At 52.1% G+C, this 139,201-nt stretch overlaps 2 protein-coding genes, 1 long non-coding RNA gene, 1 other non-coding gene and 1 pseudogene across 8 annotated transcripts; 4 read left to right on the top strand and 1 right to left on the bottom strand.

Annotated features, from left to right (window-relative positions):
* Positions 1–4,632: 4,632 nt before the first annotated feature.
* On the top strand, positions 4,633–4,778 carry LOC132656122 (small nucleolar RNA SNORA48). Its single transcript, XR_009594060.1, has one exon. It is a non-coding gene; the product is annotated as a small nucleolar RNA SNORA48 (small nucleolar RNA).
* Positions 4,779–5,524: 746 nt separating this feature from the next.
* Positions 5,525–10,548, top strand: LOC110545033 (uncharacterized). The gene is made up of 3 exons (XR_002476227.2): positions 5,525–7,933; positions 8,049–8,148; positions 9,973–10,548. It is a non-coding gene; the product is annotated as an uncharacterized LOC110545033 (long non-coding RNA).
* Positions 10,549–12,006: 1,458 nt separating this feature from the next.
* Arhgap8 (Rho GTPase activating protein 8) lies at positions 12,007–55,860 on the top strand. Of its 4 annotated transcripts, none has more exons than XM_021630853.2 (12): positions 12,007–12,111; positions 25,212–25,353; positions 31,544–31,631; positions 32,737–32,868; positions 36,537–36,623; positions 38,346–38,444; positions 39,086–39,196; positions 48,262–48,335; positions 49,821–49,898; positions 50,567–50,695; positions 52,398–52,501; positions 54,901–55,860. In XM_021630853.2, the coding sequence occupies exons 2-12, from the start codon at positions 25,275–25,277 to the stop codon at positions 55,195–55,197; spliced, it is 1,278 nt and encodes a 425-aa protein (XP_021486528.1). In that variant the 5' UTR covers positions 12,007–12,111; positions 25,212–25,274; the 3' UTR covers positions 55,198–55,860. The 4 variants fall into 4 exon arrangements, 3 of the variants coding, with proteins under 3 accessions (XP_021486528.1, XP_021486529.1, XP_060244887.1); XR_009593618.1 differs by having other exon boundaries at positions 12,016–12,111; positions 25,209–25,353; positions 51,100–52,501; positions 54,901–54,943; XM_021630854.2 differs by having other exon boundaries at positions 12,016–12,111; positions 25,209–25,353.
* Positions 55,861–64,574: 8,714 nt separating this feature from the next.
* On the bottom strand, positions 64,575–132,821 carry Phf21b (PHD finger protein 21B). 2 transcript variants are annotated; one of them, XM_021630858.1, is made up of 13 exons: positions 132,358–132,821; positions 131,381–131,446; positions 86,691–86,783; positions 83,479–83,829; positions 82,075–82,206; positions 77,921–77,972; positions 76,729–76,805; positions 74,672–74,726; positions 73,380–73,402; positions 71,532–71,690; positions 71,132–71,207; positions 70,856–70,959; positions 64,575–66,597 (listed from the first exon to the last, which is right to left on the bottom strand). In XM_021630858.1, exons 1-13 carry the CDS (start codon positions 132,409–132,411, stop codon positions 66,379–66,381), a joined length of 1,461 nt encoding a protein of 486 aa, XP_021486533.1. In that variant the 5' UTR covers positions 132,412–132,821; the 3' UTR covers positions 64,575–66,378. The 2 variants fall into 2 exon arrangements, with proteins under 2 accessions (XP_021486533.1, XP_060244886.1); XM_060388903.1 differs by lacking the exon at positions 132,358–132,821 and adding an exon at positions 131,637–131,743.
* Positions 125,375–126,082, top strand: LOC110545023 (large ribosomal subunit protein eL13-like; annotated as a pseudogene).
* Positions 132,822–139,201: the final 6,380 nt, after the last annotated feature.

The following is a 139,201-nucleotide window of genomic DNA, read 5'->3' as shown; positions in this document are numbered from 1 at the left end:
AAAGTCATCTGAAACCCTTGCTTCTCTGGAACCCCGTGGAAGTGGAATGGGCAGAGGCTTCCACTGTCGGGAGGTTCTACCGTAAGGAGAGCGAGTGGTCTTAGCTAAGCCTATCAGGATTCTATAGAGCAGTGGTTCTCAACCTTCCTAATGCTGTGATCCTTTGGTACAATTCTTTGACCCAACCATAAAATTGTGCCATTGCTACTTCATAACAAATTTTGCTACCGTTCAAATGAGAAATGTCTGATATGCAGGGTATCTGGTGTGTGACCCCTGTAAAAGGTTCATTCAACCTCCTGGTCCCACAGGCTGAGACCCACTGCTCTGGAGGACCAGAACTGACAGAATGTATATAAGTAGGCTCTGATGTCAGTGAAGGAATGGACTTGGCACGGAGAGTGGGGGCAAGCAGGCCAAGAGAGCAAGCTTGCTTCCTTCCTCCATGTCCTTTAGATAGGCTGCCAACAGGAGGTGTGGTCCTGATTAGAGGTGGGCCTTAATTTAATTAGGAAAAAGAGCTTGATCTAATTAAGAAGAAAAAAAATCCCTCACAACTGGATCCAGCCGCCTGGGTGGAGTTAATTTTAGTTAATTGTGATTTTAGCTAATTTCAGTTGCAGACAACCAAGAATAGCCATCACACCAGGTGTTCAGAGACTGGCATCCCGGGGTGTGCCACATACAAACGTTGCCTGGGTGCCCCACCCACTCTTTGGAAGAGTCCCGAGCCAGTTGGCCCAGGTTCCCGCTGCATACCTCTACAGGAGGCTTGTGCTGGCTGAAACGAGTTACTGTTTCATGGTTTGTATGCCAACCCTCCTCCCCTTCCCCTCTACTCCTGGCAACTCGGTCGTTGTTCCACCGGGCTCCTAGGTCTGTCCCAGCGCCTGCCCTGTGTCTTATTATTTAGTTACTACTAGATCAACATGAGGCGTGAGAAGTCCAGTTGGTGTTCGTGTGCGTGTGTGTGTCTCGGGGACGGAGGTTGCATTCAGGGTCCTAGGCTGGTTCCATGGATTCCCCAAGCCCTCCTCCTGCAGACCTGAAAGTGGGTTTCTGCCACCCATGGGGTTGACAAGCCCTGCTACCCGATCAGAGGTTCCAGCACCCTGGGAAAGGGTGCAAGAACCCCATGCACTGCTGACTGTCATGGGGTGGGACACCAGGCCCTGCCTATTGGCCATCAGCTGTGAGCCCTAATCCACTGTGTGTGGGGGAGTGGTGGGAGATAGGGAGGCCACTGGAAACAACTTGGGAATATTTATTTATTTATTTATTTTAATGTTGAGTGGGGTGTGTTGCCACTCGTCTTTAACCCCAGTGCTTCGGAGACCAAGGCAGGTGGATCTCTAATTCAAGGCCAGCCTGGTCTACATAGCCAGTTCCAAGCCAGCTCCAGTTATACGATGAAACAATGTCCCGAAACAACAACAAATGACTTTGAAAACATTTATCCAACTGGAGTGACCTTTCGTTAACTGACACTGCTCAGTGAGGCTTCCATTCCATCTCCGGGGCTCTTGCCTTTTTCTGTGCTACCTCCCGAAGGGTTCTGGGACAATAAACAGCACCACACCCTTCTGTAGGGAGGATGCTGTTGTGGCCCTCAGAACCTTGGTGTGCAGGAATGTGTGTCCATCTCTCTTACTAGGGATGGCAGGTCATTTGACATGTCGGTGAGCCCTGGGAACACAATCAGGGTAGATTTCACCCTAGCAAGCCAAGCCCTCGGCTCTGTCCCCATCACTAGACTCCGATGATACAAAGATACCACTGCTTAAAGCTGAAGATGTGGGTCAGTGGGTAGGGCTTGCGTAGTATACACAAGGCTCTGGGTTCAAGCATATGTGACTCACATCCAATCCCAGCACTCGGGGTTCAAAGTCATCCTTAGCTACATATTGAGTCTAAGGCCAGCCTGGACTACATGGAGCCTGTCTTTGTTTTGTTTTATTCTGTTGTTTTGAGACATGGTCTCACTAGACCAGGCTGGCTTCCAACTCACAGAGATCCCCCGCCTCTGCCTTTTGAGTGCTGGCATTAAAGACATGAGCCACAATCCCCCACTGAATCTCTGTCTTAAAAAAAACAACAAAACAAAACAAAACAAAGCATCGCTTTTCCATCAAGTCATCAGTCACCTGGTCTTATCTCCTGCTTCTTAGAGGCAAAGTGACCCGGGTCACAAGCCTCAGCATGGCTAATGGGAATTCGAGGTGCTTTGTGACCTCACCCGTGGTCCTGGTTAGTGTTAGTGTGAGAACACTGCTTCCTGCCTTGGCTTGCCCTCACACCCATGGGATCTAGGACCCAGCAGGCCAGAGGGCCTTGTCACCTGGATTCCTCTGTCCTCACTCTTGTCCCAAGTCCAGACACCATACTTACTATGGCTTCTGCATCCGACCCTCAGCAGCCTGGCCCAAATTTCACAGAGGGGTTAGGGCACAGTGCTCCCCAGTTCCCTTGGGATAAGAGCCACCATTTTGCAGTGCTCCCCAGTGCCCTTGGGATAAAAGCTCCAGATCTGCAGCGCTCCTCAGTGCTCCCCAGTGCCACTTTGGTGATGAAGGTCATTCCATTCAGAGAGGTGTGCTGGACCCCCACCAGCTCGCTCACAAACATACTCTCAAGGCCCACCATTGTACCTCCCCAGTGCCCTTCCCAACAGTCTGTCTGCCTGGCTGCTCAGCTCTTGGAGTTCCCAGGTTCCCCTGAGCCCGAGTCACAACACAGGGAGAGGGAAATGCTGGGCCCCTCCCCAACTCTCAAAACCTTGGAAACATCTTCCAGGGACCCAGCAGCCTGCTTCCTGAACTCCAGGGCTCTTCCCGCCCTCGCTGCTGAAGCCTCGCTGTCCTGTCTCTACAATGACACTGGGACATTGGCTGAAGTCTCAGCACCCCACACATACTGTCCCTCACACACATCCCCACACACATGTTCCTGTACACAAACACAAATACACAAGCCTACACAGGCCCATATACATGCCTGTGTAGTCACCCACTCACAGTACATGTCCACAACTTGCCTGTACGCACAGCCCAGGAAGGGGCGGCGTTTCATCATATAGCCCTAGCCGGTCTCACACTTGCTATGTGGACGAGGTATTGACCCCCAGCTCACAAAGATCCACCTGCTTCCCACGTGCTAAGGCTGAAGGCTTGGGCCACTATGCCTGCCCGACCCGTCATAAAGTGTGGCGTTTTGACTGAGGACGGCAGGCGTGGGCTCACGTATTTGAATGCTTGGTTCTCAGTTGGTGGAATGGTCTGGGAAGGATTAGGCAGTGTGGCCTTGCTGGGGGAGGTGTGTCACTGGGGTGGGCTTTGAGACTTCAGAAGCCCACACAAGGCCCAGACTTTCTGGCTTTCTGCCTCTTGCCTGGGGAGCAGGATGGGAGCTCTGAGCCACTGCTCCAGCGCCATGCCTGACTACTTTCTTCCAAGCACCCCACCATGACATTTATGTAGCAACCCTCTGGAACTGCCAGCCTGCCTTCAGTTGACTGCCTCGTCTGTAAGTTGCCTTGCTCATAGTGTCTCATCACAGCAATAGAACAGTAACGAAGACATATAGCTTTTAAACAAATGAGGCTCTTGTGAATGCTGGAATATGACTCAGTCTAGAAAACAAAATGAATTCGGGGCAGGGGGTGCTGAAGAGAGAGTTCGGTGGTTAAGAGCACCTGTTGCTCTGAGAGAGGACCTGGGTTCAGTTCTCAGCACCCACGTGGTGTCTCATGACTATCACAACTCCAGGTCCAGCGGATCTGACACCCTCTCCTGAGCTCCACAGGCACCAGGTCTACACGTGGTGCAGGCAAAACACCCACACCCATAAATAAATCTAATAAAATACAAATAGAGACAGCGAGCTCGCACAATACTACAGCTCGGGTTGGCCTTGAAGACACGTAAGAACGGGGAGAGAGACTCAGCAAGTCTTAGTCTGCTCCCTTAGGGAATATGGATGTGACCTTTGCAAGCCTGGGTACTGAAGGCCAAGAGAAGAGGCATGTTCCAGCAGGAGACCTTGGTCCTTGAGCTCCAAGAGTGCTCACAAAGCCGGGGGACACGCTGAGCCTGAGGGTTGGAGATGGGAGAGGGAGCGCTGTCATTTTGGGAGCAGCACTCATCGTGACCCAAGTACACCCGAATCTTTCCAGGACTCCAGAGGCTTGTGGGGTCTTCCGCTGGGGAGAGAGCTGATGGAGGAATGCTACACTGTGTTCATCTGTCCCCCACTCCCCTCCTGGGGACAGCCAGGACCACTAGCATGAATCGGAGACGGCTGCTGTGAGGTATGAGGCAAGCCAAACAACCTCAGTCTCTCCACTTGAAGCAGGGATCTCTGAGGCTGTGACATTCTGTTCTCTGCCTGCCTGTGCCTGTGACTCACTTACAGAGTAGGGCTGTAGGGTTATAGAGCCACACGAATGGGTGCTAAACAAAAAGGCCATGTTCAGCAGCAGAAGTGGTTACTTAGTGGGCTTTGACCTGCAGGTGATAAGGGCTCAATAATAAACTGGCTTTGCTCCCAGAACCTTTTCCTTCATTGATGGATGTGTTTGTAGAGAGGGTAAAACATCTTTAATCAACTGTAAATAGGCTACTAATATGTAAAGCATGCCCGCCGGGCAATGGCCAAAGAGACACCATGTTGGTGGTGGTGTTCTTGTATCAGTTAAGGGCAGAGAAGATGGTAGTTCTTTGATCATCCTAGCTTGATGGCTGGCTTAGTGACCAAAGCTGTCTTATGCCTAGGACCCATAAAAATAAAATCAAATCAAATCCAGGCAGCACAATGCAGGAAGAGGAAGAAAGAGACTTATGCCACCCACAGACCTGCCCTCCAGCTCATGGCACGGGTGCGCCATAGACACTTTCTTACTGCTATGTCACACAGCACAGAAGGAAGATGTCCAGGGACCCACCACAATGTATGAATATGTGGTGATCGGATGGGAGAGAGACATGGAACAGCTTGAGCATTATGAGGAGAGATGAAACTGGGGAGCAGAGAGGAGTAGCCCGTTATGAGTGGCTAGCCCCTCCACCCAGGGCCAGGGTGAGGCCCTGGCCCGAGCTGCCCACTGAGAGCCTTGTCTGAGTCCGTGGCCACACAGTGGCAGGGGTTGGTGTCAATGTCTGTGGCTCATATGACCAGTAACTAGAGAACATGGGGATCTCCCTGGCGGGGCAGCCTCCAGGGAGCCCTTGGATGTCCAGGGACTGTGCCTAACTGGGCCTGCCCCACACTGGATGCAGAACAACTTTAATCCCAGCATTTGGAAGGCAGAGGCACTCAGATCTCTGTGAGTGTGAGGCCAGGCTGGTCTACAGAGTGAGCTCCAGGACATCCAGGCTACACAGAGAAACCCTGTCTCGAAAAACAAAACAACAACAAAAATGGAAAGTATTGCCCACATTATCTGCAGGAAGGCTCTCTCTCCTCGAGACTCTCTGGGACTCTCCTCAGCCTGTGTGTGGTGAGGGCCACATTGGGGATATAGATCATGGAAGGCTCTTGCCTGTGAGCCACATGAGATGCGGCAATGCTGATTGCCCTATGGTAGGAGCTTTCCACATTGTCAGGCATGGGGGGCCACCCTCAGGCTTAGCTTCCGGGAACAGTGTCCAAAACCACTCCCCAAAGCAGAGGGGGCTAAGGGTGAAGCAATGACTATGGCAGCCACGTGCAGGGGACTCCACCTCACAGGAGACTCGACCCCCACAGGAAGACACCCACTCGATAGGGAGACTACATCACAGGAGGCTCTAGTTGCTCTGATCCAGAATCAACAGCCACAGCAGCCATACCCAGAAGGTCCCAGGTCCTGCAGACAAGAAGGCAATTCGGTTCAAAATGACTCATAGCTGTTGTTGGTTCAAACTTTGGGAGTCTAACCTCGACTAGTTTATTTCAGGTCTATTTAAGTGTGGCACCATCTGATGAGAAGTTTTCCTGGTGACAACTGACTCAATCCCGCGTGCACAGCAAAGCTTAATACAAGACTATATCGAAACGCTATGTAAAGTACAACTCACGTCTTCCGTAGAGATGGGTTCTCCAGATTAACTGAGAAGATAGCCTCAAGACAAGGGTATGGGGGAGGGAAGGCTGGCCACACAAACAGTGCAAAGGCCACCAGGTTGTTTAGCCTTATCTGCTCCCAGCCTTCTGGGCACAAAACAGGTCACACATCTCTCTTTGAGGAGACAACCCCGAATGTTTAACATTCCTGGTTCCCCTGGTGTTTATCTGTGAGCACAGAGGGACCAATGCGCCTCCTACACACACACACACACACACACACACACACACACACACACCCATGCTGGAATCAGTGGTCCTGGCAGCACAGTGTGTTCCCAGTTAGCGCCCTCTCTTAGAGTGTGCCTCACCGTGGTGGAGCCCACCGCTGCCTGTGCCCTGATGGCAAAGGAGGCTGGGTGAACTATTTATTAGGTCACTTTCCCATCCACGAGGCTGTCTGGTTAGTTTTTTGTTTTGTTTTGTTTTGTTTTTGTTTGTTTGTTTGTTTGTTTGTTTTATGTCAGTCAGACACAAGCTAGTGTCATCTGAGAAGAGGGAACCGAGGTTGGGAAAATGTCCCCGTCAGATGGAACTGTAGGCCAAGCCTGTGGGACATTTTCAGGGTTGATGATTACTGTGGGAGGGCCCAGGCAACTGTGGGCGCTGCCACCTATGGACAGGTGGTCCTGGCTGCTGGAAGGAAGCAAACTGAGCAAGTCATGAGGGGGCAGGCCAGTGAGCAGTGTTCTCAATGGTTTCTGCATCCGTTTCTGCCTCTGGGTTCCTGCCTTGAGTTCCCTGATGGACTGTGATCAGGATATGTGAGGTGAAATTAACCCTTTCCTTCCTCCCCAAGTTGCCTTTGGTCATGGTTGCTTATCAGAGCAACAGAAACCTGACTAAGACCTGACTAAGGCCTATGAGGTGGGAATTCTTTGACAACACGGGCATTTGAAGAGCTGGGGTGCCAGCCTAGGACACCAGCGGCCATGCCTCTGCCTGTCAAGCAGGAACAAACTGAAGTTCCTGAAAAGACCTGCAAGGCTGAGTCACTGACTGGGGAGAGATGGGAATGTTTCGGACCCAGAGCCAAATTATCTCGTGCTATCTCTAACCCCTCGGCAAGCTGCTATTCATTGCCCTCCTCTGTGTCCTTATGACTATCTCGTGACACCTTGGGATGTGTTAACAGACCCCTATCCTCCCCTCAACCCCAAAGCTAAGAATGTCATCAGACAGCCTCTGAGGTCAAAGCAATCCTGCCTTTGTGGAACTCCGCCTACCTGATCTTCCCATCATTGTGTTTGAAAAGTGTGCTGATTTACGATTTTCTTTGTTCTGCTACTGTGAGAACTTTATGCAACCATTTCATACAGGCTTCACTCATACTTGACTCCAGAATAACCGCCTATTCCCTTTGAAGGTACTGTTTTTCAGTCAGCAGGCTCTTCAGAGCAGGGGGCCCTTGGCTGGGCATGTAAAGGGTTACCGCCCTGGGCCACTGGGTCCCACAGAAACAGGAGCAGGACACCATCTCTGCACTGGGCTATGGGCAGAAAACAGGCCCTTAAGCAGGTGTGTGGGGGGGGGGGTTTACAGTGGCCTGGCCAGCAGAGGAGAGGAGTGGCTAGAGGACGCCCAGATTCCTTTCTGCCTGCCTGTCCCCCATGCGTCAGCAGCACGGAAATGCTGGTTTCCTGGAAGATTGCAGCTCCCCGCAGCTGGCTGGGTGAGCCACTGGGGAGAAAGCAAACAGGAAGACCAGGACCTTGGCTGGTGGGCTGGTGGCCGGGCCTTTCTTCCTCCTATCTCCTGCGTTCCACCCAGGCACACTCATTAACTTAGAATTTGCTGCTTGGGAAAGAAGAGGCCTCCGACTTCATAAACATCTGTAAGGACAAATTTAATAAAGCTGGTAGTAACAGCATTCGGGCGGTAGCTCTTCATTTCCCATTACTGTCCTTTATCATCCATTATCTTTTTTTTTTTTTTCTTTTATTGCTCAGCCTTTGAAATGCAAAGTTATTGTTGCAGAAACAGAAGGGAAAGACGACCAACTGGCTGATGACTGCAGAAGAAAGAACAAACAAACGGGAAGGGGGCCTGGTACGTAGTTCCTTTGGGGGCCTCTGTCTTTTTGCGTCAATCCATGGAGTCACCCAAGATGGTTTATTGTATGTGATTTAATTTTAGAGACTGTGTGTGTGTGTGTGTGTGTGTGTGTGTGTGTGTGTGTGAAAGAGAGAGAGAGAGAGAGGGAGAGGGGGCTATTCTTGCTTGTCAACTTGGCTGTATCAGGCTGGGCACAGCTTTGAGTGACTTTTTCTTTTTTAAAATTAATTTTTATTATATATTTATTAGTGTTTTGCCTGCATGTATGTCTGTGTTAGAAACCCTGGAACTGGAGTTACAGACAGTTGTGAACTGCCATGTGGATGCTAGGACTTGAACCCAGGTCCTCTGGAAGAACAGCCAGTGAGTGAGTGCTCTTACCTACTGAGCCATCTCTCCAACCCAGGGATTTTTTTGTTTTGCTTTGCTTTAAATGAAATCATTTGCCATGGGAAGACCCACACTTTTAATACACATTTTTTGAGGTTGGACAATCTACTTTTAATCTGGACCACATCTTCTGGTAGTATCCTATATAAAGGACATGAAGAAGGAAGCTTGCTGTCTTTGCCTGCTTGCTCTTGCTGGCAAGTCTACTCCTTCACTGGCATTACAGCTTCTTTGGGATTCCAGTGTGTTCTGGAAACCAGCTGAGACATCCAGCCTCGTGGACTGAACAACTACTGGATTGGTAAACAGCCAATTGATGAGCTAATTGGACCACAGCCTGTAAGGCGCTCTAAATATCCTTCATATATATACATTATATTAATTCTGTTCCTCGAGAGAACCCTGACTAATACAGTGTATCTTAGACTCAGCCAAACAGAGTCCTCCCCTGGGATAATTTTTTTCCCCACACTGCTAGCATTGTCAAATGACAACAATTTGGCAGCTCGGATAAAGAGCCAGAGAAGCGGTAGCGTAGCTTTCTCTGCACATGCGAGGCACCAGGCTCAGTCCCTGGTATTGCCAGGAAAAACGTGAAAAAGAAGACCGATGTTCCGTCAGGATGCTTTGAATCGTGTTGCAGAGAAAACTCAAGCTCAAACAATCGTATTCAGTTTTGGTGCATGCAGCTAAAGTAAGAGAGGCCTCGGGGCAGGTTTGATCCCGGGAACGGGCAGTGTTAACCACAGACTCAAGCCCTTGCCCAACTCCACCTCACCCTAAGCCTAGATCCCACCGTGGTGACCAGATGGTAGTGATGCAGGTTCAAAACACACTGCTCCCAAACATGGCACTTGGAAAAACTGATGCAGGAAGGAACTGTGGGTGTCACGATCCCGTGGGCTGGGCTCCCAAAGAGAAGAAAGTAAGGAACAGGAGAGATGGCTCTGCCATTAAAAGAGCTTCTTGCTCTTGCAGAGGACCTGAGTTTGATTCCCAGCACCAAGGCTGCTGGGTGGCCCCTATTGGCTGTAACTCCAGTTCCCAGGGATCCATTGACTTCTTCTGGCCTCTGAGGGTACCTGAACTCTCTCTCTCTCTCTCTCTCTCTCTCTCTCTCTATATATATATATATATATATATATATATATATATATGTGTGTGTGTGTGTGTGTATTATATATATAATACATACATATATATTTTTTCTAGCTATAGCTCTCTCTATATATAAAATAGAAGAAAGAGAAGGTGAGCTGAGCACCAGCCAATCTCTCATTGCTGCGTCCCTCCTGTTCCCTCAAACTGTGACCCCAAATGAATGCTGCTCTCCTTAAGCTGTCTCTGACACAGGAATTTTGTCAGGGCAACCAGACAAGGACCAAATATAAGGCTTTCATTCTTCCCTTCCCTTTCTCCCCTGACCAGGACACAAGAACTCATGAGAGGTGCTGCATTATACTCAGAGGAAGAGAACTCACATCTCCTGAGACACGGGGATACAAAGGAAGGGTCGCTGTCCCCCAGTTTATTACCATTAGGTCATGACCCTTGGCCCTCCTGTCATAGTCCTCCCTGGCGAATACCCTTCCTCGAACCCTGGCATGAAACACAACGCACCTGTCTCTCCGGGTCTTCCTTTCCTTGTGAAGCTTCCTGTAAAACTTAGAGATGGGGATGGAGAGATGGCTCGGTGGTTAAGAGCATTGGCTGTTTATGCAGAGGGACCTAGATTCTGACCCCAGTATCCACAGGCTGCTCACAACCCTCTGTAACTCTGGTTCCAGGGCATCCGATGCCCTCTTCTGACCTCCATGAGCACTGCGTGCATGTGGCATACAAACATACATGAAGGCAAAACACCCAATGCACATGAAATAAAAATAAATTTAACAACATTAAAATCCTACATGAAACCAACCACTCAGAAGGTAGAGGCAGGTGTATCTCTGTGAGTTCAAGGCCAGCCTGGTCTACAGAGAGAGTTCCAGCACAGCCAGGGTTCCACAGTGAAACCCTGCCTCAAAACAAACGAACAAACAAACGAAGGTACATGAAATAATCTTGCATGCTACCCTCTTGTTAAGCTGTCTTCATTTTGTTTGTTTGATTGTTTTCGTTTTTTGAGATAGGGTTTCTCTGTGTAACAGCCTTGGCTCTCCTAGAACCCTGTTTGTAGACCAGGCTGGCCTAGAACTCACAAAGATCCGCCTGCCTCTACCTGTGCCTCCCTAGTGCTGGGATTAAAGGCATGCGCCACCACAGCCCACAAGCTGTCTCCTATTATAGAGGCTCCAGCTATGGCCTCAGCAAAGAAGGGTGGGGACGTTTTCACCTCTCACTAGCCCTGGCAGTGAGCCAAGCTTCCCCCACTAGGGTGGGATGGTAGATGCAACCAGCCATATTTTCTGTTCCCCTCCATCCTCCAAAGTCCAACAGATCTACTGAAGGAGCCTGTGGTGGGCTGTGCTGCTTGGCTGAAGCTGGAGGTGGTGGCTTATTTTTATTGCCCCCTGAAGTCACAACACTGTCAAGAGCTGCTTCATCTTAGCTGCTCTACAGACTTTCCCCAGGATCCCTCCATCCATGCCAGGTGGTTGGGCTGTGGAGAGGCCTCATCTACTGGGGAGGAGAGTGGAGCTAGGGGTGAGGACCCTCAGAAAGGGGCCCTTGGAACAGATGGACCTGCTAGGACAAGAGCCTGGAGAGCACTGACTTGACCCATTGAAGTGATGGTACCGTCCTTTGACAGGAGTTATCCGGGCTTGAGAGTGGGCCACACACAGCATGTGAGGAGGACTCAGGGGTTTGGACCCCACCATTGGATGACTGAGATGGGGAGGGGTTGGGGAGTCGGCTTGTCCCTCCAGAGACTGGTTATCCAGCAGACAGCCTAAGCTTGGGGCTGGAGTGAGAGCTGGGGGTCATCAGGGTTGAAGGTTGGTGGACAGCAAGTGGAAAGAGGTGCAGGCCCAGCATGACGTCAGGAAGCGGAGGAAGCAGCAGCCTGCAGGCAGAATACACGCTCTGGTAAAGCCACCTTCTTGCTTCACACAAGAGAGGAGGACATCAAGGCCTCCTTGTGCCTGGAGGCAAGTCATAGGGGTGTGGGAGTGGCTGAGTCGCCAGCCCTGGCATCGTGCGTCGAGGAAGGGCTGGAGCCCAGAAGCGCAGGGACAGCGTCGGAAAGAGGGCAGAGGCAGTATAAGAAGAAGACAGACGCACCCACAGCTTGGGTCAAGCCTGGGAGTGCCGATCGGGCTAAGTTTCCTAACTCAGCACAGATCTCCGGTTTCCCGTCTCACCCGGCACATCCCAAAAGCGGGTAGACGCGCAGGCTGGCAGCGGGGGTGGAGTCCACACTGGGCTAGTGTCCCTCAGGGCCAGTGTCCCTTAGCTCCCTCCCACCTAGAGTCAGAATCACCTGCCCTGCTCCCGCCCACCTCGGGAACTCTGGCTGTTTGGTCTCTGGCGTTGGGCGGGGCCAGGCGGGGTGGGGCCTGCCCGTAGGCGGGCCAGGTGAGCGGCTGGAGTTGCAGAGGGCCAGGTGTGGTGCTCGGTGGTCCGGTGAGTCCCCCTGGGAGACCTGCACGGGTGGGGAGGCGCGGTTCCTATGACCCTGGCTCTGGGTTCTTCTAACCCTCCCCCCCCCCTTTCCCCCGGGTGTCCGCACTTTGTCTCCGCTCTGCCCGCCTTTGGGCAGAGATCGAGTCCCCTTTGGGCCACCGGGGCCAGCACCTGGCACTGGCCCCTCGGCTCCCTCATCAAACTCGAGCTCATCGTGGTGGCATCGTTCCCGTTTCACTGGTGGAAACACCGAGGCCCCGGCTGGGGCTGAGGATGCACGTGGGGCCCGAGGCTGGGGGTCTGGCCAGTCACCTTTGTCACACTGGGTTCAACTCCCAGGATTTATAGGCCTCGGAAGTCCCCGAGTAGGCAGGGCAGGCTGCTACGGGTTTCTTTCGATTTCCCAAACCTGGTAAAGGCCTCCCGAGAATTCGAGAATCCTTAGGAGGGGAGGTCCAGCCAGGTGGCTGGCCGCCGCCGGGGCCCTGCTGGGGAAACTGCGGAGGCCACTAGGGAGGAGGGAGGGGTGGCATTCCTCCGTACTGTTGGCTGGCGTAGGGGAGAAGGGTCTGGCTGTCCCAGGCTGCAGACAGGTTCTGCTCTGGGACTAGCACATTTTAGTGCGGGCGACAGTCAGGGCGAACTTGAGTCCAGGTGAGAACCCAGATCGGCTCAACAGTCTGGAAAGTAGGCAACCCTCGCTGTTTCAGGATCTGTTTGTGAGTTCCTTGTGGAATGTCCCGCCAACAACCCCCCCCCCGCCCGCCCCCGTCAGCGCCCGCATGGGGGAGGAGGCAGGGGACTGGAACACTGAGCTCAGCTGCTTTCAGAGGTCAGGTCAGCCTCCTGCCCGTTCCCAGCTCTCAGGAGCCCAGAATCAGCTCTCCGCTGATCAAAGCCAAGGCGTGTGGGGACTTTCCTGGAGGAGGCTGCAGTTGAGCTAGAAGATGATTGGGAGATAAGGTGGGGGTGGGGGGCTTTAGGTTGCTGGAGGGTCTGACTTGGGCTAGTCCCCCTGTGAGGGCAGGTGCTGGGTACCCTGTCAACGATAGCCATAGAGGTGGCCTCAGTGAAAGAGGACAGCAGGGCTAGGGATGGAACTAAAATAGGAGAACCCCTGCCTAGCATGCACAGAAGCCCTGGGCTTGTTTCCCTGAGACACATAAACCAGATACGTGGTGGCCCGAGGCTGTCATCCCAGCACTTATCAAAGTGAGGACAGAAAGCCATCCTTGGCCACATAGTGAGTCTGAAGCCAGCCTGGGTGTGTGCGATTCTGTCATTAATAATAAACTAAAATACAAATAGGATAGCCAAGAGCTGTCACCTACAGGTGCCTGACCTTAGACCCTTAGCACACTAGAAATGCACCCCAATGCCTAAATCGCCCTCTTCTCACTGATAGGGAAAGTGAGGCACTGGTCACAGGACTCAGGTAAAGCTTCAGGGGAATTTGGAGAGAGCCTGAAATTGTTTTGTTTTGTTTGGAGATGGGTATCATTATTTACCAGGCTGGCTTTAAACTTGAGGTAATCCTCCTGCCTCAACCTTCCAAATGCTGATATTACCGAAATGAACCATTGCACCTAGCCTGACAAGTGGATTTTAAGCCAGCCACTTTCTTCCACATCTGCAAAGTGTTCTGTGGGCCCATCCATTGCTCTTCCCCAGCCCGGGCCTCCCTAGCAGAGGTCAAAGCATTCTTGCATGCTGATTGCCTCATTCCTCACTCAAACCAGCCTCCTGTGGTGGTAGTGGCACTGACCAGTTTGACAAATGAGGAAACTGAGGAGGGGAGCCATAGGTCCTAGTGCTGGTAAATGGAAGGCCAGGCTTGACATCTGCCTTTTTGGGAGCAGGCTGCTGTAAGTTGGAGATTCCGGAAGCCTTCCAGCAACTGCCTGCCCCTCCAGATGTCTGCAGTGAAAGGCAGACATGCACCTCCATACTTCACCCTCAATAGCCAGAGGAAGTTCCCATGGTCCTTACCTCAGGCAAACCCAAGATCCATGGCTTCCACTTAAAAGGGAATTTTAGACCTAGGCAGTATGAACCAGGGTTGAAGTTTAGTTAACAGTAGAAAGGAAGGTGCTGAAGAAAAGAAAACCAACACACAAGAAGAGGCATTGCAACGAAGAGTCGTGGTTTATTGAAAGAATTTTCAAGGGCTGGAGAGATGGCCCCGTCCTTAATTGCTCTTGCAGAGCACCTGGGTACAGCACACACAAATACCTGTAACTCCAGTTCCGGGGGGGATCCGCCACCCTCCTCTGACCTCAAGCGGGTATGTGAAGGCAAAACACCCGTACATGTAAAATAAGATAAATAAATCTAAAAAAATTTATACGGACTTTTCAAAAAAATGTTTTTTTTTTTTTATTTTAAAATGTGTGTGTGTGTTGGGGGACAGTGGATGGGTACACATGTTTGCAGGTTCCTGTTGTGACCATAAGAAGGTGTCAGACCCCCTGGAGCTGAGGTTAAAGTGGTTGTGAGCTAGCTGACAACTGGGTTGTGAGCTAGCTGGGAACTGAACTTGGGTTACTCTGAAAGAGCAGTATATGCTCTTAACTGCTGAGCCATCTCTCCAGCCCCTAAAAGACTTGTTTTGAGACAGGGTACCTATGTAGTCCTGACTGTCCTGGAACTTGCTGGCCTGAATTCACAGAGATCCTCCTGTCTCTTGCTTTCTGGGTGCTGGGAATAAAATTATGCACCACCAGGACTGTCCTCCAAAAGGCTCTTTTTTTTTTTACATAAGTTTTAAACACTGGTGTTAAAAGAAAGGCACTCAAGGAGAGACTTTATATCCAAGCATGGGTATAGGCGTCTCAAGGGAGAGTAAATACCTTAGCATTAGCCATATATGCCATTTTAGTGGCTGTCAAGTTACATCTCAGAAGGTGGCAAAGAATCTCCCCTCTTTTCTTTTTTTCCTCTCTCTTTGCCTGGTAACATTATGGGGTGGCTCTGGAGGAGGGTGATAGTCTGATATGGTTAAATCAAGAACCATGGTTGCACAAGTGTCTTGGGGTGTGTTTTACTGTCAGTGAGGCCCCTGGTAAAAGTCCTAGAGCTGGGAATGAAGAAAGACCTTGAGCGGGTGTTGAATGTGCTAGAATTCTCCTCTGGGGAGACGTTAGCTCGGGGGATAGAAATGAGAAGTTTTTCTGTCTCATGCTGACTCTTTAACTTCCCCCACTCTTTGGTTAACTTTGATGCTTTCGGAAGATGTCCAACGGGTACCCAGACGCTTCTTGGGTGGCTGCTGTGGGTGGAGACAGGCTTGGATCTGCGCTACGGTATGGAACTTCCAGCAGCCCGTTCTGTCCGTGTTTCCGGGTTCCTGGCAGCAGGGTTGGGCGAATGGCTCTCCCTAAGTCACTTCTTCGGGTCCCCATCTTCTCGTCTCTGGCACAGGCCTCGAAAGGCAGTTGAAGGTTGGAGGATGACGAGTGTGTCCTGTGCAGGCTCTGCAGTGGTTAACAGCTGGGAATGGGGCCCCACACCCTGGCCACAGGCTGTGTGGCCTCGAGTTGACTGCCAGCCACCCTGTGCCTCGGTTTCCTCGACTGTGAAGTTTTATACTCTGGAGTTTATGGAGAGGTCACACTGAGCGGATTTGGGCAGAGTACGGCAAAGAGGCACACAGCTTTGTGAGAGATCATACCTGTTAGCAATCCTTCTGTCTGTGGCCTTCGGGAGCAAATCTAGGTGTGGAGTGAATTTGTGTGTCGATGACACCTCCCTGCTGAAGGACAGCCAGCTCCAACTTGGGAACAAAAAGAAAAAAAAAAAAAAAAAACGACCTTTCAGTTGGAAGGGACTCTGAGAAGGAACTGGTTGGGCAGGTCTGGATTCTGGAGACTTCTAGGAGCTATCTTGCCCTTCCTCCACTGGCCTTAAAATTAAACTCTACCCTGCCAGTACTGAAGGGGCACTGAAGGGGCAGGCTCTGGGTCAGCACCTCAGTCTCCCTGAGGTCCCTGAAGCTGTGCCGCCCGTGTGTATGTGTGTGTGTGTGTGTGTGTGTGTGTGTGTGAGTGTGTGTGTGTCTTGTGTGTGTACCTTGTATTTTTCAGAGTAGATTTTACTTATTTCTTCATCTTTAAAAAGACTTGTATTGCTGAGTGGTGGTGACACACGCCTTTAATCCCAGCACTTGGGAGGCGGAGGCAGGCAGCTAGCCTGGTCTTCAGATGGAGTTCCTGGACAACCAGGGCTGCACAGAGAAACCCTGAAATCCTAAACTGTGTCCCCCCCCAAAAAAAAGATGTTTTCTTTTCTCTCTCTCTCTCTCTCTCTCTCTCTCTCTCTCTCTCTCTCTCTTTCATGTGCAAGCGTTCAAGGCATCTATTTGTCAGTACCCTCAGAGACCAGTCCCTTAGAGTGGAAGTTCCAGGCAGTTGTAAGACACCCGATGTGGGTGCTGGGGACTGAGCTCAGGTTCTCTAACAGGGCAGGAGCTGCCAGTCACTTAGCCATCTCTCCAGTCCCCTACTTATCCATTTTGAAAAAAAAAAATCGTTTTACTTTTTTATTATACACATATGTGTGCGCCTGTGTGTCTGGGTGTGGATGTGTGCACATGAGGACAGGTGCCCTACAAGGCCAGAGGGGTTTTGGATCCCCTGGAGTTAGAGTCACAGATGGCTGTGAACTACTCTGGGAGCTGAACTTCAGTCCTTTAGAAGAGCAGTAAGTGTTCCAACTCTCCAGCCCCTACTTATCTATTAAAGATTTGTTCGTTCTTATTTTATATGTACGAGTGTTTTGCCTGCATGTATGCCTGAGCATTGTGTGTGTGTGTGTGTGTGTGTGTGTGTGTGTGTGTACAATGCCCCAGAGGTCAGAAGAGGGTGTTAGATCCCCTGCAACTGGAGCTATGGATGGTCCTTAACTCCTATTAGGAAGCATGGGAAGATCAGCACAGAATTGTCGGCTTGAGTTCCCACAGAGCAGACTTGAATCCAGACTGGACTAGGTTGCACTTCAGCCCAGTGATAATGGCTGAAGCTGATTATGGATCCCTTGCCTTGTGTGGGGCTGTGTGTTCTAGTTAATGAGGACAGTTTGTGCAAAGGCTCTGGAGTGGCCACAGCAAGGTGTTTGAAGAGCGCGTGAGGCTCACGCAGCTAAAGCAAAGGGGATGGGGTGGAAGTGGTCCAGCTTGTTTTCTGGAGGGCAGCATTTGGGTGGGTGGTGGCTTCAGGTAGCCCTTGATGAGAAGAAAGTTGAAACAGGAAGTCTTGGGTAGGCATTAGATGGTCAAGTTTGGCCCTGGGGTGGGATGTTCTGGTGGGTTTTTATTCTTAACTCAGCATACCTAGGATCACCCAGGAAGAGGGAACCTTAATTGAGAAATTGCCCAGATCAGATTGGTCTGTGTGGCCATGTCTGTGAAGGACTGCCTTGATTGGTGATTGACAGTGGGAGGGTTCAGCCCACTATGGGCAGGTGGCCTGGGCAATATAAGAAAGTTGAGGGCTGGAGAGATGGCTCAGTGGTCAAGAGCACTGGCTGCTCATTCAGTGGTCCTGAGTTCAATTCCCAGCAACAACATGGTGGCTCACAACCATTTATAATGAGATCTGGAGCCCCCTTCTGTCATGCAGACATACGTGCAAATAGAGTATTCATGTACATAAATAAATTAATTTAAAAAGAAAAGAAAAGGAAATGTGAGCCGGAAAGCAAGCCAGTAAGCAGCATCCTCCTCGTTTCCTGTTTCAATTCCTGCTTGTATGTTCCTGCACTGATTTCCTTCAATGATGAACCTTGACCTGGAAGTGAAAGATGAAATAAGCGCTTTCCTCCTCAATGTTGCTTCTGGTCAGAGTGTTTTTATCACACTGAAACCAGAAAAACAAACTAAAACAGGGATGTTTGGGCCCGAGACGGGACACTGAGGGTGGGGTCCTGGGCTTCAGCATCCTTTGGGGAGAGGAAAAGGCCAGGGCCCCAGCTCTGCACTGAACATGGGTGGTGAAAGCTATGGCAGGGGTACCAGCTATGCCCAAATGGTGGTAGGAGGGGCTGGGCAAGGAGGGACCTTAGACTCCAGGCTCCTGTCAGTCAGCGACATGGACTTAACTACTGCTTTCCCACTCCACCCCATGTCTCCTTTGGATCTGGAGTCTAGTGAAACCCTAAACCTCCCCCTAGACAAGTAATCAGTTTGAGTGTGCCTCTTGCCAGCACCAGGGACTCGAGGTCTTGGTGGTAAGGACTGGGCACTGAGAGAGGGCTTACAGCCACAAGCAGGCCTGAGACAAAAAGATGGACTCTGCTGTGGTGTCTGAAGCAGATGTGGCCAGCGTATGCCTCTTTCTTTCTGAGCCTTGGAGGGTTAGGCGTGTGGTATGGGCCCCTTCCCCTGAATTCAGAGAGAGTCTGGAGGCCTGCACATCTCCTGAGCTCTTTGTCTGTGGGCCCCACTTCCCCACAGTCTGTGCTGCTTAAGATAAACCTAGCGTCAATTTGCCCGAAGTGAGTAGGTGCTCATTTGTAGCTACAGCATTAAGATAATTGCTATAAGGGTCTGTTTGTGTAATATGCAAACACATTCTGACAGCAACAAACCATTTTGCTGTGAATTATAAATAGACCCCCTCTGGGTGGTTTAGAATGTGTTTTGCATAGCCTGCCTGCTGCTGGATCGCCTGTTCTGGTCTTGGGCATCGACGAAGCTCTCTCAGCCTCACAGATGCCGACGGCACCCCCAGGAATAAGTCTCCTCGTGGGGGGAGAGTCTGGACCCACCGAGCTGCAAAAGGAATAGCAAGTGGAGGCAGTGGACGCAGGCAGGGGGTGTGGTGGACACAGCAGGGCCACAGACTGAGACTGAGCAGACACACTGAGCAGGACAAAGGGTCCGCTTGCAGAGTGACTTGTCACTGTGGCATTTATGAGGGACCTTGGCTAGGCTGGCCCTGCACAGGGTATGTGGTGGTGGTGATGGGGGAGTCTTGAGTCGCATGAAACTCACTCCACCTAGGGAGAGCTGGAGAGTTGTTGAATCTCTGGTCATGCCTAGTCAGGAGCTTCGATGAGGCTGCAGTGCTAAGAGGGTTGACACTCCTGTGGGAAACAGAGAATTTTCCAGGGTGAGGAAGGAAGGTGGATAGAGTCCAGGCGGTACCTTCAGCCAGGGCTTGCTCTCTGTCAACCTAGCTTTGGGTTCAATGAGAGGCCCTGTCTCTAGGGAATAAGGCAGATGCTGACAGGACAGCTGATGGTCTCCCCTGGCCGCCATCTTTGCACGTATGGGCAACTGTGTGAGCACACACATATATACTACATGCAATATATACATATGGAGGCTGAGGGCTGTGTGACTCAGTGGAAGAGTAATTGCCTAGCATGTGCTAGATCCTAGGTGTGTGTGTGTGTGTGTGTGTGTGTGTGTGTATGAATGAGCATTATTTGCTATACATATTGAACTCTTTCAGCTAGAGCTGAGTTTATGTTAATGAGGTGACTCAAAGTGGTCCCAACTTAGCTTCAGAATGGCAGAACGGAGGAACCAGCGTGTACTGATTAGAGGGCACCCGCCTACATTAAAGAGGGTCATGTGCTTTACCCAAAGCCACCTGACTCAGATGTCAACAAGCACCCACAAATATCTTCACAGCAGAGGCTAGTGTTTGACCAAACGCTTGGGCACTGGTGGTCTAACTAGTTGACACACGAAAGGGACCCTGTCACAGGCCTGTGCAAAGCCTCACCTTGGAGCAGAGTCACTCCTTAGGAACCTCTGTCAGTTAGCATCACCAGTGGCTCCTGGGCCTGGAGAAGGCCAGCCATGTACACAGCACCTGATGCGGACAGGATCCAGGGATCCTCAGAACTTCCTAGGGCTCTCTGTTTCCTTCCTTCTTGGGTCTGTCCAGGCTCTCTCCTTTGTGAGGAGGGTCCCCACTGCCCACAACACCAGGAGTCAGGTGACGCTGAGAGCAGTGCGGGATGCTGGGAGAGCCTTGTTTTAATTCCCACTCGATGGCTGCAGTAGGAAGGGGACACCTCCCCAACAAACTGCTTCCTGCCAGTGGTGCAGTGGGGCTGACTATGCAAACCTCACAATGAACTATCTGGGCTGTTGGAAGAATGAAGACTTTTTAAAAAAAATTTATATTTCATAATTTATTCACTTTACATCACAGTTGTAGCCCACTCCTTCCGGCCTCTCTCTCCCTTCTTTCCCCTATCCCCCTCTCCTAGTCCTCAGAAAGGGGGAGCCCTCCTGGGGTCAGATGGTAAGGAAAGGATGAAGACTTTGAGTTTGTAAAGGGAAAAGGATCCATGTGTTGGTTGGCTAAATCAGAGGACGGAGGAAAATGAAGCCGTCACTGATGCAGAGAGGCTGTGGCTGTGGTCTCTGCCCAGCTTCTTGGCCCTGTGGACGATGTGAGGCCTGGCCTCTCAACACTTACTGGTTCCTGTCCAGCTGCCTCAGATGTGTGTCCTGGGCTGTGGGCTTTGAGGACCAAGTTCCTTTGCTAGCTTCTGTGCTAGGTTTTCCCTGCACAGTGTGGGCACAGGGTCATCCCACGCCAGCTAAGCACCCAGTGAGCTGCTTTCCAGCAAGGATAATTTTGAAGTTGAGGAGTGCCGGAGAGAAGGTGGGCTGATGGGACCTGGCATTGGTGTCCTGCACCCTGCCAGGGAGACAAACCTGATCATGAGTATGCATCTAGGGCCCCGGGCCAGTGGTTCCTCAGCTGGCTAGAGTTAGGGTTAGGTGACGTGAAAAAATACCAGTGCAGGCCTGGAGGGACTGAGGGTGGGGTGGCCACAGGTCTCTCGTGTGAGTTATAGGAAGGCTGAGGTGGCTGAGGTGGCTCAGCCATCCACACTGGTGTAGGAAGGAATGTCACAGGATAGGACGGGGAGGAAGGACCCAGACTTACAGGTGCTTTAGTCAGGATTTGTGTGTCTGTATGTCTGTTGCAGGTGTGAGATAGGTAGACACTTAGAAATAGGACACATAAGACCCTCTCTGCTTGTCTCGTAAGGGCATCATACCCCTTGGCTCTCTCTGCCCTCTCTGTTCCTCCCCACACTGGATGCCTTTCTTTCGGGATCTCCTGCCAGCATTGGCCTGGCAGCCCCAGGGACTTGGCAGTAACTTTAGAAACCGCCTTGCCCGTCTGACCACCCAGATAAGGCAAAGCTCCAGGCCTGGGCCACACAGCAGCATGGTGGCAGAGTCCTGTCCTGGGGCACAGATGGCTGAGAGCTTCAGGGAAGGAAGGGGAACAGCATGGGGAGGGGAAAGGTTGTGTGGAATCTAGAAATGTCACAGTTGACACGAGAGAAGCTGCAACAATCCCTTCTAATGACTTAGTCTCCTGTTAGAGGTGACCAGCTTGACAATACCCATGCAGGGGGCTTCACCAGGGAGAACTCACTTCCATCACCTCACCCGGTGGAAAAATCAAAGAAGCACAAGAGGTCTGGGCTTTCTGTCCAGGGCACTGACCTGTGGGTGATCTTGGACTAGTGTCTGCTCTGAAGCCTGAGCGGAGCTCGGATAAACAAAGACATTGGTTCTCTCCAGGGCACTGTGGTTGAGAAGAGCGCTCCTCTCAGTCACTGCTTCCAGCTCTTGGTAATGTTTCTTACATATTTCTGTGGCCCAAAGACCGGGAGAGTTATGTTTTTTGTTTTGAGACAGAGTCTCGCTGTGTAACCCAGGCTGGCCTCACACTTAACATGTCACCAAATATAGCCCCTCGCCATAGTTCTAACAGGTTTTCAACCCTATTTTAGAGAGGTCTAACCTCCCTGCTTATCCAAACATAGAGATGCTGTGGTGCCTGTGGTGATGTCTCCCGGCTATGGTTTTAGTTCACAATCCATATTTGAAGACATAACTTTAGCAACTCTCCTGTGTTTTCTTCAATGAATGGAAGTTTCTCTCTCTTTGTGTGTGTGTGTACGTCAGACACCCTCCACAATATTTTCTGAGACTGAGCCTCTCACTGAACTTGAAACTTATTGATTACACTAGCCTGGCTGGCCAGTGAGCTCCAGCACCCCTCTTGTACCATCCATCTCTCCAGTATTGGGGGTGCAGGTGTGTGCTGCTGTTTTGCTATTTTGCTTCAGTCCTGGAGGATCTGAACTTGAGTCCTTGTGCATGTATACCAAGCACTTTACTCACCAAGCCATGTCCTCAGCCCTGATATTGTCTGGTAGAGATAGAAGTACTGTCTTTGGCACACTTAAAACTAATTGCCAGCCTGAGTTTTGCAGTGCTTTACAGGGAAGATGTTAAAGAAGTACCTGGGACTTGTTAACATGTATGTTTGTGTACTAAATGCACACAGTGCCCTTGGAAGCTAGAGGAGGGCATTGGCTCCCCTGGAACTAGAGTTACACACAGGTATCTGCTGGGAACTGAATACTGGTCCTCTGCAAGAGCAGCTCTCAACCACTAAGGAATCTTTCTAGCCCCTATAGAACTGTTTAAATTATTATTTCTAAATTTTTAAATTACATCTAACTATCTAGTGTGTGTGTGTGTGTGTGTGTGTGTGTGTGTGTGTGTGTGATCTGCATGTGGAGATCAGAGGACAACTTGTAAGAGTAAGCTCTCTCTTTCCACTGTGAGTTCTGGGGATGGAAGCAGGTTTCTCAGGCTTAATGACAAGCACTGTTGCTACCTGAACCACCTCATGGTGGTACTTTTAAACAAAAACTCCAAGAGGCTGTACGGCATGTATAAACTAAGGATGGTGAACACTGAGCATTCCTGTTACTCAGACCTGTGTCTAACGACCACATACACCAGCCTCTCATAGGTCTGTAGGGATGGCAATGGTCCAGCTGCCCGATGCTGGCTTCGGTGGCTGTGGCTTCTACTCCCCTCACAGCCTCCTTGAGGGATAAAGAGCACCGCTGGTGGCCTGGCCACCTTAAGGGTTTGCATCATTCTTTCTTGTCATTCTGCTGTTTAACAGGAACCCTCTACCATCTCTCAAGAGGACCACTTTCCCAGGCCTGACCACTGCCTCACTCTGTAGAACAGGCTGGCCTCGAACTCACGGAGCTCCATGCCTGTCTCTGCCTCCCGAGGGCTGGGATTAGAGGTGTGCACTGTTTTGTTTTGTTTTGTTTTGTTTTTAGTGGCTTGGGGTTTGTCCAGACACAGGCTCCAAGTTCAACTCTTGGTACCATTGCATAGAGTGGTGTGTGTGTGTGTGTGTGTGTGTGTGTGTGTGTGTGTGTGTGTTTGACTAGGGCCCAGAGATGCTGGGGGCTCATACGACAGCTGATCCCTTTGCAGAAGCCCTTTTGCCTGGACCACTGGCCTCACTCCTATCTGTGGGCATCTTCCTGTTGAGCCCTGCAGGGGAGGGGATGGCAGAGTCCGCCACCCTTGGCTGTTATGCTCTTGACCAGCACTATTTCTGCATGTCTGAAGGAAGTTCAGCTCTCTTCTCCATGGCGGTCAGCTCTCATGGGGCCCCAGCACTTGGCAGCTGTTGTGAAACTTGGCTTCTGACGACAGCCAGTGGTGACAGCTTCCAGCAGCCGCAAGTGGCACTTTCTAGTGATATAGCCCTTCAGGTGCCAGGATCCTAGTTCTCGACAATGGCTGCTGTTACAGCTGATAGGCTAGGTGTCTGGACCCCAGCCCTTCACAGTGGCTGGTGTTATAGATCTCGGGCCTGGCTCTCTGAGGCTGAGCCTTTGCAAACAGGGACCTTGGTTTCTCCAGACTTGCATAGCTCGTCTCTACCACATTTGTTCTTATTGCTTCTGGAAATCTTCATCTGTGCTCTTTGGGTTTTCTTTGTTTATTTTGTTTTGTTTTGTTTTGTTTTGTTTTGTTTTGAGAAAACATAGCCCTGGTTGGCCTTGAACTCACAGATGTCTGTCTACCTCTGCCTCCCAAGTACTGAGATCAAAGGCATGAGCCACCATGCCAGGCTTCAGACGCCCTCTTATTGCTACTCCCATTGCCACGGCTGCTGTCGCCAGCATCTTCCTTTCTTCCTGTTACCTTCTTAGCCCATTCTGCCGACAACTCAAGGCAGACAAGACCCCAGTATGGACAGGGGAGGCAGGCACAAAGGCCCAACCCTAGCTAAGGAACTGTTGACAAATGATAGTTGCTAGGAGGAGAGTCAGGGTTTTCTGGTTTTGTTTTTGTTTTCAAGAATGTGGCCCCTGGTAAGAGGACTTCGTGCGCGCAAGTGGAAGGCCGCTGCTCTAGGAATATATTGGCAGCCCAGATTTGACTTTCACAGGTTTAGAAAAAAGAAAACAGTAGATGCACAGTTGGGTGGATGGGGAAGCAAAGTTGGATCTGGGGATCAAAATATATAGTATGAAAGAACTAATGAAAATGAAGGGGAAAAAAAAAGATCAGACTTGAGCAAAGAATGAACGCCAGAGAGAAGCCTTTAATGGACCTTAATATCGCAGTACTGGGAGGCAACACAGGAAACTGCCTTCCTCTGACTCACAAAGGGACTCATTCACATAGCCTACTCATATAAATGGAATAGAACAATGGCCGTGAGAGCCTGGCTAGGGCGTCTTTAACAACCCTGGCAGGCCTTCATTCAAGTGAGGAACTCTGCCTCAGTCACAGAGTTGGGGGGCAGTGCTCCCCCTCAGGTCTTGGATAGAAATGGCTGCGAGGTCATGTGGAGTTCACTGGGGCTGTGATGGGCAGAAGTTCAGGACAGGGTGTTGAAGTGGGCGTGGCTGGACAGAGCTTTAGGAATCAGAACTGTGCTTCCGCAGCAAGCAGCTGTAGTTGCGATGGGGCTTCCTCAAGGCCCTGCATAGTGCACTCAGAACAGCCATGAGTGGCTGGCTACTTGGCGGATAATCATTCACTCAGAGCAAAGAGGGCACCGGGGAAATGGTCCAACAGCTGTCAGCTAGGAAGTCAACTTCCCTCTGGCTCCCAGCACATCTGGAGTTAAACAAAAAATACACCTGAAAAAGGATGGCGATGATAAAGGCTATTCATGGTTTATCGGTAGCATTTAGTAGTGATTTGTCAATGCTTAGCTCCCGTCCTGGTGCCTTAGTGAGCGATGGGTCCTCCTAACTCCCTTTAATTCCTGTGTCCCCAGCAGAGCTACAGAGACAAGGAAGCAACAGCCACACTGGGGGCCACAGGAGGGCCCTCAGTGGTGTCCATGGCTGCCCTGGACCCCATGCTGAACACAAGCCACCCATTCTATGATGTGGCCAGACACGGCATCCTGCAGGTGGCAGGTAGGTTAACTGTCTGCTTGGTCCCCAGACTGGGCGGTACAGTCTTCTGGGTCCTACAGGGTGGCGGGCTGTCACAAGCTGCATCTCTCTAGCCGGGCTACCAGAATGAATAGCGTAATGGGTTCAAGGGGGACCTACTGGCGTTCTGGAGAAAGCGACGAGCGACCACAATGACATCTGTGTCCAAGTGCTGTCTGAGCCGCTCAGGGCAGTTACCCACCTTCAGGGCAGTGTCATTAAGTGAGGATGCTATGCCATGCCTCAGTCACAGATGTCTGTAAAAACTCATATGACAAGCAGCTCATACTCACAGGGTGTCAGGACAGTACTCTGCTTCATAGCGTTTAGGCCGGAGGATCAGGGCCTCTCAGTATGCACTTCCCATGCGGGCAGTGAGCCTGGCCCTTTTACTGCTCCCAGCTCTGTCACCATTGGCTTTCACCTCTGAGGAGCTAGGATCCTATCGAGGTAGCGGACTAGAAGTACTGTCCCCAAATAGTCGAGAACCCCCAAAATAGGAGTAGAGAATGTTCTGACGCCTGCTGAGAGGGCTGGCTGTTTGAAGCCCCCAGTGTCCTTTTCGAACATCTTTAGACTTAGGGAGGATGCCAGATCAAATATGGGGGACATAGATCTACAAACCACATATCAGCCAAAAAAAGGGAAGGAAATAGTCACTTTTAATAACACAAAAATGCATATCTAAGATTTTTTTATTTAATTTTTATTTGGCAAATATTTATTAATAAAATTTCTTAGTGTACTGTTAGACCCAGTATATAGGAGATAGAGGCAGGCAGAACTCTGTGAGGTCAGCCTGGTCTACATAGTGAGTTCCAGGGCAGCCAAGGCTCCATAGAGAGAGACCTTGTCTCAAAAAACAAAAACAAAAACAAAAAACATAAAACATAAAACATAAAACAAACAAAAATACAACACCATATGGGTTGTTTGTTTTTTGTAAGTATTTTGCCTACATGTGTATCTGGGTACCGCATGCAAGCCTGGTACTCTCAAAGGCCAGACGAGGGTGTTGGATCCCCTGGAAATGGAGTTGTAGGTGATTGTGAGCCCATCTGTGGATGCTGGGAGCCCATGTCTTCTGCAAGAGATTGAGGTCCTCTGCATGATGGCTCTTAGCTTCTGAGCATCTCTCCAGTCCCGCATGTGGGTATATACTCTTGCATGTGTGCATGTGTGGTGTGTCTGTGTGCACATGTGTGCATGTATGTGTATATACTCCTACACGTGTGCATTTCGAGACAGGGTCTCTCACTGAATTTGGAGCTCACCGATTGGCTTGACTGGCTGGCCAGCTTTCTCAGGGGATCCGCTTGTTTCTGCCTTCGCGGTTTTGAGATTTCAGGTGCTCACCGTCACACCAAGCTTAGATTCCAAATAATAACGTTAGAGTATTGGTAAGTCTGGAGACTTGAAAGTCTAGGAACCAAGAGCTCTGCGTGTGGCCAACCTGCACACGTGTCCCCTTTGCACTTGGAAAGAGCGTGTGCTTTATACTGTCGGGTGTGATGTTGTGTCTTTCAGTAGGGCTAAGTTGGTTAGTGCTGATGTTATTTAAGTTTCTTGCATCATTGTCCTTCTCTGCGTCTACCTAGCACAGACATTTCTAAAGCGCTGAAAACTGGACAGGTCTCCCTTTGGTCCTGTCCATTGTTGCTCCTTCTGGGTTTTCTGTTTGTCTGGCTTAATTTCGCTTATTATTATTGTCAGGCTGAGTGCAGGCCACGGTGTGAGTACCAGATCAGAGGACAGCTTTGTGGATCCGATTCTCCTGTTAAATACATTTCAGTTGGTCCACAGAGTCATGGAGAAACACTGCTTAGTCCTGCTTATTTGGTCCAATCAGCATAATGTCATCAATATAGTGGACCAGTATGATAATTTGTGGAAGAGAGAGATGATCAAGATTGCTTCAAACTTACGTATGGCACAGGGCCAGAGAGCTAATATACCCTTGTGTTAAAACTGTAAAGGTATGTTGTTGGCCTTGTCAGCTGAAAGCAAATTGCTTCTGGTGGTCCTTAGGACATTTTCTAGATCAATAACTCTATACCACATGCCAGGATATGTGTTAATCTGCACAAGCTAGGACACTATGCGTGGAATCACTGCTTGATTAGGTTAAAGTCATTCCCCATGATCCATCCATCTTCTGCACTGGCCAGACAGGAGAGTTAAAGGGGTGATTATGGGAGCCACCATCCCTTTGGCTTTCAGTTTCCTGATGGTGACACCAAGTTCTTTAATTCCTCCTGGGACACAATATTGTCTTTGGTTCGCTATTTCCTTCATAAAGGCAACCTCAATGGCCTTCATTTAACCTTTCCAACCATAATTGCCCTCACTCTATAAGTCAGGGAACCAATGTGGGAATTCTGCTGACTTCTAAGAATATCTATCCCAGTTTTATATTCTGGAACTTGGGAAATTACCACGAGATGAATTTGGGGACCCACTGGACCTAGTGTGAGTTGGACTTCAGCCAAAACGCCATTGACCACTTGGCCTCCATATGCCTCTGTTTTAGCTGAAAGGCTTGTTTTGGGGACGAAGTTTTAAAACCGGTTTCCTGGGAGTGGATAGAGAGTGTGTTCTGGGGTTTCTCCTGGCTCCTGAGTGTAGAAACCCCTGTTTGGAGCAGCAGACGACAGCTGTCTGTGGCTGCCAGGTCTGGGTGGAGACGACTTATCCCCAGCCTGCATGAGTAAAAGGAATGTCCTCCTGGCAGCTCCTGAGCTGAGACACTGCAGCCCTCAGGGAGCGTTGGCTAACTGATCTTTGGATCAGGCAAAGGGAGAAGGAGGAAGAGGTCAGAAATAAGAAAGGAGGTGGCACCGAAGAGCCTGGACATCACAGGTGGCGTCCCTTATAGATGGTGGCATGGGGGCTGCAGAAGAGGGAGGACACAGGGTCTCTAGTGCAGGGAAGCAGAGGATGGTGGGAGCCACAGATGGCTGCTCTTTTTGGGACTCAGGCTTTCTGTGTGGAAAGACCTTCAGACAGATGCTGTGGTCTGAGGAGTCTAGTTTGACTGGGGGTTGGGAAAATGCCCCTTGGGCTTCTGATCTTGCTGGGCCAACTTAAGCTTCTCTTGTGCCACTTAATCACAGGTGGGTCTTTTGGGGGTGGCCATCCTGTGACTCAGAACTTCAGCTGAGGGATCAGTGGCCCTCGGACACTAGCTACTGCTGGTTTTGGAACCCGGTGGCCCAGACAGGAGGACCCAGTTTGGAAAACTCGCCGTTTCCTGGTGTTGTGCCCAGAGACCCCACCGGACAAGGGAGGGGGCTGTGTGGTGGGTTAAATCACAGAGCTCTGAACAGGCAGAGCCCTGGCCAAAGTTCTTGAGGAGACGGAGATGAATGGATGCTGTATTTGCGAGCAGGTTGTTCCGGAATCTTAAACACCATCCAGGCTCTGGAGCTTCGCAGAGGAAGGATGGTGTGTTATACATACCAAACAGTTTGCAGCTGCAGAGGTGGGGATCAGGAACCCACCCGTGCCCATGTAGTCAGCACACATGATTCTGGTTCATTCTGGCTCATTACCTTTCTGGGCATGTATTCTTCTGTCCTGCTTCACATTTGGGGGAGCAGGAGAGGAGGAACCCTGAAAATGGCTCTAAGTACTTTTTCTTTTTTTCCCTCCTGAAACAGGGTTTCTCTATGTCGCCCTGGCTGTCCTAGACTTTGTAGACCAGTCTGGCCTTGAACTCACAGAGATCCTCCTGCCTCTGTCTCCCCAAGTTCTGGGATTACATGCGTGTGCCACTGCACTCAGCCATAAATGCTTCTTTACAACAAAAGTGAGCTTGAGATGGGTCTGTTTCTAGAAGGGGACCTTTGTTTTCTTCTGGGTCCTGTCCTCCAGGCAAGCAGTCAGTGATGATTAGACCTGCAGAAGAGATGGGCAGGAGCCCTCAATGGGCCTGGAGGGGTCTCTTCAGATTTCTCAGGGAAGGGACATCCAGCCTGCTGGGGCCCCCAGAGGTCCCAGGGCTGGAGCCAGGCAGAGGGAGAAGGTGGAAGAGGCCACAAATAGAAAGTGGTGCCGATGGGCCTGGACAATCACAGATGGTGGCATGGGGCCTGCAGGGGAGGAGAAAGGGCAGGAGGCTCTCCCGTGGAAGGCAAGCAGAGGAGAGGGAGACAAGGCAAGCAGACAGTGGGAGCAACCGATGGTGGCTCTTCCGTGGGACTCGGGCTTTGCATGTGTGTGATTTGCAGACTGATGCAGAGGTCTGCTGAGCAGCTAGGGGGTCTTTGCCGTGGGTCCTGGTCCTGATGTAGAAGAGAAAGGATGAGGGATAGAGGAGGCATTCTGACTTCCGAACAGAGACAACGTGTGCCCTTCATTCTGAGAATGGAGATGGAGGCAGCCTGAGGTGAGTGGCCTACTCCAGGAGAGGACGGGTTAAACCATGACACAGGGGTAACCGCATGGCTCTGGCCTTCATCTCATGGATTTCTGTACATTGTAAGATGGCTACAGACACAATACAAATGTATTGTTTCTCTCCTCGATCTGTGCAAACTATAGATGAATCCATTTCCCTCCACCAAGTTCTGTTTCCTAGGACCCTCTGGAATACAGAGAAACTAAGATGATGGACCCCAAGTAACAAATAACAATTCCAGGGCTCCTGGAACAGAGGGCCCCAATCCGAGGAGCTTCTAACAGCAGACATTCTCATGGGTCTCATGGGTCTGGGGTTCAGAAGCGAGAATCCAAGGTGTGGGTGGGCTGGCTACTCCAGGGGGTCTGGGAAAGTCCACCGCAACCTTCCCAGCATCTGGCGTCCTGGCGTTCTTTGTACGGCTCGGACTTTAACTGTCGCTGCACTTCCCACCTCCCTTGGCCCACGGCTGTGTCCTCTCCTAAGTCAGTGTCTCCCGCCTCTTTGTTCTAAATCCAGGATGGCCCCATTTTGAACTTTAACCTAATTGAATCTGTGATGACCCTATGGGCAAATAAGGTCACATGTGGAGGCTCTAGGAAGTCATGAGATTTTTTTTTTGGGGGGGGTAGGAAGCTAGGAGGATAATATTCAACCCAAAGCTGCCTCCATAGCCACTTTCCCTGAAGTCTACTCATTACGTCCATTCAGGGCAGCGCTGGAAGAGCCACGTTGTCCAGATGGTTGCTTCAGTCAACACCACTGAGCCTGCAGGGTGTGTGGCAAATACCCTCAGGGGACCAGATGCCCTTGGCAGCCAGCAGCCCTTCACACACCATGACGCCACCACACACTGCCTGACACCTCAGTCCTGATGTGTGCATGGGGTGGTGCGTTCATAGATGTGGGCACAGTGTGGAGCCAAGGGGGCCAGCGGCTTGGTTAGAAGGACAGGTGGGTGTGGAGGTCAGGTGAATCAGGACGGGTGACATCCAGGGCTGGGGCAGGAGGATGCCTTCTATGAAGAAAAAAGCCAGATGTGGTAGTACGTGCCTGTAATCCTAGTGCTTGTAGACTTGGGAGTGTTGGAGGTCCCAGGGAAACTCCGCTCAGTGCTGACACCAGGAGCCACCAGCCCCTGTTGTGTGCTGGGGCCAGCTTGCTTCCTTCCTAGCCAGCTGAGCTATGTGTGCTACGTCCCTGAAGCCAAAGACCGTCCCCTGTCCTGGGTACAAGGAGGCCAGAGCTGCAGACACAGAGGCTGTTGTCAGTCCCCAGAACACATTCATCCCTCAGGCTTCACAGCAGTCCTGTGTGCCCAGAGCTGGTCATAATATAGGGTGACGTGGCCCCCTCAGTGCAAGAAAAAAACGGGCGCTCCTACACTGGATGTGTTTTTCTGTCCTGCCTCGGGCAACTTGTCCCTCACTCAGAATCCTAGGAAAGTACTGAGGGACACTTTTGTGAGAAGGAGGCGGCCAGAACCTGTACTTGAAGTCAAATGTGGCTAAAGTTAAACCCACGAGCTGTCACCCGGTGGTACCTGGCACTGGTGGCCTAACCTGGTGGCTCATGTATCAAATGGGAGTGATTGACGGCTGGAAGGTTTCCTCAGGACACATGGACATCACTTAACCTTCCCTGGGTATCACGGGGCCGAGCCCCAGCCACAGGCACCCTCGCCTTGCCCTGGCTGGACTGCCCTGGCCACCATGGCTCATGACTGAGGAAACCCAGCACAGTCGCTGGAGGCTCACACCTTTGTTCCTCCAGGGGATGACCGCCAGGGGAGACGCATCTTCACCTTCAGCTGCTGCCGACTGCCGCCCCTGCACCAGCTCAACCACCAGCGTCTGCTGGAGTAAGTACCACCCTGTGCTCCGCCACCGCAGCACGCATCTGCCCTCCAGCGCGGCCATCTTGGTCTCAACTTCCTGTGTGGACCCAGCCATGTGCTGAGCTCGTTATCTCCAGAATCCTCTCCGGAGCTATCGGTGGAGGCTCTCACCACCAGGGCTACCATGGCTTCACCAGCATGGTGAATGTAGAACGGTGGCGTTGGCTTGGTTCCCTCTCAGCCAGCTGAGCTGCGGGCATTGACCTCCGAGGGTGGAGAGAGTCCCCTGTCCTGGGTGCGTGGACGCTTGTTTTTCATACCTGTTGGACACAGGCTGTGTAGAGAGCAGAAAGGTGTGTTTCTGAAAACACAGCAGACCAGCAAGACACCTGAGGTGTGGGGGATCATAGCGCTGGGGTGAGGGCAGGGCTGGAAGCCAGGTGGCACTGAGTTCAAATCTCAGCCCCTTCTTGAACAGTTTGTGACGGCTACCTTGACAAATGATTATGAACTTAGTGGCATGAAACAGCAGAACTGTATTCTATGCAGAATACATGCAGGTGTGCTTCAGACATGCTTCCTTCCAGGGGAGAGCAGGCAGCTAGTCTCCTTTTCCTCCCAAGTACTGGGCAAATCCTTGAATTTCTGGGGCTGCATCATATCTGCTCTGCCTCCATCTTCATGCAGCTTCGTCCCTCTATGGGTCTTCTCTATGGACCCGTGAAGGGTCCTGGGCCTGGGTTGGCTTCTCTGAGACTTCTCCTGGAAGCCATCCTGGAAGGTCCGGCATCCACCCATCTCCTAAGACCCCAGATTCATCTTCAAGCGCCTCCCTTCCAAATGTGGGGTGGTCACAGTTTCTGGGGCTTTGCTGTGGCTGCATTTAGGGAAGCTCCATGTCCTCTTGCTGGCTGTGTGACCTGTGGTCAGTGAGGGAACACCTCACCCGAACCTCAGGTGTCACCTAAGCAACAAGGACAGAGTTTCCACATTGCTCCGGATGTGACCTGAACGTGGCTGGCTCCTGGCACCTGCTGGCTGGACATGGGTTCTGTTTCATGGACTTCTCTTACTCACAGTGCAGAGCAAGGGATTGTCCTGAAGGAGCCCTGTGTCTTGTATCCTTCAGGTATCTGAAGTACACACTGGACCAGCATGTGGAGAATGACTATACCATCGTCTACTTTCACTACGGCCTCAGCAGCCAGAACAAACCATCCCTCGGCTGGCTCCAGAATGCCTACAAGGAGTTTGACCGGAAGTACGTTCAAAGTACCCACAAGGGTGGGCTGAATGGCGGAGGGAGAGGTGGGGCTTTATGGGCTATGCAATGGGTAGGGACTGATGCTGGCATCTCATTTTAGTGATAGAGGGGGTGCATCTGGGAGAAGACTACAGAATCTCAATACTTCGGTTCCATTTCTGGAGGCAGAAGTGTGTAGGTTGGCATCTGGGTGAAGGGCAGTGATTTATGTCTGGTTTTTATAGGTTCTCACTCTATAGCTCTGCCTGGCCTGGAATTCTGTGTATACCAAACCTCTGTCTCCCAAGTGTTGGGATTAAAGGAATATGCCACCATGCCTAGCAGGCCAGTGGTTTTTGAATGGTGACAAAGTGAAAGGCCACATCAACAGATAGAGATTGGAGGCCGCCTATGTCCTGTGTGAACAGCCATTCACACTCATGCTGAAGGGCATCAGAGAACACAGCTGTCTGTGAACAGGGATGCGGCGCTGACTGACTTCCTGCTTCCTGCTCCTTTAACCTGGGCCAGCGGGTGTCAGGTGGAGGTGGGAAGAAGATATGGCCGTGGTCTTTAGAATGGAGGAGCTGAACTCTAGTGCTCCCTTTCCCACCATCAGCTGGATATGGTGGGGCATGCTTGTAATTCCAGCACTCTAGAGATGGAGGCAGGAGGACTAGAGTTATCCTAGGCTATTCGAGGTTGAGGCCAGCCTGGACTACATTTGACCCTGGTTCAAGAATAAAACCCATATAAAACAAAGTGATAAAGATTTTCTCACTCTCTAGGAAAGGGATGGGGGGGCAGGGATGAGACTGTATACCTTGGCTCTGTAGAAAACAAAACAAAACAAACAAACAAACAAAAAACAAGTGGATTCTTTAGGCACCAAAACTATACAACAGTGTGATCTGTGGAGGACAATGAGCCCTCTGTCCCTAGAGGCCTGTAGCTGGGACTTCAGCTCTGATGCGTGCTGGGAGAGCCTTCACATTGCCTCTGCTATGCCCTGGAGGAATCCCACCTGCTTCCCTCTGGGTTATGACCCTCTAAGCCAGGCCACACCTGCTAAGTGTCCACTCTTTACATAACCTGATTCCAGGGGTCCTTGCCCTGTTCCAGGCTTCCCGGTGAGAGCAGCTGCCTCTTCGATGGGAGTAGCTCCGGGCTCTCCCCCCTTGTGGCCAGATGCAGCTGATGGCCTTCGTGCTTGGCTTCGCTCTCACTTTGAGGGACTGGGAGGTGATGGGGCATTGGCTGACATGTAGGATGAGCCCTCTCCTTTTCACTCACTTATATCTATGGGGACTTGGTGTGTTATTCAGCGAGGCAGGTGTAAGAAATAAATCAGTGGAGGAAGATGAAAGAACAGACTGCCTGACCTTGAAACGTCAAGAGCAGACTTTGCTGGTCTGAGAGGTTGGCGTCCTCACTCCTTGTGGCTTGGTATCCGAGGGCACAGAAGAATGAATGCAGCGCACAGGATCTGAGACTCAGTTTTTGTGGACGGTAGAGGGGGGGAGGGCCTGGCTCTTCTAGACCCAGAAACTATTTCTATGTTTTGTTTTGCTTTTCTGATAGACTGATTTTTGAAAGCGTGAGGTAGGAGATAAGTTAAGCTGCCTGTTTTTGTGACCTTCTGACTTTCCTAGCTGCAGGGTAAAAGATAAGTCAGGTTGTCTGGTTTTATGACCTCTGGGCTCCAGGGTGCACGGTGGGGTTTAGCTGCTTTCTGGAATTCCAAGGCAGCAGATTTCTTGAAGCTTGTCTTATGGCCACCACTTTGGAGAGGTCACTTTTTTTTTTTTTCTCCAGTATGTTCTTTACTCTCATTTACTGCTCACAAGACACAAATTTATCTCCACCGTCATCCCTCAGCCTGGCTCAGGGACCTGTCTCACCCCTTCACTCTCTCCTTGCCTTCTTCACCTCTGACCCCAGCCCTGGAATGTGGCGTTTCTCCTGGGATCCTGCCTCCTTCCTGAGGCCTTTGTTGCTCTGGGCTGTCACATTACTGATCAGCCTCATGAGCTGACAGTGTGTGTTCACGGGGAGCCCTGCACCCACTCCTCTGCATGCTCACCTCGGCTCCCCACTCTGGCTTAACTTCTTCCTGATGCATCCCCTCCTCCTGGCCTGGATTACTTTCCTCCAGATATCCTCACCTACTCTGCTCTGATGTCTCGTGCCAGGGTACCTCAGCCCTCTGCTTAGATGCTCTTTTCTTTTTCCTTCTGAGCTTTGATTTCTGTCCTGACAGACCCGTGTCATACCCCTAAACTGGTCCCGGCCTTCTGGGGTGCCGTTGTAGTTTAATATCTCACTCTCAGGCACTCTAGGGTCCTCCCGGCCATCTGTGGAGTAAATCATGCCCCGTTCCACGGCTTTATGCACACTACCCATAAGACATCACTACTGGTGAGTGTTGCAGGGTATTTGATCCCATTTCGAACCTCGAGATTGTAAACTGTAAGAACCTGTATCTTGTTTGGTGTGGTTCAGCTCTCACACACACCTTTAGTCCAAGAACTTTCTTGTTTATTGTAAACAGGTGATTATAGTTCGGCCCTAACACAACCTTTAATCTTAGAGCTTTCTGTATGCAGGATTTAATCAAGTCAACCCTAGGTTGGTTTTTGGCTTTCTCCTCCTGAGCTGTTGGGTAGGAGCTACCAGGCCCTTTTCTCCTGAGCCATCAGCTGAACTAACAGGCTTTTGGCTTTTTCCTTTGGGACCTGAGCTGAGTAGGAAGGTCAGCTGGGAGCTTTCTCTACCTCTAGGAGCTAGCAGGTTTTCACCCCAGCATCTGGCTCCTGAGTCTTCGTTGGTAAAATCAAGCTGTTGGGATTTTCTTTCCGACTAACAGCAGGCTGGAAGCCGCAGCTTGGTCATCCTGGTTTAGGGCTGTGCTCCATGCCCCGTCCCCTGACTGCCTATCATCTGCACCTGCAAAATTATCCATAGCTACAGGCTCCACTTCACACACGTGCAGTGTGAACAGTGCAGTGGTTGACCAGGGTGGAGGGAAAACACCTTCTATGGTGTGTGTGTGTGTGTGTGTGGTGTGGTGTGTGGTGTGTGGTGTGTGGTGTGTGGTGTGTGGTGTGTGGTGTGTGGTGTGTGGTGTGTGTGTTTGTGTGAAAGCCAACTATCAACTATCATTCCTTCATAGGCACCATCCATCCTGTTTGTTGAGGCAGGCTTTCTCCTTTGCCTAGAACTTGTCCAGGAGGCTAGGGTGGCCATCCAGGAATCCTCCTCCTGCCTCTGCCTCTCCAGCACTGAGATGACAAGCACGTGCCACCACACCCAGCTTTTCTTACATGGGTTCTGGGGTCTCCAGCCACTTTACCAACTGAGCCATCTCCCTAGCCCCTTCCCTTTCTGGTTTCTGGTTTTGTTTTGGAGACAGGGTCTCACTGTGCATCCTTGGCTGGCCCGGAACTCTCTAAATAGACCAAACTGGCCTCGAATTCACAGAGCTTCACCTGGCTCTGCCTCTCAAGTGCTGGGATTAAAGGCATGCACCCCCTCCCCCGTAACCCCCCAGTTCTTTCTGGGCTTTAATCCACGTCCATTAATCGAGCCTGTTGAGAAGTGGGTTTTCTGCATCTCGGACCTGCTGTGCAGTCACTCAGAGTGCTGGAGTTGGGGGACCTGAAGTGACCTCACCTTTCCCTCCTCAGGTACAAGAAGAACCTGAAGGCCCTGTATGTTGTGCACCCCACCAGCCTCATCAAAGTTGTGTGGAACATCTTCAAGCCCCTCATCAGGTGAGCGTGAGCCCAGCCGACCCTGATCACCTTCTCTGAGATGCACCTCTATAGGAGGGTTCCATGAGGGTCTGCCCCTGAGGCATCTAGGGGTTATCGTGGGGGTCACATGACCGTCCAGGCCATGTGCTTCGGCATTCTGAGGATGTGGACAGGAATGCTGGCCCTTGACACTGATGTCAATACCCCTTGGCCTACTGCCCACATTCTGCACCTGCATCTTGGTCCCCAGGGCCACCATCAAGTTTACAAAGCCCAGAAAGGGCTCCAGTTTACACAACAGAAGCCGGGACCCCAGCACATGGCTCCTACCCTCTGTCTTCAGGGAATGATTTGGGCCAGCCTGTCCTCTGCAGCTGAGCGTGACAGTGAGGAAGCCCAACCATGCTGGGTGTTTTCTTACGTTTTGTCGTCCTTTAATGTCCCCAGAGCAGAGACCAGACTGTTTCCAAGCTGTCTGTTATAGGCATGCACAGGTGTTTGAGGTCATCCCACAAGATCTACCCCAACCCTTCCTCAGGGCCCAGGGCCCATGCTCTCCACAGCCCAGGTTCCCTGGCAGTCTGTGAAAGCTATCTTTCCTGTGGCTGGCATCTAGCTTCCAGGTCTGATCCACTCTTGCCCACGAGAGGGAGCCAGAGCACAGGCCTTGGCCTCTCTTGGGGTGCCGGAACTGGCTTAGGCTGGAGCTGGCACTGGACTCAATTCTACTCTGCTCCCAGGGGTTTCCCATCCATCTATCATGATCCCTTGTGGTCTTGATTTATTTGGGGGTAGGGGGGCTGCGGTAAGTTAGATAATTCCATGTTATTTACAGTGCGGAGAACACATGGATTGTTCTAAAGGTAGCAGAATCTGGCATTGCTGAGCCTTAGAAAGTCATTGCAAGTCCGCAGGATGGCTCAAGTTCTGAGTCTATATCAGTGGGACCCAGGCCTTGACAGGTCAAATGGCTGTCCCGGATCCCTGGGAGAGAATAGAACTTCAGGCAGAGGCTGTACTGTCTCTCCACGGCCTCCTGAAACACCCCTGGTGACTCTCCCAAGGTCTCTACCCTTCGGCCCAACACAAAACCGCCACTCACCTGGGACCATGGAGTCTCCAGGCATGCAGACTCGGTCTGCTGGTCCTCTGAGCCTGGCACACAGTTATGGTCAGTATCAAGGTCACCCTGGCAGGACCTGGAATCAGATGGGAGAAGGGCCTCCGGGCTTGCCCGTGAGGGACTATCTCATTAACAGAGGTGGGAAGCCCAGCTGCCACCCGTGGGTGGGACCATTCCCTGGGCAGGGGTCGTGGGTTGTATAAAGGGAGAGGGGAAACTGAGCAGTGGCATGCTTGCGTGCCTTCTCTGCTGCCCTGGACATGACGTGACCCGCTGCTTCCAGCTCCTGCTGCCTTGACGGGCTACACCTTGAACTCTGATCTAAAAATAAACCCTTTCACCCTTGAGTTGCTCTTGTCTTAGTAGTCTATCACAGAAAAAAAAAAACTAAGACACATCCATTCACCCCACACAGAAAGGCGCCCCTGTGCTCTCTGCTCTATGTAAATTCACAGCCAGTTCAAACTGGACACGCACCATTCTATGCAGGTGAGCCTCCAGGGCCTTTGCCCCATCCTGAGTCTCAGTGCATAATCTGTCATATGTACAGCACCTCAGCTTGTGCATCCCTCTCTCCTTCACCCCATTGTCTTACTCTCTCGTTTCTCCTCCCTCAGTCACAAGTTTGGGAAAAAAGTCACCTACTGCAGCACCCTGCGTGAGCTCCGGGAACACCTTCAGTGCGACCAGCTGCTGGTACCCCCGGAAGTCGTGCAGTGAGTCCCCACCTTTCCCCGGGCACGGCTGTGTGGTCCAGTATCCACACACCTGTTCAGGAGCGCAAGCCTCGAAGGCTGCATGCCGTGGGAGGGTGCAGTGTTGCTCTGGCTCTTGACGCTGACAGTGCAAAATTGATTTAAAACACACACACACACACACACACACACACACACACACACACACACACTTTGAGGCACGGCTTTGCGGTTCTGCTTCTGAGCAGGATATGAAAGGGGTTCCCTGGTGTGCAGATGAGCTGTGTGTAGAATGAAATATTCCAGGGGTGGCAGACGCAGGGACTCTGCAGGACAGCTAGCGGCATCGTACTCAGCTTCCGCTGGATGCCTTCCCAAGTGTCTGTGGCAAGCCAGAGCACAGGGTCAGTGAGCAGAGCAGCCCCAGCCTCAGGCCTGTGCCGGGCAGGCCAGCTCCAGTGGGGCTCGTGAGCCTCCTCTGCCTCTGAGCCCTTCACTTCTCTCTGAGGGCACCAGTGCCCCGCCCAGGATGCCCGAAACGTAAACCAGAGAGGTCGCATACATGGGTGTTCTGTTGCTGTTGATTGGGGCCCGATCTCCCACACAGCACTTGGAGATGGCTTCCACGGCTGTGAGGTGACGCTCTCCTGTTGTGTCCATAGGTATGATGAGAAGCTGCAAAACCTGCAGAAAGGCCAGCTGCCCCCTCCCACCAAGACTCCACCACCTCGGCCGCCTCTGCCCACCCAGCAGTTTGGCGTCAGCCTGCAATAGTAAGTGATGGAGGGTGAAGGCTACTCTTGCTAGAATGCTGGGACCCTCGGTGTCCTGGGAGGTTGCCCCGGTCCTCTGCCTCCAGTGGCTAAGCTTAACTCTACAGGAGAGAGTCCTCACTGAGGGGATGAGTGCCCACTACTCATGTGACCAGGCAGAGGACAAGAGCTTTCTGGTCACCCTTCAGTTCTGCCCTTCAGGCTAGGACCCCTCCTCTCACCTTCCAAGGGGAACGTGCTCACAGGCCTTTAGCAGGACAGACCTTCAGTGGATCTGTCATCTTCCTCTAGTGTTTACCCACTCATCTTGGGCCCCTCCTCCGGAAGCCTTCCTCTGTGCCCAGTCACACAGGCACCGCTAGTCCAGCCCCAATCCAGTATCCTATCTGCCTTTCCATCTGGGTCAGGAGTTTGTCCCTCTTTGGGTCCCCTGCTTTGGCAGTAGACCTGGCTGACGGAAATCCAAGGCAATGTTTTATCTTAAAGCAGCTAAAGCAATCAGGTCACCCACAGTGTGGTCAGCCCGTGGGCCAGGGGCTGGAGGGATGGCTCAGTGGTTAAGAACGCTGACTGCTCTTTCAGAGGACCCGGGTTCAATGCCCAGCATCCACATGGCAGCTCACAACTTCTAACTCCAAGGCCTGACACCCTCACACAGACATACATGCAGGCAAAACACCAATGCACATAAAATAAAAATAGATAAATGAAAAGGAGGAGGAGGAAGAGGAGGGCAGGGCCTGCTGTGTGGCAGGTGCCCGAGACAGGTTAAATGGTTCACTTCAGTCAATTGCTCCGTGTTAGAAACTTGCATGAGGTTTGGTTTTTCACTCAAAGCCCTGGCCATCTTTAAGGCCCATGCAAGCCGAGAGCCCTGAGAAGAGGTTAAGGGAAATCTGGTGGGATTCAGACTTGTCCTTGTCCTTCCTGGGCCATCAGGACAGGATTCCTCATGTCCTCCTGTGGACCCTGGGCAAGCCCCATCTGCGTGCTCTCATGGCCTGCAGTGCAAAAGGCACGTGTGGAAGGCAAAATGTGCCTGTGGATGTCACATTTTGACCCTGGTGCCTTCGGCTGCACCCGGCTGTGAGAAGGACTTGGCAGGCAGGATTTTTAGCATCTTGAGATGGGGGCTCTCTGGACCACCTTGTCAGGCCCAGGGCAACCCCTGGGGTTGGATGCACAAGAGTATGTGACGCTGGGGAAGCACTGAGCCTCTAGGTGCCAGCCCCACACCCATTCGAGACTTGACCTTTAAGGTAATTCAGGGTTTTTTTTTCAGGCTGGTCACCACTGGGGAGCAACAGGAAGTGGTGGGGAGGCTGTCACGGGTGGTTCTGTGCCTGGCAGCGACGGAGGCATGATCTAGCGCTGTTCCCTGAGCGCAGCAGGGCTGTGTCTGGTGACCCGAGTGGATGGAGCAGGATGAGTCTGCGGGGGAGGAGGGGAGCATCTTGGGATATCGGCTGTTGTTTCCCATGTGTGTGTCCCTGGATCGGCACCGTCTGATGGCGCTTTGTGCCATGATGGGCATGGTCGGCCGGACCAACTCTGGGCCACGTGAGCACATGGCTGCTTCCTGTTTTAACAACTTGAGTGGCGCCTGTGGCAGCTTCCGCTGGGTCACACAGCACCTCTGCACCCAGCCATGTGTTCTCAGGTGGAAAACGCACTGTATAGTGAAGTAGTTTGCCCCCAAACCATGGATTGTGGAAGTATGCTGCTGGGACTCCCTGGCGATCCACCCCAATGGCTGTGTAAGGCAGGTGCCTGCAGTAGCCATGATGGCTCTCTAGGGGTCGCTGGTGAGAGACCAGGCCAGGAAGTGACAGTTTACACAACGTTTCTGAGGTCTCTCTGTACCTATTCCTCCCCTATGGGTCTGCTGCTGACATGCTCCCATTCAATGTTCCTTAATGTCAAGGCTACAGCCATGCCATCCGATGGCCTGTCATACCCTGCAGAGCCACCTCTGTCTTCTCATCTGAGATGACAGCAACAGCAACAAAACTAAAAACAGGGCCATTGCCACCATGCCTGAGCACGCTGTATTTCACCATATACTGTTGTGTGCTGGGCGCCCCACGCTGGAGGCAGAGACATTCCCGGGACTCACTGGCCACATGGCCTGACCTAATCAACACATACCGGGCCAGTGAAGAAGGACACTCCAGGTCGTCCTGAGTTGCACCTCACACTCCCAAGCGCACATATACACACAACCACGGGAAAATGAAAACCAAGCGTTGACGCACAGATCTGCCCAAGGTGCGCCTGCGCGGCGTGAATGGGGAGCTACTGGTGGCCGTCATCGGCCTCTCAGCTCTGCTGTGTGATGGCTTCGGGAAGACTTGCTCTTTGTTCTATGTGTGTGGGTGTTTTGCCTATGTGTGTGTGTGCACGCGTGCTGTAGGTGCATGTGTGTACCATGTCCGTGCCTGGTTCCCACCGAGGCCAGAGGAGAGTGTCAACCCCCCTGGAGCCATAGTTATAGATAGCTGTGACAGGCCATCTGGGTGACGGGACTCAAACCTGGGTGCTCTAGAAGAGTAAACAGTGCTCCTAACAGCTGGGCTGTCTCTCCAGCCCGGAGAAGGCTGTTGTTGTTCATCTCAGATGGGACGGACTGACAGACTAAAGAGGGGGTTCTGTGTAAGCCTAGTCTGCAGACTAGCGTGTTGATGGGGTCACTCAGACAGCAGCATCGCTGAGAAGCCCCAAACCTCGGCATGGGTGACAGGCAGCTCAGGAGAGCTGCAATCCTGGATCTCCCTGTGGGAGCTGTTCGCCGTCTACAAAACCTTACACAAGCTTCTCACGAGTCTCGTAGGTTTCTGGTGAGTGTCTATCGTGAGCCTGTGGACCTCCCTCCTTCCTCCTCCTTTCCCTCCACCCCCAACACCTCCAGGAAGGGGTGTTTTATTCTGAAGCAAACACCTGGGTCACCTTTGGCCTTGTGACCTGAGTGCTTGTAGGACATGGTGACACAGAGTTGCCAAGGGGTCAGGAGGCTGCTGGGACCGTCACATTCAGTTCGGTTCCAGGGCCAGTTAATGCTTTTAACAATCGTGGAACAAACGGAGGGCTGGGGAGCAGCCTGGTAGTAGAGGACTTGCCCAGTATGTGTTATCTCCGCAACCACGCCAACGCCACACGGAAAAATCCGCTTCGTTTCCTCTTTAGGGAGCAGCAAGCACATCAGATGCCTTTGAATACATCCCGTGCACGCCGCTTTAAGAGATAATCTGTGTGATTGCTTCTTTAAATTAATATTTTATGCTTTCTCATTGCCAATGACTATAATAAAATGGCAATAAACGTATTCAATAAAGCACCAGATACGTAATTTGTTTGGACTGCGAATGAATGGAAGGCATTAAAATTCATAACCAAAGCCTATCCGCCAGTGTTAATTTGCTGATTTAAGTTCACAACAGAAAGCCATCACTTGGAACGAGCCACTTTAAGCCAAGAGAGGAAGGCAAAGTCAGGGAGTCAGAGGTCTCGCTCGGCCTGGGCCAGGGTTCCGAGGTGTTTGCTCAGCGCGTGCAAAGCCCTGGGGTCCCATCACCAGCCCTGCAGAAATAGAAAGGCTTGCTTGCCATCCCCGGGGAGCAAGGTGGAAATGTGTGACTCTCTTCTGGGTAGCTGTGGGTCTGGGAAAAGAGGACGAGGTGGGCCAGGCTTTCCAAGTTGGGGAAGTCCGAGCTGATTGACTTTACATGTCCCAGTTTCTATGTCTAGAGATGAGCTGCTGCCTTCCTCACTAACCCTGTTCAAGAGCCTTGCAACCATGGGCCTTGCCACAGAGCATGCAGAATATACACGCGCCCTTCACCAACCCCTCCTCCAGGAAGCCTTCTCATCCATGTCTATTGCCTTTCCTGCCTCACAAGCCGCACATAGTCATGAGCCCGCTTACCATCTCCAGAGTCTTAGACATTCCATGTAAATGGAGCCACAGCACGCGTGGCCACTCTTAGCTGTATTCTTCCGCCCGGTGTCATCTTCGAGGTCCATAGGGGGTGTGGCCGGAAGCATTTATAGCACAGCCGTACCAGAGTCCATTCGGTCTCCGGCGATTACTGGACGTCTTGGTTGTTTCCACCTTTGCATCATGATGCTTAGTGGCAGTCTGAAAATTCACGTCCGAGATTGTGAGTTTGGGTTTTTGTTCTCTTGGGTCTGCAGCTAGGAGCCATAGCTGGGTTGCATCACTGGGTTGCACAGTGTTCCGGCTTTACTGAGACATGCACCCCACCCCCACCCTGGCTGTTGGTGCTGTTGGGGGAAGTTGTGGGAATCCTCAGGGCTGGAGCCTTGCTGGAGGAAACTGGTGGCTAGGGGGAGGACTTGAGGTTTATAGTCCAGCCCGACTTCTGGTCCCCATTGTCCCCTGATCCCTGGTGGTGTGAGAAAGCAGCTGTGGGCTCCCACTGGCACCATGAGCTGGTCCTGGGGTCATGTCTCTCCACCATAATAGACTGCGTCTCCTCAAACCATGAGCCCCAAGAAACCCTCCCTTTGTTTACTGTCTCTTTTTTAGGAACGGTGTCACAGCGATGAGAAAAGCCGCTAATCCACAGGTTGACACTTTCCATGAGGACCCACAGGGCCATTTTCTAAGGTGGCCCCAATAGTTCCCATCCCCGCCAGGGGCTGGGTTCCAGCCCCTACATGAGGCTGCCAACACTCATCATTGTTGTTCTTTACTGTAACCATTCTAGTGGGAATGGAGGGAAAATTGCTGAGGCTCTGATTTCGTTCTTATAGCTAGTGATTCTAAATATCTTTTATATAGTTGGCTGTTTGCATCCCTTCTTACATCAAAAAGTCCTTTGACTTTTTGTCTTTTTAAATTTGTATAAAGGCATATATTTATATATTCTAGGGTCTGGAGACATGGCTCAGAGGTTAAGAACACTGGCCGCTCTTCCAAAGGTCCTGAGTTTAATTCTCAGCAACCATACGGTGGCTCACAACCATCTAGAATGTGATCTGGTGCCCTCTTCTGGCCTGCAGGCACACATACAGGCAGAATGCTGTATAAAAATAATAAATAACTAAATAAACCTCTAAGGGTCTGGAAAGATGGCTCAGTGGTTAAGAGCACTGACTGCTCTCCCAGAAGACCCAGGTTCAGTACCTAGGGCCCACACGACAGCTCACAACTGTCTGTAACTCCAGTTCCAGGAGCTTTAGCGCCCTCTTCTGGTCTCCACAGGCACTGCACACATGATGCCCAGATACTCGTGTAGGCAAAATGCTCATCTACATAATAGATGATAGATAGATAGATAGATAGATAGATAGATAGATAGATAGATAGATAGATAGATAGATAGATAGACAGACAGACAGATAGATAGACAGAATATAGTCTAAATACAGTTTTTTCATATATATGGTGTTTTGCCTGCATGTATGTCTATGTACCACATGTATGCCTGGAGCCTGTGGAGGACACAAGAAAGTGTCAGATCACTCAGAACTGATCTGACAGTTGGAGATGGTTGTGAGCCACCATGTGGGTGCCAGGAATCAAACCCAGACAGATGTTCTGGAAGAGCAGCCAGCGTTCTTAACCACTGAGCCATCTTCTCAGCCCCCATTCTGGATTGTTAGAAGATACGGCTTACAAATATAATCTCCTGTTTCATAGGTTGCCTTGATGCTTTCAAGTGTGTGTGTGTATGTGTGTATTTGTATTATATGCTATAGCATATAATATATACATTATGTATTCATGTGTTTGAGTTTGTAGTACCCTTGGAGCTTAGAAAAGGGCGACAGGTCTCCTGGAGTTGGAGTTACAAGCAGCTATGAGCACTCAGTGTGGGTGTTGGGAACCGAACTCTGGTCCTCTGGGTAGGCTAGTATGCACTTTTAACTGCTGAGCCATCTCTTAGCCTGATTTCATCCCTGGCTGTAGCCCACACTAGGCAGTGTGACTTCAAATACAATGATTCGCCTCTCTGAGCTTCAGTTTGTCCTCTATAAACATAGGGATGAAATGTTGCCACTAGCAGACGCCCAAAGGCACGTAATGCACAGCCAGCCACCACCAATCCTTTGGCATTATCTAGCTGCCTTGGCATCCAGGACCTCCCTGGCTGACCCTATGGCCAGGGGGCTCTGTGGTGGCGGGAGCTGTGGCCATTCCTCCCATCTTGGGGATTGAACCACCATCTCAGAGGTCAGAGAGGCTCGGGAGACAATGACTGTCCTGGAGGGCTGGAAAAGCCAGTGCCCTGGGACAGACTAAGTACTCACACTGCCTGCGACCGGCCAACCAGCTTTACTGCAGTGCCATCCCCCTCCTCACCCCACCCCACTCCCCTGTTTGTGCATTCACCACATGCAATGCATGCAAAAGTAGGAAAAAAGCCTGCTCCGGCTGATGCCAAGCCCTTCTCCCAGGGGACAGGCAGGGCTTATGAGCAGAGCTGCCCCAGTGCCTTCTGGGCAGATGGCTGAACGTTGCTCTGTCTTCTAGGCTGCTTCTGGGAATGCCCCTCGGAACCTCAGCACAGGGGATGGGTTTAATGTGCCCCAAGCATCTTTACAGAGACCTGCCCCTGCCCCTTGCCATTGGGGTTCTCAGGAGGGACATGGTATAACATTCCCCCATTGCCCTGGGCACACTCGCCCAGGCGGGACATGAGTGGGGTCCATCTGTTCTCCTGCATGGGATAATTGTTATTCTCAGCACTGACTTTGCGAGTCCATGGGGCAAACCTCTCTTTGGGCCAGCAGGAGAGGCTGGAGGGGAGACTTGGGACTGTGGAGTACTTGCTGGCAGAGACTCAGAACTGGGGGTATCCTGCAGATAGCAATGATTTCTGGTCAGGTCCCCGGTTGCTGTAGGCTCTGACAGGTAGAGGTAGGTCCTTAGGTCTGCAGGCTAGTGGACCCAAGATTTTTGGGAAAAATCTCTCCCTCTGTGGCCCTGGGTTTTCTCAACACTGGAGGAGGTAGTGTTGGATGGTCCCGAAGGTTCTGCCTGTCCCAAGATCTGCTTGTATAGCAAAGTGCAGCGTGGTGCCCAGCAAAGTCCTGGTGTGAGAATGATCTCTGCCACCAGCATCATTGCCTTCCTATTTAACAATGCCCTTACATGCCCCAGACCCTGGAGAGGTGCTGCCAACACCCTCACTGTCCACAATGAGGGAGACTGAGGCCAAGGAAGCTAAGGGACTGGGCTGGCAAGAGCACGGCTCTGGGGAAGGTGCCATGGGACATCCGGCTCCCTAGAAAGCAGTGTTACAGCTCCTGCTGCCCTGTTCCTCCCTCCCTCGGGACATCTCCTCCCTGAAAGCTGGCAAATAGGGAGCTGACATGGGACAGGCTGTGAAGGGCCCACCCATTCCTGGGCCTCGCCGCGGCTACCCCGTGACTGTTCAGGGCTTTAGCAGAGAGAAAGATCTCTGAGGAACCAAACCACTCATGGAGTCAGGATGTGTAGGGGCCATTGGTCCTGTGATAGGGCCTCAGGGAGGTAGGTGAGTGCTGGGTTTGGCTGGCAGAGCCATGGTTGCTACAATACTCCTCCTCTCTGCCCTCTGCCTCTGTCTGGATTTACACTCCGAGTGGGTTGTTACTGAGCTCGTATCCAGCTCACACGTACGTGGTGACCTTGACACTGCAAGTGACAGCATGAACAGGGTGAAGAGGTGAGGTCCTGGAGCCTGCCTGGGTTCAAATCTCTGCACTCAACTGAGCAAGTCATGTGACCAATCTGTGCCTCGGTTTTTCCATCCACGTCCCAGTCAGCCTAAAACATTCATCTCAGCCTCATAGAACAGAATGGATGCTTTCTGTATTTATACCTGTTCTTGGATCCCAGTGTCCTAATCCACCTTTCTCTTCAAGAGACCCTGAGGTCCCTTCGCTGCAGTTGTGGGCCTCGCCTCACTCAGCTGTCACAGGCAATGCTGTGTAACAAGCCGTCTCCACCTCAGCATGTTACAGCAGCGGGCCTTTTTTTTTTTTCTGTGTCTCAGTCAGTTCTTGTTGATGCCATGTAACAAATAATCTCCCTCTCAGCACGGTACGGCAACAGGCGTTCTTTCCTGGGTTCCATGAAGTGTGCAGAGCAACTGGGGTTCAACTCACTTTATGTATCTTGTCATTTCTGACACTCACACCAAGGGAGTGGCCTCCACCTGGGACATCTGTTCTCCCGGCAGGGGACTGAAACAGGTATGGCCCAGTCAGGACATCTTACAAAAACAAAAACAAACAAACAAAAAAAACCCCCCAAAAAACATGTGTATTGTGTCTTCTTATATCGCACAGCAGGTGGTATGGGCCAGCCCATGGCCAGTCCACAAAAAAAGCAACTCCTCTGCGAGTGAAGTGACACAGAGACCCTTTCCCAAGACTGCATAGCTCCCTCCACCATGATCCCCAGCCAGTGCTAGATGCCAGGGCCTCGGAATCTGCATGAGAGCTTGCGGCTATCTGCCATTACTGTGTCTCAGGCACCGTGGTTTTGCCATGTCCTTGTGTCCTGTTTATTTATTTATTTTTGAGGCAGGGTCTCTCCCTGCAGTCTTGGCTGTCCTGGGACTCACTATGGAGACCAGGATCCACCTGCCTCTGCCTCCCAAGTGCTGGGCTTCAAGGTGTGTGCCACCATGCCCAGCCAGTACTTTTTTTAAATTGAATGAGCAAGTACTTTTTAAATTTAAATTTTTAAAATTGAAAGGGCACCCAGTCTAGTCTCCTGGGTCCACACTCACAGTTAGACTTTTTCTGTGCCTCTGTCTGTACCTCTTGTCTGTAATGCTTTTTTTCTCTTTCCTCCTGGTAAGCTCCTCCTCATCCCTCAAAACCCTCACCTTGAAGTAGCCCCATGGGGAAGCCTTCAGTCCCCAGCATTTCCCACACCGTATTCTGGGTGGAGTCTGGCACTGTGCTGTCCTTCCAAATGTTTGGACTCTCATGGTTGCTTCATGGAGGCTAAGGCCGTGTCTCTGGAATAGGGAATTCAAGAGCCTTCCCCTGGCTGTGCCTGCCATCAAGGCCTGGAATGAGTAAGGCAATACTTTCTTCTCCCTCAGCCTCAAAGACAAGAATCAAGGGGAACTCATCCCCCCCGTGCTGCGGTGGACGGTGACGTACCTGAGAGAGAAAGGTAAGTTGCTGGCTGGAGCTGGGACATGTAAGAGTGCTTTTCCACAGGGGCTTCGCTTCAGCTCCCGAACATTCCACAGGTCAGAGGCCACTGGAGCTGTGACCTGAGCAAGCAGTGGTGTGCAGGCACAGTGGTCCCTGGTGTGGCCTCAGATGGTCTCACTGTAATACCTCGTGTGTGTGTGTGTGTGTTTGCATATATGCATGTGAGTATTATGCCCATGTGTTTGTGTGTACGTACGTGTGAGCCTGTGTGTGTTCGTGTTTTGTGTGTGGAAGCATGCATGACGTGTCTCACATGTGTCTCATGTGCTGGCTGTGTGACCTTGAGCCAGTTGCTTGCCTTTCCTGGGTCTCCATTCCCTAGTCTGTCTGGCGGGGTTAATAACAACGCCTGATTCATGCTGTTGTTGGCTATGTAGAGCGAGAATTCTGGAATTTTGGTTTCTTTACAAAGTGCAGATAAGAGCGTGCTCTTGTTTTAATCCCAGGTGCAGGGATGTAGGGATGTATCGGGCTGTCCACAGCAGCTGACTATGATTTGCCTCGTGCTCTAGCAGAAGCGTGGTTTTGCCAGCTGCAGATAGTTTCTGTGATTGTGTGATGTTTGGAATTCTGGGAATTTTTCAGAGGGTGTAGAAATGCTAGAGCCCCAAGAGGTGGTCATTCAGGGGTTTGGTTGTGGTTCGTTAGTAGTCGTGCTCAAAGAAGAAACAAAAGAAAGAAATTAGATTCATGGATCTGTATCTCTCTCTCTCCTTTTTTCCTGTTTAGTGGTAGGAATTGAAACTGGGGGGATAAAGGGTGGGAAAAAGAAGAACCTACAAAGTAGCAAAGACTGGCCACAGGTATGTGCCTCACTGTGAGCAATGGGTTTATTGACCAGATTGAACCTGGGTCTGCGGGCTCCATGGCCCATGGGTGGGTGTGCCCTGTGGCTTGGAAGGCTGAGGCCCCACAGCTTTCTGAGATTGTGGCTGGAAGGCAGAAAGAAGCATTGCAGGTGCAAAGACCCTGTGGCCACCTGGGGCATGTGTGCATGAGTGTGGGTCTGTGGGAAAGCTAGGGGGGAGCAGCATGAGAGCCTAGAAGGACTTCAGCCTCCAGGCTGCTGCCCGATGTCCCCATGTGCCCTGGGCTGCTATCTTTGGGCTTGACTTCTTCTCCTGGCTGTGAAGCCAGCAGGGGCCTGGCGGGGAGGTAGCCAACTGGTGATGTTGGATAGAAGAAGAAAGGCTGAGCATTTTCTCTAGAGTCACATAGCTGCTAGGAGGGAGGGGCAACTTTCTCTTGCAACTGGAGGCGACCTGTGTGTTTCTTCACTCCTTTCTTTTAGGGAGAAAGGGAGGGACTAGAGGTGGGCTGTTCAGGCAACTAGAAAAGCCTGACCTGAGGCCGAAGGAGGTGGATGCCGCAGAGAGGGAAGTCACAGAATCATGGGAAGCCTGCAGTGCTGGGATCTTAGATGTCCGGTCTCTTCTTGTAGGGCTTCGCACTGAGGGCCTGTTCCGGAGATCAGCAAGTGCCCAGACTGTCCGCCAGATACAACGGCTGTATGATCAAGGTGATGCCCTAGACCCCTCCCTCCACCCCCTGTCCTTAGTGTAACTCCATACCCCACTTAATCCCAGAAACAGGTCTGCCCAGGAACCCTAACCACTATAGAGCAGAGAGGTCCTGGCTCCTGACACCAGCCTGCTGGGCAAGGTGCTGCCCCAGCCCTCATTGCCTATGTGCCTTCTCTATTGGTACCAGGTAGCCACATGGTTCAAACTAACACGTGTGCAAAGTAGGGACATCATGTCACTGCTCTCCACAGACAGCCCCCACTCTGCAAGCGGAGAACTGGCATCTGAGCCAAAATAACACTAAGCAAGCGGCTGTCTTGTTCCTGGGGACAGTTGCCCTCTATTCCTGCTTGAGCCCCCCTCCACCCCTGCTCTCACTCATCAAAGTAGGCCCACGTCGTCCAGGGCTTTCCGTGTGCAGCCCCAGAGCTATGGCCCTTTCCTTGAAGCTCAAAACCTTACCCTAAGGGAACCACAGCTGGCTCTGTGGACACCCTAAAAGAGGAATGCAATGAGAGGGAAGCTGGTAGGGAAAAGCACCCCCATACCCAGGAGGGGACAGAGGTATCCCCAGGACACATGGCTGTGACCCCACCACCTCCCCCTTAATTTCCCAAGCCGTGGTCTGGGCAAGGTGCTCAGTCGTATCACGTCCTGTGTCCAGGGAAGCCGGTAAACTTTGATGACTATGGGGACATGCATGTCCCAGCCGTGATCCTGAAGACATTTCTGCGAGAGCTGCCCCAGCCGCTGCTGACCTTCCAAGCCTACGAGCAGATTCTGGGGATCACCAGTACGTATCCCCTTGGACCGTGGCCTCAGGGCATCCCTGCCTACTGACCCAGGTCAGCGTTGGCCTTGCCTAAGGCAGCATCCATCTGATCTTGGTCCATTACTGTCCAGCCCTGTAGGTCAGCAGAGGGAAACTACCCCTTTATTCAATGAGGGTATAGGCTTCTGCTGATGTCCAACAGGCCATGCCGTGCTTGGGGTGGAGGAGAGCAACCCTAGCTTGCCTGGTAGCCCTACCCAGGTGGCTGCATTTCTTCTTCAAGTGAAGTGTGCAGGCCCTTCCTGGAAGTCTCCAGAGACAATATTCGGCTGCTCTCTGCCTGCTTCCCAGGGAAGGGTTAAAAGGAACCAACACGTTAGCCAAGGTGGTTCACGTCCCCCCTATGTCCTCTCCGTGGTCACCAGCCTCAGAAGAGGGGCCTGACACTGTGTCATCACAGCCCGGATGTGTCCCTGGAAATGTCGACTTCAAGGCAACTCCTTGTCCATTGAGGTTACGAAGCAGCCACAGCTCGGTTCTCTAAGACGGTGATTTGTATGAGCAAGCCTTCAAGCTGTTTATAGACCAGAATCCTGTGTCACAGTTACACACCTGTACAATTCCAGGGTCTCCCGGTCAGTACACAGGTGTAGTGGGAGGACAGTAGTGTGTCAGAGGCTGGGGGGTTCAGGGACAGGTTTGAGTGTATGCCTATGGGTGCACCTGCATTCAGGGAGCCGTGTGAGTACTTTCTCATGGTGATTTTTTTAAGGTGTTTCTGCTGGAACCACTGAGCCACCTACTGTCTCTTTTACAAATTTTCTTTCAGAAATGGTCTCACCATGTAGCCCAGGCTGACCCTGAACTTGCAATCCTCCTGTCTCAGCCTCCAAATGCTGGGATTGCAGGCCTCTGCAGCCACATTCAACTTAGTTTTTAACTCCAAGGCTATCATGAGGGTCTGAGGGCATGGACTGGTTGGTAGAGTGGTTGCCTAGCAACCATGGGCTCTGTGCCCCAGTATAAACCAGGTATAGAGGCATTCACTTGTAATTCCAGCAGTTGGGAAGTGGAGGCAGGAGGCTTAGGAGTTCAAGGGTATATCCTCAGCTACATAGCAGGTTTGAGGCCAGCCTGGAGCATAAGTGATCCTTTCTCAAAACTAAACAAAGCTCAAATGGAGTGGGGCTAAAGGAACCGAGGGTCTATGTGTGAAAGAGTTACACCGTCCCTACCCCCTCCCCTGGCCATGGGGCTTTTCCCAAGAACGACACAGTGCGGTGGTCCATGTACCGAGAATCGTAGGCAGATGCGTTTATCTTAAAGACGGGGAGTAAAGCACTAGCCTTCCCCAGCAGAACAGTCTCCGAAGCAGCTACTGGCTCCATCCCTATAAGCCCCAGAAAGCCCTCGGCCAATGTGTCAACACACAGCCATAGTTGTAAAGTATTGCTGAGCTCTGGCATGGTGGCGGATGCTTCTGATGCCAGCATTTGGGCGGTAGAGGGAAGAAACAAAAGAAACGCGCTGGGCCAGATGTGGACTGCCACCTGTGTACAGCTTACCCGGCCCTGGTCTAGCCTTTTCCTGTCTGCAGAGTGATTCCCTGCCCTGTTCCCGGCAGGTGAGCAGTTTCTGTAACCATCACCCAGAGGAGGGAGGAGCTTGGCAAAAGTAGTGGGGGACTGTGTTCCCCCGGGCCAGCAGCCTCATGCTATTACAGGTGTGGAGAGCAGCCTGCGCGTGACCCATTGTCGCCTGATCCTGCAGGGCCTCCCAGAACACAACTATGCTGTCCTCCGCTATCTCATGGGCTTCTTGCATGAGGTAAGTGAGGGCTAGCTGCTTCCCAGGAGGAAGGCTAGCCCCAAGACTAGCTCCAGGGACCTCTTATCAGCAGTCCCCGAATAGACGGATCCTGTTTGCCCCAGGTCCAAAGTCACAGCCACTCCACTCTTTAACCACCAAAGGACTTCGCTCAAGACCCAGCCTCTAAGATGCCTGAAAATCTGTTGCAATGCCCCCGGATGGGAGCCAGGAGGGACATAGGGGCGGTCTGTCATGTGATGTCATATTTTTGGCTTCGTGTGTGCGGTATATATGTGTGTACATGTTCATGCGTTTGTGTATGCATATATATATATATGGGAATGTGTATGTGAAGGACGAAGGTCAATGTTCGAGGACTTCCTCAGTCACTCTCATTTTTGAAGACAAAGACTTACTAAACCTGGAGCTCATTTATTCAGCCAGTGTTTATTGGCTGGCCAGTGAGCAGTGAGCTACAGGGACCTGCCCTGTCTTTATACTCCTGTACCCCAGTGCCCAAATAGGCATGTACCACCACACTCAATTTTCTCTTTCTCTCTCTTTCTTTCCTTCCCTTCCCTTTCTTTCTTTCCTCTCTTCCTTCTGTCTTTCTTTCTCTCTCCCTCCCTCCCTCCCTTCTTTCTTTCTTTCTTTCTTTCTTTCTTTCTTTCTTTCTTTCTTTCTTACTTTCTTTCTTTCTCTCTCTCTCCTTCCCTTCTGTCTTCCTTTCTTTCCCTCCCTCCTTTCTTTTCTTTCTTTCTTCCTTCCTTCCTTTCTTTCTCTCTCTCTCCCTTCCTTCCTTTCTCTTTCTTTCTTTCTTTCCTCTCTTCCTTCCGTCTTTCTTTCTCTCTCCCTCCCTCCCTCCTTTCTTTCTCTCTCTCCTTCCCTTCTGTCTTCTTTTCTTTCCCTCCCTCCTTTCTTTTCCTTCTTTCTTTCTTTCTTTCTTTCTTCCTTCCTTTCTTTCTTTCTCTCTCTCTCTCCCTTCCTTCCTTCCTTCCTTTCTCTTTCTTTCTTTCTTTCTTTCTTTCTTTCTTTCTTTCTTTCTTTCTTTCTTCCTTCCTTCCTTTCTCTCTCTCTCTCTCTCTCCCTTCCTTCCTTCCTTCCTTTCTCTTTCTTTCTTTCTTCCTTCCTTTCTTTCTTTCTCTCTCTCTCTCTCCCTTCCTTCCTTCCTTCCTTCCTTCCTTCCTTCCTTTCTCTTTCTTTCTTTCTTTCTTTTTTTCTTTCTTTCTTTCTTTCTTTCTTTCTTTCTTTCTTTCTTTCTTTCTTTCTTTCTTTCTTTTCTTCTCTAAGACAGGGTTTCTCTGTGTGGCCCTGGCTGTCCTAGAACTCACTCTGTAGACCAGGCTGGCCTCAAACTCAGATTCACCTGCCTCTGCCTCTTAAGCACCCCTTCTCCCCCAGCATCACACTTTTTTCTTTTTTTGTGGGTACAGGAAATTGAACCCAAGTCCTATAGCAAGTACTTTAGCCTCTGAGCCATCTCTCCACCTGCCTACCCCACACTCACAGCAAGCAGTTCTGTCTCTTGCTGTTGCCTGGTTAGTTCTCAGCCAAGCAAGGATGCTCTCAGACCCTCTTACTGGAGAACACACTCCTCAGGCTTCCGCCTCCGGCACTGGTGTGAACGGGTCTTTATTGTGTCTCTCCCACACAAGGGCTCAGGTCTCTTCTTTGCCTTCTATGCTCAGTTTCCTCATCTGCAAAGTGGGAAGTAATGGCTCCTACTTATCCAGGTGGCTGTGCCAGTCAGGAGGATGGGAGCCCCCAACACTGAAAGCACTTTAGCCTTGCCACTGTACCCAGGAGCCTGAGCTCGGTTCACCAACCATATCACACCAGAGCCAGAGGGTATCTGCCTTAGATCTGCAACACTGGGTGCACTCCCCCACCAAACCCAGTCTTTCAAAGCGGAAGGGAGTTGATGGGGCGCTCAGATTATCCCAGACTGTGGAGTCAGAGGGTCCCCACAGCGTCAAGGCCAGAACCTTTCATGCATGGGAAAACTGAGAAACAGGCCTCAAGTGGAGAAGTGGCTATGCTAGATTTTGACACTGGCTGAGGCCTCCATTCCAAAACTCTGTTTGTTTATCATTTGTGAGTGTGTATATGCATGTGCACGTGAGGTCAGAAGGCAGTGTTCAGCGAGCAGGTCCCCTTGGGCCACCACGTGGGTCCCAGAGAGTGAACTCAGACTGCAGAAGTTACCATTACACACTGAGCCATCTCACTGGCTCCATTGGTTTCTGAGATGTGGTCTTTCACTGGGCCCTCAGGGGTGAGGCCGGAATCATGCAGAGCTCTCTCTACCACACCAGTCTCCCTCGGAGGTGAGGACGGGAATCCAGGCTGCTGAGGCCCAGGGGTTCACAGGGGTTCACAGGGGTTCACGTCTTGGTTTTCCTCGTGTCCTCTTCCAGGTGTCCCGGGAGAGCATCGCGAACAAGATGAACAGCTACAACCTAGCCTGCGTGTTTGGGCTGAACTTGATCTGGCCATCTCAGGGGGTGGCTTCTCTGAGCGCCCTGGTACCTCTGAACCTGTTCACGGAGCTGCTGATCGAGTATTACGACAAAGTCTTCAGTGCCCAGGAGAGCCCTGGGGAGCACAGCCAGGACACTGTGAAAACGCAGCCGGCTCACCCTGTCACCAAGGGGTTCACGCAGGCGGGCACTCCCCGGGCCTCACCATACCTGTCACGTCTCCGAATCCCCTGACTGGCTAGAGACACCCCAAGATGGGAAACTGAAGGGACATGGGAACTTTCGGAAAGGGGGCCCAAGAATTGTCAGGGCAGTTGCTGCAGAGAGGCTCCTGGATTACTCTTCCCATCTGGACCGGGCGGGCCTTATACCACACTCACCCTTCCAGCTCTGGCAACTCCAGCTCTGTGGTGGTAAACAGGCCTGAGATAGAATCGTGTCCCCACCCCCGGCACTGTCAGCCAGAACAAGTTTTCGTTCTCCTTTGCCTGATTCCTGTTTGGTCGTGGGGCAAAGAGAACGCTGCATCCTCACCGAAGCTGGATGTTTGTTTATTTGTATCTGCCACTGAACAAGTAATGCAGGCGTTTGTTTCCTGGTTGTGTCAAAGTTGCTCAGCATGTGGAACCCGAGGCCCAGGCACGGCCCATGATAGCTATGGACACAGCACAACCAAAAAGGGCAAACTTGCTTCAAACATGAGGGTTCTCAGTGATTTGGGGGGTGGGAGGTGGGGTAACTCAATTGTGAGGTTCTTTTTTTTTGTCTTTCAAGACAGGGTTTCTCTGTGTAGCCTTGGCTATCCTGGACTCTGCAGACCAGGCTGGCCTCAAACTCACAGAGATCTGCCTTTCCTTTGCCTCCTGAGTGCTGGGATTATAGGTATGTGCCACCAAACCTATTGTGCCATTCTTTATTATTATTAATTTTTGTTTTACGGACATTGGTGTTTTGACATGTATGTCTGTGTGAGGGTATTGGATTCCCGAGAACAAGAGTCACAGACAGTTGTGAGCTGCCATGTGGGTGCTGGGTATTGAACCCGGGTCCTCTGGAAGAGCAGCCAGTGCTCTTTTTTTAAAAAGGACTTTTTTTTAAAATATTTATTTATTTATTATGTATACATTGTTCTGCCTGAATGTACACCTGCGCACCTGAAGAGGTCACCAGATTACAGATGGTTGTGAGCCACCATGTGGTTGCTGGGAATTGAACTCAGGACCTTTGCAAGAGCAGCCAGTGCTCTTAACCTCTGAGCCATCTCTCCAGCCCCCAGCCAGTGCTCTTAACTGCTGAGCCATCTCTCCAGCCCCAATCACGCATTTCCTAAGGGTGAGCTTCTAGACACCATTGTGTCACACCACGGGAAGTTTGGACACTGGTGCATGTCTGAGGTTTGTCTCCCTGGTGGCCATCTCTGCTGGCAGCCTTTGGGACCCTCAGCTGAAGTAGCCTCCAGCTAATGTCCAGCCTGCACCCAGTCACATGTGTCGGCTGTCCCATTTCCTACCCATCATGCTCTATCATGTGCTCACTGTCGATGCTGTCTTTCCTGGTCACCTGAGGCCACACGAATTCTCCTGGGATTCATGAAACTGACTGTGGCTGCTTCTTTTTCTTTTTCCTTTTTATCCTGTTATCCTACAGAGCTTCTTTCCCTTTAGTTTCATTTCTTTTTTTTTCCTTTTATTTTCCTCCCTCTTTATTTTCCTCTCTCTGCTCTATCATTCATTCTTTCTTTCTCTCTGCATCTTTCTCCCTTTCTTTTTCTTCCTATTTTCCCTCCTGTCTCTCCTCCTCACCCTCCTCTCCCCTTCCTTTCTTCTAACAGCCCTTCCACCCTGACCCCAAACATTCAAACAAAGTGGGCTCCCGGCAAGGCTCAGTACGGAACCCGAGGCAGCCGGCCCCCACATCCTGTCCACAGCCTCTTGGGAAGGACCACCGTGCCTCTGCACCATCCCCCTCCACAGCGTCTGTGCTCACAGAATGCTGAATAACCCCAACGGGTCTCAGAGTTGTGCTGGCAGGGAGAAAGAAAGAAAGAAAGAAAAATGATGGCTCCCTTAAGGGCTCGCCATTGTGAGCCCCGAATTAACAACGACATTAAATCAAGCCTCATGCATTATGCAGCGGGGTTTACGGGGAAATGCGTGTCTGTGAAATATATGTTTCAAATTTCCTGACTTGGAGAGGTGCCCCAGGATGGACTCCCGCAGCTCCTCTGATAACAGTTTCTCTTCACAATTGGTAATTGCAGAATCCCGGCCCAGCGCTGCATGGCCCCGTCACCTTCCCATGTCTCCGCGCAATTTCCCGATCGGTCCCACAGCAAAAGAAAGTGATTACCGTGATCACATTCGGGAGGCACATGACATGTCCCAGCTTAAAACAATGCCGACAATGCCTGGCTGAGGACTCCAGGGTGTCACCGTCGCCGGGGCACACAGGACGCGTTAGCCAAACAATCGCTTTTGCAGGATTGACAGAGATTGCCAGTGACTGCGGAGGTTCAGCAGGCTGCTCAGAACTTGTGGTTGACATTCACAGTGGACCACAGACACCTGCCTGGCCAGACCCACACACATGCCAGGGTCTGTCATGGTGGGAGATACCAGGGAGGGAAAATGGAAGTGGGAAAATAAAAGTCACTCGTCGACGGCTGAAGCTGAGATTGATGCAGACACTAAGACAGCAAATCAGAGCAGCGGGTGTCTAGGAATGACCTGGGAGAGAGGGACCAGAGCGGTCTGCCGGCCTGTCCTTCATCAGGAAGAAGAGCAGATAAGTCGAGGTGTGTCGGGGTGGGGTGGGGTGGGGTGACTGAAGAATGTCCTGCGATTAATATGGCCAGAACTGACCTGAGTGTGTCGATTTGGATCTCAGATTCTCCTGGTGACCATCTGTGCCGGTCAGCTCTGTCATACCTCTGTGTGACACCAAGACCAGCAGGAAAAGATCGCCCAAGGCCACCTCTGTGAGCCCACAACAGCTCACCGCTGAATGGCTTCATACACACCAAATGATACACAAACAGAAGTAGTTATTAAAAACTGAATGGCGGGTACCGTGCGATGGCTCAGCGAGGAGCCTGCCCGAAAGCCTGGTGCTCGAAGCTTAGTTCCTGGAACTGCCTCTCACTTGTCGTCTTCTGACCTCGACATGTGCACCCTGGCATGCGTGTGCCCACACACATGTGCACACATACACACCAGGAAAAAAAAAAGTGAATGGGGGTTGCAGAGAATATGGCTTGATGGTAAAGCACTTGCCAGCCTAAGGAGGGATAAGGAGACGGGAGGTGGGAGGCACAAAAAGTGTGAAACCACAAACGCGCTGAACTCCTGGACCCACGCCATGCTGACAGAACGTCATACTCAGTGGCTGAGGGGTGTGTGTTACTCCTAAGCACGCAGGATGCGGCGACCAATGTAGGCCAGAGACTAGGTCATAAGACCCAGATCAATGATACCCAGGGGAAAGAACCCAAGTATATAAGATGTTTTAAAAGAAACACACAAATCAGTGTGTTAAAGAGGTCAGAATAGAAGCCTCTTCTAACTGTGTTGTTGTTTTAAAAGATTTTGTTCGGCTGGGCGGTAATGGCACACTCCTTTGATCCCAGCACTCAGGAGGCAGAGGCAGGCGGATCTCTGAGTTTGAGGCCAGCCTGGCCTATAGAGCTACACTTTTTTTTTTTTTTTTGGTAGAGACAGAGTTTCTCACTGGCCAATTAGGCTGGACTCGTTGGCCAAGCAAGCCCCAGAATTCTGTCTGTTTGCCTCCTTAGTACTAGGGTTACAAGAAAGTGCCATAATACTTGCCTTTTCTTTTTTCTTTCTTTTTTTCCCCCCATGGGTTCTGGGGCTCAGGCTCAGGGCCTCTGGCTTATATGGCAAGCACTTTGCTGACTGAGCCATCTCCTCAGCTCCCAAGAAAATAATTTGAATCCACATTCCAAGTAATCTAAAGACACTGCTAATGTCACAACATATCAACATTCATGAAGTGTTAAAGCAGGACCTCCAGGGAGAGCTAAATGCTTGTAGGAAAAAAAAATGATCTAAAAGCAATGGCTAGTGCTGCACCGTAAGATTCAAGGGAAGGAAATAAAAAGCACAGAAATTTGGGCTAAAAAGTATGCCCTAGTTTTCTTCCTTCCTTCCTTCCTTCTTTCTACCCCCCACCCCTTTGACACAGAATCTTACTGCATAGCCTTGGCTGTTCGTGGGACCCACTATTTAGAAAAGACTGGCCTCAAACTGAGATAGGCCTGCTCCTTCCTTCCAATGCTAGGATTAAAGGCACGAGCCATCAAGGCTGGACCTTAGCTTCATTTCTATTGCTCTGACAAAACCCATGACCAAAACCATCCTTTGGAAGAAAGGGTTTATTTGGCTTACATGCCCCAATCAATGGTTGCTCATTGAGCGAAGTCAAAAGGCAGGAACCTCAAGGCAGGAACTGAAGCAGGGGCCAGAGAGGAACACTGCTTACCGCCTTGCTCCTCACGGCTCTCTCAGCTTTGCTTTCTCATACAACCCAGGACCACCTGGCCGGGGGTGGCACGGCTCACTGTGCGCTGAGCTCCCACGTCGGTCACTAATCAAGAAAATGTTCCCACAGACTTGCCTGAGATTCCCTTTTTCAAATGACTCTAGCACAGCGGTTCTCAACCTTCCTAATGCTGCGACCCTTTAACTCAGTTCCTCATGTTGTGGTGACTCCCAAACATAAAATTATTTTTGTGGCTACTCCATAACTGTAATTTTGCTGCTGTTATGAATCATAATGCAAATACCTGTGCTTCCTGATGGTCTTAGGCAACCCCTGCGAAAACCCTCAAAGGGTTATGACCCACAGATTGAGAACCATTATTCTAGCACCTGGTGTCAATTTGACAAACAACAAGTGACCAACACAAGCTGGGAGTGGTGGCACACACTTTTAGCCCTTGGGAGGCTGGGGCAGGAGGATTGTGAGCTTTGGGTCAGCATGGGCTATCTAACAAGACCTTGTCTCAAACAAAGCAAAAGAAAAGAGGAATTGGGGCTGGCGTGCAGCTCAGCGGCAGAGCTCTTTGCTTGACCTGGGTCCCATCCCTGGTACCCAAACCAAACCCAACCAATAAATCAGTAACAGACAATAGAGAATATAAACACATCCAAAAGTCCGCCCTTCATATAAATACATGCATTCATGAACCCCTTGATAGACAACAGATCAGGGTGAGAGGAAGCACAAATTAAAAAAAGAAAAACTGTTTATTGCTTTAGCGTGCATGGAGAGCAACATGATCATCAACATGTCATGAGCAATTTTACGCCAAAGTCGGCCTAAGTGATAATTCCTTGAATAACTCTACATATTGGACCTGACAGCAGAATAGACTATCCCAACAGTCCTGTGTATTAAGCATATTGAGATGGGAAATGGAAACATCCCACAAGCGAAACTCTTGCTCCAGATGGCTTCGCTAGTGCATCCTAACAAAAAGACTGTTTCGGGGAAACAACAGGCATGTTTCTGACTCATTTAATGGAACTGTGTCCGAGGCATCAAGAAGACGGGAAAATTTAACCCATGGAAACATCAGTACAGAACACTTCCTTTTGGCACGTCAAATGGAGCAGTATGGGAGGGTGGCAGTGCTGTGAACAAGCAGGCTTTGTTCCTAGAATTTAAACTCGGTTCAGTGTTTGAAAACTAATATAATCACATTTGCTGAATCAGTGGACACTCACAATTTAAAAAGCATGGTAGATATGCACTTGAAAAAAAAAAAAGAAAAACAATCGTGATTTAGAAACAAACAAACAAACAAACAAACGGAAGAACCCTACTGCCTGGCAGGAAGGCTCAGCAGCTGAAAGCAATCGACGCTCTTGCCGAAGACTAAGTTTGGTTCCCAGAGACCACACTGGGCAGCTTGTAACTAGAGCTCCAGCCATGGAATCTGACACCCTCTTCTGGCCTCCATGAGCATCCTGAACTCATGTGGGAGCACACACACATAAAAATAAAAATAAAACCAAAACCCAAAGCAAACTGAGAATAGTTTGATTAGAATATCTATCATACTATTGATTATCAACCTGATCTGATCCAGAATCACCCTGAGAGAAGCCCCTGGGCATACAGGTGAGGGATCTCGCAATTAGATTAACTGAAAAGACCAGTCCTGGATGGGTGGCACCTTCTGATGGTTGAGCCCCAGATATAAGCATCTCCACAGGAAAGCATGTTTCTTGCCTGTCTCCCTTGGCCTCTTGCTGGTGAGGGCTGATGTCAGAACTCTGCTTCTTCAGTGCTTCCAGCCAACTGAACACTAGCGTCTCCCTGGAAGTCCCACAGGCCTTTGGCACTGAATTGAGACTGCTGAGGCATCCATCCTCACTGACCGAGCTACTGCGTTCCCAGCCCGTCCCGTGTGAGGCAGCCTCTGCGCGACTACCCAGCCTGTAAACCAACATAATGATTCCCTTTATGCATTCATTCTGCCTGTTCTCCTCCTTTAAAGAATCCCGACCAGCACAGTCCTTATGGTGATGTTATCGACGCTTTATCATTAGCAAAAGGTGCTGAGTCTCACCTCTTCCATTCCATACTGGGCTGGACATCCAACTACTGCAGGAGGCAGAGAAGTGAGAGCTACAAAGATGAGGAAGGACACTGACAGACACGGTGGCACATGCCTCTGAGCCCAGCACCTGGGAGGCAGAGGTGCGTGGACCTCAGTGAGTTCCAGGCCTGCCAGAGCGACACAGTGAGACTCGTCTCAAAAGCCAAAACAAACAGAAAGATAGACAGGTATGTAATGGAAGTTTTGGTTTCTTTAAACACTCAGTTATGTTACCTAAATACGTTTTTGTTTTAACCCAAGTGTGGGATTTTAGTTTGTGCTTGAGTTTGTCCACAGCTGATAACTGCCTCCTGTGGGGTGTGGTCTTTGCCAGCTGGTAACGGCCTGCCTCGTGCCACATGGAGAGAGGCGTGGTCTAGGACTCCGAGGGATAAAATATGAGAGCCCAGAAAGAGAAGGGGTGTGGCAGTTTGGAGAGACACTTCCTGTTGCAGCGGCTTGGAGGAGATTGGTATAGAGCCCCAAAAGAAACCATCGACCCTAAACAGCCTGGAGAAGTAAAGGGGTCTGCACCCCTCTCCGCACTAACCTTCCCTCTCTTACCCAGAGTTAAAGGGATGGTGGAAGGGAGGTAGAGGCTTAAATACCCCAAGAAAACATAGTTTAGAAACGAGTGCTACCAGTGTGCTCTCAACATGGTTGGTAGGAAAACAATTAAAATAGACTAAAAAGGCTAACAAGTGACACCTAGACGTGGCTTAGAAATAATGGGGAAATTGGTTTCTAATGCTATACAGGGGACAGTAAGTTACAAAAGAATGAATGTATTGTTTCAAGATGTCAGCAAAAAAGTTTAGAGCGGTGGCTGCCGCTGGGTTCTCCCCTGAGTTGCTCCCAGATGGGGCTTTCCGGTTTTGCTTTGCTTTCTTCCTGTATTCCGTTTCTAAAAAGATTGGAAGAGTGACTGAACAGTTACGAGTAGATATGAAGATGTTTGAGAAAAAGGTGGATGAAATATGAAAACCGGAAGTGTCACTCAATTCTCTCCTTTCGGAAAGGATTACTTACAGAGTTGGCTGTGCAACAGGGAAGTTTATGGTGTCCTTGGGTGACGCTATCCCAGCCATAGGATGACCCAGCGCAGGGTCACTCGGGTGGTATGAGCTGGGGTAGGTGAAGCTGCGGATGCCGAGAAGTCCGTCTCTCGCAGCAGAGCTATGATGCCGGGCTCTCATGGCAGAGTGGAGGAGATCGCAGAGGGATGCTTGGAAAGTCCCCCAGTTTGGTGGGGGCCGGGGACAGTAGGAGCTGGCTCCGCCTCTTGTGGGTGAGACAGATGGGTGGAGGAGGATGGACAACAGGGCTGTGAAGACAAGGGCCAGGCGGAGCCGCTCTTCCTCACCCCTGTACCTGCTCAGCATGGCATCCTGGCCAGGAGACGGGCAACCTCGGGGCAGCAGCCTTGTTCTCAGCCATTTGTGCAGACTGTAATGGGGTGTCTTGGCTGTCACTTGATCTGGCCGGGAAGCACCTCGGAACCTGGTAAAGCTCTCCCCTGGGTGTGTCTGTGAAGGCGTGTGCAGAGCCGCTTCACTATAAAAGCGAGCGGTGCCATGTCTGCAGGCCAGGGAGATGAAAAGGGCAGCGGTGGCGGCGGGGAGAGATGGCTCTGAGGTTAAGAACGCGCACTGCTCTTGCAGAAGACCTGGGTTACGTTCCCAGCACCCATGTGGTGGCTCTCAACTGCCTGTGATACCAGTTCCAGGGGATCTGATACCTCCGCTGACCTTCAAGGGTTCCTGGAACGTGCATTCGGTGCCCATACATGCACTCAGGCACATACGCATGCACACACAAAATAAAATCACTAAATTTAAAAATAAGGAAATAAATGAGTGCATGAGTAAATACTAGCCAAACAATTTTAAAAAGGGGGTAGAGGGGCCAGAGTGATAGTTAGTACAACTCTCTCTCTCTCTCTCTCTCTCTCTCTCCCTCCCTCCTTACCCCCTCCAAGCACCCTTTCTCCCTATATCTCTTCTTCCTGACCAATATGGTGCTCTACCCAGCCAGGCCTCCTGCCACCCACCATGATGGGATGGACCAAAACCTTAGAACCTACGAGCCAAAAGTAAAAAGTAAATCTTTGCCCCTTCAGGCTGTTTCATTCAAGCGCTTTGCCTAACACAAGGATAAACTCTTCTATCATTCTTCCTGATAGAGTCGTGAAGACTAAACCACCAACAGGAACAGGCAGGGGTGGGCCAGCCCAGGGATCTGGGAAAGCTGCAGTGAGAGGGGGACAATGGCCAAGGTCAAGTCTTGAAGCAACCTGGGCAGGCAGTGAGCAAGAGCATGCAGAACAGAGGTCCTGTGTGTGCAAAGGCCCTGTAACGGGAGCATACTTTGTCAGTTGAGGAAGAGCAGAGGTGGAGATGATGGAGAGCAGAGCCCTGTGGCCCTGGATGCCACAGGGAAGGCAGGTGAAGCAAGGATGTGAACTTTAGCTGAGCACAAAGGGCGCAGACCTGTTAGCAGTCGCCTCACCCACACCTGTTAAAAGCTACAAAGCCACTGAGCAGGAAGGAGCAACCGTGATCTAAATCTAGGTGACAAGAAAGGGGGCTGAGGGCCGAGTGACAGAGACCTTGGAGCAGCAGAGAGATAGGTCCTGTCCCACTTGTCTCAGTGACACAGGTTTACCAGAGAAGGGCGTGGAGGTCACAGGACCATGGGTATCTCTCCGGGTCCTGCTGGGGAAGGGACCAGCTCAGTGGAGTCTATGCTGAATCAGAGGTCAGTCCCGGGGGCTACCAGTGTAGACCACAAACTGAGGGAATGGCTGTCAAAGGAGCTCTGGAGAGAGCAGAGGCTGGTGTAGTCTGGAGGCCTCCAGAGTGTGAGGGTTAGGCAGGAAGCAGCATCCCGGAGTAGACAGCGGAAGTCAGCCCAGTCATTCTGAAACCCACCCAGTTGCCCCAGAGCTCGCCAGAGCCTCGCGCTGAAAGCAAGGACACAGGACCACCAGGCTTTGAAATTGGGTTTAATGCATCATACAGAAGGAAAACTACACTGGCATACTTAAGACGAACACTTTCTCTAGCCACTATCCACTGGACGGTCCTCCTTGGTCCCCCAAAAAAACTAAGTCTCAAAGACACGTCAGCAGCTCCCCCTCCCGGGTCCAACCTTCCAACATCCTCCCGTGTTTCTTACAAAACTGAAATCAGTCCATCCAAGAAGAAAAATCAAGCCAACAACGACGACAACAAAAAAGAACCTGAAGACAGTTACATTGCCAGCTGCGAGGTAACGCAGAATCGGCACGGTGCAACCAACACAGAAGGGCGTGCGCCTCACAAGGCCCACGTCGCTCGTCAATAAAAGCATATAAAAATCTTGTTCAACCCAGTGTAATGTGTATTAAAATAGATTTGTATCCTACAGCACAGTTTCTCCCGGAGTCGTGAAAAAAAATTTAAAAAAAATGACAACACGGAAAGCGGCCGGTGGGCGGGGTCCCAGCTGGCCTTCCTGCTCTGCGCGTGCGCCTGCGTGTACGGGTGTGCGTCTGTGGCCCTGGTGCGTGCACACGCGCTCACTGCGGCACCATGTGATATGCTCTGGGGAGCCTAGTGGCTCCTGATCGAGTATGGGTTGTGCTGGGTCCCTCAGGACAGGGTGGGGCTTTGTGAGGTGGGCCTCATGGCTCACAGGGGTGCAGGACTCCCCAACGGGGCCTAGGAGCCTACACTCCCTGCAAATGAGGAGACAGCATTGGGGGCCCTGGAGTCTCCAAAGGCCAGGCCCTTAGGTGCACCACCCTCTCTGCCTTTCCCCCTGGATCTCTAAATCCCTTCTGGGTGCTCCATGTGGTTCCTCTCAGGGGAGGTTCCCCATTCCTGCATCGGAGCAGAGACTACCAGATGCAGAGGAAGGCAGGCAGGGGCGCAGTTCACATTACGGATCGTACGACGACGACAACAACAAAAAAAACCTCTATACAAAAAGTGTGAAGCTCTTTTTGGCATAGTGTCTTTAACTGGCAAGGAGTGGGCAAGGAGGCTTGGTGGCTCCTGCAAAGGAGAGTGCCCAAAAGGCTCCCGTTGTGAGGTGAAGCCTGCCAGGGGCCTCCCCTGCCCAGAACTCCATGAGGAAAATTCCAGAGATTGGCAATAGGAAGAGGTGGGCGGCAGCAAGAGCGCGGGCTAGGGAAGGATGAGGCAGAGGCCAGGCCGGGCAGCCCACGCAGCGGTTACCTCAGGAGAAGGTGGCCTCCCTTGTCCAGCTACATGACTGACTTTTCAAAATAGTAATACTGGTGGGTGAGGAGCCAGGAGGGCACAGAGAGCCCCAGGGAGAGCTACCTTGGCTAGCTACCCTCTCTCGTACCAGGGGTTCACCCTGCCCACTCCACTAGCCAGCTACCTGTTGTCCACTCACTTCCCCACAGGCCATGTGTGGCCCAGTCTGCCTCACTCTCCACAGTCTGAAGTCTTCCTCTCCTGAGGAGGGCAACACAACAGGAGAGCTGGCCATGAAAGGCGAAAGGCAGGGAGGTCTGACAGATGCGGGGGAGGGCCACCTGTGCCTGGATCTGAGCTACCCTTGTCCGGCTTTCAGGTATCCCCTGCCACGGGGGCAGGGATCTACCTCATGCTGGCTCTGGCTCTAGGATGCTCACCTCACTCCTTTCTCCCCTCCATCACTCTGTCTAGTTTATTTTCATCTAAAATTCATAGAGTTTATGAATTAAGGCCGACAGATTTCCCCCAGGTCTTGAGAGCAAGGTCCCAGTAACTTTCCATGAACGTTATCTGGGGTCCCTGGGGTCAGTTGTGGTTCTGGGGGTGCTGGAGGGCAGTGCGCATGGTGGTGGTGGAAGGCTTGGTCCAGGGCCCGGCCAGAAGTGGGGTGGGGCTGGTGGTTGCCATAGCGACCTGAAGCATCTGCTCACCCTGGATCAGTCTCAGAAGGGCCCGGATGCGATCCAGCGACGACTGTGTGCCCCTCTGCCGGGCTAAGAGGCTTGTCTTCAACTCCAGGCATTTCTGTCAAGGGCAGAAGTATCGGAGATGGTCTCGGAATTGAGTTCTGTAGCATCCCGGGCCAGCCACCTTCTCTCTCACAAAGCCTCCCTCCTACCCATCCCCAGCAGAGCCTGAAAGAAGCCAAGGACCTCAGACCTCACACACACACACACACACACACACACACACACACACACACACACGGATTAAAGGATTAAATAGCTGTCTGGAGTGGCACGCTGGCACCGGGATACCTGTCCCTGACAAAAGCTGCCAGGTTCCATCTAGGCAGGAAGCAGCCAGTGAAGCCCACAGAACTTGCCAGCCCGCTCTCCTCTCCTGCCAGCCTGCTAGCTTCTCTGTGTGCCACACAGAGATGACACGGCAGTGGGACTGAGGCCTCGACTGAGACAGACGACCATGGCTCTAGGTCAAATGGTGCCAGTGCTATACTGACCTCCTTGGGGCACCCCTCAAACTAGGATACGAACAATCGGGGACTCCCACGTGGCTTGTGATGGCTACTCTTGGTTGTCAACGTGACTATGTGTGTATTTGGCTGAAACTCAAACGGCTGTACACTTGTGATGGATTTGTTTTTAATTAGATCATTTTAAGTGGGAAGACCCATGTCTAATCCTTATCTTTGAGGTGGGAAGATAACCATTGATCCAGATCTTTTGAGGTAGGAAGGTCCACCTTTAATCTGGGCCACACCTTCTGCTGGCCTAGAACGTGGTTCCAGAGTGAGTGGGGAGTGCTCCCAGCAGGAGCCACAACAAACATTCATTGACCTGGAAGCTCAGACGTCTCGCCTGGCTACTTTGAGCTTCTAAGGCCCTTAAGACAATAAGGCTAAGAAAGGGAATAACAGTGTTAGGAGGGTGACTAATCCAGATGACCAAGGGAAAACTGGATTGCTCCTCCACAATGGAGCTGAGAAAAATTATGTCTGGAGTTGAGGAAATCCTTTCGGGCATCTCTCGGTGCTACCATGTCCTGTGATTAAAGTCAATGGGAAACCGCAACAGCCTAATCCAGGCCGGATGACAAAAGGTACAGACTTCTTCAGAAATGAAAGTATGGGTCACTCTTTGAAGAAAAGAGCCAAGATCTGTTGAGGTCCTTGCTGAGGGTAGAGGAAATAAAGAATGGGTAGCAGAAAAAAAGTAGTTGTAAATACTAGCTAAGGCCATGTGATCAGTTACAGAAATGACTATAATTGACATGAGTGTTTCTGTCATATTTTGTTAAGAATGTATTTGTCAGGCCTGGCGGTAATGGCACACACCTTTCATCCCAACACTTGGGAGGCAGAGGCAGGAGGATCTCTTGAGCTTGAGACAAGCCTGGCCTATGGAGTGAGTCCCAGGACAGTCAAGGCTACGCAGAGAAATCCTGCCTTGAAAAACCAAACCAAACCAAAACGAAACAAAACAACAATAAAAGAATGAATGCCAGCTGATCTAGTGCCCCAACCTCTGTCCCTTTTGTGGCCTCCAAGCTGCCTGAGGCCTGGAAAACATAGGCAGAGCCTGGAGAAGCTCTTTCCTAAATCTGTGGCCAAATACTGGTGCCCAGAAGCAATGGGGGTGCTCCAGAAAAATGGGCTCAGCTGAGAAGTCACAGACCCTCACTATACCTACCTCTGCCAGGAGGAGGGCCTGGAGGCCGCCCCTTCCTGGGCTGTGCATACAGGCAAGTTGCGAACATGTACTTTGAGTGGGTGACTATACAGGCACGTGTGTGTGTGTGTGTGTAGGCTTGTGTATTTGTGCTTGTGTACAGGAACTTGTGTGTGGAGATGTGCATGAGGGACAGTATGTGTGGGGTGCTGAGACTTCAGCCAATGTCCATGTAGAGACAGGACAGTGAGGCTTCAGCAGCAAGGGTGGGAAGAGCCCTGGGGTTCAGGAAGCAGGCTGCTGGGTCCCTGGAAGATGTTTCCAAGGTTTTGAGAGTTGGGGAGGGGCCCAGCATTTCCCTCTCCCTGTGCTGTGATTTAGGCACAGGGGAACCTGGGAACTCTAAGAGCTGAGTAGCCAGGCAGACAGACTATTGGGAAGGGCACTGGGGAGGAACAATCTTGGGCCTTGAGAGCATGTTTGTGAGCGAGCTGGTGGGGAGGCCAGCACGCCTCTCTGTGAATGGAATGACCTTCATCACCAAAGTGGCACTGGGGAGCACTGAGAAGCACTGCAGATCTGGAGCTTTTATTCCAAGGGTACTGGGGAGCACTGCAGTGGGGGATGGTGGCACACAACTTTAATCCCAGCATTCAAGAGGTAGAGGCAGGAGATCTCTGTGAGTTTGAAGTCACCTGGTCTACATAGTGAGTTCCAGGATAGCCAAGACTCCACAGAAAAACCCTGTCTCAAACACACACACACACACACACACACACACACACACACACACACAACCAACAACAAGAATGCATTTGTACAGATATTTGCAATTTCTTTCCTGGTAATGTAAATTACATTTCCACGTAAGCTAGCATCAATTAGGTGAATATCAGCGGTTATCATATGTAAATTGAGATACTAAAAGAATGTCCCTCAAAGAACACTGCCACCTTTTCTAAAGTTATAATGTGTTTGTGGCTGTATAGTTATATCATGTTAGACATAACTATGACAGTTGTATGTGGGATAGTTATATCAGGTATAATTATGATTGGATTATTGTTTTCATTTGGAAAATAAGTGTAACATAAGGAGACATGATTGTATGTCAAGCTGACAAGGGGTGACAGCTTTTCTTGGTTGTCAACTTGAACCCAAATGGCTGGGCACACCTATGAGGGATTTTTCTCTTAAGTAAATAATTTGAGGTGGGAAGAGCTGGGCTGGACCTTCTGCCTGCAGCCTATATAGAGGACATGGGAGCCATAAATTCCCTTTATGTATTTTCATAGATTCATTCTACCAGTTCTGGGTCTCTAGAGCACTGGTTCTCAACTTGCTGGTTGTGACCGCTTTCGGGTCCAAAGACCCTTTCACAGGGGTTGCCTAAGACCATCAGAAATACCCGATATTTACATTACAATTCCTAACAGTAGCAAAATTACAGTTATGAAGTAGCAAGGAAAATAATTGCATGGCTGGAGGTCACCACAACTTGAGGAACTGTGTCAAAGGGTTGCAGCGTTAGGAAGGCTGAGAACCACTGCTGCAGATAATCCTAACAGCTAGAGAAGGCATTGCACTTAGAGAGCTTCTCCAAGCCTGAGATCCCAGATCCCTGGGAGGCTGAGGCAGAAAGACAGTGGGTTCAAGGCCTGCCTGGGCAACTCAGTGAGACCCCGTCCTAAATTACTAAGTACAACACTGCAACGCAGGAGGAACTAGGAAGATGGCTCCGTGGGTTAAGAGTCTGCTATGCAATGTGATCACCTGAGCTGGAATCCCCAGCACCCACATATGTGTAGCTGTAACCCCAATGTTGGGAGTCAGAAATAGGTGGATCCTGGGAACTCAAAAGCTCAGCAGCCAAGCCAAAATGGCAGGCATCAAGTTTAGTGATTAACCCTCTGTGGAGGGGAGAAGCAAAGAGCAACTGAGGAAGACACACTTCTCTGGCCTCAACATGTGTGCACACAAGTATGTGTATCTGTACATGCATTCACACCTCTAGCCTGGCTCTCTCCTTCCCACCCTCCGTGCCTGAGACACAAAGTGTTTGCCTAACATGCCGGAGACCCTAGGCTCAATCCCCAGCACCATAAAAATAAATGAAGTAAAATAAAACAAAACAAAAACAAAAAAAAAACCAAACAAACTGAGTTTCTCCCGGGCCCAGAACTGCTATTAGGATTACCATCACCACTACTGTCAGCACCATCCACCATTTAGCATCACCACCACCATCTCATCATCCCCACCATCACCATCATCATCATAATGATCATCATTATCACCACAACTATCATCACCATTACCCACCATCACCACCATCTCAACACCATCATCACCATTACCACCATCACTACCACTGCCATCACCATCTTCATCATTTTGTCTATCACCAATCTACAGAGGACCATGTTCTCTTCATAGAGGAGGAAGCTGAGGTTCAGAAAGGCAGGGCCTTGCCAAGGTCACACAGCTGAGAAGAGGCAGGTTCAGAATGTCTCCAACAGCTTCATAACTATTCATGGACCAGAGAGCTGCACCCTGAACCTATGGGCACACTGAGTGATGCTGGTCAGACTGCAATCGCCCTGGGTTTGGTGAGGGGATGATGAGGCACGCCCCCCCCCCCCGCCCATGCTCACCTTCACAGCTGAGGCCAGCTGCCGGTCCCGCTCCTCCAGCTGCTGGTGCTCGGTCTGCAGCTCGCTGCCACGCTGCAGCAGCTTCTGTTTCTCCTCTTCTTTCACTGGGAGAGAGAGGCCAGACCCAGCAAGGGGCAGGTGAACAGTGGGCTGCTAGGGACCAGACCCGGCTGCCAGTTTCTCAGAGCTCTGGCCCTGAAGAACCAGGACCCACCCAGCACCCCCGAGGTCCCATATGAACCCATGGGTTCTTTCCCACTCCCAGGGACACCTTACCTGTTTTGTGGGTGACATAAGAGTGCACGATGGCCAGCATCCCGGTCCAGGGCACACCCTCGTCTTTCTTTAAGGCCTGTGGGGTGGATGGGGTGATGAGAAAGAATACAGGTCCTAGAATTCTGAGACCACATCCGTCTATGTACCCCAGGTAGGCATGCTCTCTGAGACACAGAATCCCAACTGTGACCAGTGGACAGCAGCCGTATCAGCCTGGTCCACTGGGGGCTGCTCAATGAGAAGTTTCCATCTAGGCTTCTCTCCCTTGTAGAAGCCAAGGAATGGGTGCCCAAGAACCCCCATCACTCTTTTGCCCAGTCGTTGCTCCACCCATGCTGGGGATCACCCAGAAAACGGTCTTCAGTGTGCAGGGGTGGGGCATGAGCCCTTTTGCCCACACCTTCCGCTGGCACTTGGGGCAGAGCCACAAGCCCTTGGGTGCCGTCTTGAGGGGCGGGTCCAGGCAGCTGAGGTGGTAGGCCCCAGAACAGGTACCACAGGGCTGCAGGCTGGCTCCTCTTTTGCAGGCAGCACAGAATTCATCATGAGTGATTTCGCTCTGTAAGAGAAGGGAAGGTGGGAGGCAACTGAGCCAGGCCCAGGCACCCCGAGAGAGCAAGACTCCAGCGGGAGGTGTATGCCCCGATGGGTAGGGTTCCACAGCACCCCTACACACCCTGACTGGGGCACTGAGCACGGGAGAGTCATTAGAGCAGGCCCCAGCAATGGGTTTCCTCTCACGGAGCGGGGGGGGGGGGGGAGGGCAGCAGTGCTCACTAATCCTTGTGCACACATCGCCTCAGGGAGGTGCTGTGGCCTGATGCAAGCTACACCATTAGTCCCGTCAACTGCACACCCATCTAGCAGGGACTGCCGCCACTCAGGTGAGCGAGCCACACACCAGCTTCCACATCCGGGACGGGAATAAGGACAGCCGTTCTTGCACACCAGATAGAGCAGGACAGGACACACAAAGCGCACCCCACTCCTGGCCAGGTGCCCAGCCATGCAGTAAGGTACAGGGCCCTTCTGTCCCTCCCAGGGGCCTCAGCTCGAGGGACACTGCTCCCCAGCCCATCATCAGGCTGCACCAAGGAAAGCTCTGCAGATGGCCGACAACACCTGCGCAGCCACCCACAAGGGCCCTTGTGTCTGCAAGACTAGCAGACTTCACTGCTGAAGTGGTGGGAAGGGATGGCCCTTATCACGAGACTTGACACCAGAGCTGTCCCTAAAGGAGGACTCTGAGTCTCTCATCTATATCCCCCCGACACTGCAAAGACTCAAGAAGCATAAGGCATTTGTTAAGGGTCACACAGGGAGCCAGAACCACAATCCACGCCACAATCCAGGGAGGTGGAGCCAGAGCCACAATCCACGCCTCCTGCCTCAAAGCCAAGGTCCGTCCAGGACTACGGGTTTATGGAAAAGGAGGGAATCTTCCACCACCTTGTGTGTGTCCCCTGCTGGGGCTTGTGTGGCCTGGGCTCTTGTAGTTTCTATAAGTTGCCATGGCCAGCGGCACCTGTGTTAACTGCTGCAGGGTGACCGTGGAAAACAACGTGGCCGCCCAAAGCAGGCCACGTGAGCATGGGGGGACAAGGTTCATTTGGAATTAGGCTAGAAGCTGGGGAAGAGCTGTTGACATAGTTCTGAGCTGTTGACATAGTTCTGAGGCTGAGGCTGGGTTCCATCCCTATGACTCACATGGCGAAAGGAGGCCCAAGTTCCTCCCTGAAGTTGTCCTCTGACCTCTACACTTGCACAATGATGCACGAGCCTACACACAGACACTCAGAGACACATGCACACACACATGCACACAGACAGACACACACACACTCAAGCACTCACAACATAAATAAAATAAGGGAAAAGAAATAGCCCAGTGAGAAGCTCTGCACGGGATCCAGGTGCAGCTAATGCTTCAGGGAACAGGGATGTGGGCTTTGAGGGCAGATGGTGTGATGTGATCGCCGTGAGCATGTGGGGTGAGATCCTGGGAATGAGCCCACAGGGTGAAGAACAGACAGCCAAAGCAGGCCAGCTCTGTCAAGGGTCACACAGAGAGGCCAGGCAGAGCCAGGGCGAAGGTCAGGACCGGGCGGTGGGGTGTGCTGCTGTTCTCTGCAGTGATGTCAGGCTCAGCCTGGTGTGAGGGCACCAGGAAAGCAGCCTTGGTGCTGTGCAAGCTCTGTGTACCAAGGGAAGGCTAAAGCAATGTCGCATGAAGATGGGGGTCACGTACCTTCCAGCAGGGGTCCTCATTGGCTAGCATAGGGAGGAAGGTGGAGAAGATGTTAGTGGGGGTGGGAGGAGCATGGGTCATGGCTGGGATCCCCCAGGCTTAGTGTGGCAGAGTCCTTGCCCAAGAGCATGATGGGAGTATCAAGAGACCCAGTGACACCGGAGTTCTCAGAACCACTGTGTAATAAGGGAAGACTCTCTCTGCCTTGGTCCTGGACAGGCCTTACCTGGGAACAGGCTCACTGCATCTGAGGTCACAAGGACCACGGATGGCCCTGTGAGGTGCCCCAGAAACAAAACCAGAATTCAGATGAGCCCTGAGAGTCACCTGTTTCCAGCTCCTTTTGACTGTGGACCCCTTTGCATTGTAGGCGATGATCTCAAACCATACATGGTAAGAACCACAAACAGGGCTCTCCTTCCAGGTTCCTAGCCAATCCATCCGCAGTGAGGCTGTTCCTGGGACAAACTGTCTACTGACTCTGAGCAGGTATCGCAGGCCCATTGCACAGATCAGCGGTTCAAGGGCTAGGGACCGGCTGACGCCAAGAGCTACACAATTCCAAGGAGTAGATGCCATTTCCTGCCTCCAAAACCATTGGGAGATTTGTTTTTTTGTTTTTTCCTTCTGAGACAAAAGTCTTTCTGTAGTTTAGGCTGGCCTGAAACTGACAGCAATCTTTCTGCCTCAGCTTCATGAATACTGTGATGACAGGGATACCCAGCCATGGGGAACGGTTGACAGAGGAGAAGGGCCCTGCTGAAAGCTGGGATGTATGTCCCTGCTTGTCAGAGCTGGGCCCGGTACCCAGTACTCCTACACTAGCTGAAGTCGTCCAATTGCCCAGAGGTAGCCCAGGTGGGAGGGCAGGGTTGGCATGGCAAGTGAGTGCCTGCTCTCTCCAGAGCTGTCCAGTAGCAGGCGGCATGGCTGGGCACGCAGCCTGGGGCATGCTCTGGCTGCAGATGGAGGGATAGAAAGTAGGGGGCCTCCTCCACACACGTCTCATGGCCTGCCAGCTCAGCCCTTTGGTGAACGGTCCTACCACAATGGCCTTCAGCTTGGTACTCAGATCTGGACACTGCTGGACGGTAGAAATGTGCTAAGTCTGGTGGGCAGTGAGCCCCACTGCAGTTTCTTTATCTGATGGGATGGAACGTGTCCCAGTGGCCCTCCTCCTTCCCCAGGAACTCCGAGAGCAAAGGCTATGTGAAACAGCAGAGAAGAGCAGAAAGGCTAGGCTTAGGGAGGGGTGTGGGTCTCTGGAAGCCACGGCTCTAGCTGGCACTTACCTCGTGCTGTGAGGAACAGGGGGTTGTGGAGATAACTGGAGGCCAGCCGCTTCCTCTGTAGGGACAGAAAGCAGAACCAAAGAATTGCTCCGGTGCACCCTTATTTCACAATGTCCTGCCCAGGGCCCTCTAGAAACAGCCCCAACACCAGGCTCTGGAGACTGGGGGCCAGACATTCTGTGCTTCTGACACGGGGAAAAAGGAAAGATACCAAGGTTACCAGGACCTCCTGGTATGTGGCCAAGCCTGGCAGTTTCAGAGGCTTCCCTAAGCCCCAGGAGAGTGGCAGAAGCCTTAGTTTTAGTGACCTCAGCGGCCACCCCATCCCCAAGGCCTGGTGGTCCCAAGTGGTTCTGGCTATAGCAGAAAGATTGTTCTAGAATTAGCGCTTGAAGCCTTCTCCCCCAAGGTAGCCAACGCTGCATCCTAGGGCAAGGAAGGAACCTGCAGGGGGCTGCTCTTGGCTCCTATCCTTACCTAAGGTTCAAGGGTCGCAGGGTTTGAGTGGCTACAGGGGGTCCTTGAATCTGGCTGCACACATAGAGCTCACTGAGTGGTTTCTATGCCCAGAGCACTGGGGACATTTTCTTAATATAATAATCACAGGGCTGAAGCTTGGTTGGAGGCTAGAGAGAACTCCAAGTTCTTCCCTTCTCCCTTCCTTCATTTATAAGATTTATTTATCATGTATACAATGTTTTGTCTGCATATACACCTGCATGCCAGATGAGAGCACCAGATCTCATTATGGATGGTTGGGAGCTACCATGTGGTTGCTGGGAATTGAACTCAGGTCCTCTGGAAGAGCAGACAGTGCTCTCAACCTCTGAGCCATCTCTCCAGCCCACCTATTTATTTATTTTTAAGCCAGAGTTTCATGTAGCTCAGGCTAGCCTTGAACTGTTTATGTAACCAAGGATGACCTTGAACTCCCGACCCCTCCACCTCCCAAGTGCTGAGATTACAGGTGTATGCTACCATGCCTGGTTTACGAAAGGCTGGGGCTTGAACTCAGGACCTCATGGATACCAAGCAAACACTCCACCAACTGAGCTACACCCTTCACCAATTGATGTTCATGTGAAAGGTCCTCACACGTGGAGCCTTGCTCGCTAGACCCAGGAGGAGAGAATGGGATATGTGCAAGCGTGAGCACCCTCTAAGAACGGGATCAGGGAGGGCGAGGTGAGGCAGAGCAAGGGACAGACGTTGGAGGGGGCTGGGGAAGCCACCTCCCCTGAAAGGGACCCTGCAGAACTGGACCTGAACAGGCTCCCTGCAAGGGCTCCCTTCCCAGCTAAATTCAAGTTCATGAAACATGGATTTGGGACCCACATTAGAGAAGGGAAATGGGGCCCAGAGAAACAGCTCAGCAGTTAGGAGCACTAGCTGTTCTTCCAGAGGACCCAGGACTGGGTCCCTGCCTCCTGCCTACCAGCTTCCCGCAAGGGTTGAGAGAACACACGCCTGAGACATCATGGTCTGTCAGAGCAGAGAGGCGCCACGGGGCCCTCCCAGGTGAACGACGAGCGACAGAGGGCTCTGCCGTGTGAAGCGTCGGAGGGCAGCCTGGATCCCTGAGCCTTCACAGTAGTCTCATTAGGAACCCTGCTCTACTTCTACCCCGCAGGTGTAGTTGATACTCAGAGCGGCCTCTGAGAGAACTTCCCACAAACAGCTTTTGTTTTGGGATAGGGTCTTACCACGTAACCCAGGCTGGCCTGGAGCTCAAAATCCTCCTGTCTCAGCTCCCTGCCTGCTGTGTTACAGGTGCGCATGCTCAGTGAGAGCACACCTGCCTGCTGTGTTTCAGGTGATACACCCAGTGAGAATACACCTGACTGTTGAGTTACAGGTGTGTACACACTCAGGGTACACACCTTGTTTCAATGGAATGCTTCTGGCTAGGAAGGATGGGCAAGAAGGCAGTAAGAGAGAGCTGGGGGAGGTTCCAGGAACTCTTCTGGACTCGTCATGTTTCATCATAGAAGGGAAAGGGGCTCATGAGGATCTGCACTGTTCCTCCCAGCCCAAGTGGTGGCGCCCAAGAGTCCCACCTCGGTCTCCAAGAAGCCGCTGTAGGCAGGGTTAGCTGTGCTCCTCCTCTTCCTCTCCTGCCGCTTGCTCTGGATTTCTGGAAAGGCAGACACAGCAGTCACAGGCTCCTCGCCCTGCTTATAGCGTGGCTCTGGTGGCTTTAGGATGGGTGTCACGGAAGGGGTTTGGGGGACAGGGACTCACTCCTCAAGCTAAGGCCCTCTTGTGGTTTGAATAAGAATGGCCCCCATAGGCTCATATATTTGAATGCTTAGTCACCAGGGAGTGTAACTGTTTGAAAGGATTAGAAGGATTAGGAGGTGTGGCCTTGTTGAAGAAAGTATATCACTTGGGGTAGATTTGAGGTTTCAAAAGCCCATGCCAGGCCCAGGCTCCTTCTCTCTCTGCTTGTGAATCAGGATGGACCTCTCAATTACTTCTCCAGAACCGTGGCTGCCTGCAGCCATCATGGTAATGAACTAAGCTTCTGAAACTGTGACCAAGCTCCCAGTTAAATGCTTTCTTTTTTAAGAGTTGGTTGTGGTGTCTCTTCAAAGCAGTAGAAGAGTGACTAAGACAGGGCCCCTCTCTGTCTCTTGGGGACCCCTGGATGGCAGCAGCAGAATGAGGCCCTGGTTTTCTCAGCCAGGCACAGCTGTGTGGGGCTCATCAGCCTCCGGCCTGTGCACACTGACCCACATGCTAATACACACTGTGGGATCCAGATCACGGAGAGAGGTTTTGAGGACCAGTTGCATATTAGGGAAAGCGCAATTCCCTCGCTCCCCACAACAACCCAACAGGAATAAGGATATAGTTTCCCTCATGTCAGAAATGAGGAAACAGGCCTAGAGTGGGCCAAATACCAGAGAAACAAGGAAACACCAGCCCTCATGCATTAGTAAGTGGCAACCTTGGACAAGGACCTCTGCTGCTTCACTGTATGTCTCTAGGGTAGAAACAGTGTGGGGATAATGACAATGGAGGGACTGACAGTGCGACATGAGGCAAGTTCAGTCATGGGATACAGAAAACAGCATTTCTCTGGCTTGTCTAGAATGACTGTGCCCCCATTACCCAGGGATGGGTTCCTAGGCACCTCATATCTGGTAGGGCACAACCGTGACCTGGAGTGCCCTGAAGACTGTTGCTTCTGTCTGGAGACCCACCAAGCTCCACCCACCAAGCTCCACCCACTGTCCCCATCATTACCTTCCAGGTGTTCCGTTGTGACCAGGCCTAGAGCTACCATGAAGGCAATTTTCTGAGAAGAAAAGGGATAGAAAGGCTAAGTCAACCTGGCTGTCGACCCTCTTCCGCATCGGTCAAGAACTATTCTGTGAGCCGAGGGGCCACACCCTGGGGTGCCTAACTGTGAAGCCACTGCTCCAGACACTTGATACTATTCTTGGGAAACTTGGGGTATTCTGAGAGCCAGAGACTGTCCAAGGTCAATGTAGGAGACTCCTGGGAGTAGCTAGGGGCCTGCGATGGGCTGGGCAAACACATTCCTCAAATACACTCTAAAAACCAACAGCAGGGGGCTGGCGGGACCAGCTGACATGCAGGTGAACTCGAGGAATGAGTAGGGTGAGCCCAGCCTTCAGGAGCTCTAGCCTCAGAAGAGCACACAGACAGATGGGCACCACAAGGGCATTCCGCCCTTGACATGGGCTCTGCAGTGTGCATGACACCTGAATAAACAGGAAGGAAGGGAGGGAGGAGGGACAGCAACAAGGAAGATGGAGCCCCACAAAGCGGGGCTATCCTGGCCCTAGCGGAAGCCAGGATCCATGCCGAGTCCCTTATAAAAAAGCCTACGTAAGTCCTATGCACACCCTCTTGAATACTTTAAACCACCTCTATCTGGCCTGGAATGCCTGATGTGACAGAAATTTCGTACAATTCACTGTATTACTGTGTTGCCTAGGGAATAATGACAGAAGAAATGTCTGCGTAAATTCAGTCCGGATGTAATCGTCATGGCCTGACTGACTATAGAGCCAAGGAGGAGGCACAGGAAGTGCTCAAGGGAGACTGAGGAAATGTCAGCATCACAGCAGGACACGCCCACACTTCAATGACAGGAGTCTGTGCTGCGTTTGGCATGCAGCAAACCCAGGCATTTCACTGCCTATTGAACTTCCTAGAACTTTCCCCCAAGTCTCTCTTTTATTATTTTTGACTCTAGGGCTGGCTGGGTCCATGGACACGAACCTGAGGATTTAGAGAGACAGCTGCTGTGTTGGGTGTCAGACTGAGTTGGGAGCTCCCTAGCAGCCATAGTAAGAAATGGAACGGGGCCAGTAACATAGGCCCCACCCAGCTCTCCTGGCCTTCTGGAAAGCCTTGGAAGTGTAAGGACTTTGAGAAAGGAGATGAACCAGGCTTACAGCCTTTCGGAAGTCAAGTAATGGGGGCTTCTTACACCTGTAAGAAGTTTGCAGAAAGTTCGGGATCCATGAGTGAGGAAGTCAGAGGCAACAGTGTCTGGCCCAGTGGCTGGTCTCTGCAGTAGAAGTTTGGCTGCCATCCACCCTGCTCCAACTCAGCTGCCCACAGTGGAGGTGACCTCTTCAGTTCCCAGCTGCAGGGCTGGGTAGCCAGGGCCTGCCTGGCTCTAGTGGAGAAGTCTTCTGACCTGTGCACGCGCAGCAGGCTCACTGAGGTTCTCGCCCGCAGGCTGCTTGCTGTGAGGACCCATCTAAGGCACCTCCTACAGTGAGCACAGGCTGTGTACCCACCATCCTGTGCCCACACCCCTCACAACTGCTCCTCTTGAAGTGTCCAGGCGCCGTTCTGAGTTGCTGGCCACCCAGAGTCCCTGGGCTGTTCCAGAGCTCTTCTGGCAGGCTGGCCATATCTGTAGGCCTCATCACCAGCTGTTCATGTTCCTTTACAAAAACTGATGTCCGTGCCTAGCTTCACGGCACAGGCTTGTAATCCTGCTACGAGGGCAGCCGGGACAGGAGTAAAGCAAGCCAAAGGCCCGCCTGGGCTACAGAGAGAGTTCAAGTCCAGCCTTGGCAATTTAGTGAGAACCAGTCAACAAAGAGGAAGCGAAAGGAGGATAGGGCATAAAACAGCTCAGAGGTAGAGCGTAGCTCCGCTGGAGTACCATAGGAAAACCAGGACCCCTGTCCTGCGATGGCTGGGGTCCCACTTGGTCCAAAGAGGCACCTGGGAGCTACTGCTCAGTGTCCTGGGGTTGGCACAAAGCCTCTCGCAGCAGGCTCCTCTTGCGGCAGGCCTATGCTGCCCAACTCTCAAACTTCAACAAGGGTTTCTACACCAGGATATGTTTTGACTGTTCTGTTTAAGCCATTACGGGTATTTACACTAATTACGCAGCTAGATATAATTATACTAATTGTAAAAGTGTGCGATAATTGGCTAAGATGCACTCTGAGAGAACAAGGCCAGGTCACCGGGAGAAACTTCCTGAGGGTGGAGAGTGCCGAGCACCTCAAGGCAGGAGAGACAGGTGCAAGAGGGCGCGGCAGGCAGCAAGCCTGACAGGCCTTAGCACGTAAATATGTGGGGTTCAGACACTGCTTCCGGCTGGGACCGATGGGATCAAGGGGCTGGGGTCACAGAGGTGTGTCCCACACGGCAGCTTCAGGCGACCCAGGGGTGGTGACCTCTTGTTTATTTTATTCATTCGGAGGGAGGGTGGGCAGGGTCTTATGTAGCCCAGGCTGGACTCCAACTCGCTATGTAGCCAAGGATGACCTTAAGTGAATCCTCCTGCCTGTGCGAGGGTTAGAGGTGGGCACCACCACGCCTAGTCGGATTTTTAGCAACGCCAGGGCTTTGTGCGTGCTAGGCAAGCCCTCTATCAACAACGCTACCTCTGCAGACCCGGAAGGCCCACTGCGCATGTGCACGGGCACTAATCAAAGCCCAGATACTCTACGGCTCCCGTTCTCTAAGGTTTAAACCCCAACCCTGACCGCCTGCTTTTAAGTCTTCAGGGATCACGTTCTGCCATCTCTCTGTTCAGGGCTAACCCTCTACTCCTACGCTACCTGCTGTCCACAGCCCAGATGACCTCTCGGGGAGTGCCCAGCCCTTTCCTGCTTCGTGCTACTCGCCACGATACCCTCCACCTCTAGACTCTGGATTTCTTTGACCTCTGTCCATCATACCTCTCATATGCAAAGCTCCACACAGACACACATGCACAAGGCCCCTCTCCCCACAGACGCATATACACACACCCCTACATAGAACCCCCAATCACCCACACTTCCCTACAAGTAACCCCGCTCTGTCCTTTCTCCTGTAGCTCACAGCTCACTGGAAGTTTCTTAACCCCTGCTTGGCAGCCATTGTAGCTTGGTTAGTGTCTGTCCTCAGAACGGAGCTTCCTGGGGGCCCTTCCTGAGCGAGTCTCCTGCTCACAGCACAGAGCGTGAGTTGGGAGCAGACACAAGTGTGAACGCTGAAAGAGGGAGGGCACAGAAAGCAAGCAATATCTTTGGGCCCATAGGTTGTCACAGTCACCATGAGTTTGGGAGCCTGGGGGCTTAGGGAAGACTTCACTCATGCGGCATCAGCTGGAGCAGGGCACCTGGTAGGGACCATACTGACTGGATTCTTGTAGGATGAACGAGGGTTCACCGATGAAATTAGAATCTGAGCGTACAGAGCCACATAGAGAAGACCATGGCAGAGCAGGGATGTTCTGGGTGTGGCGGGGCTGAGAGTGGAGCCCCAGCATGCAGACGAAGCCAGGTCCTTGGAGACTGGCCTTGATCAGCTGCTGACCCACCCCATGACTGCAACTCCACTGTTAAAATGGCTCCATGTCTCTCTCTTCCTCTAGGGAGGGGGAGGAGGTATCCTATGCAACTTCTAGAAAGTTCTTAGGGCATCTGAGCCCTAAAGGGCCCCTGGTCCTGCTCTGTACCCCCTCAAGCTTCCAGGATTGAACACAGACAAGAAGGAGCAGCAGGGGCTATATCCTGCCCAAGATGGGGGAACATCTCTTTCTGGGCTTAGTCCTGGAGGGGACAAGGATGACAGGCAGGGATCCCTAGAAGGTGACAATGCCCCTGATTCACCAGTTTGTCCTCAACTCAGAATCCTCCAAAAGCCCAGAAAAAAAATAAGGCCTTCCCATTCCTGACCATAGCTGAATCACTACACAGGACACATTTCTGACACTTGGCCAGGCAGCAAGGCTGAGTCCGCCCTGCCTGCACAGCCCGGAGAACGGAGGGTGCAGACTCAGCTCCCCTGCTCTGGAAGCCCCCATTTCGCAGTGCCGAGTCCAGTCAAGATCTCAGGGAGGCCGACCCCACCCCGCATGAGCCTTGTCTCAGAGCCAAGAAGGGCCTGGCCCCTCCAGCAGGCCACGCTACCTCAGGATTTTCCTGGCTGGCGGGCTGATCTTCCGTGGTGGCCTGAGCTCCCTGAGATGGCTCCTCCGTGGATGGCTGGGACTCTCCTGAACTCTCGGGCTGTGTCTGCACTTGAGGCTGAATGATGATGACCTGAAAGACATAGGGAGGATGAGAGGGGCAGGGCTTCAGAGAGGAAGGGGCAGGGAGCAGCTAGGAGAGCCAGGTAGGTCCTGAAATGTGTACCACAGAGGAACCTGATGGCTGCTCTGTGTCAAGGTCCTTGCTTCCCAATAAATGACAGCCCTCCCACACAACCCCCCATTCCCATGACAGTGTTTGTGCGAGAGATGGCCAGGGTTACCAATCAAGCAGGCTTGGGTGCAAATCCTATCTTACCACTCCCTGGCCGTGTGACCTCACAGAGGTTTGTCACCCTGTACCTGTCTGAGCCGCAGGGAACAAGCAGACAAAAACCTTGGCAATGCCAGCCTCCAGGGGGTGCTGACTCTTTACTCTCAGCTCAAATTCAGACGAGCTGAGCATGGGGGCACTCAGCCACCTCCCCTGCCTGAGAAGATCAGGTTGGGAGACAGAGGGACTAAGATGATTTGGGGTTGCCTGGGGAAATGGAAAGCCATCAGCTACAGGCAAGAGAGTGGAGCAGTCTAGCAGAGGGAACCAAGGGAAAGTTTCATAAAGGGAAAACAGGCCCCAAAGGCCTCAAACAGGGCAATCCTCAGAGAACTCTAGAGGGCATGAAGAGGTGATTTTAGTTTAAGCATTAAAATGAAATTCCTCACAAGAAATCAAGGAGGTTTTTTGCTTTTGTTTTTGTTTTCCTCCCAATCCAACCAGGGTATAAAAGAGCTCTTGACCACCTGACTCAACCAGCAAAGATGGAACACTAGTATTAGACTCTCTCGCAGCTACCCATTCGGTCACAAGTTCATTCATTGTTCCTTTATTTAGTGAACGGCAATTCTCTCAGGCACATTTGTTCTGTCCCATACCCATTCTCCTGTCCCCTTCTTTATTCATTCACATATTCACTCGGTTGATCACTTACTCCTAACATCGCTCACTCATGCTATTCATTCACCTCTCTTCATTCCTGCAAATCTGCCCCCTTGACCTCCTGCACATGCTCCATTCACACCCTCATCTGCTCACACCTCCTGCTCACTCATTCACACTAACTCATCCTGTTGACTGCTGGCTCCCACTCACTTCCTCCACACACTCACCTGAGTCTATCCCCTTCGTTCTTTGGCCATGTGACTATCCCACCACCCAGCTACCCTTCTGCCTAAGCCTCAGTCCCTGCTGGACAATTGCCTCTGAGTCTCCACATGTAAAAAAATAAAATAAAAAATAAAAAATAAATAAATCATCCTCTCAGGCCTTTCTTCGATGGACACTCACCTTTTTGTCAGCACTGATGAGGAGGGGCTGCACTTTGATGCCGTCACTGGCCACGGGCACGGTGGTACTGGGGGTGATGGTGGCAGCATTGCTGGGGGAGGTGGAGATGATGGCATAGGCCACCCCGGCACTGCTCAGGGGTGAGGTGATGGCAGTGGGCTCGGTGAGGGCCTGCGTCTGGCTGCTGGGTGTTGGCACATGGTTGACGGTGTTGTTGGCAGTGGGGAGGGCTGGGCTGGGGTTCTTGATGCTGACCACAGTGGCCTTTTGGAATGTTGGGGGCTGCTTGGGTGGCCGGTCCCTGCCCGGGGTTACAGGGAGGCTGTCTGGAATCAGAGTCTTTGGCCTAACCTGGGAGGAAGGGATCAGCGTATGGTCAGACAGATAGACAATGACCTGGCGATCGAAGGCATGGCAGTGGAGCAAGCCTCAAGCAGACAGGCTCAGTCCTACAATAGAGGAGGGACAACCCCCTCCACCCTGCTCTGGCTCTCCCACCAGGCATGACCTTGACCCCACGGCTCAGGCTACTCCAACCACCATCTCCCTCGACTGGACGTGCACTGACTTATTGACCGCTACCCACCCAGCCATCCACCCCCGGGCTCAGATGAAGCTGCTCCAGGCCACAGTTCCTTCTGCCTCAAACAAGAGCAAACTGTAAGGAATGGGGCAGAGGATATGGGAGCCAAATGAACAGCCCAGCTGAAATGCATCTTCATCATCCCATGTCCACACACAAAGCTGAGAGCACTGGCCTTGGTCAGGACCAGGAGAGCCACAGGGGTCCCTGACAGACATATTGGTGGCCCTAGGGCCTCGGGCACTGAGTGCTCTAAAGAGCCTGCACACACAGAGGTGAAACATGGGTGTCACCACAAAGTAGAGACCATGGCGCCAATCAGTTTATGTGGCCAATCCTGGATCCTAGACAACGTGGGTGGTCTTAATGTCTTTATCTGGGCACTAGGAGTGATGGAACCCACTTGTGATAGTAGAGGGTGACGATGCAGAGCTGGTTATCACCAGCCTCCTGTCACCTGCATTTTCATCATTTCAGCCACCACAGCTGCAGACTCCTGATCTCACCCCAAGTGAAGCCACTCTATGCCCAGATGGTTCTGGCGAGCCGAGGAAAATAAGACTTAGGAAGGTACGTGACTTGAATCCCATGGAAGCCATGGGGTGGGTGTCCTGACCATTCAGCAGAGGGAAACTGAGGCAGAAGAGGTTTACCTGAGGAGAATGGTGGTATGATAGGCGTCATTGTCATTAGGGCAGAGGGACCTGAGCCAGAGCTGCTGACGCTGTGTGTCAGCCCTTGCATGCTCCCTAGAGTACTCTAGTGACACTGGGTGACCCTGCTGGGCCCTGAATCTTGGGAAAGTTACCAGGACTCAGTGTGCTGGGGTCAGCCCACACTGCGTCTACGAGATCCTTCACTGCCTGACACAAGCCGGCCCTCGATTCAGATGGCCTTCCTACCTCTGGCTCCAGTGGGCCCTGAGAAAAGCCAAACGAGCCCTCCCCACCTTGGGGGCCATGCCATAGCTGTGTGTCCATCCTGGCTGAGGTGAGCCTGCTGCCTTGCTCTTGTCCAGTGTCAGGGCTGGTCCCCAGACTCCAGACACAGTACCACATATATTGATGAGGGACAAGTCCTATCCCGGCCACCCCTCAGCTGCAGAGAGCTAGTGCTGAAGAGGAGCTGTTCTCTTTCTTTGAGGACAGGTGACATCTTAGGAATGCCGGGGCAGTGATGACACACTGTTGTGTTCATTTCTCAGGGTCTGCCTCCCCATCTACAAGCTTCCTAGGCCAGCAGGATGGGCCCAGGTGTGTGCTTGGCACCCTCAGCCAAAATGACTACCCGAGGGCCAACACAACCAGGGCAGGGGCCAGGGTCAGAAGATTTGGGAAAGAGAGGTAAGGAGCCCAAGAGCTGCAAGCAAGAAGAGGAGGCTGGGTGGGCAGAGGAGAGGGAGTGAGGAATGAACATGTGGGACCAGGTGCCTGTCGGTTGCCTGTCTGTGCTTCGGTGGAAACGGGAGCAGCATGGATCGCTGGGAGGTAGAGAATAAGGGGAAGGCTGCCTGGGAAGCAGCAGCCCTGGAGAAAACAGCACCGGCCTTGGCAGAGGCCCTCCCTTGCTGAAAGGCCTTATGAAGCTGTCCACTGCCAACAAGGCCAACTGTGTTGTCCCGGTTGCTGCACCTCTCTGCCAGCTCTACCCTCCTCTTGGGGAAACTCGCCTTCCCAGAAACTCTTCCTTGGTTTCTTACTCTGCATCTTCCTCCTGGGTCTCACCCCAACTTTGGTCTACCAACAGCCCCACCCCAGGAGACCTTTGTGGACCTCAGCCATGTCAGAGCTCCCATCAACCCTTCACAACCCTTTGAGACTCTGACCCTTTTAGGGGCAAGGCCCTTTGGACTTCAGGACAGGTGGACACTTGGGGGGGCGGTGCGCTACCTCATGGACAAGGGCCCAGGACAGCTACTTCCCTTTATCTTTGAGCTAGGGGCATCTGTTCAGCCCCATAGCTCCAAGACAGACAGGCGCTGTCCTCCTCTCTGCACTCAGTGGCCCCTATGCTGGTATGGTACACATAGCAAGTGCTCACCAAAGCTGAGCCATTGTTAGTAAAGGTGTTAGGCAACAATTCCCAGGGGCCTTGGTGTCTGCTATGTACTGGGTGCAGGTAAAAGTTCTCCCTGTACCGCCAAGGCCAAGACACAGCAGAGTGCCATCTGCCCCTCAGATGGAGGAGCCTTCCATCCAAGAGGGTAAAGGATCTGGGTGACTTGCCCAGGACACAGAGGCCATCTGGGGTCTAGGCTGGCACCCAGGACCTGCACCCTGCACCTGTACCACTTACCAGAAGAGGCACTAGTGTGGAGTTCCTCAGACCCTGACTGACCCGTCATCAAAATACACACTATGCGTGGCCAAGCACAGACAAGCTTTGATGGGCCAGCATGCCCGGCAGTATCTACTCTGGTTGATGCCGGCCAGACTTACAAAACTTCCTGGATGTGACCCACTCGAGGATTTCACAACTTCTCACAGTTTGAAAAACCAGATTCCTCACCGTGAAAACTCTGAACCAAAGGTCCCCTAATGAGCGGATGGAAGGAACAGAGGAGAGGAGGCGCTGCCTGAAAGAGGGAGCCAGAGGCAGTGCCGAGGGGCTGCAGGACACAGATCCTTACCTGAGGTAGCACTGCTGCTCCTTGCCCAGCCAACCTCTGCAGGGAGCTGACCTGAGGACCCGTGACAGGCACTGCTGTGGTGGTTCCCAAAGCCTGAAAGATAGAGAAGGCTGAACAGTCAGAGGCTAGGACCAGCCTGAGACCACGGCCTCAGAAAGGCAAATTCCGCTCTTGCTTTCCGTATGACACGGTTTTGTTTTGTTCACAGAAGTAGCAGTCTACCATCATTTACAAAAATACTGCCCAAAACACAGTCAACCTTACCGTACGTATCCTGGTTTCCCTCTTAAAGTGAAGTTTTTATATAGCGAGACAAAACGCACATGCCTGCCAGATGTATCTCTGACTGGTCTTGAACTTGTCTTAGCTGAGGATGACTTTGAGCTTCGGGGCTTTCTGTCTTCACTTCCCAAGTGCTGCAATTGGCAGGCATAGTGGTGCATACCTTTAATTCCAGCACAGAAAGGCAGAGGCAGGAAGATATCTGAGTTCAAGGCCAGCCTAGTCTACACGGTGAGTTCCAGGGCAGTCAGAGCTACACAGAGAGACCCTGTCTGAAAACAAAACAAAACAAAACAAAACAAAAAACACCCCAGGCTGCGTCAGCATCCTCCTGTAATCTCAGATTGGGAAGGCAGACAAGACAGCTTCCTTCCCTTTCTCTGGCCAGTCAGCCTCATCAAACCAGCAAGCTCCAGGTCTCAGCGAGAGACATTCTCTCTAAAATCAGGGCAGAGGCTGACACACATGAACACGCACGCACACATGCACACACGCTCCCGTCAGCTCTGAGGACTGCCTTCCTGTCACTACACAGCACACTGTCTTCTCCCAGCACAGCTACCAGCTCCTGTAACTGGAGCAGCTTGCTCCAACCATGGAGGTGGGAGCCAGGCAAGGGTGGCCATTCCACCAACACCCTTCCAGGAGATTCCTGGGCACCAGAGGCCTGCCTGGAGGCTGTGCCATGCCAAGACCTACACCTCACTCCAGTCTTCCTGGAAGGGCTCTTCCCATGAGTGGCTGTGGGAGGGTAGGGCCCTGGACTCTTGGGAGTGGGACAAGGGCCTACTTTTCCCGAGGCCTCTCTTCTGACTAAGATGCCTAAAACGAGGCTGGTTCTGCCCTTGAGGGACAGAGCACCCTTCCAGTGTGTATCTCTGTGAGCCCCTATATGCTTGCTGTGTCCAGCTGCTCTGGCTTCTGTGCTGGGGGTGGGGAGTCTTGGGGTGCATTTTTGGGGCTACTTCTCTGAGTCAGTCCCGGTAGGTCCCTCCGCTCTGCGTGTTCCTTTGGCTGTCTCTATCCTGTAAGCACCAAAGCCCGTGCTCCATTCAGAAAGCCTACATTTTCTCTTCAGGATCGGCCCTCTTCTCTGACTTGTGACAGGAGCAGCCCCTGACTGTCACCTTATCGATACACACTCAGGGAAGGAAAGGGATGGGAAGCCAGGAGAGTGAGTCATGGCCGAGCCTCGTCAGACCCAGAGCCTACAGAGGGGCAACGGCAGGAGAGCTCTGCCTCCACTCTGTGCTTGAGTCTAAGTTACCAAGAGATACAACTGGCTGGGTATTGGCGGGGGTGGGGGCTGTCCTGCGGGCCAAGGGCCCAGAACCTGCCGAATGCGTTAATCAAGATCTTGGCCGACTCCACCCAGCCCCACAGCTGTGTGACCATTGCCTGGATTGGACTGCTCGGCCTGTTCTCTAGAGGGTACTAAACAAGTGTGGCACCACCCCATGAGTCTGGTTCTGTACCGTACTGTGTGACCCACCACCTGGAGCACCAGAGACCTGACTGCTCTCAGTCCGAGTCCACAATCTCTACGATTCTGGAAAAAGCCAGCAGCAAACATTTTGCTAAGCAGGTGCCCCTATCTTGTTGTTTCTACGCATGGTCTTCTCAGAACGTCTGTGCCACCACTCACGGATGGTCAGTCCCCTGCCTATGCTGCATGGACAGGGGTGTGCCCTACGCAGCGTGGAAGCTCACACAGGCGTCGTCCATCCTTCCACAGCCTCATAAAGCGCTCATTAAAAAAGCGGGAAGGCATTTTGTCTGCGAAGGGCTGACCTCTCCCCTTCGCGCTTGAATTTATCGATACCACAGAAGCGGTTGCTTCGGAGGTTGGATCACTTAGAGCGGCACTTCTGCCAAGATAAATGAGCCGCTGATGACGACATTTATAGCCCCGAGCATTTTAATAGGGGGAAAAGGGGCCATAAAAGTCAAAGATAACTTTCCTGTATTAGCTCGGTCCCACAGGCAGTCTGGGAGAGGGCGAGGAGAAGCTATCACGTGGACAAAGGAAGCAGGCTCTTCCGTCTTCAGGGGCAGAAGCTTGTGTGGCTTTGGGAAAAAAACAAAAACAAAAACAAAAAAACCTTGTCTTTGGTGAATGTTTAGTTGACTCAATGAGCTTTGGCAGGGATGACTGAGGGAGCCCAGATGTGCTGACACCAGTTACATGGGGCCACTTATTGCTTCTTGCTAGTGTCCCCAATGGCCACAGAAGGATTTTCTTTCTTTCGATTTTATTTTTATGTTTTGGCTTTTCTGTGTAATCTCCTGGATTCACTCTGTAGACCAGGCTGGCTTCAAACTCACAGAGACCCGCCTGCCTCTGCCTCCAAGTGCTGGGATCACAGGTGTGCGCCACCACCGCCCGGCCACCAAAGGATTCTTGACTAAAGAGAGTGGCTCTGTGGGGTGTGCACTGCACAACCATGGGGCGAGGGGACAATAGGAAGTGTGTGTGAGAGGGGAACATCACCCCAGGCCTGAGTAGGACAGAGGGAAACCTGGAGTTAGCCCATCCTGGTGACCTCTGCTGAAAAGGTTTACATGTGAACGGCTTGGTCCCAGGGTGGTGTTGTCTTCAGGGTAGGGGGGTGCTGTGGACCTGCAGAAGATGGGGTTCAGCGGGAGGTCCTTAGGTCTTTGGGGACATAACATAACGAGGCTGTAGGACTCTTTATTTTCCTCTTCCATTAGCTTCTGCCTCGTGGCCATAAGGTACGCACATTGTCCTGTCATCTACCCCATGTTCTCTCGGAGGCCCAAAGCCATCTTGGACCTGAAAGTCCAGAACCATGGGCTAAATAAAACCATTCTCTTTACTAGCTGTCCAGAGTACTTCATGACAGTGACACAAAGCTATGGAGCTCACCCTTCTGGCTGGAAAGCCATAGCTGCCTTGCCTCCTCATCTCTAAGGAGTGGGGTCTACTCATCTGCCCCCAGCACAAACACAGCACATTAGGGTCCCATTGCAACCTATGGGTGGGCCAGAGGGCTTCCAGCGTCAGCCTCTTGAGTGCCTCCTACATGCTTCCTCCTAAGTCCAGGCTGGGACAGAGCTGGAGCCAGTTTGCGAAGCTGAAGACAGTGTGAAGGTCCTGGAGGAAAGAGCTTCTACCTCATCTGCCTCTGTCCCACTGCTGTGGCTGATGTGGGACAGGTCAGCTCACATGTCTGAGGCCATCAATGCCCCTGTGCCACCCTCTACACACTCCTGCATTCTCCTACCTCTGATGGGTTCTGTGCAAGCCTTCTCTAAGCCCCCAGACGAGTGCAATTCTTTTTTTTTTTTTTTAATGTGCATTAGTGTTTTGCCTGCACATCTGTCTGTGTGAGGAGATCACAGCCCCTTGAACTGGAGTTACAGACAGCTCTGACTCGAACCTGGGTCCTCTGGAAGAGCAGCCAGTGCTCTTAACCTCTGAGCCATTGCTCCAGCCCCAAACCAGTGCAACTCTTCATGACAATACACAAAACCCTCTACTTGAGTCTGGTGAGGAATCTTTCCCTGTGAGAGTGAAAGGTTGACTAAATGTGCTGTGTGTGGGATCCCTCCCCCAGACTCCCAAAGATCTCCTCTTCACTTTCCCCTCCAAACTCCAGATGGCCAGCTGTGTGCTCTGGGTAGCACACGGGACATCAAAAGCCACACTGGCAAGGCCACCATGCAAGATGCTTTCTGACAGTGGCCAGGGGTCACAAGATCAACAGCCACCACAGAATCCAGACTGGACAGGGACTGCTGGAGCCTGGGATGTCTGCTGTGTGAGTGGCTTTGAGCTAACTTTCAGGGCTACCTGGCATGATTCCTGCTCATGACTCCAGAATGCTGAGTTCCTCAGCTCCATGAGGGCCCAACGGCAATGGCTGCCCTGTTCTAACGGTCACCAAAGAAACACATCCTACAGCTGAATTCCCATTCCCTAAGTCACAACCCTGCCAGGAGGCCCAAGGGCCAGAACCACAAGACTATGGCTAAGAGGTCACAGGACCCAAGTTGCTTGAAAACTTGTATATGCTAAGATCCCAGAGCCCAGGAGAATGATTTCTAACACAGAGGCTTTGTCAACGTACAAAAAAAAAAAAAAAAAAAAAAAAAAAAGGCTCCTTTCCCTCTATAGTTCTAGGCCAGCAATTTTCAACCTTCCTAATGCTGTGACCCTTTAATGCAGTTCCTCAGGTTGTAGTGACCCCCGCAACCATAAAATTATTTTCGTTGCTACTTCATAACTGTAATTTTGCAGCTGTTATGAACCATAATGTAACTATCTCTGTTTTCCCGATGATCTTAGGCAACGCCGGTGAAAAGTCATTTAACCCCTTCCCCACGTCGCAACACACAGGTTGAGAACCACTGTTACAGAGGGTCACAGCCAGATGCACGGCCTTATTCATTCCTGTACTGTTGGGGAAACTGAGGCTCTGCAGGTGGCAGATGTTTCCCTGAGGCCACATCAGTAAGCCAGAACCTCAGAGCTAAGAAACCACGTGACAAAAGGGACTGTGCGCTCATAGAAAGCTGGGCCCCATCCCACACTGAGGATGGACTCATTCTGGTCGTCCCTGCATCTGGGAAGTCACAGCCAGGAGGGGATGGCATGAGGCTTGGGCTCAGGGGGCCTTTCAGCTACCAATAGACACATCCCAGCAGTAGAGACAAGTTGTTGAGCGTTGGCATGACGACCTGGTCTCAGAGAGTTTGGGAATGAAAAAAAACAAAAACAAAAACAGTTTATCTAACAAGATGCTGGGATCAGCCAGAGAAGGCAGGGCAGGACCAGCTCAAGCTAAAGGCTCTGGGTGCTGGTCTCCATCCAGGCCAGATCCCTAAAGACTTCCTGGAGAGGTGGTACAAGGTGTGTCAAGGTGGAGATTGAGCCAAGGAGTTCCCCTCACAGAGTCTGTACTGACCGGTGGGTAGGGAGGGAAGGCAGGGCCAATGAATGGTTGAATGAGAATGTCTCTCATGGGCTCTGGGCATTTGAATACTCAATCTCAGTTGGTGGTGTTATCTGGGGACAATAAAGCCATGTGGCCTTGGTTGGAAGAGGGGTGCCCCTAGAGGCAGGCTTTGCGAGATTTTTAGATGCCATTTCTAGATAGATCCCTCTCTGTTTCCTGCTTGCCGGTCAAGATGTGAGCACCCAGCTTCCTCCTCCTGCCACCACGCCTTCACTCTGCCAACACGGAGTCAAGCCATAAGCCTAAATAAACATTTTATTCTGTAAGTAGTTGCCTTGGTCATGGTGTTTCATCACAGTAATGGAAAAGCCACTAAGACAGCCAGTGAGGCAGGTATCCACAGCCTGGCTGGCATCTGGCAGAGATGTGCCAAGGCAGGAGCACGTGGGGTAAGGCCAGGTCAAATGGCTGGCCCTTTAGATCTCAGATTCACCACGTGCGCAGTGGTCCCCCAGAACGCTGCCGCATCACGCACATAGATGAAGGTTCCTATCCCTTGGGTCACCAGACCCCTCTGGGTTGTGTCACATGGTTTTGACCACTGTGCTCTAAATGAAAACATGGGTACCACAGGCAGGGACTGTTTATCACTCACGGCTATGCCTAGGAGAGCAATGGTGTCACAGGGTCAGACATTTGCATGGATTCACGACTTCCCTGTAGGAAGGTTTTGTGGCTGAACACTTAATGTGCCCCAGCATGTTCCACAGAGCCTCAGCCAATCTGTTGAGGGGGAGGTGCCAGGCACAGGACACTGGGGTCTGGGCCCCAGGATGTTCACAGGGTGTGGCTACCAGGACGTGAGGGACAGAATCTCTAAATCTGTTTCTCTAGTCGGTCCCTAGCTGTTTAGGATAACACCCGCTTAGATGGCCGTAGCCAGGGTTCCGGCTGGATGGGGGGAAAAGGGGGAGCTACAGGATGGCTGCTTTCTTACCTCTGCACACTGTGGCCCAGCCTCGGCAGACACAGCTGCAGAGGCCATCAGTTTAATTGCATCTGGGCTGTGCCTCTCCCGCATTCTTACGGAACTGCTGTGATGTGTGGCTCAGATAACAAGTGAGCCTCGGCATCAGTAGCTGCTAATAAATATTAATATAACATAAGCGCCGCTTTGACTGTCATGGGAACCAGCTTGTTATTCACAGATGAAACCCGACAGTTGCCTTTATCACTGTCGGCAGGCAAGAGCTTGTCCCAAACAATACTGCCGGCAAAAGTTTCTGGGCTTGGCTCCTGCGCTCCAACTTGGGTATCTCCACTCCTCTCAGCTTGATGGGTGCCACCTGAAGTCTTCACAAATACCCAGGGCAATCGGCTAGCCAGGACACTGTGACAGTCAGGGCCAGTGCCAGAGGCACCAATGTGCACGGGAATTTCCATCCACTGACAGCGCAGTCCCTCTGTAGCCTTCTCCCCAAGTCAGAGGAGCATGTGCCCCCTTCCTGTTAACCAGGGTCAGAGAGGAGCGTGGGAGGCACCTGCACACCTAGCAATAGGCCATTCCAACATCTCTGCTGCCCTGGGTCCTGAGTGCCTGAGGACAAATGTGTCCCATACACCTAGGCCGCCAATGTAATGACAAATAGGAAGGAGGGGCCAAGGGAGGGAGGGAGAGAGGGAGGAAAGCGTTCAGATGGGAGGGGTTCATGCAGCTGACCAGACAGGTGAAGACAGTAGGCCTGGGCCTGTACTCCCCCCCCACTACAAACACCTGCATCCAAGAAGGCTGGGACAGCACCACTCTTTCTCCCAAGAAAAGAATGTTGGAAAGCTCCCAGCAGCCAGAGGACTTGCACTCAGCCATGTCCCCAGAGGGGCTTGAACAACATCCCACTCTGCCCACTATACTATGGAACCAAATGCGGTTCGGTGACATGCAGCCAGGACAGCCAGGGAGGGGTGAGGAAGGCAGGGAACGTGGAAGGCTCCTACATCTGCTGCCCCTCAGAGCCCTGAGTGGAGGAGGACTGATGCACATTTGTGCTTGCTCACCGGGGGCAGACCACAGGAAGGCCTTTTCCACTGCCTTCTGCATTGGACAACCGGAAACAAGTTTGGGGAGGCAGAGAGCAGGAAGGCTTCCTGGAGGAGGCAGTGTCTGAACTGGACCTTTAAAATTGGGCAGTAGATGAAATACATGGGAGTTGGGAGAGAGGACGGGGAAGTCAGTGGCAGGAGCACGTGGGAACTAGTGGAAGGGACAACAGGGGTTGTGGGTGCCACAGACCCCAAAGGAAGGTCTGTAGCATAAGCAAAGGCTCCATCAGTAGGGGCCTCGAATGCCATGCCCAGGAGCTTGGTCACTCTGGAAGTGACTGAGCACAGCAGGATCTTGGCTAGGGCAGCTGAGGCTGGTGTATCACTACTGGGTCAGGAACAGTGTATTCGTAAGACTGTGCTTGAGCCACAGCTGACACTTGAGGGCACGAAGAGGCTGGATTCCAATCACTGATAGTATGTTAGTTAGAGGCTAGCCTGCTGTCTCCCTGGTTTGCTGAAAGGGCATAGCGAGGCAGGCAGGGGAGGGCAGAGGAGGACGGTTGGTACACCATGGACCATGGACCCAGCTGGACTTTTGCAGACTCTTCCTGCTGGGGCCAGTGTCCCCGTGGCCCTTCCCTGCCCTACGGCCTGTTCTCTCCCAGTTTGCTAAGGACCGGGCAGGGTAGGTGCCAAGCACTAGCTGCCTCCAGGACTCTCGGGGAACCATTAGACCGTTAAACTATACATTCAAAGCAAGAGCCCTCTTTGAGAACCGGGCCCTTCACATCTAGAGAAGGGGGTCATTTGCTATGGTTATGAGAAGGTAGGTGACTGAGGACAGTGGCACCCGGCCACCGTGGCTCAGCTGCCAGTGCACATGGAACCTGTGGACCCGGTGACCCTGACTGAGACCTGGTCAGCTAGGGCAAGGTGCCCCAGGCGAGTCAGACAGTTGCAAGGGCCCTTTCAGAGGGCAGCTGTCAGTCAGGATGAGGAACACCAGTGGCTACGCGCTGCTGACAATCGGAAATGCCCTTTCTGCAGCGCTGGCGTGGTGGAGTAGCTTAATTAACTTGAAAGGATGTAATTTTATGCTTTTTAGTACAAATGCACACTCTAAATGGCACCGCAGTCTAAAGATCAGGGGCTGTGATCTGTGGGGGAGGGGAAAAAAAAACACGGCCACGGGATTCTGGCAAACCCCGGGAGCAAGGGGCACTCTGGAAACTTCTCAATGTAACTGAGGCAACGCAGCTCTGCCACAGAAGGCAATCAAGCCAGTGGCGGCTGAAAGGGCTCCGACCCATCAGCTCCCTGAGAAATGAAAACCACCTAGGGAAAGAGAATTAGCCTCAGGGGGCTAGGAGGCCGTTGGGACTCTCCTGTCCATCCTGTCCACCTGCTGTGGGACTTACCTCAGTGAATGTCCAGACTGAGGGGACCGCCTCTAAGAGAAGCTGTCCAGACTCCCAAGAGCTTGGGGGCTTGGGCAGGAATGACCCAGAGGAAGGGGTAGAAGCTAGCTAGAACCCCTATGAAAGGATACTGGAGTTGGTTCCGCCCCCCCCCCACACACTTGTTCCCAGAACATGTAGCAAAGCATGATATTGATGAGGGGGACTGAGCTCTGGCCCTGGAGCCTGGGGAAAGAGGGAATGACACAGACAGTGGGGGCAGCTCCTTCCTGTGCCGCTGGAGCCAGCGTTGCCCATGTCACCAAGCATCCACGCTTGGGCCTCGGGGGAGTCCCTGCCAGCTCCTTGACAGATAGTCAGGTCTCTGTTCTTACAACAGGTCTCAGAATGAGGACGTGTGCTAGGCCCCACACATAATAAACAGCACCTGCTGACACGCCCCTCGCCTGCCCTATCACTTCCAAGCCTCCTGAATCTAATTTGCGTAACGTTCTGGTACCTTGGGAAGGCCAAACAGAGCGCATCATGGAACCTCTGTCTGCAGAGGACCCGGGAGTAATGAGATGCGGTAATGAGACACCGTTAAGGTGCTCATGGCACAGTCCTTGGTGGGGTGGTGACTACATGGATGGAGACCTTCACTGAAGTGTACTGGGGTGCACACCCAGCCCTGGGCTTCTCATTGTATGTGACCTGTACCTCACTTTTAAAACACTGGCCCTGTCTTTGGCGAGGGGGTGAGGTTCACCTTAGAGAATCCCACGACCCGGTGCTTGAGACGCACCATGCTGCCCTCACGGAGGCTACGCTTGAGTGAGGCTGGGAGGCTCCAGGCCCGAGGTTCTCTACCTTCCTAATGCTGTAACCCTTTAATCTGGTTCCTCGTGTCGTGTCGACCCCCAACCGTAAGATTATTGCCGTTGCTACTTCATAACTGTAATCTGGCTACCACTATGAATCCTAACGTAAATATCTGTTTTCCGATGGTCTTAGGTGACCCGTGTGTGAGAGGGTTGTTTAACCCCAAATGGGTCGTGTCCCTCAGGTTGAGAACCACGTCCCTCGGTTAATCCCTGTTTTCAGCTAGGACTGTCCCTACAGGACTCATTTCCACTGTGATCAGAGAGAGCCACAGAGGCTCAGGCAGCATGCTGCTCCAGGTAAGCTTTCACTGTCCATCACAGGAGGGTTTGCACTGCACATTAGCTGTGAAGCTGAGGCCCCTAGCGGCGCCAGCAGGACATACCACGGGCTGGCAGAACGTCTGGCTTGTTTGCAGGTTGTGGAGAGATTCCTGATAAAGGAGGCAGGAAGGTGGCCCAGGGTGACCAGAAGTCCCACACCACACTTTCTCCTGATGGTCCCAGTGGCCCTGTGTGGCAGGTGACCTATGAGTGGGATGATCCCATCTGTGGCTTGTGCCAGCCCCTCCCTGACCCTGGGCCACCTGCCCCTTTGGTGTGGAGTGCTGGGCAGCCAGTGTGCCCTCAAGGCAGCCATGAAGCTGGAGAACCATGGGCACAGGTGTTCCGACTGTGAGCCCAGTGCAGGGGCCAGGACCTGCTCCACAGTTACAGTGACAGTGACAATCAGTTAAGCTACCTGGGAGTGCTCCCTGGTGACCTCTACAGACAACAGAGGGGTTCGAGGCGCAGCAGGATGGTGCATGTCTCCAATCCCAGATATTTGGGAAGCTGAGATGTGAGTATGGGGAAATTTAAGGACGGCCCAGGCTTATTAGTGAGATCCTGACTCCACAGAGACAGAGGTGGGAGTCGGGGAAGGGGTTAGAGGGGATGAAAAGAAAGGAGAGAGGGGCGGCCCAGAGGTGCCGGCTGCTGGGGTCAGGAAGAACCCTCTGCCAGAGCACTGTCACTTTGAGAGTGGCTAGATCATAGGACATCACTAGGGCATTCTGGGTACAGGCAGAGCAGGACAGGAGGCCCTGGAGTCAGGCTTGATGGTGGTCTCTTCTACAGGGCCACCAGGGTCCCCACATCTCTGGCTCGCCCTCACTTCCACTCAGACTATAAGATGTCATGCTCAGTGGTTCCCTAGGCCACTCTGGGAGTTGGGGGTGGGTAGTCCCTGCCTTCAGTGAAGCTTGCCAGGAGCATGGAAGAGGTGTGGGTTGGCCTGCTCAACTCGAGAGAAGTAATTTGTTTATACTCGTGCTGGCACTACACATAAACACTCCTTCTGGAGGAGGGAAACATTATCATGAGGTCTCCTGTGCTGACATGCCATCCCAGGCCCGTCAGTAGCCACAGGCGTGAGGCTCAGAGACCTGCCTCTATGACTGTGGTAGCTCACGGCAGTCAATCAGACTTCCCATGTGCCTAGGCTTTCCCCATTGCAACACCAGAAGAATTATGTCCTCAGGGTGTTTTCCTGCAGTGTCTGAAGCACACATGGTCCTAGAAGGCCCTAAACACCTGAGCTGTCACCCAAGTGAGGCTGTAGGACACCCTGGCTCAGGCAGCCTTTGATGAAGCCACTTAACCTCCAGAGCCTCTGTTTCCCCATCTATAAAAAGCGCTGTCCTCTTGGGGCAGGAAGCTCAGGCCCTGCGCAAGCTGGACTGAGCAGCCACGTGTGTGTGGTGGTGCTACACCTCCAGCTGGCGTGGCTGCCCTCAGGGCACACAGCACCCCACTGTCTCTGTGCAGCTTTGTGTTGGTATGCCTAATTAGAAATGTGTTGGAAATAAACTTCAGATCCTGAGTTGCCTGGACTGAAAAGAAAAAAGGCCTGGGCCCAGTACCTGCAGCAGGAAGTATTTCGGGAGACACACCTATGACATGACCATCTTCTCTGCTGAAATAATGGTAGCATGCTCTCTGAGAGCTGTGGGGCGAGGCTGAAGACCCCTTTTGGCTGGCCTTGGGGAAGCCTCCCAGCCTTCTGCCTGCGGGGCCTGGAGGGGATGGCACTCGGAAGCTGCAGCTGCCAGTCCTGTTTATAAGGCATTTCTCTGTTGCGGTCCAGCTCTGTCATCCCCAATCTGTGACCCTTACGAGGCTCTGATTGACTCCTGACCTTTTGTCCTCCCCATATGACACCCCACCTGAATGTCCTCAGCTCCCAGCACCTGGCACCTGCTAGCACTTGGTCTGTGCACCAGGTATGAGACACCCACTATTTCAAAGGCAGCGAGGGAAAAAGCAAAAGAAAAATCTCATTACTATTTAAAAACATTAATTATATGTTGGAAATGATAGTATTTGGGACATGCTGGTTACACAAAGTGTATTATTACAGTCAGTTGTCCCGGCTCTTTTTATTCCTCTCAGGGGCTGACGAGGCAGTGCACAAGGGGTTTTCTGAGGTGATGGGAATATTCCCTATCTCTTCTCCATGGGGGTGTGAGTTACCTGCGCGTCTGCGACTGTCAAAACTCATCAGACGGTACAATTAAGATCTGTGAATTTCAATGTATGTAAATTATATATCAAAGAAGAAGTTACACATTAAAAAGGCAAGCACTAGTTACAGATCCCTTTCAGAAAGGCAGAGCCCTGGGGCCAGCTAGGGGAGCATCCATGGGGCAAGCCCCACACTATGGGAGCTTCCACAGGAATGGACCAGACAGTCCTGACTATGTCTATGAGGGGCTGGGAGAGGACCCAGGGTGAAGATGTGGAGCAGGAATAGAATAAGGAGCTCCTGGAAGCACAGGGTAAGTGTTGGGGTTCACAAAAGTTCTGCTGCTCTGCATGCCCCAGCCTTGCTGATCACCAACCCAGCCTGAAAGGTGGGTGTTTGCAAGCGAAACCGTAGAAAAGCAGAGCGCAGCCCAGGACAGGGAAGAGAAGGGACTTCAGAGACCCACTCTGGCTCCCGGCCTAGCACCGTAGACCAGACACTGAGCACGCAGTATAGTGTCAAACATAGCACACACCTGCCTTGCCCCTTGCCAGGAGCACTGAGGAGGTTCCAGCAGGAGACCTAAGACAGCTCAGGCAGGGATATTCAAGCGGAGACAGGCAAAGGGCCAAGGGCCAGTGGGTGCCCCGGGAGCTACATTCTCCATCAGGAGGCCCCATTAATCTAGGGTGTAACAGGAAGAAGAAAGGACAGGGAATAAGGAGTTAAGACACCCCAAGCTCTACCCTAGAATCAACAGCCTTGTGACCGAACAGAATCCTTATCAGTCAGTGTGTCTGGCTGCTGTGGGTTCAGGAAAGACAAGGGGTCATCATGCACTTAGCCATGGCCAGTGTCCACCCCTTTCCCACCCTGGGAAGCAGTACACACTTTGGACATAGGTGGCAGAACATTTGCGGAAACTGATACGAGGAAGGGAGTTAGCAGGAACTCCACGGGATCCAAAGAGGTGGGTGAAGGCAAGCGATGAAGGCAAAGTTACCAAGATAGAAATCAAGTCCTATCCTCCAAAGAGCTCACAACCCAGAGTCAGGAGGCTGGGAACCCCGAGTGAGCCTCCACATTTTAACCCCAGTCTCTCCACCTGCAAAATCAGCGGTAGGTACAAATGCGGAAGTGACCCTTAAATTACCAGAAACCTCTGCTAGGTCACGGGCACTGCAGTCACTAGGCGATGACCCCATGCATGTCTCCTCTTGGGCCAGAGGCCCCAGCCTGCAGCTGGTCCGTTAGATGTAGTGTGACCCTTGGGCCACCTGAATCATTTGAACTCCAGACATGAACTGTGGTCCCTCTGGTTACCGCCATTAGCAGCTTTCATCTTCTTCCTGCCTGCTATGAGCCACATCATCACGCCTTGCCAGTCTGCCTATCCTTTGGTCAATGAGCCAGAGTACAGAATGTGTGCTCACAAATGGGACCCAGGGCACAAAGGAGTGTTTCAATCTCAGATTTGGAAGCCTTGAGTTATTGGTGACAACTCAGAGAACAGGCCACACCCTGGGGTCTCAGGGAGGAGGCAGACCACTGGGGATAGACTATCGTCAGCTCTATGTGTGTTTTGGACCCCTGGACAAGGGGTGCTAGGTTCTCTATGAAATGCAGAAGATGGGTTCTGCCAGTACCCTCAGTACCTGGAGCACACAGTGAGGAGAGAAGAGCCATAAGACCCCAGCCACAGTGGCCACCTTGCACTGCACCCAACACAGAACTGATTGTTCACCCTATAACCCCAGGAAGAGGCCCAGGGCACACCCAGGATGCCAAGTGGAGCTGGGTGCCTGCAGCATGATGCCACCTGGCCTCTGAGCTGAGGCAAGGTGCCAGCAGGCAGCTGGAGAGTCACACAGTAAGCAGGGCTGGCTAGGCTATGTCCCAAAACAGAGAAGTTGTAGGGGAAGATTCAATGGGCGTACAGGCTGCCTGGGAGACAGGGAAGTGATGTACACACTGGCCGGAAATGGGAGATACAAGGCTACTCAAAGCAGGACTTTCTTTCGGAGCTCTTATGGCCATATGGTGCTTTGACTGCCTAGGGCTCTTCTGAGGCTGAGAATTCCCCTCTTGGGGTCCCTGCCTCAAGTTTGTGTCCTAGGGCACTGAGATTGCCCTCTCCATTGACCCAGACCCTTTACACTGAACTGTGAGCATAAGGCACTCACTCTATTCCCCATCCTAGAGATGGGGAAACTGAGGACCCGCTAAGGCATGAGCAGAGATGAGGAGATAAAGAAGGTAGGAAAGCTGAGCTCAGGAGGTCTTGCACAAGCTGTCTTAGGCCAAGCAAGCTTATTAAGAAGTGCAGCCTCTCATAGACAGTTTGCAGGGGGAACATGCGACAGGCTCAGCAGAAAGCGGCCATGCAATGGGACACCAACAGGAAGCTAGTCAAGCCATGCCGCACGAAGGGAATACAGGGTATCTCAAATGTGTCACAGACAGAGCACGCAGCAGCCTGGGACTGATAACCACAGCTCCTTGGGGGCAAGAGTTGAGTTTCCAGGATCCAAAGTTGCAGCTTCCCCTGGACCTTTATTGGCCTTGTGAAGCATGTTCCTGGTTTTACACTAAGAACCACTCCATATACCATCAGAGCCTTGGCGAAAGCCTTGGGTCAGCCTGGCTTCCAACAGTTTTCCCCCCTTTAAGGCCAAGTGAGTTACTCACATTTGAGTGTCTCTGGTGTCCCCTAAACCAAGAAAAGTCTCCTAACGATGTAAAAAAAAAAATGATGTAAAAACAAAAAGCAGTCTGAATATAAAGCCAAATATATGCTGAGGATGTTAAAGGGGTTGAGTCCCCATACAGGAAGTCTTTGGCCAGTTCAGTTGGAAAACAGAAGGCACAGAAGTCAGTAACTAACTACTTAAGGGTTATGAAATCTAAACTAACATTCTCAGGAGTTCATATTTCCTGTACATTAGTTTTAATTTTATTTAGATTCACCGAAGCTTAATAGAGTAACGCAGACTAGCTAAAGCCAGCCTGACACTGCAAAACTATCTGGTGTTGTATACCTTGTATTTCATCTCCTAAGTGCAATGCCACGGCTCTTAAAGCATCTAACTTTGCCTCCAGTTTATCAATACATTCTTGTGTTGCCAAAGCCACAGAGGTATGAAAAGCAAGGTTTCTTTCCAAGTAGTGGTGACACGCACCTTTAATCCCAGCACCTGGGAGGCAGAGGCAGGCAAATCTCCCAAGTTTGAGACCAGCCTGGTCTACAGATGGAGTTCCAGGACAGCCAGGGCTACATAGAGAAACCCTGTCTCAAAACACCAAACCAAACATAATAAACCAAAACAACCTCCCCTCAAAAAAAAAAACAAAAACAAAAAAACAAAAGTAAGCTGTTAACAAACTGGGCAGTTGGGACTTGTTGGGTAAAGGCCACTGTGGAAACAGCTACAGACACTGTAACAGTGACTATAGACTGTATTCCCTCAAACTGTAAGCCAAATCAAGCCCTTCCTCCCTCTTGTTGCCACAGTTACAAGAAAACTAGCATGTCCAGTTTCCCAAGTGCTGGGATTACAGGTGTGTGCCACCATGTCCAGCCTCCTGTACTTACTTAATGAATATGCCCTCTCCACCCATGTCCTGCCATTGGTCCATATCCATTGACATATATTATGACATAGCAAGGAGAGCATGGTGCAGACAGCTGCTCCTTCCTTCCTTCCTTCCTTCCTTCCTTCCTTCCTTCCTTCCTTCCTTAGCTTAGGAGAGAAAGTGCTGTCTGGTGGGGCGCTCCCCTTCCGGACCTCCGACCTCCCTCATCAGAATTACACGGACCAGGGCGGAGTTCTCTGATCATTCCCAGATGCTCCTAGAAAACTGGGGACTGCTCCCAAGAAAGTCAGTCACCTGCACCCGAGGGAAGAGGAGAGGAGGTGGCCGTCACTGCCACCATTTGCGAACCTTTGTCTCAGCCTGCTTTCTGGTCTTGGGAGCTGTAGCTGGCGGCCACCACCCACAAGATAGTCCCAGACACCCATCCTCAGGACCATGTGTATACTGTCCCCCACATTCTCCCACCCCTGCACCTCTGGACATCCACCCAATCCCAGGTATATCAAGGTTCCAATATGCTGGACATGAGGAAGCAGCCAGGTGTTCCCGTTTGCTTTCTGTTGCTGTGACAAACATCACAGCCAAAAGCAACTTGGGGGGTGGGGTAGAGATCTGTTTTAGCTCACAAATTATATAGGTCATCATCAAGGGAAGTCAAGGGAAAACCCGGAAGCCTGAACTGAAGCAGAGACCACGAAGGAATGCTATACTGCAGGCTCTCGCATTCAGCTATTTCTTACAGCACCAAGGACCACCTACCCAGGATGACATCACCAATAGTAGGCTGGGCTCTCCTACATCAATCAGGGAATTCCCCAGACATGTCCACAGGCCAATCTGATGGAGGCAATTACTCAGATGAGGTTCCCTCTTGCCCGGTGACTCTAGTCTGTGTCTCAACAACTAAGATCAGAGTCCCTGGGCACCTCTGACCTTATGCTGACAAGTGTCTTTTCCTCGCTACTCAGCTCTTAATAGGATGATAGCCAGGATTCAACAGTAAGCCACCACAGCTCCATCAAAGTCCTGGAAAGAGACTGCATATTAAATCTAATAGTCAATGAAATCATCAATATTTAATTTCCTCATTGCAGGTGGCAATTTGCTCAGCTTAATGGCAGAAATATTGGGGTTTACCAGTCAGTCGGGGGCTGAGGTGGCTGCTGCCTTCAGCAGCTGGCTATGCCAGGCTTGTGGAAGGCACACATCTTGCAAAGACCACCCCACACCACCCCATACACACTCAGGACCAATGCCAGCTTGAGCCTGACTGATGTCACAGGTGGTCCCCAGGAACCGCCTGCCACTAAGGAGCACCCAAGGAAGGAGCTTCATTCTTGAAACCCACTTTGGAAACAAGAAGCTTTTTTCTCCTTCCTTCCTTCCTTCCTTCCTTCCTTCCTTCCTTCCTTCCTTCCTTCCTTCCTTCCTTAGCTTAGGAGAGAAAGTGCTGTCTGGTGGGGCGCTCCCCTTCCGGACCTCCGACCTCCCTCATCAGAATTACACGGACCAGGGCGGAGTTCTCTGATCATTCCCAGATGCTCCTAGAAAACTGGGGACTGCTCCCAAGAAAGTCAGTCACCTGCACCCGAGGGAAGAGGAGAGGAGGTGGCCGTCACTGCCACCATTCGCGAACCTTTGTCTCAGCCTGCTTTCTGGTCTTGGGAGCTGTAGCTGGCGGCCACCACCCACAAGATAGTCCCAGACACCCATCCTCAGGACCATGTGTATACTGTCCCCCACATTCTCCCACCCCTGCACCTCTGGACATCCACCCAATCCCAGATGCCATGGTGCCGCCTGCCGGCTCTATTGCAGTCCTGGCCTCTGTTGAAGGATCAGCTCCCAAGCCCATGGCAACCCGGAAGCCCAGGGGTCACACATATGGATCAGCTCCTTAGGAGCATCCTCACTTGCATTTGTTTCTTGCCACACTTAAGGAAGCTTAGAGGGTCAGCTCCGCATGAACCGATGAGGGAGAAGCACATTTGTGCACCGTGTCTGCTCTGAAATCCAAAGAGCGCTTTCAAGAGTTTAAATAATGTTTAAATAGACTTGAGTTTAAATAATGCACGCACAGCCTCAAGGGTCAGCCTCCTTTCTTACCTGAGTTTTCACGGCCTCGGTTTCCTGTCCCTTGTGCTCACTCTCCCCAGCTTCCCTGGTACAGTGACCTCTCTTGTGCAAACATGCAGGGGCCCTTCCAGGGTCCTACCAGAGTCCTCACCACCTGCATGGGCTTCCCCCAAGGCCATGCTGCACTCAGATTCCTGTTTTGTTTTTTTTCAATGTAACTCCTTATTTTAAGGGAGCATCTGAGAAAGGGCAAAGTGAAACAAATGCTCCAAAGCTTCGAAAGATCACAAACAGAACCTAGGTTGGAAGTTGTACCGACCACACTGGTGCACAGTGCTGATGGCTTCTGCTTTGGGGGTTGTCGGGGCACATACTCTGCCATCTTTCATAACTAACCACGCAGTCACTCTCCCCAGGTGCTGAGGGTCTTAGGAAATCCTGCATTCTGGAACATCAACGGTCACAGAGTTTGCTGTGCCCTTCGCTATAGACAGTCACTCTTCCTCACGCTGCACTCCAAGGTCTCATCTGGGCTCCAGACAGACACTGCCCATTTTTCTGGCGTCCACTGCCAACCCATCCACGTAGCCTATTTCAGAGACCTCAGACACCACCACTCCCACCCCCGGTGCTGATGGTTGCTTAATTCTCCATCACTCACCTTCCTCTTCCCAGATCCTGGCTCTGATTTCCTGAGTGCTGCTCTCCGCTTGACTCCTTGGAGGATCAGATCTTGGAACTGTTCCTCTGCTTCCTACAGCCCTCGCCTACTGGACGTTCTGTGGCACAGCACGGGCTGTGAGGGAGGGGAGTTCAGCTTCCACACTGTGGTGGTTAAAATGAGAATGGCCCCGTGGGCTCATATGTTTGAATACTCAGTCCTTAGTTGGTGGAACTGTTTGGGAAGGACCAAGAGGTGTGGCCTTGTTGAAGTAGGTGTGTCACTGGGGGTGGGCACTGAGGCTTCAAAAGCTTCCGCCATTTCCAGTTAGCTCTATTTTGGCCTCATGCTTGGGGACCAATGTGTAAGCTCTCAGCTACTGCTCCAGCGCCATGCCTGCCTTCTACACAGAGAGCTTGTACCAGCTACTCCATTCCCTCAGAGGGAGCAAGCCATCCCCCTGATCAGAGGAGTATCTTATAGCATGCAATGCATCTCAACCAGCGTGGCCTTGACTTTCCTGGGGCAGCCACTCAGTCCCCAGTGACATGGACTTCCACAGGTCACTCACACTGCACACTATACCAGGCAAAGGCAGCGCTGTTTGGACTCTCAGTCACTTGGGAGAGTCCTTGCAGCAGAAAACACTAATGAGATATAAAGACTTGGCTTTGAAATTCAAATTCCTCTGTTCCTCCTCACTTCTTACAGACACCATGATCTAGCTTGTCTTCCCCAGGCCCACAGCTTTGATGTCCTAATGAAGATATAGAAGGGGATTAAGAACGAATCAGCTCAACTTTGGGAAAGTGGATAATGAGGTCCATTCTAAACATTTCCTTCAGGTGAAAGGAGAGCCTTGAAAAGCCACATGTCAAAAACCACCTTTTCCAAAGTGTAACAGGAAGCTGTGCACCAGACACTCAAAACCCCCGACTCTGTCAGTCACTCTCCTTCACGCTCCATCCTGGCAGAGCTGACCTTTTGGAACAAATACAATCCTACCCTGCTCCTTCCCCAAGCTCCCTCTCCCGCTCCCCCTTCCTCTCTCTCTCTCTCTCTCTCTCTCTCTCTCTCTCTCTCTCTCTCTCTGTGTGTGTGTGTGTGTGTGTGTGTGTGTGTGTGTGTGTAACCTACCGATTGAGCCCTACCACAGGCCTAGTACCTAGCAGACCAAGGAGGGGGAAGGGAGGAAGAAGCAGGCAGGACATGCCCACCTCCCCAGGCTGGCTATCCTCAGCTAGCTCACTACCAGATGACTGTCACTATAACAAGCTCTCATTTCGGTAAGGACTCCCAGCTTGTTGCCAGTGTTGGTGACAGCCTGACTAGCTCCCACCACAGCAATCACAGCCTGCAGGAGGAGCCTGGGAACCTAGCTTTAGTTACACTGGCCCTGGAGGCTGCATGGTGCATAGAGGACCTGGTGATCTCCATCCTATCTGCTTCAGGGGCCTCCAAATAGAAGAGGGGGATTCTAAATGTCACCACCCCCAAAACAGGAGAGAGCTGAGAAATCTGAAACCTAGTGGCTCTTCCTAGATCCAGAGAACAGAGGGCACAGAGCAAATCTCCAACTACTGGTCAAAAATCTCAGCTGGCTGCAGACAGAGGCCGCTCAAGTCAAGAGCTTAAGGCCCTATCAAGGAAGTGTCGGACGCTGCCTTCATCCTAGTTTGAGGTAAGACTCCCAGGAGCAAAGCCTGAGTTGGAGGCACACGTTTGCGCTTACCTCCAGGAATATCACTGGGGAGTGACGCCAACAAGATGGATCAGTGGGGAAAGCATTTGCTGCCCAGCCCTAGGACTTACATTTGACCCACGAAGAAGAGAACCAATTCCCTCACACTGTCCTCTGATCTCCACACGCGTGCACCCTCTGGTAAATAGATAAATGTAAAAATAGTGTAAGTGAAGATCAGAGAAAAATCCCCTCGCACTTCATAGGAGGAATGGGAGTGTCTTAGTTGGTTCTCTATTGCTGTGAAGACTGTGGCAACTGTTATAAAGGAAAACATTTAACTGGGGCTGGCTTACAGTTTAGAGGTTTAGTCCATTATCATCATGGCGGGAAGCATGGCAGTGTGCAGGCAGACATGGTGCTGGAGGAGGAGCTGAGAGTTCTACATCTTGATCCAAAGGCAGCAGAAGACTGTGTGCCACACTGGGTGGAGCTTGAGCATAGCAGACCTCAAAGCCCTCCCCCACAGTGATACACTTCCTCCAACAAGGCCACACCTCCTAATAGTGCTGCTCCCTATGGGTTAAGCATTCAAACACATGAGTCTATGTGGGCTATACTTATTCAAACCACCACGGAGAGCAGCCATTCTGAAACATACTAATTCGTACAGAGCACCTACTGTATACATCAACACATACGACACCCTTACTGAGCTCCTAGTTTTGATAAAGCACCACAGGAAGGGCAGTGGGAACACAAGGGAGGAAAATGTGTGGCTCCTGCCCCCAGAAGCCAGGTAACCAACTAAGGGAGTCCTAGCTCAGCACTGTGAAGTCTGGATGAAGCGGAATCATCAACAGGAATGACCTAGGTAGAATGAGTAGAGCCAATACAAGGTGTGTGTGTGTGTTTTAACACTGGTAATACCAACACCCAGAGCTTAGCAGCAGACTGTTTCTTAAGATTCCTGCCTCGGGCTGGCCCCTCCCCCCATTCCCTCGGAAGCACCAAGAGCTGTGAGCCGGGGAGACAGACAGCAACACAAGCCAGTTCATCCTTTGCCCAGAGGGTTCTGTGAGATGCCATAATCGTGGACAAATGATCTGTACATCAGGTTTTGGTGCGGTGTGACGTATCTTCACACGAGCTACTGACATGCCTGTGTGCTGGTGTCACACTGTACAAGGGTCTACACAGGACGTCCTACTGCTGTACTGCGTGCAAATCAAGTGAGACTTGGGGAGAGGAGACAGCCACGCAGATGGCAGACATCCATCTCCCTCCCTTGCTAGGTCTGCTGTTCAAATCAGAGCTGCCGAGTGCGAACGTGATTTAGATTTACTAAGCCCTGGGTGGCGGGTGGCAATGTAGGCATATCAGCAAATAGCAGAGCACTCCCTGTTATTGAAAGTTTTGATCATATAACATTGCTCGGGCACCCAATCATTGAACAAGTAAATCAAAATGAAACATGAATGAACAAATGAATGTTGTCGGATTTAAAGCCAAGAAAATCCTGTCCAGTCTCTCCCTTTCCCCAGCACGGAGCCACGGCCCGCCTAGTTCTCCTGAAGGCTGATTCCTCACCTCCTTCTATTCTATCCACACCTCCTCCGCCCGGCTTCCGACATCCTCAGCCCAGGGCCTTTAGGAGTGCAGATAATCTTCCAGAAGCCCACCTTGTGCACCAAGCCCATCTCTTCTCGGGAGGCAGGCCACTGGGACGCTTCAGCTCTCCTCAGCAGCCCAGACCCTTGGGGAGTACAGCCCAAAGGACGCCAGCACCTTCCTGGCCTTGGATGCCACCTCTGAAGCGGGCACTGGCTTGCCACTAGCAACACTGCCAGCTCCTGTCTGGCCACGGCCAGCCTGGAAAGTGTGTGACACTGGTCATCACTCACGGACATCTCTCATGAGTCCCTGGAGGCCGGCACGCACTCCTTCCCCCTGACAGCAGAAAATTAAACTGCTCTGAGCAAGAGCCGGACAGCATGGCAGAGCAGCCCTGAGGAAACGGGGCGTCTGTCCCTGGTTCTGAACATGGGCCAAGTAAGGAACCACCCAAGGTCCCAGATCTGGTGCTGTCCGTGGTGCTGACCCTGCCCAGAGCACGGCGGTCCTGGTGCTGTCCATGGTTTTACCTAAAGGGGTCCAACCTGGGACACTTCCACCTATGGCTGCCAGGCTCCGTTCCCAGCTTACCCAAGAGGAGGCACACATCCATTTTCCTTTGCTTCCAGATTTTTGGTTTGATTAAAAACAAAAGTTAAAGTATAACGTTTATGCCACTCCAGGGGGAAACAGCAAATTACAGCTCACATTTCGGTTGACACAGCTGGCTTCACACACTCTTCTTCCACTTACACGGCCTCTTCCGGGAAGCTGGAGGTGCCAGAGTCTAGAGGCCACGCACCTGACCCTCACCCTGGACACAGATACCCACACCTGCAGGCATGCTTTATAGATGTACACACATCCTATTTTATACTGAAGATCAGAATGATAAAATGCGTAACTCTTGAAAAGTAACAATACCCAAATTAAAGGAAGCCAGGAGCCCGGCAACAAGAGGCCAATGATGCAGCAGCCTTGGTCTACAGAGCCTGGAAGCTCCCTGGAGTCACTGGTGTGAGTTTGCTGAAAAGCTGAGGAATCTGATGTCAGAGGCAGTGGCAGCCACAGCAGACAACTCACTCAGGATGCGTGGAACATGCCCGCACTGGCCCACAGCAGTGCGCTCTGGCTGGCTGTATCAGTTCCCCATTTTTATTCCACCCAGGCCCCAGTCCATTGTACAGCATTGCCCCCACACAGAAGCTTTTCCTCACTTGCTGAGCCACGTGTCAGTCCACTCTGGACACAGCCACAGCCCACACACACCCAGAGGGGTTCTTCACTCCCCCTTTATTGATTGTGACTCTCAATCCATTCAAGTCGACAAACCAGATTACCATCACGGCTTCTAAGATCGCTCTTAGCAGTTTAAATTCTGGGGAAACCTGCATCTCATTTGCCTTTTACACACACACACCATTAAATGACATCTAGCACACAGACCATGTTGTGCAACCACACTTCCTCTCCCAAGTCCACAAAGGGGGGACTTGACATCTCCTCTTTGCAGGATGTTTGCACATCTGACTCGGTAGAGGAAACCAGGAATCCTGGGGGCAATTACAGGGGTCCTCTTTATGGTTTGGGGTCATGGACACACCTCTTGGAGGTAAATTAATGTGTGAAGTCAATTAGCTCCTAAGTTGGCCGGGCCCGCGCTGAGAGAGACAACATAGACCTCTTCTCAGAAGGCAGCCTTTGGTGCACCTGAGCAGTAGGGTTCAGAGGCGACCGTGGTATGATGAAGATCTGTAAAGACATGAGTGCAAGGCTGGGGAAAAGCCTGGGGTAAAGCACTTCCTGCACAGAGACGATGGATACAGTGGCCTGAGTCTGTACTCCTCCTTCTCCTGTGGCAAGAGAGGAGGCAGAAAGGAGGATCCCCAGCGGCACACAGAACAGTCAGTCCTGTGTATAAAGTAACCAAACAGTAAGAGGTCCGTCCCGTCTCAAACAAGGTGGAGGATGAGGGCCAACGCTTGCAGCTGTCCTCTGACTTCCACGTGTGTGCCATGGCACTCTCATGCGAGCGAGCTCTCTCTCTCTTTAAAAACACACAGAGATGAGAGGGTACAAAGGAAGCCCCAGTCACTGATGGTGCTAATTCAGGGTAGCGTGGAAGCTCGGGGTTCCACAGGCATCACCCCCCCTCATCTCCCCAAACACCATCAAGTCCCTCCGCACACGAGTAAAAAGTGCCACACCTGAGTCTCTCTGAAGTGACTAATTAGCTTTTACTCAATCTTGACCATAATTGGTTCAGGGTCGGCCACCCCAGGGGACTGAGACGCTTCACAAGGGGACTGTGCCCTCTCAGGTTAACCCGGGACCAGGAACCGACATCTGCCGCCCACACTGAGCTCTGAGTCATCAGCACGGCTAATTAGCACTAATTGTAATATCGTTTCTGTCTTGTGGCTAAGACATTTAGACTTGCTAATCAAATCAAACCATTCCACCTTGCCTCCTGCCTTCAAATAAACATTTCTGCAGAACGAGAAATAAACAACCCCTGAGCTTTGTTGGTTTCTCTGAGCTGCCGTCTGCAGATTCGGGTGGGGGTGAGGGTGAGGGCAGGGAATGAGGGTACTGTGGCTGGCCACTTGTCTCTGGAACCAGGGGCATAAAAGGAATATGAGAAAGCAAGGCTCAGTTGTCCAGATCAGTCTGAGAAAGAGAGAAAGAAAGTGAGAGACCTGAAGTCTGGAAGGGAGAGGGGAGGAAGGAAGGGAAGAGAAAAGAAGGGAGGGAGGGAGGTGGAAGAAAAGTGAGGAACTGGCCTGCCCGTCTGCTAAACAAACACCTTCCTTGTCTCTTCCAGCATCTGTGGAGACATTTCTCCAGCAGCCCCTGGTAAGGCTGGTCGCTCCTTAGAAATTCCCCTTATCTCGCCAAGGTGGTATACACAGCTCTGCCTCCTTTGCTTTGGCTCTGAACTGGCCCTAGGTCTTCAGGTTTGCCCAGCACCTCACCCAGCACCCAGCATGCAGCAATCTTAATACGGAATCCCCGGAGCAGCAAACACACAGCCTAAGGATTAGACTAATAGTGCAGAGGAAGGAACCAAGAGGCAAAGCCACCAGGTGACTGCCTGGCATTTCTGATTGGCGTAGAGTGAAGCTGGCTCAGAATGAGTCTCTGCTGGACCTGGCCCACACCTGTGTTTTTCTGGAGGGGAGGGCAGACCACTGTCATCCCCATGGCCACACACAACACTCCTCCAGGGACCAATAGGAAAGCAGAGCCAATGATAGAAGTACCCAGGGCAGTCCGTTCAAGGACAGGAAGGAGTGATTCTGAGAATTCTGGAAAGAAGATTGACAGAAGAGTGACCATGAATGCAATTTAGTGTAAATGGGCAGTTACCATGGCAATCCCGCCACTGAAATGACTCGCCTCACACACTACCCCTCTGCCCAGGAAGGGCTGTGCTGGCCTGGGGAAACTTCAGGACTCCCACACGGCACCTGGCTGTCTGTATGTTGGCAAACACCAAGCTCTCAATCACCATTTTAGAGGGAGCAGGGGTGTGCGCTTTACCTGGTTCTGTCAGGTGTGACCACATCATTGTCCATTCTGAGAACAAGCTCTGAGCACTAGCTGTAGACGCGAGTCACCATCACCTTCCGCAAGCCCTCAACACTGGAGCTGCTAAACCCATTTCACAGATGAGGAAGGCGAGGCTGGAAAGGTCAGTGACACTGACAGGCGCAGGACGGCCAGCCGAATCTGGACCTCACCAAGCCTATGTCTTCCTAACTCTTCTACAGGCCCACACAGCCTGCCTGGCTTGTCCTGCAAGGCTCCCAACTGGCATCTCATGACTACTTGCCCAGCAACGACTAGAGGGTCTATATACAAACTAAGCCAAGGGGAAGACATCCCACATCAGATGAGGATGTTGACCGTCATTAATTCCAGACTTTGTTTCTGGGAATTATTGCCAACAAAGCTTATGGAAGGCATTGAAAATTGGGATGTTCATGTAGAGATCACTCTTCAGCTATTAGGTGGCTCATCAGAGATACGTTACAGAGTAGAGGGGTCAGTGGGGATGGAGGCCCCAGGGGCTGAAGGGAGAATCCAAGAGTGAAACAGCAACTAACAGACAGACTGAATAGACTGGAGCCAGCAGCACCCTGAGACAAAGCTCCAGGGGACAACATAAAACTGGGTTTGGACAGAGATGTGGGCACAAGTAAACAGGGTGAGGGTTGGGCTGAACAACCCGGGGAATGGGGATCGGGCTTCCCGCTTCCCAGCAGCTGGCTGTGAAGTTCACCGGTACTGGCGGCTCTCCAGGAAATCTGGCCTAGGTCCTGAGCTCAGGGCACTGGCACAGGCAGGGCACACCCTGTAAAGGCTCCTTAGCGGAAACTGAGAAAGACGGAGAGGAGCAGGCCCTTCCTCAGAGCCAGCAGGCAAGTGCGAAAGGCCACACACAGGGGTCCATCCCGCACAACAGAACACAGGGTGATAAGAGAAACCTGCTGATGAATAGTCTCGTGTTCTCTCTGTGTGTGTATGTATGTGTCTGTCTGTCTGTCTGTCTGCATGTCTGTATTACTGAGGACTGAACCTAGGGATCCTCACTCATGCTAGACAAGCCTCTACCATCACTAAGCTAAATCCTCAGATCTACTATGTGCAAATCTTTAAACTTTTTTTTTTAAAGAAAAAAAAATGTTCTAAAATCTAACTTCAGAAAAGCCAAAACAGAAACATTCAAACAGCAACCACTTGAGACCGAACTGGAAGCAATGTTTCCTTCCCGCTATGGAGCCATTAGGTAAAATCAAGTGTAGTCAGGGGCCAGTAAAGGTACTTGCCGACACACCAGACAAATTTCAGTTTAATTCCCACATGGTGGAAAGAGAAAGCCAACTCCCCCATGCCCTATGACCTCCACATGCAAGCCATGGCACCCCCATACAATCAATCAATCAATCATCGATCAAAAAAGCATAATCAAGTATGGTCCAAATTATCACGTGTCTAGCTTTGCTACACAACACCTGTGGCTTGGCCAGAGTCTGGGGCTAGGAAATGTGGTGAGTGAAAGAACACACTGGAATGATCAAAATCCAGGTTTTCAGAAAATTGTCCTTCAAGCGTCCCGGGCTGTTTAACAAATAACTTACAGAGAAGAGATAGCGGGCATGAGCATGGTTCAGACAGTAAGAGCACTCGCTGTAGAGGCAACAGGACCTGAGTTCAGATCCCAGCAGCAATGTAAAAGTCAGGTGGGGACCCCACACTCATACACATACCTGTAATCCCAGTGCTGGGGTCTGAGAGAGACTAGAGGGCTTGGCGGGTGGGCTGACGAGACAGCCTGGCTGAAAAAACAAGCCCACGGTTCAGAGTGAGACGCTGATGTTCTCTGACCTCTGAGATCGCACTAAGGGATCGCACATGCATCACCCAATGTACACACGTGTATGTACCTCCCACATATGTGCACATATGCACATCTATCACTCACACATCACAGACATGCGCACACAAAATGGCAAAGAGGGCACAGGGATGGAAGAGGAGCCCCGGGTTAAGAGAGATTTAAAGACATGGGTTGGTTAGTTAGTGTCCTGGGTAGTTTTTTGCCAACCTGATAGAAGCTAGAGTCATTTAAAAGGATTGAACCTCAGCTGAGAAAATGCCTCGGTAAGATCCGTTATAAGGCATTTTCTTAATTAGTGATTAATGGGAGAGGGTCCAGCCCACTGTGGGTGGTGATACTCCTGGGCTGGTGGTCCTGGGTTCTATAAGCAAGCAAGCTGAGCAAGCCATGGAGAGCAAGCCAGTAAGCAGCACCCTCCATGGCCTCCGCATCAGCTCCTGCCTACAGGCTCAACTTGAGTTCCTGCCCTCACAGCCTTTGATGCTCAACTGTTATATGAAACTGTGAGCGAAATAAACCCTTTCCTCCCCAAGCTGCCTTTGAACATGGTGTTTTGCCATAACAATAGTAACCCTAACTGAAACAAATAGATCAGACTAAACTATCTTGTCTAGAAGTAGTATACTTTGGGGTAAAAAAGAAAAAAAAATACCTTTTAGAAAAATCCAAGAAAAGCCAGTTAATAAAAAAGACAAGACAGTTTCTTCAGCAGTGGCTAGGGGTCATTTTGTGGGAGGTTTTTAGTGTTGTTGACAGAGTTCCAGTTGTTGGCATAGGTGGTATATGTAAGATGAATCGTTAGGTCATACATCAATCAGGCATGTAGGGTATTCTGTATCTGTGAGTAAGCTTACAGTAAAAAGATGATTTTAACTTGTAAAAAAAATCCAGTGTAACCTGAACCAGGATAAAACACTAACACTGCATGGGCTTCAGGACTTGTGAAGCTACTATTGTTTCTATTTTACACATAGGGAAACTGAGGCTGAAGAGGTTCTAGCCTTGCTTAGGTGGGTGAGGAAGTTCAAGGCTCTAAACTGAGCCTGTGATGGCTATTCCTAGTTGTTAACTTGCCTACATCTGGAATTTACCAAAAGCCAAACAGCTTGGTGCATCTATGTTAGTTTTTCCCCCTTATCATTTTTAATTCAGATCTTTTGAAGTGGGAAGAGCCACCTTTAATCTGACCTTTCTACTAGTGGCCTATATAGAGGAAGGACATGGAAGAAGGAAGTTTGCTCTTTTTGCCTTCCAGCTCTCTCTGGCACATCCATTCCTTCACTGGCACTAGCACCTACTTCTTCAGGATTCTGGCTGAATCAGCCAGCCTCATGAACTGAACAACTTCTGAATTATTGGACCTTTCATTAGTAGACAACCATTGTTAGGCTAGGTGGACCACAGCCTGTGCGCCATTCTATTAAATCCCCTTTCCATATACAGAGAAATTCATTCTATCAGTTCTGTTCCTCTTGAGAACCTTGACTAATACAGGGCTCCTTATCCATGAATGTCCTCAATCATTCCCTGACATTAGTAAAGCATGACTGCCATCACAGTCATGCTTATTATCTCTCCATAATCATCATCATCATCGGTATCACCATCATCACTATCTTTACCATCACCACTACCACCATCTCGCATCACTCATCACCACCACACCATCCTCTCCACCATTCATCATCATCACCACAGTCTCACCAACTCTCCATCATCAGCATCACCACCATGGTCATCACCATCATTACCATTATCACTATCTCCATCAATCCTCACCATCATCTCCATCAACCCCCATCTCTATCAATCATCACCATTATCACCATGATCATCATTCCCACCAGTCATCCTTCAACATCATCACACCACCACCATCTCCATCAACCATCGCCACTCTTAGGTGTGATGGTGGAAGTTCCCAGCACGCTTTGTATTTGTTTATGAGAACCTACATTTCATTCCATGATTTACCAACTTAATCTGCAGAGCGGAAGCACTGTTTAGCCTGTGGTTTCTTCACTGAGAACTTTATTTTATTTATTTATTTATTTATTTATTTTTTAGACAAATCACATTAAAACACACCCTATTAGGCCAGGAGAGGTGGCAAATGCCTTTCATCCCAGCACTCAGAAGTCAGAGGCAGGTGAATCTCTGTGAGTTTGAGGCCAGCCTGGTCTACAACGTGAGTTCAGGACAGCCAGGATTATTATCCAGAGAAAACCCTGTCTCTAGAAAAAGAGAAAGAGAGAGAGAGAGAGAGAGAGAGAGAGAGAGACCCTATTGCTGGTATTTCTATTTAAAACCTCAGCATTTCCCAACAACAGAGCTACAGATGTAGGCAGAAGGGGGACAGACGGACTCTCAGCACCCACGACCCTGAGCTGGGATGCCATGGCTCTTAGATGACAGAGGAAACATCCTGTGTGCTAAAATGCAGCGCTCGGTGGTGTTTCAAGTTCCCCTGTCATTAGTTCTCTGGGGCTTTCTGCGGGATTTGTCTCTGGAAGCATTGCACGCTTTCCTGTTAGGGGCCAACCCAGAGAGGTCAGGCATTGTAACGCTTCTGCATCTACGTACAGCACTGCACCCTCTACAGCACAGAGCAAGCAATGGCGGTTCCCAAGCCCTTCCCCTGCCACTCAAGGTTGTTGTGCTCCCCCTCCACTTCCGAGGTGCACCACTTTCCTTCACTGACGGGGCACTGAGGCTCCGAGTGGCAAAGCTAAGTCCAGCAGGCTGCAGCACCCGTGGGTTGAGTCCCTAGTATAAAAGGCTTTGATGATGCGTCTCTGCTAAGGCTGAGAATCACAGTTCCTCAGCAAGTGCTTTGCACAAAGGACCGTCACTGCCCCCAGCAGCAGCAGCAGCCCCACCACAAGCACAACCACCACACCGTAACCACAGGTAAACTGCCATTATCACTGCCAGAAAAGCACCATTCTTACTATCACCATTGTAGTCACTTTCAAGGTCACCACCACCGCCATCACTGTCGTGGTCACCATCACCATCACTGTCACCAGCAGCAACACGGCCACCACCAGCAGCATCACCATCATCACCGCTAACTAGCGTCACTGTCATGGTCACCACCCCCATCGTGGTCACTATTATCATCACAGTCACCCTCATCACCAGCCTGGCTACCACCATCAACACCATGGCCACCAGACCAACACAGTCACCACCACCAACACAGTCTCTACCACTATCCGAGCCGCCATCAGCCTCACCACCATGGTTATTATCACCAGCACCGTGGTCACCACACCACACAATCTGGTCCAGATGAACCCGGCGTCAACTTCGTGAGAAGGAGGTAACCTAGGCTCTGGGTCTTCATCAACACAAGCGGGAGCACCGTCTTGGGTTAAAGTTCAGTGACCCTCCAGGTGTTTGGTCAATCTGACAAATGCTCAGCAGTATGTCAGGAGACGCTGTTGGAGAACCCAAGGCCGGACTGTGACAGGCCCCATCTGTCAGCTGCAACCACCTCCTGGATTTTATTCCTCAGGCCACGCCTTCTGAACTGGAACCGACTGCCTCTCTGCCGTGAAGGCTGAGGGTGGGTGCGCAGTGCTCCAGACGCCCACGTAGCCTCTAGCAGACTCTTTTCCTCTCCCGCATGGACACCCAGGTGAGAAGTCAAGCAAACGCCCGGAACAACCACCATCGGCCACGGAGTTGGTGAGAGCGTTTGGCGTGCTGGGGTGCAGCTTTAGAACTGACAACACTGGCGGTGCAGAGGACAGGCGCTGGGGAGAGAAGCCACTTAATCGGCTGGCCTTTCCCAGGTGAGCGCTGCCGCTGAGAGGTGAGGAAGGGCAGCTGCAGAGACAGGAAGAACAGTTAGGAAGTAGAGTTGGAAAGATGAAGATGTAGGGACCGGTGGAAAGCCCAAGACAGTGGAGGTCTGTGCAGCCAACAGCACAACCCTGAGGGGCAGCTCTATCCATACCCAACTCAGTGCTCTTCGGCCCTTCCTGTTCCCGACAGCTGGATGGGGCAAATGCTGCTCACAAGAGAGTGAAGGCGTATGACAACATGGCGGAAAAGTGGGTGAGCAAGATGGCTCTATGAGGCCTCACAGCCCTGCCCAGGCTGCTTATCAGATCTCTTCTGCCCCATCATCAGTCCTTCATGCCCCTGCAACTCTGTCCTGCTGTGTTCATCTGCTACTGAGGCCGCAGGGCTCACCCCGACATTACATATCCAGAAAATCTCAGGCTCTTGGTCAAGCAGGAGGACTAACAGCCTGCCTGACCATTCTGCACCGACCCTCACACGGTGAGCAAGCTGGCTCCTGTGTCTGCTTCTTCAGGCATCAACTCCCCAGCTCCTGATCCCAATGCTCAAACCCATCACGGAGCAATGGGTTTGGAAAAATGAGGCCATTGCACTGTGCCCTCGGAGGAAGAAACTCAGCACCCTGTTCACCTCAGCTCTCCCTGTGAAGAGCACAGGGTGACGAGGAGGCTTGGGTTGGCACAGCCTGGCATCTCCTCCTAACACAGGAGGGCATGCCCAGCCTATAACCCGCAGATGTGCCAGGCTGAGGTGACACCCATGGTTCATATCTACCTGGGAACTGGAAACAGAGCCTTTGCACCTCGCTCCGCTGAGGTCATTCTAGGACAGAGTAGCCCTTGAACCCAAAAGACTTGTGTCCACATATGAAGAGGAGGGCAATGACACAACGGGAAAAATCAATGGCTATGTGGAAGAGCAACAGGCTGGGCTACAGCTCCCTTCATAGAGAGCTTGCCTGCCAGCACAAAGCCTTGGATCAATCAAACCCCAACATAGAGCTTGAGGCCAGCATGGGCTAATAAGACCCTGTCTCAAAAACAAAAACACAAAGCAAAAGAAGCAGGGAGATGACAAGAGACCACCGAAGAGGGAACGGCCTCTGAAGACGAAGGCAGAGTCTAGAGTGAAGCGTCTGCCAAGGCAAGGCACACCAGGAACCAAAGCTGGGACGGGTGAGGAGGATCCTTCCCTGGGGCCTTTGAGGAAACGCAGTTGGGTGGATACAGTCATTTCAGACTTCTGGTGTCCAGAGTTATCAGCTACCTCACTGTTGTTTTAAGCCCCGAACTGTACTCAGATGACGCAGTGGCCCAGGAAACCCACTGCTGAGGAGCAGTGGCAACATAGTAACTGGGTGAGCTCTCTGGGATCTGGGCACGGCTTCCCACTTACAGGCGGCTGCTGCTGCTGCTGCTGCTGCTACTGCTGCTGCTGCTGCTGCTGCTGCTGCTGCTGCTGCTGCTGCTGCTGCGGCCGCTGCTGAAACAGGCGTCAAACACAACCCGGCTTCCACTGCCATCTCCAAAGTGTGATGGCAAGAATAGAGCACATGTAAGAAATACTCCAGCCCAGGGAACATAAGAGAACCCACCAAGGCAGCGGGCACTACTTGTGGGGTTCCAGCTGGGTAAGGGCTGCATACCTCTCAAGGCCAGGCCACCAACCCTCCATGCAGCAACCCCAGGCCGGAGAGTCCCGGCCCCCGGTAGCATGTTTCCCTTTTTTTATTGATTTAAGCAAAGCCTAAAAGAGACAAACATGGCCTTGGGAAAGCACGGGAGGGGCACACACACATTCTTCTCTTGAGTCACCGGGTCTTGAGTCATGAGTTGGGGGGTTGGGGGGGCGGTATATTACGACACAAGTCCAGCCGCACTGGGATGTAATAAAGCGTGTTGCTAAGATACGAGTGCCAAGGAAGTTCATTAAAGGCCGATTTAACCCCAGCTGCCAGACTCTTCCTCCTTCCAAGGCGGCTTATTCGGTGCCGTCCCTTGTGTTTATAATTAGATCCACAGTACGAGAGGCCGCGCTGCCCATTCACGTCCACTCAGCAGAATGCATTAATGAAATAACTTGGATAGGCTGACCTGGGCCTCGGTGTTGCGTGGGGGAGAGCTGCAGGTCTAGTTTACTTAAAGAGCTCCCTCCCCCCCACACTGATCTGAACGGCAAACACCCTTGAGGAACCTCAGTGGCTCGGTGGTTATGCAAGCTCCCTGGCTATGCTGCCTCTGGCTGTCCCATCTCATGGACAGCGTAACAGTTACACCTGGGCAGCCCAGACACATCACAGCCTCGGAACACTGGCGGCCAGTCTCACAGCTGCATAGTCTGAGTGGGACAGCCCTCCTGCCCTCTTAAGGCGCCACCATGAGATGCTGCCAGAGGACGAGAGGTGAGAGAGGGAAGCCACTTCTAGGCTGTGACCCAGCCCAGTGGAGCTATGGAAGGGTTGACCCAGAGGTAGAAACCAGACCTGGTCTGGAAGAGCAAGTGGCTACCTACCCCAGTGAGGCTCTGGATGAGGAGGGAACATGACAGCCAGCCAGCCCACGGGGGTGTCCCTTCTGGCCAGGAGTGTTTGGAAGCCTGCTTCCTCTGCACTGATTTACACACGAGGCGGCTTTGCTACGCACTCAGAGCAGGGTATGTGAGGCTATGTCACAGGCACACGGAACCAGGCTGAGGTCTACCCTTCCCATCTGAAGTCTGGGAACCCGGGGCTGCCACTGGGCCATCAGAGAACCCTGAAACCCTTAGCATTTCTGAACCCAGAGTCTCCACGTTAGGGAGAGACACCCGGCCTTGGCCTGGGTTAGCAGTCATGGCCTCCTTCTCTGTTAGGGTGGAGTGTGGCTTGACAGCCCAAGTCCCCACCGCCAAAAGACCCCAGCAGAACTGAGCTCAGCACGTCAGGGCCAGGAGCTGAATTAAACGAGGGAGGGGCTTAGTACAGCGGAGAGACACCCAATCCTAGCTCAGCTCTCCTCCCTGAGGGAAACACGAGATCTGTCCTTAGGCAGGCAAGTGACTCCTGCCCAGAGAGTATGAGACCTGCCAACCCACCCTACTGCTGCAGGCCTGGGTTCCAATGTCACGTTCTTGGTGACACCCTCTGGCCACCCTACTTAAAGTGTCTGCCCACATCCTGTGACCCACATTCCTGGCCCTGCTCAGCTTGGCCAGAGAACCTGCCACCCCCCTCACCGTCACATTTCCCTTGTCTTTGACTCTCACCTGCCCGAGGCTGGCGGCACCACCTGTCCTTGTCCTGTCTCCATGCTGACCTGGCCCTGTCCCACCCGAGCTAAATGTCACAGTGCGGTAGCCGTGGCTCCCGCAGCCTTCCGGTAAGAGCGTGTGCCCCAGACACCCCTACTCACAAAGGTTAGGGGCACACCAGAGAATACGCAAAAAGGGCTTACGACATGGAGGGCTCTGTCACCCCCGTGTCCTTCCCGTCCGTCCTCAGTGCTCAACACTCTGGATAACTGAGAGTCCCAGCCTCAGCTTTAAGAAACCAGCATCTCTGGGTGGCATCTCTGCACACATTTGCCATCATGCCTGCAGCCAGGGCAACCTCACGACCACAGCAGGGGCTAGCATGTCCCTTTTCTTTCTCAGCCGGGACAGAACTGGGGTGAGCATTGTGAGCAGATGGAAGTCTCGCCTTGCAGCCTGCCCCGGCACACCTGTCGCCACCAAGCAGCACCATTAAAGCTAGGTGTGCAACACTCCACCGTTTGCAGGCATGCCGCCTGTCACTTGCTGGGCTGTAGAGGTTCTAGACTAGGGCCTCCGATATGTGTTTTAATGGCACTGGGAAGTTTGTTTACATCTGCCTGAATGAACTGCGAGCGCCCGCTTCTCTTCCTCTCTTCCCACTCCCCTATTCCATCCCTGCCCTTTCCCTTTCCTGGTGGCAGAAAGTCTCCTGCAGCTTGTACCAGTGACAGTTTGCTGGGACCTCCAGGCAAAGCCACCTCACCAGCCATGCCACCCCCACAGCCGCCATCTCTTTAGACTCTGCCACACCCATTAAGGGATCAGAGAGCAGGCATTATATCCTCCAGTGGTCTCGCTAGTTATCTGCTTCTAGCACCACTATCCAGGGGGCTTACCCCCTCATGGGCCCGCTGTAGACCTCTATCCCAAGTGCAGATTCCAAATGCAGCACGGAGTGTGGGGGCTGGGTAACAAACAGGGACACTGGGGCTAAGGCAGCCAAACTCCAGGTATAGTCCTGCAACCAATCTAAGCCAACAGGCTTCACACAAAACTCTAGAACGAGACACAGGGGCCCACCCTGCCCACTTCTCACTCATGCAGTCTGGACCTCCGCTGCCACCAGGCATCTAAGAATCACTTTAGAGCCATGAGCGCATCACCTGGGAACCCTTTCTTGCTGATCCTGTTGTCAGAACACAAGGACATTACATGCAGGACCCATGTAACATCTGGAAGCAGCCGCCCCGGGATAGGCAGCTTCTAACAGGTTAAAGGACTCTCTTCCTTTTGGTCACAATGTGGTGGGTGAAGACTAAACCTTCCAGCTAGTTCTGGTCCCTAGACACAGTCCCCAGGCCCATCCTCACCCACGGCCTCAAGTGTCTCCTTTGTGAGAGGATGTGTCCCCCAACATCTCCCCCTTGGTACCCCCATCTGAGGGGAGAGGAGGGGAGGAGAGGGGGAGGGGAGGGGGGAAGGGAGGGGAGGGGAGGGGGGAGGGGAGGGGGAGGGGAGGGGAGAGGAGGGGAGGGAAGGGAAGGGAAGGGAAGGGAAGAGAAGGTAATTCAGATTCCTGTCCCCCCCCCCAAGAAAATCACGTCTGGGTCTGCGATCTCAAGGCTGGTCAGCTTCTGCCCCTTGCAACTATGCTAATAAAGCAATAGTGAGAACAGCTCTTCCTTTCAACTGCCCTGCTGCACCCTGGGAACCAGGCCCAGCATGTGGGATGCTGGCCCTCACACATCCTCAAGACCCCACTTTGAGACCAAAGCCAGCTGCTTCTTCAGACTGAGGGTTTGATACCTTCCTGGACACCCCATCTGATCTCTGTAGATGCTTTCTTGTCATCAACAAGACAAGGGCCAAGTCTGCTCCCCCAAAAGTGTCACCCAATTAAGAGCCAGGACCGCCTGTTACTGGCCATCAGAAGGGACGCAAAGGATGTCGCCAGAAAGAAGCTGCATCAGCAGTTTCTCCTACGTTAGAGACTACCCTACACTGATAGCCACAAGAAAACATTCTTAAGGAAGCACACTTGTTCTTTTAGAGAACAGAGGCTACTTCAAAATCAGAAGAGCCAGTCCACCTTAACGCAGAACAGTAAGTCACCTGTCATCAAAAAGACCAGGACTGCACAAACCCAAAGTCAGATGTTGATGGCAGGCAGATGTAAGGGCTCATCAATAGGTCCAGGGTCTGTCCACTTTAGTCCTGCTGGCTGGGCCTCCTGACCCAACCTGCCACATGTTTTCTATCTGGGACTAGGTAGAACAGAGAGAATCAGCCTAGACCCCTTGAAGGTTCTAGGACTTTCTACGTCCAAGGAAAAGTCCTATCATGACAACTGACTGGTGAGAAGCTGTGCCCAGTCCCTGATCTCCATTTGTTCTGACCTTCACCTCTCTCTCTCTACACACACACACACACACACACACACACACACACACACACATCATCATCATCATCATCTATCACCCCCATGCAGCCAGTAGCCAACACCCAGAGCATCTTCACTTACTAGCGTGTGACCTCCACATGCCACTCAACCCTCCGGGCTTCAGGCTACACCTGCATAACACTAAAATTCCCAGCAGCCCTTCCTCCAAGGGCCAGGTAAGGGATGAGTGAGAAGGAACAGGAGACAGTAGGGCTCCGAGGCCCAGGGGTCCAATAGGCAAGGTATATAGGTCCTGGCAATGCCATTTATAAAAAGAAGTAGAAGAAGGATGCCAAAGCCGAGAGCTTCTGCACCATCCCATTTAACTGCCAGCTGCTTCTTTAAAATCATTTTATGAACCACTTTCCCTGTACATTATGGTCTTAACTGGCAGCAAGCTGTTTATTTCCCCTTCTTATTGAGGAACCCAAATCTCCAAATCGGGGAACAGTGCAGGACAGAAGAAGACTCTAATAAGGCTGGGACTGATTTATAGTTCAGGTCTGCTCCATTTGAAAACCTGTGACACAGGCCTTTGCTGCTGGCCTCTTAAAGACAAGTGAGAGCCTTCAGAGAGGTCCCTCTGTAGGGGGGAGCCAGATGGGCCGTCACACACCCTAGGAGATCTCTGGAGCCCTCCCCACAGGTGACCAGAGACCCTGCTCCACATCAAGAGCCTCCGCCGCCAAGGGTCCTCAGAGAGAGTGACATTTCCAAACAGCGCCAACCCACACACAAGTGAAATAAAAAGGCCGAGAGAGAGAGCCCACGGTTCTGTTCCCGAAGAGACAAAGGCATCAGGCAGAGAACCCGCTCCATCGCAGGGCGAGCCTCATAGCCAGGAGCTCTAATGAGGCATCGAGGGATTACCAAAGTTATTATCAGCGTCATCTCATTGAAAAAATTCAGGCTTAATTGAAATCAACCGCACAGTTCTGACAGCAGGTGCTTTGAGAGGCGAGGATATCAAAGCCAACTCTCTGGATGAACTGAAAAGGATGCCACCATCAGCAGCCACCTCCGTCAACTGTTCCCAGGGGTGGCGAGTGCATGACACATCCCACGAAAAAATGCACACACTCCCTGAGCAGTCCGTAGACCTGCCGATAATCCCGGGTTCATTCAGGAGGCTGAAACCCAGGTCCGGTCAAGAATCTCAGGGCGGTACTGTCACTCATTCAAAGTTTCCCTTGACTTTTGGGGCTTCTGTGAAACTTTTCCAACTGCTGTCTCACTTCCTCCTGATGGTCTGGTGAGCGGGTGGGATTTGGGGGGGTGTCTCATTCCGGCCCACGTTACAGAAAGAGGCAGAATAGCTTACCCAGGGTGGCCTGGCCAGAGCAGGCCCTGGGACGTAAGGGTTTTGGGAGTGAGGTTCCGTGCATCTTGTCATACCCAATGATGCTGAACATCTCCCCCAACTGCCCCCCCACGTTACAGAAAGAGGCAGAATAGCTTACCCAGGGTGGCCTGGTCAGAGCAGGCCCTGGGACGTAAGGGTTTGGGGAGTGAGGTTCCGTGCATCTTGTCATACCCAATGATGCTGAACATCTCCCCCAACTGCCCCCCCCACCCGAGAGGACAGTCGATGTAACAGGCAAACAGAACGGGCAATCCCATTCCCCACCAGAGCTTGTTACGTGACCTCAGGAAGTTTTCCCCTTCTTTTATCTGTTCGGCAGAGAAGACTGGCCAGCCTAGCCTGATCCAAGACCCAAGAACACACCGAGAGCCAGTCGGAAGGTGTTTGCTGGGAGCTCATGTGACAGCCTCTTTAGGCAGAACCACAAGGTCGTGTGCAAATACTTGCTGTCACCACCTTCTCCACCCCGTGCAAATTCACCTCCTCGAGGCTGCCCCCTAGCCCCGAGGGCGCTCACTGCTTCCTCGGCTGCTGAGGACTAAGTATCTTGGGTTATGAAACTCACTGGGCCTTGAGGAGCAGGTAGACACACCTACCTTCCCAGCTGTAGGAGAACATTCATCAGAGGAGACCACAAAGAAGTCCTGCATATCCCCAGCCTTGGGCTGGAGCCCTTCACACACTGTTAAGAGCCAAATTCAGGAACAGGGAGACTGGTTCGTTCGCCATGTCAGAGAAAGGCATTTGTCTACACCGTGTGTGTGTGTGTGTGTGTGTGTGTGTGTGTGTGTGTGTGTTTCTGTCTGTCTGTCTGTCTTTGCACATACACCCATACAGAACAAACAGCTGAGCGTGCCGCTCGGCCGTTCTCCTGCAGTCGGAATGGCATGATCCTGAAGCCCCACTTCCACAAGGATTGGCAGCAGCTGGTGGGCACTTGGTTCAACCAGCCGGCACACAAGATCTGCAGGTGCAAGGCCCGGCAGGCGAAAGCGCGCCGCATTGCCCCTCGTCCCTCGACCGGTCCCATCAGGCCATAGTGAGGTGCCCTACAGTCCAATGCCACACCAAGGTCCGAGCCGGCAGGGGCTTCAGCCTGGAAGAGCTCCGGTGGCTGGTATCCACAAGAAAATGGCTCGCACCATCGGCATCTCTGTGGACCCAAGGAGGCGAAACAAGTCCACAGAGTCACTACAGGCCAGTGTGCAGCGCCTGAAGGAGTACCGCTCCAAGCTCATACTTTTCCCCAGGAAGCCTTCTGCTCCCAAGAAGGGTGATAGTTCTGCTGAAGAGCTTAAATTGGCCACCCAGCTAACGGGACCTGTGATGCCCATCCGGAATCTCTACAAAAAGGAGAAAGCCAGAGTCATCACAGAAGAAGAAAAGAACTTTAAGGCTTTGCCAGTCTTCACATGGCCCGGGCTCTTTGGCATCGAGCAAAAAGGGCGAAGGAAGCTGCAGAGCAAGGTGTTGAAAAGAAAAAGTAATGTTTAAATAAATTTTCCGCAAAGCAAAAAAAAAAAAGAAAAAGAAAAAAACAACAACAGCTGAGCATGCCCCAGGACTCACACTGATAGGGTCCCTAATGTAAGATGGGCAAGGGAAGGGGGATGTTGAAAGTTTGAGGCCAGCCAGGGCTACATAGTTAGATCTTGTCTCAAAAACATTACAAGTAAATGGAAATTCTCCTTCATCCCTGAAATGCCACTTCAGCGCACGAGAATGACAATTCCTTTCCTGATCCCAAAGATCCATGGGGCTGGAGAGCTGGCCCAGCCATTAGGAGTGCTTGCTGCTCTTCCTGAGGACCTGGATTCATCTAGACACCCATGCTCCCTGTAACTCCACCTTTGAGGTATCCAGTGTCCCCTTCTGGCCCTCATACATGGCATCTACATACATGTGTCATACACATACAACAACACGCTGTGTGTGGGGGAGGCTGAAGAGATGCCTCAGCAGTTAAGAGCACATGCTGCTCTTCCTCCGGTGTTGAGCAGCTCACAACCACCTGTAACTCCCCTCGTCCCCAGCGTTTAACTGCCAAGACCACCAGCACCCCTACTGCCTTGCTGCAAGGTTTACTCAGGCCACCAGCCCCACCGGGCCATATCTGAGTTCTGAGGACACAGGCACCTCCCTCAGGATGCCAGGATTCAAACTCACAGCATGACTTTACAGCACCTTCCTCGAATTTCAGCCGTCCACACTCCAACCCTGGAAGCACCAGATCAACACGGGCTAACGTCTATTTCCTCCCCACCCTGAGAACAAACATAGGGAAGTGCTCTCTCCCTGTGGAGATTACAGCTGAACAAAGAAAACCATGCAAGATGAAGACGGAGGACACCCAGCTCGCCCCAAAGGCAGAGATGTGCTTGGGGCACAGGAATATTGCTAAGGGGCAACCAAGATGTCCCACGTCAAGTGCGGGAGCTGGAGGGGGTGGACAAGCCCAGCTGAGAATGAGCAGCAGAGGGCACCCTAGGGTTCCATCAGGGAGCAAAAGCGGACCGTAGCCATACTGTGATCATGGCGCGGGTTATGTAAGTCACACTATGTTGAAGAATAGGGAGGGCTGAAGAGATCCCTGCTAAACGGTAGAACATACTCACGTGCCCATCAACAGGTGAATGGTTAGGCAAAATGAACTGTATCCACTCACAGGTTCTTCAAACGTCAGGGGAAGGAAGAAGCAATGCTAATGCCAACATGGAGGCAAGGGAAAGGAGCCAAGCATGAGCACATACGAAGCACCCATAGCCCCAGCTGCATTCATATCAAAGTCCAAACAGGCATCTCTCAGACAGAAGGTAGAAGTGGCCCTGGATCAGGGAGAGGGCAGCACCTAGCTTTCGGGTGATGAAAATGCTCTCAAACGGTAGCAAAATGGCCCAGGGCCTGTGATGTAAGAAAAGCATCAAACTTCCTGTGGGCAATTGGGATGAGCGACTTGTAGCCCCAAGACACACAAACAGAAAGGGCTCCTGAAATCTTCCGGGAGAGGACAGCACTGAGCAGGTCCAGCATGATGGAGAGTGGGAGAGAGCTGTCCTGTTGGAGAGCTCAGCGGGAGCATGGGTCCAAGTGCTTGCAAGGCCTGCTGCCCAAGCACTTTCCTGCAGAATAAAACATGGACACTTTCTCACCAGTATCTGCCCTTTAACGTGTAAGCACACTGTTTTGACACATTTTTTGCTTGGGAAGTAGATTGAAGCTTACCTTTCTAGAACAAAAGTTCAGCGAACAAAACAGCCCTTTAGCCTGCGGCTTGGGATCAGCGCTCTCAGAATAAGCCAGCATCAAAGACCCAGGTGTCAAGGCCTTTGGTCTCTGGTGTCTGACCTAGAGAGTGAATCAGGCTGAAGACATGATTCGGGGCCCGTGAGCCCCTGATCCATGATCCCTTTCGAGAAGACAGATTTTCACTGCCACGCTCGAGGACAGCCTCTCAGAATTTAGAGTCCATAAAATCGATAGATCAGGTGGCGCCCCAGACCCCAAGTTCACCTCCGGGATCTCTCAGGCCAGGCCACAGGAGCTCCGACTGCAGCTCAGACAGAGCCGCTGCTGGCTCTGCTCAAGCTGGACGGTGAGAGGTCAGGTCAGGTAAAGCCACCATTAGCCTCAGAAGGCTGTGCAGAACTCCAGAGGAGCGGGAAGAGGCGCCGAGGTTTATGACACGCCTGTTATTTACACAAAGTGCTTCCTGCTTGACAATGCAGATTAAAATGTTACTGCATCTCAGCGTGTTGCTGCAAATTCTCAGAGTAAAACCACTGGGGCAGCTAATAGAGGCTTCACACAGCATGTCTGAAGCCTGTCCTCCTCCCCGGGGTCTGAGGCTGGTGAGGCAGGCTCCCGGTTCTTTGAGGTTACCTTCACACTTCCCATTCTTCTCTGGGGGAGGAGGACATGAACTCCCCTTGCAAAACACAAGGTACATAAACAGGTACAGTGTTTTTTAACCCCGAGACCCCCAAGGATGAGAGGAAAACTGTATACAGAATTTCTCTCCCTTCCTCTGAGCAGGCCATTTCTAGGAGTCCCTTCAGTGCGTCTTTATTTCTCAAAGTAACTGAAAAAAGCAAAACAAAACACTGCCTTGCCAAGAGCACTAATGGGGAATTGGAGGGCCGACACTGCTGGCCATTACCTTACCAGTGACTGTGTGTCTAAGAGAGGAAGTGAACGGAACAGGCCGATTATCCTCTCACCTTGGATGAGATCACCTGCCTGTGAACTTTTCCTTGAAGCTTATTCTTTTTATTTCACATTCCAAGGGGCAGCCCGGGAAAACATCTCCAGAGGCACAAAGGCTAAAAATTTCCCCCCAAGGAATTCTATACAGATTGTCCCTTTAAACGTTTCCTTGAATTAAAATACGCACTATAACTCACCTGACTTTTAAATTTTTTTCGCCCTCACTCCTGCACGGCAACTCCACCTGGAGTTGGGGTGTTCACGCAGTGCCCATTCAAAACTCTGACTGGATTTTGAGTCACCTCTGACCTTGTAAGTTCAACCGCCCCCAGCCAAACCACCAATCACCTCGAAGTCCCCCCCAGAGGACAGCACCGAATGTTAAAAACACCCTCATCCCATAGGTGAGCTCCCACAGCGTAGGTAAACTCCGAGCAGCCAGCGTGGGAGAGACAGGCAACTCTATTAGCATGCTGAAGACGGCCTCCGGCCCCCTCCTCTCCCTCTTTTATGGGCCCTTGTTATATAAAGGCCACAAAGAGAAACGGAAAAGCAGACTTGTGGTCACAAACACAAGTTCCGAAGGCCAGGCCAAACCCTGGCTGCCTACCAGATGTTATTTTTAGGCATCTAAACGAGAAACATTTTTAAAAGGCCAGAGAACAAAAGTTTTCTGGCTTCCTTTCTTTCTTTTAAAGCACTCACACAAAAAGATGGAGGCACTGTTCCTTTGCAGGCAATACTCCTGCAAATTTAAAGGCAAAGACGTCCTGGGGGTAGGAGGGCTCCTTCCCCCCACACGCAGCAGCCTCTACCTTCAAACAGGATTTTCAAAGATTTCCTTTGTAGTCTTATCTAAATTCCAGCAGGCCGGATAATAAATAGCTACTCATTTACTATCATAAAAAAAAAAAAAAATTAAAGCCCTGAAATAGTTGCCACTAGACAGAGGAAAGGATCGCACGTAAGCCGGGAAAGACCCACTCCGGATAGTGAAACTACTGCCACGAAGCGCCCACATAAAAGAGACATTGTTGCAAAGAGAGGCTCCCAGCACCCGCTTTTCCCTTTTAAATCTTCTACTCTGATCCTAACACTCCACAACTTCGCGTTTTACCCAGGCTATCACACTGTTCCAGGTTTGCTAGATTTTTTTTTTTTTTTTTAAGTATCTGGTTTGATTCTACAGAGTGATTAAACATCTTTGTGCTCTGCGGAAAAGGGTCTTCCAACCCCTCCCCCTCCAAAAATGGCATCGAAGCAATCAAAATGGTAATGCCGGGCCTGGGTCCCCTCCCCCCGCGAACTCCCCGACTTCGCCGGGGCCGCGCGCAGGCCCCCCTCCGGCGGGAATGGAAGCTTCCACTCGCGGACGGGGGCGCGCAGCCGGGGGCTTGGGGGGCCAGGCTCCGACAGAAAGGGGCAAATGCCTAACTCCCCCGCTTACGGTGCAGGCAGGCTCCCCCTCTCGCTCCTACGCGACCCCCCCCCCTCCCACCACTTTGCAACTTTAAAGACTCGGCCTGGAGCACTCGGCCTGCTAGCCAAGGCGTCCTCCCGGGGGACTGCGCGCTCCGGGCCGCTGAGGGGAGGAGGGGGGGATCCCGTGGGCCGGGAGAGAGGAGTCGGCCGGGTGGGGGTCCCCGGTATGCCCTAGTCCGGGGCGGGCGGCGGCATTCCAAAGGAAGCAAGAGCAATGCCCCGGCGCGGGCGGAGGGGGGGGGAGGAGGAGAGGGGCGCGCCCCCGCCCGCTGCCTCGGAGACCCGGGTGCACCATTGGCTGCACCGCTCAAAGTTCTCGGCCGGGGGCGCGCAGGGGCGGGGGCGCGCTCGGAGGGGGAGGGGCTCGGGGGCGCGCAGCCGGCCGGGCTCTGGCGGCGGCATCTGTTCGTGGTGCTGAAACCCGGAGCGCTGAGCTCAGCGCAACTAACTCACAATGGACAACTTTTCCTTGCCGAGGGGGAGGCGGGCGCGCACCCCCACGGCTAGAGCTCCACGCGGGTCCTCACATCCCTTTTCAGGCATGGACAACCCAAGTTGGGGCAGAACTGGGGGGCCCCGGGGGCGTCTTTCTTTTGTTCCCCGGGAGCTGGCGTCAGGTTCCGAGAATAAAAAGTGAGGCCGGCGGGATGGCCGGGAAGGAGCCGGCTAGAAGGATTACCAAACCAAACCAGGTCGGCCGCGCCACGCGGAAATGGTTTTCCAATAGTTTGGGGGGCAGGCCCGAATCGCCGCCCCCTTGCGTCCCCCTTCCCACCGCAGCAGGGATCAGGGGATGCCGAGGCCGGGGAATGTCCACGTTCCCAAAACATGTCCACCGCTCAAGATGGACGCCGGCCCGGCGCCTCGGAGGTACGGCGAGCATCTTTCGGCAGCTGCAGGAGCCTCGCGCTCCCCCTCAGCCGCCACCAACCAGCTTTCTCTCAAGAAAGGGACCACAGTAACTTTGAGGAATGCAGCCAGACCCCCAAGGGAGTCGGTGCGCGCGGCGCCCGCACGGGCACTTTTTTAGGGTGCTGCCAAAGTGCCCGGCGACCCTCCCTGGACCCCGGTCCTCGGTGGGGGACGGGCCCCCTCCTTACTTGTTTGTCGTTGAGCGCTGCGATCCGTGGCTGCCTTTCGTGGAGCTGCTTCTTGAGGTCGCCGTTCTACAGAGACACAGAGAAGCGGGCTCAGCCTGGCCGACCCCAGGGGTTGGGGTAGGGGGGAGCGGCTAGGCGAGCCCCGCACCTCCACCGCTCAAGGCCGGGCGGGCCAGGCCAGCGCCAGCGCGCCCCAACTTTCCGGGGCCGCTTCCCGCACACGGGCGACCGTGCGACGTCGCGCGGAGCCGCTTACCTGTGGCTGCCGCCTCATTGGGGCAGCTCCCGGGGCGGGGCGGGGGCCGAGGCCACCCGGCGGCGCGCCCCGAGCCGTGCAAGTTTGCAGGCCGGGGTGCGGGTGCCGGTGAGTGTGAGAGTGTGTGCCGGGGGAGGGGGGACGAACAAAGAGCCAAGTAAACACGGCGAGTCCGTGTCGAGCAAAGCTCATAAATATTCAAGTCGCGTCCTAATCTTCCCCAACACACACACACACACAGACACACACACACACACACACACACGCGAGCGCACGCCGCCAAACCGCTCCGGCACCGGCCGCCACGCCGCCTCCCGCCCGAGTCACGATAGCCAAAACTACTTTCGCGAAGGGTTAGGGTCGGTGCCGGGCTTGGGCCCGGGGCAGGAGGCTCGGAGCGGGCCTATCCACGCACCCTGTTCCCAAGACAGCTCAAGGAGGGTCCCCTTCCCCGGGGCCCGAGTTGTGCAAACGGGGAGGCGACCGAGAAGACGCCCCGCGGGGGTCCCATGCGCCCTGGACCTGCAAACCGTACGGGATCGCCTGGGAGCGAGGGGGAGAGGGAGATCCCCAAGGGTACATTCCACCCCCGGGACGTGCTCCAGGAGGGGGCATGCTTCCAGTACCCCTGCGACCAAGAGTTCGATTCAGAGCCTGGGTCCCTCGGCCTCCACTCCCCAGGCCACTGCCGCTCCCCGGCCCAGGGTCCCGGACCACCTACCTGGTGGCGCGCAAGTTCCACCGCCAGCGCCTCGGACCGGCTTTGAAGCTCCATCGCCGCAACTTGGGCAGCACTTTGCGCTCACTTTGGCCTGAGCTCGCGGGAAGTTGTGCGGCTCCGCGGGGACCAGACCGAAAGAGCTCGGATCCGGCGTCCCGGCACTGGGGGACACAAGTCCCCTCCCGCAGCGCCGACAGGAAAGGGGGCTGACGAGGGGGAAGAAAGGCGAGCTGGCGCCCAACTCTTCCGGCTGCCGCTAAGTTGCGCCGGGTGCCCGGGCCGCCTGCGCCGCCCGGCGCATGGCCCCCCGGCGCCGGGAGCCCCGCGCAGCTCCCCAGCGTGCGCCCTGCCGCCTCCCGCGCCAGCTGACCGCTGGCAGGGACTATATTTCCTCCGGCGGGCGCGCCTGGATCTCGCTGGAGCCGCGGCAAAGTTGTGCCTCGGCACGATGCTAATTCGGCAGTGCCCGGATGAAGCGGGCCGGGGCGGCAGGGGGCGGTGCCGGGAACCCGCCGCCCGCCCCGCCCCGCCCAGCCCGCGCCTGCGCGCTGCGTGCGGCCCGGCGACCCGCTCGAGGAACAAAAGTGGCGGCTGAGAGGAGCGCAAAAGTCCTGGCTCGCAGAGCGGGGCGCCCGCGTGATCCTTCTCGGTACGCAGCCAAGAGCACGGAGAACCGGGGATGCTCTCACAGCCCCATCCGAGGGCGACACTCCCCGCAGCAAACCGAGACGCCGCCCTCTTGCCTCTCTCGCCTCCTCCCTCCTCCGCTTCCCTTACTCGCCTCGCTCTCCGGTTTCATTTAAATCACCCTGGTCCTCTCCCGCAGGCGCGCCCAGGGCTGCCACTCGGGAGACTAAATCACTCCTGTCGCCGGAGTCCCAGCGCCTGATGGCCGCCGTGGTGTTTAAACACTATGAAAACTGATCTTCTGACTGCTCCTTTAATGATTTTTTTACACTCACAATTAAACTCTCAACAGATGTCACTAGACTTTTTTTTTTTTCCCAGACAGTTGTTAAAAATCGTAAACACGGCGGGTCAGTGTGACATACAGCAACCGTAACTACAGCCGCGGAGATGGCGTTTCAGAACTCTTAGTCCCTGGGCCGGGGTCATCGTCTCCGAATCGAGTTTGCTGCAGCGGAGTTTCCTGTCCTCATCAATTAATGTCGGGGGCTTTGTGCCCTGCTGGCGCTAGCTAGCACACTAGTGTGTCGCAATCAGGCAGGGAGAAATGGGCCTCCGTTTCAGAGTAACCGTGAACTGATAGCGACTCATGACTAACTCATGGGTCACAAGAAAGGAAAGAAGGAAGGAAGAAAGAAAGGAGGGAGAGAGGGAGGGAAGGAAGAAAGGAAGGGGAAAGAAAACCCAGGCACACCACTCAGAAATGTTCTTCCAATGGATGCCAACACTCTACACATTTCCTTTACCCCTCAGTAGAAATCTCTCTCTCTCTCTCTCTCTCTCTCTCTCTCTCTCTCTCTCTCTCTCTCTCTCTCTCCCTCTCCACCAGTGTTGTTAGGGCCATATGCACTATTGGTCACAGATGACTAGGATGAGATCGGACTGGTTCCTCCCGCTTCTGGGTTAGACCCAATTCAAGACAGTGTCTCCCACTCTTTTTCTTTTATTGTTGTTGATGTTGTTTTCTTTTGCAGTTAGGGGTCCTGGGGATCCAGGCATTGAAGCACACTAGGCAAGCCTCTGTTATTGAGCAAAACTCGCGGCTCCACTTTTTTGCTGGGCAGGACAACAGCTTAGTTAAAGACTGGCTGAAAGGAAAAAAAATGGCTGAAGACTGGTGTTTGGAGGGCCAGGGAGGGCGCGTGCTGGGCAAGCGTCTCCCTCCTATGATTTCTGTGAATGTCACTGGCTGTTAACGAGAATCCAGGGTTAACTTATTGGTCATGTGGTGCTTACGTCAACAGGACAGACATTCTGGTTGTCCTTGGCTAGCACAGACTCCAGCAGAGGCCCGCTGAAGAAGGGCTGCTAGATTGGTGACGGTCCAGCATGCTTTGTGGCTTTGCCCACCGTCCATTGATTCGGGCTTCAACAATGATCAACGTGCCACCTACTTCCTGGAACCCCAGCACTGGCCATGGTATGGGAGCCCTCTGACCGTACAGGAGAGGTTTCGTGAGCAGTCAATGGTCAAACCCAAGGCTTGGCTTATGCTAAGCAAGTACCACAGCACAGAGCTGTATCCCTGCTTTTGGAGACTCCAGACTTGTGATCCTCCTGCCTCAGCCTCCTGAGCAGTTAGGAGCAGATGTTCTTGTAAGCAAACGTGGAGACTGCCCTGAGCTCCTACAGGCTTCTGCAGACCAGGCTTCCCTCCCTTTGCCTGAGCCATATCCCCTGCTGGAATGCCCTTTCCATCATCCCACCTTTCACAAGTCCTTTTCTTCAAGACTCACTTCAAATGTCTTTTCAGGGATACCCTCTCCTAATTTCCACAAGAAAACTCCTTATCACTCCCTCTGGAGGTCTACCAAGCAGTGCTTACTCATGAGGGGTACCGGGAATTGAAGCCCAAGTCTACCCTGAACAGCATCAAACAGGTTTCTCTACAACCCCTAACCCCACTTCTATGCGAGATGGGAATCTATCACACTAGACACAGATACTCCAGACCCCCCTCAGCTCCTTGCCATGTTGACCTACTCAGTAGAGAAGCTGGGTTGCTATCCATTGCTAGCTCTGCTCATCTCCAGCCTGGCTTTGCCAGCAAGCCTGCCATAAGGGAGCTGGGTTATCTGGGATAAAACACCACGACAAAGGCAACTTATAGAACTATGGGTTTATTTGGGCTTACTGTTCCAGAGGGATAAGAGTCCATCATGGCAGAGAGAAGGGAGTAGAAACAGCAGCTGAGGCAGAAAGCAGGAAGCAGAGAGAGTGACTTGGGAATATCCAGTTTGCTTTGATGCTTCAAAGCCTGGCCCCAATGACATTCTCCCTCCAGTGGGGCCACACTTCCCAAACATACCCAAAAAGCACCACCGACTGAGGTTCACAGATTTAAATAAACATCTGAGCCTAGAGGGTACATCCACAGGGGCTATGGGGGAACCAGAGCCCATGCCCACTCCATGATTGTAGAAGGAACAGCTGTTTGTACCCTGGCCTGCAGCTCTGGCCTCCAGTGGTCATCCAAGCGCTTGAAGAGCATAGCCTGTCCACACAGCCATTCAGGCTTCTAGCATCTCCACCAGACATGCACTGAGCTGAGCTCAGCACCTCTGACAGCAGCTCCATCCCTATATCCTCTCCCAGGTGCACCTCCCTCTCACCCCCTCCCCCAACCACACACGTGCTGCTTGTCTTCTTATGCATAACAGCCAACGCATCTGGTTGTCATCCTTGGCCCCTGGCCTAGAGCTTCGAAGACTCTTGACCTTTCCCGATAAGACTGAGTGACCTATGTCGTTCGTTGGAACCCTCCTTAGTCTCCTCAACTGAGCCCGTATTGAGGGTGTGGCTGGCAATGAGGGTAGATGGCCTCAGGATCAGACCAATAACCACAAAGGGCTCCTGCTGTCCAGCCAAGCTAGGCTGGCTCACAGTGGCTGGCCATCTCTGCTTAGCACATGGGGAAGGCCCTGTGCAGACCCTGAGGGCTAGGACAAGGAGTAGTTATCACTCTGTGCTAGCCCAGGCTGGCTGGGCCTTCTCACCACACCACACTCGGTAACTTGTCATGCTCCTGTGGACATGATGCTCTTCAGGACCAGTATTGCCAGTGATATCATTTCCTTCGTTTTTGTGGCAGAACAAAACCCTGCTGTGCCTGCGTACCACATTTCCTCATCCTTTTGTCCATCAAAGGACACCAAGGCTGATCTTAAAACCTGGGATGTCAGGTGTCTCTACACTGGCTGACTTTGAGTCCTTCAGGAAAATGCTTGGGGCAGTACATCTGGATTGTGTAGCTCTTGAAGAACTGTAGCAAGGTGATACAACGTTAAAAGGTAGGATTCAGAAACCAAAGACTCTGCCTCCGAATCCCCAAGGGTGTTTGGGAACTCTTCAGCAGCTGATGGGAGATGGGAGATGTCAGCTACCCATCGGTGGCTCTTTTGGGAAGATGCTCTAAGACCTATGGGGTGAGCTCCCGTGGCTGATGGTGACCACACAGCTGGGAGAGGGTCTTATATGACTTCACAAAATATCTATCCCTCCTCTTCTTTGCTTTCATCTTCGTCCTCTTCTTTGGGGTGACAGTTCCATCTGGCCTGGAACTTGCTGTGTAGCAGAGGATAATTTGGAACTCCTTTCTAGTGTTGAGAGCAGAGTAGCGGTTTTCAGCCTTCCTAATGCTGGGACCCTTTAATATAGTTCCTTATTCTGTGGTGATCCCTAACCATAAAATTATTTTTGCCGCTACTTCATAACTGTAATCTTGCTACTGTTATGAATCCTCGTGTAAATATCTGCATTTCCCAGTAGTCTTAGGCGACCCCTGTGAAAGAGCCATTCAGTCCCTTAGGCGTCGCAACCCACAGGTTGAGAAATTCTGGCTTAGTGAACTATTCCACCTTGCCTGGCTCGTGTGGTGCTGGAGATCAAACCCAGCGCTTTGTGCTAGTCAAGCGCTCCACCAGTTGAGCCGTTCCCCAGCCCTGCAGTGTTCCCTTCTGACCCGTCGGTTCTACCATCTAAGACTCACAGTTTTGGATGAAGCGGGAAAATAAAAGCCAACTTTTATGCTCTGCTGACTGCACTGCAGATTCAGCTGCCTCGACCATGTTTAATCCTTACTGTCTCCCCATTTACAGATGGACAGACTGAGGCCTCATGGTCACATCTGTATATGGCAGAGCTTGTCTCAGCCCCATCCTTTATAGTGTGCTTGAGCAAAGTAAAGTTGATGGGTTGTCCTGCCACTGTAGAAGTGACCTTGGAGATTGACCTGGGCCAATCTCCAGGTTGTTTAAGCCTCATTTCCTGTGGCAGGATAAGGATGAGGGAACTGAGGCCCAGAGATGGTAACCTTGCCCTGCAGTAGCTGGTTGGTGGCAGAATGAATATTCAGGCTGTGGCTACTGCCTCCACCACTCTGTGCTGCCACAGAAATGAGGACAAGGGGTATGTACAACAGGAGGCTTTGAGCAGCCCACGGGAGCCTGCTACCATCACTTCCGGTCCCTAAATGGTGACAGCATGAGGGAACACAGGCAGAGAGATAAGACCAGAACCAGGGAGGTGGTGGCCAAGAATGGGACTAAGATTTGGAGAAGACATTTAAGGAAAGTACTAGCAAGGACTAGGTAGAGTGTGTTACCAGACAGTAGGCTTGGCATGGGCTTGGAGATGATAACGCCACATTCTGTTCACAGATGGAGAAGCTAAGATCACCCAGCCTATGGTTGGGCTGTCTCTGCTTGAATCCAGGCTAGATACCCAAGCACATGCTGTCTGAATTCAAGTGGATCATGAAGAAAAGAAAGTAAGTGGGGGGAGGGGAGGGCTTACCTGGACCTGGCATGGGGAAGTGGTAGGAGGTCAGAGGTTAGGGGAGCCTGGCTGGTGTAGGAATTTGGGGGCTTTCTGAGGTGCCACTACCAATTACATCACACATCTCTCAAAGACTGCCAGCTTCTCAGCTTCTTTGGAGCAGGAAAAGACCTTTGGGGGAGGGGCCCCCGTACCTCTGGATAACTGCCTACCTTGAGAGACAGCAGCTGGAACTGGAGACCTGGCAGGCACTGGAGGCTCCTTGCTTCATTTCGGGAGTCTGGGTAGACTCCCAGTGGTAGGGTAGGCTGATGAGATGAAGGGAGAAAATGGCTAAGAGGCATGACATGAGGTACAGCCTTCACTCCTAGGGGGTCCCTTAGTGGGAGCTATGAAACAGGAAGACTCCACCCTGTGGTACCTGAGGATGCTCTGTCCCTGGGGTGCTATTATTAGCAGCCCATCCCCTAATTAGAGCTTTCACACCTACGTCACCATAGACTCCAAATCAGCTGCTCAGCTCTTGCTTTTGAGAATGAGTCAATGCGTGGCACAGAGACGTGGGCCGCCCTTTAAAAGGAAAGGGACGTTTGCTGGAACATGCTGAGTCCTCACCCTCTCTCAACTTTGCACTTTGAAGCCAGCAGAGCAAGGAGAGGGGAACTGGTTTGGGTTTTTCTTCCCACATTTACCTTTTTTTTTTTTTTCCACTGTTGGGCAGAGTGCATGGAATCTTATGAAAGAAGTGGGAAATAGTAAGATCTGGAGAGGACAGGAACTCCACAAGGAGAGCAGCAGAACCAGAAAATTTGAACACAGGGGTCTTTCCAGAGACTCATACTCCAACCAAGTACCATGCATGGAGATAACCTAGAACCCCTGCACAGATGTAGCCCATGGCAGTTTAGTGTCCAAGTGGGTTACATAGTAATGGGAAGAAGGACTGCCTCTGACATGAACTGATTGGTCTGCTCTTTAATCACCTGCCCCTGAGGGGGGACCAGCCTTACCAGGCCACAGAAGATGACAATGCAGCCACTCCTGATGAGATCTGATAGACTAAGATTAGAAGGAAGGAGAGGGGGACCTCCCCTATCAGTGGACTTGGGGAGGGATATGCGTGAAGAAGAGGGAGGGAAGGTGGGATTAGGAGGGGAGGAGAGGGGTTTATGGGGGGATACAAAGGGAATAAAGTGTAATTAATAAAAGTTAAGAAAAAAAAGTGTGTATAGCCAGGCAGTAGTGGCACCTGTCTTTAATCCCAGCACTTAGCAAGGCAGAGGCAGGTAGATCTCTGAGTTTGAAGCCAGCCTGGTTTACAGAGGGAGTTCCAGGACAGCCAGCACTACACAGAGAAACCCTGTCTTGAAAAACAAACAAA

Source organism: Meriones unguiculatus, chromosome 8 (genome assembly GCF_030254825.1).
Source record: "Meriones unguiculatus strain TT.TT164.6M chromosome 8, Bangor_MerUng_6.1, whole genome shotgun sequence".
NCBI classification, from domain to species: Eukaryota; Metazoa; Chordata; class Mammalia; order Rodentia; family Muridae; genus Meriones; species Meriones unguiculatus.
The sequence above is the reverse complement of the archived record's forward strand: the minus strand, read 5'-3'. Positions and strand labels throughout refer to the sequence as shown.

Coding starts and splice junctions, on each gene's coding strand:
- Arhgap8 (XM_021630853.2), top strand. CDS start 25,275: ATGGCTGCCCTGGACCCCATGCTGAACACAAGCCACCCATTCTATGAT. Junction 25,354..31,543: donor CGGCATCCTGCAGGTGGCAG/GTAGGTTAACTG, acceptor TTGTTCCTCCAG/GGGATGACCGCCAGGGGAGA. Junction 50,696..52,397: donor GCAGATTCTGGGGATCACCA/GTACGTATCCCC, acceptor ATGCTATTACAG/GTGTGGAGAGCAGCCTGCGC.
- Phf21b (XM_021630858.1), bottom strand. CDS start 132,411: ATGGAGCTTCAAAGCCGGTCCGAGGCGCTGGCGGTGGAACTTGCGCGC. Junction 131,447..132,357: donor TGGAACTTGCGCGCCACCAG/GTAGGTGGTCCG, acceptor GTGTCTCTGTAG/AACGGCGACCTCAAGAAGCA. Junction 83,830..86,690: donor GAGCAGCAGTGCTACCTCAG/GTAAGGATCTGT, acceptor CCTTCCTCCCAG/GTTAGGCCAAAGACTCTGAT.